This window comes from Brachycentrus maculatus, unplaced genomic scaffold, assembly GCF_059751285.1.
Source record: "Brachycentrus maculatus isolate JH-2025_06_01 unplaced genomic scaffold, ASM5975128v1 h1tg000696l, whole genome shotgun sequence".
Lineage (NCBI taxonomy): Eukaryota > Metazoa > Arthropoda > Insecta > Trichoptera > Brachycentridae > Brachycentrus > Brachycentrus maculatus.
Window position 1 is genome coordinate 200,963 of NW_028281428.1, and position 144,179 is coordinate 345,141.

Genomic DNA, 144,179 nt, shown 5'->3' on the forward strand with positions numbered 1-144,179 from the left:
TCAAAAGTTAAGATGCAGACACCAGAATGTGTATATCGGCTGGATAAGGGGTCACTGCGGTATCCTAGGGAACGAAAAGGCGGATGAAAAGGCCCGGGAGGCAACACTCAAGAAGACTGCCCCTGACTATGCCAACTTCCCGCTAAGTTTTGCCAAAAGGAAAATTAGAAGCAGGACCCTCCAACTCTGGAACGATCGTTATTTGAACGAAACCACCGGAAAGGTAACCAAAATGTTCTTACCAACCATTTTCCATGCCTTTGATTTCAGGAGACTGCAGAAACCTGGCTTTGAGCTCACTCAAATCCTTACGGGTCACGGTGGGTTCATGAGCTACCTACATCGTTTCAAGATCTCCGAGATCGACAGCTGTACGTGTGATGATGAGACACCTCAAGATGTCCCTCACCTGTTGATGCTTTGCCCCCTTTTCAGCTTTGAAAGACAACAGCTGGAGGCGCGTTGCAGGAGCCTGGGTGAGGATCTATCCAACATCGAATCCGTGATAGTTCATAAGGAATTGTCACGAGAGGTAGTATCATACATGATAAAAATAGTGAAGGACATTGGTAACATAAACCAAAGTAGGACACAAAATGCCGAACCCTCTTCTAGTGGAACGGAAGGTCTGCTGATGACAGTCAACAGTCCGCCTTCTCCTGAGGAGTTTTACGTGGTTTCCTCCCAGCAATGAGCAAATGCAGAGAAGTTCCTATTTGACCCACACTAGATGATCCCTCCTGTTCCCAACACAGATTCAAATAAAAACATATTTAATTAGCTAGAAGAAACAAAAATCCACTAAATGATCTATAAACCTTGTACATAATAAGCAAGGTAAATAATAAATGCAATTCCCATCTAAAAAAAAAAAAAAAAAAAAAAACTTTTTTCGCTATTTTTCCGCATTAATCCCCCAGCGTCCGCAGTTAATATTGTTGAAAGTTAATAAACGCGGATATTTCGAATGGCGGCTTTACATCAAGTCTCGTATTTCGCTATTTCGTTTGTCGGATGTTACATAAAACCCTTGATACATACACTCAAGTATGCGCGTGGTCCTGGTGGAGTATCCCGTTCTTTTATATCATATTTCATTGGATTTACAGGATTTTACACACGTGATAAAGGATTGATTAAATGGGTTTAATTACAGAGCTTTAACTGTCAATGGTATATAAATCATTAAATCAGAATTCAATTCCATATTTTGTTTTGTATTTGTTTTCAAAGTATTCCATTGAATAATGTAAAAATAACAGTTATTTACGAATCGCAATAGGAACTATTATCGTTTTACAACGAAAAAAAAACTTATTTTAGTCTCCGTAAATATTTCGAACAACTTTTAAAATAATAACAGTTTCTAATTTTACTTATTCAACTTTTGAGTGCAACTATCCAACTTTATCAAAGCGATATAAACAACATTTTTATGAAACTAAATAAACAATTAAAAACCGTATCCGGGAGAGTGGAGAAAAAAATTTGAACAAAAATTCAATCAACGACGATACTTATCGACCGAAAAAAAGGTAACGTTACCGGAAAAAACATATAACCCTACTTTTTACTTTTGCCTCTCGTCTCAAAATTTCTACATTAGGATTACAAATCGTTTTGATGACGACTTTATTTAAAAATTGTTATCAAAAAATCTTGCAAGAAAAACCACAAAATTATTATAATTTAAAATTTAATAAATAATCCAACAGTCATATACTGGTTTAAGTGATCATTTTATATAGGTAATGTAAAATTCATACTTTCACTGATTGACAACCATGCTTCTCAATTTTTTTTAAAATATCATATAATTTAAGCATCGTTTCGTGTGTGAGTTCTTTGCAGAATCCATAGTTGATTTAAGTAGTGTGTTTGTCAATCATAGGTAGAATAGTGAATATTAAAAGGTGTATAAAGTAATCACTTAAACCTATGACAAGACCCTGTAAATACCCAGACCTCCGTATTATATGTTGTGATGTTAAAATGTTAAAATGATTCCTGAATGTAAAAACCCAAACATATGATCAAGGACTTGGTCAAACCCAAAATGTTAACAAATATGACTACTGAAATTCATTTAATGAATTCTCAGTGCTGTTTGTATATCATTTATTTATTTTTTGATCATGCTTGTATGTCAGATAAAATATCGTTTATACAAGTCAACTGAATATTATCAGCTATATTTTTTCAGCCAAAGCTTACTTTATGCCAGCGAGTAAACAAAAAATAAGTTTATTTATAGCAAATAAACAATATAAACACAAAGAGCCTCGAGCCTTCTGATACATGATGGAAATTATTTGGGATGGTTATTTTACACTCCGCCTATGTAAATATTTAAATTGACTTTCAGCAGAAACAGTCAGTATTTGGAATTAATTGTATTTACTTAGCTTTGGCCCAAAGGACTTGAACATCAAAGCGGGATACAAGGAGAAATGGAAAACAGAACGGCAGGATGGGGAACAGATACGCTTACTGAATTAAAATAAGTTTACGAGGACCTGCGCTTTCTTTGTCCTAGATAAGAGTTCTTATGGCAAAGGTCAATAATGTTATTCGATTTTAATTTGTTCCAATCAGTTCCTCTTTGTAATTCATTATGCGAAGTTAATTGTCTTAAAAGCATTTATATTATCGAAGCACAATCTGAAATTAAAACATCTAACGTTGATACTTTACGACTTCATTTGTCATCACAAGTATCCTAATATACTACATTTTTAAAAAATCCATAATTTGCTTAAGACTCACTTTTAATTTTCTTTAAGTTACAGAAAAATAACTTTTAGTATCTACATCTCAAAGGCATTCTACCAACAGAACTAACAAATACATCCTCAATATTTTAAGTGTGTCCCAATCTTTGTTCATAAATCTGGGTTTGTCCACGTAGAAGTTAGTTATTTTGACATTGTAACATAGACGAAGAACAATTTGGATGTCTTGGTATTTACAGGATTTACAACCTGTCATAGAAAGATAAAAGTAGACTGAATGCAGTCGAAATAAGTTCTCTCTCAGACAAATGTGCGGCAAAATGATGTTGGAAGGATGATATAAGGAAATAATGCAAGGCTAAGATAAGCATTATCGATTAAATTAATTTAAAAAGTAAAGAAAGAATAGTAAAACAAATTTTTAAATCGAAAGACCTTAATATCTTCGTATCATTGTATTATCCACGTTTTTATAATCGCTTTTGAGGTTGTTTTTTATGAAAATGGCGCTACATGCATTATCCAAACTTATAATATTATTTCTTTTACCTATTAAAGCCAAATAATCAATAATTAACATGGCGTATACAAAAAAACGTATATTTTGTTTTAACGACCCGTGCAAGTCAGATTACCCTGTTAATGCGCATCGTAAAAATGCAATGAGACGTATGTACGTACTTCGTCAATACCCTGGAGAACCAATTATGGGGAAAATGTTATTACCATGGGCAAAGTAGACCACTACATTACCGACAATCTGGTGATTATATGCTGCTTGCATAAAATATATTATGTTCTATGTGCAAACTTGATATTGCACTTAAAGTAAACTCCGCCTTACTGCACGAAAGTACGGGCTTCTCCCAGTCCAATTAGAGGAACGTAAAAAATATTTGTGTATTGAGGATCGATCGAGCAAAATATTTTGCCTTTGAAGGGATGGTTTTTAATGCGAATTCTAACCACATTTACTCGGCAGGAGTAAATACGCGCTCCACATAGACTTATCATATTTGTATTAATGGAATTTATTCACAATTTCAGTTCGTTTCTCGAAATATTTGAGTATTTATTGTAAAAAAAAACGGAATTCGATATATTTGTTTTACGGAATTACGATTACTCATATACGATTATTTCCATTACTGTACGAGTATACAAACTCATGATAAGAAATACACACTTCTGTTTATCTTGACTGTAAAACGATTGATTAAAATTATTGATAAATCATGGGCCTCCATAGTGTAGAGGTTAGTGCATTTGGCAACCATGCTGGAGGTCCTAGGTTTTGTTACCAGAAGGGATTTTTTTTATTCTATTTTTATTTAACATCACGCTAGACTGGTATCTGAAGTACAGGACTGATAACCTTGCCTTCATATAATCAACATTTAATCAATAATAACTTAATATTTTTCAATTAGATGAAGTGCCCGATACACAACTAGGTATGGATGAGGCACAGTAGTAAACTTAAAATTTCAGCATTGAAAATTATTTTTTCGTTTATTTATCAAATTTTTATATCACACGAATACTTTAATCATAAAAATTCAAACGCCTACAATTTTATACAGTAAGTTACAAATTTTCTTCTTAAACCACATGTATAGAAATTTGTTCACACATTTATATCAAAGTTTCATTTTTATTTTCAAGTACAAGATATTTTATAATATTTTGTTTTAAATATTAGACTCAAAATACGTATGTTGCTCTGTAAAACAATGAAACGACAAATAAGTATATCAAGTCCTCAAACAGACAAGACGTGGATTTCAGATTTTTTATGGCAGGAATACTTTTTATGTCAAAAAATTAAAGGGAAATGCAAATCTTTACATTTGTTAAATTATTAAATAAATATTATTAAAACTAGAGTTACTTATATACCCGAGTGATTCATACAATGTAATCTCACTCCTTTAATATTGTACAATCATTAAAAACTTGAGACCTTGAGCGATAATATTTTCGTGGTCCCAGAAGAGATCCCTGGGGGACGCCCGCAGCACCGCGCGGCACTGCGCTAGTTGAATATCCTCCTGAGACTCGCGCTACAGACACAGAAACTCACAGACGGTAAAGCCATTAGCCTAACAAGTGTCACACGACTTGCTGCCGATTGAAATATTACCTATTCCCCACGCGATAGATCCAACCGCCATCGGTTCGTGTGAATACGACCCGAAAAAGTGTCGGCTGATGTGTAATGTTTTTTAATGAGAGCTTTTGTCAACATATTTTTCTTCTTACCCTCATCCGCACAGAGTTTTGCATAGGGCACTGTATCAAATTTATGCAATGTTCAGTTGATCGTCAATTATATCAGGGCAAGGTGGTTGTCACGTGGTGTAGTTGTCAATCATGGGTAGAATGGTGAATGTTTCACGTGTATGAAGTGATCACTTTACAAGCATTGGACGATTCGTAATCCCTGTAAATGCCCAGACTTCCATATTTTTCTTCATCTATGTTAAGATATCAAAAATGTTAAATAACTCCTAAGTGGAAAAACCGAGATTTATGAACAAGTATTTGGACACACTCAAAATGTTATCAAATGATGTAAATATTAAAAATTAATATGTTATTTTTATTTGCACTTTATCGATAGTCGCTGTCAAATATAACGACTGTGTCGATTGAATATCATGATTTGAATTAAGCAAAAGTTTATTAGCGCGTTTATTAAATCGTCGAGAAGTGTCAAGTGCAGGACTGCTAGATTCAAGTGAAACGAACCGCGGGATGTTGTCCTCCGAGTCGCGACGATAATAATAACATTTATCCAGCCAAAATCTTCCATGCAGAATGGTGCATCAGTTGCAGTTGCGGTACTTAAATCGCAGTTAAACAAATTTATTCGGAGATATTTTCACGAAGTTGGCCGTGATATTATTTTGTAATTTGGGCCTGAATTAAATATCAAGCTCGAATATAATATAAGAATATCAAAAAGATGAAATCAACTTATGTATGATCGATATTTACAGTGTTTTTGCTATTACATATGTGGAGATCCTCACAAAAAAACTTACATATCCAATATAGCATAAGCAATCCTTTAATTATAAATTTACTGTATAAATCTTAATTAAAATTGCAACAAAACGTGACCAATCCGGTGTTAAACTAATATGAAATCATTAAATCGCAGCAAAACGTAAAAATTTTACAAGCTAGAATTCCTGATTACTTAAAATCATTTATAATGGAAATGTAACGTTTTGGTGAGGACCTCTACATTTATGTTATAAGGATTTTTATTGAAATATCTGATTTATTTAAGGTATCAATTTAAAATATATTCATATTAAACCATATAATTTTTTATCAAATCACTATTTTTACAGCTCTTTGAGTTCATTAATATAAATACGGCTATTTTCAAGTCGAGTAGAAATATAAATATTCTTGTAGCTAGTCGTGTATTTCATTAATAAACTTCTAAGTGATCTTACACAAATGTTTTATTTTATAAGTATCACGTTTATACCAAATCAAAAAGTAATATTTTTCTTTACATCTCAATTTAGATGAAGAAGAATATGGAAGTTTGGATATTAACAGGGCTTTTGACCTGTCTAAAGCTGATTAAGTGATCACTTAACACAAATGTAAAAATAACTCCAAAATTATGAAAACCTAGATTTTTGAACTCGTATTTGAACACACTGAAAATGTTGTAAAATAATGTTAAATAGTTATTTGTTTTCATATTTTCATTTAATATTCAATTAAAACATCAATTTAAAAAATAATATTTTCAGACGATTTAACTTTTCATTGATAAAATTCAATATCACCATTACCGTACAATAAAATGCTAAAATTCATATTAATCGCACTGAAATATGGATGCATTATAATATATTCCCAATAGTTTACGCTCTATTGAACAGGATACATACGACAATTAAACAGAAAGTGCGTTTATTCATACAATAATAAATCACTGTCAGATATACTCGTAATATATTCATACTGTTCTCGTTCACGCGGAATTCCAGTAAAATCCGTCTTTACCGCATCAATAAAAGTAATTCAATCATTCATCGAGGAACAATGAATGCTTATCTCCTTAATCCCTACTAAATAACGCGTATTATGTTTAAATGGATTTCCAAAGCAATGAAATTCCCACATCCGCCACGGAATAATCAACTTAAAGCACAATAGGTTTGGTTTACTCCGCTATCTCGGGGCGGGGGCGAGCGGCGAGGGCGCAAATACCTACCCACTTCAATGGAATACGGCCAGCGATATGCTGCGTTTATTTGCATTCTGTTTGCGTGCTTTATTTATTGATTTTACCATAAATATATTGATTTTCAATACTCGATTACGTAGGTACAAATATTATTCTAAAATCTTAACAAAACTCACCGAAAAATTATGTAAAAGAACTCTTTCATTGACATTTTTGATTTGAAACATGCATATCTCTATGATTAGAAAGTAAAAATATTTCAATCATTTTTTCTAAATTTTTCATCACGAAACCTAGATTTGCTGTATTTAGGACTTAATATCTTAACATAGAAAAGAAGTTTATTGAGATAGAAATATGGAAATTATGGTATTTACAAGGCTTGCGACCTTTTGAACCCTTTGAGCAACAAACAATTCAATGTAATATCAAAAATGTATCAATTTTTACTATGTGATTGTCCCATCCCATAGTACCATAACTTTTAATTTTAACCTTTTATGACGGTATACTAAAAAACATAACATATTAATATAGTCAGACACATAAGAAGCAAGTTACTGCCTGTCTATTGAGTTTTCTATGGTTTTCTCGTCAAATTTCGTCACTTATGCAAAGGTTAAAATCGTTGCACAACATATCCTAGTTCTAGATGGAATCAAAAGCTTTTGACAAAATATAAACCTTGTAACGTATGTTATGAAAAAATAAAATATTAGCTTACAACACCGAATTCTCGACTTACTATAACCAGACCTGCACCCACCACAAAAGAGATGAACTTAAAATATATTTATTTAAATACACATAACTCATCATATTGCATCCAATGCACTCATTGATCCTCCCGTTTTACGCCATGTCTGCGTCTCCCCACGTACTAGTGTTATTATGTAGAGTTCGATGTGATACATGGCCGAGATGCTGAGAGATGAAGGGATGTCCACTGGAACTTTACTATACTTCATTGACTTTGTATCTGCACTTAAAATAATCGCTCATTTATTATTTCAAATAACATAACAATTATTGAAACTAAACATATATCACTTAAATCAAACTTACAACTTTTGGAAATTTAAGCAAATTAACACTCTCCTTATCATTCATATACAAAATATATTTAGGCAATTTAATTGTCCTTTTTTACATTTTTGATATCTCAAAGCAGAGGAAAAACAATTTGAATGTCTACTGTCCGTGCATATTTAATTTACTTTATACATATTTATATATATTTATTTTATTTATGTTCATATATATTTTACCTCCGATTTATATTTGGTTAGCCATAACAACTAGAGGTAAAATAACTGTAGATTCACTTGTAGATATTTGCAGGGCTTATGATTTAGTCGCAACCGCTGTAAATACCCAGACTTTCACATTTTACTTCATCTATACTGAGATGTCAAAAATTTTAAAATAACTTTTAAGTGAAGAAACCCAGCTTAGTGAAAAAGTATATGTGCCTACTTAAGATGTTGTGAAATATAATTGTGAATTATGTGAAAATGGTAAATTTATATTTAGTATTGACTTTTTTTGGTAAAACTGCATTTTATAGGATAAAATAAAAACTATATAGTTTTTTCATACATTTTATTTGACCAGCGACCGGTTACGAGGAAACCCGGTTGATGGTCAGATAAAATTCATGTGAAAAAAAAATATACGAGTAAGCACGTAAAGTTGTTATTTTATTCTATAAAATGATAAATGATGGTCCTAATTTAAAACACCAGACAAAAATATGTTGTATTTCCTGTAAATACGCAAAAATTCCTAATCCCTTCACAATTTTTTTCTATATTTTTAATGATATCCTGAGATATTAAAAAAATATACTTTAAATAAGTTCAGATGGTATATACTATTAATAAAAATTAGTTTAAAAATGAAAAGAGCATAAAATGAGATTTACTTTTTTAGGAATCAGATTGCTGGTTTACACAGAATGAATTATATTTATGATCATTATTGTTGAGTGTGTCACTGGGTCCCCCTCCCCTGATTATAATAAAGGGGAGAATGTGAGGCATTGATACATTCAATATATTATTATTATTACTTGCAAGGGAGGGTAGTGAATGCAGCTCATTACTGCAGGCGACGATAAAAATTTGAAACGCCTTTGTTGCGTCCAAAGATAATTATTGCTGTTTTGTATGTAAATGATGACTAGTTATATTAAGATAATATAAAAGGCGGTTTAAAATTAAATTTAATATTCTACCAACAAAATATTTAAATGGACTTAAAATAAATAAATTTGTAAAGACCTCTCGTCCCAAATTAAAAAAAAACCCATAAAATATATTTGAAGCACTAACCTTGTAATTTTCCATTTTACAATTAAAATGTAACTTTGTTTTAAAATCACTATAAATATTTTATTATAACTTAATTATAATGTCTACCGGTTTCGAAGCTAGCCACTTCTTTATCAAGACTGATTAATACTTAAACACTATCTACTAAATAATAATCAAAATATTTTGACGGTTAGGGAACGAAGCTTAGGTAGATCTCAAGTGGCTCTATTTTTTTGTCGATTGGCAGTCACAGTCAAAAGGGACCAGGGATGATAAGTGATTGGAAACATGTTTAATAACGGACTTTTAGCAAAATCATTTTCTTGTGTAAAAAAAATCCGTAACAATAAACGTTATTCACGATTACGTTCACGCAGATCTGACCTTGCCGATAAAACACGTGTTATGTTTTTTTTTTGTAAAATATTACAAAAAATGAAGATAAAAGCTGCAAAAGAACCCCAAAAATTCACCCGTCGTAATCAATTACCCTCACCCAACCGCGTGTCCCAAAATGGCGATCCATACAAACTGCTATATTGAACATACATATTTATGGGTATTTTATTTATGTCGCTTGCCAGTTATTGTTTATTTAGACCTACGGCATAATATTATGAAATAAATTTCCAAACATTTAAAGCACTACACGCTTTATACACATGATATACATACAAAAATTACAATGTTTGAATCCCAATATTGGAACTTAGAATAATCGACTTTTCGTAACTGTTACAATAGGAAATACAGTTGAACATAAAATACTGGGTACGATACAAATTTGAGAAAAAAATCATATCGAATCGGAAATACAATGTATACCTCTGCTTTCATCATATTGTTTTGAACTATAATACATAATTCTCAAGAGAGAGAATGTGTATTTATGCCATGATTCAGGCAATCCATTCGATAAGCAGAAATTACATAAAACTATAATAATGATTATTTATTCTTTTCGAAACGAGTTAACATCAAGGCAAATTTTACCTACATAGTTAATTATGTGTGGATGTTGTGTATGTGTGTGTGTGTGTGTGTGTGTGTGTGTGTGTGTGTGTGTGTGTGTGTGTGTGTGCGTGTGTGTATGTATGTGTGTATGTGTGTGTGTGTGCGTAAGGAAATTATTTTTGCCTTTTTTTCAATTTGTGTTTTTCGCATTTGTCATTGCATTAAAAAATCTTTATATTTCTTTCTCTTAGTTTACATCATTGTCAATTTTCTTGTAAATATATTGATTGTATATTTATTTACATAAGGGTGTTAGTTGAAGTTTGCCGGTTTTACTCAGAAATAATAATATTTTTTATATTCTTTTATAGTTTCGTTGTTTATCATATTTTATTACTTGGTAGGATTTTAGTCCATGTTACCCACTTTATTGTAAAAAAAACATTAAAAAGTCTTGGTTGCGTTGATGAATAAGTAAAATTTAAAAATATATTTTATATATTTGAGGTAAACTACTAATTTCAATCATACAGTTCATTTGTTTTGTTCACAAAGCTGTCAAATTTAAAATGATTATTACAAAATGAATATGTTGTAAATAGCAAATGTAACAATGATTAATTGTGAAGAAAAACACAATTAAAATTCCTGCAAACACTATTGTGTAGTCTTTAAGAAAATGATATTCGCGGGAAAGTGCATTAAATAGCGAGTATTGTGTAGAATGCTGGTCTCGTTATTTCGTTTCCATAACAAGTCGGTAAGCGAACTTTTATTTCTGCCGTCTTGAGGCAAAACTTGTTACAACTTTTCCGTTTTCTGGAATAAATAGTTCATCTTTGCCTTTTCATTAGTTTTATCTCGAGATTTTCTTTTGTCTAGAGCTAACTTTACAGTTTTTCTTGGCAATTTGATTGTACCTCGGGATTAATGTCGAGTTTTTAAAACTTTTTGACGCCGAGTCTTTAACCGGTTTGCAGAAAATATTCTCTATTTTTCTAAAAATATCATGATTCATACTAAAAATTTGAAAAAGTTTATTTACCTGCCTAGCAAAAGCATGCTTATTTTTAACTACGAGAGAATAAAAAACTTTTAAAACTAAAAGCAAAATTTTATTCACAGCATCACGGTTCAAAACATAAAAGTGTTATTTTAAAGTAACATGTTAAATTATATTATTTTTTGGTGTCTCAATGAAACGAAGTATCAGTCATTTTTACAAGAAAAAATGTGGAAATCTTAGCATTCCAGGACTTACAACATGGCATTCGACTGGATAGAACAAATAACAAATAAATAAGAATCAGCCGGTAAAATAATTTCGGCTTCCGTCTCTTAAAAAATATATGTGAACAAATGCTGGATGTACCTACACATCTCATTGATCTTCAATTGGAGGAAGTTACAACTAACATTCAAATGGAATCTAACAATAATGCAAATGTATAAATATTTCCTGTGAACATGAATATCTCGTTTTTATTACAATTAAGGTTTGTTTTTAAAACTAAAATTATTTGTTTAAAAATATATTTTTAGGGTGAATTTAACATGGGTAGTCAAATAAAAACGAATACGTAATGACTCTTTTGAATAAAGTAATTACGAAATTTATTTTTAGTCACGTCAATCAGTGAGAAAATTTGGTTGCGAATTGTGTATTTTAAGCTGCATAAAAATATAAACTAAGAAAATAACGAAAACCATCCTTATCCAAAAACCGAAAAAATAAAGGTTACATAATACCTATATCTTAATACGATTAGGTAAACCGCAGATACTCCATACTATCTGCTCGAATCCCGGAACGTGTAACCACTCTTGCCCCGGAATGTTCTCGAAATGTAACCCAAACTGCTAGAGGTGCATTGTTAACAAAGTTAAATGCAACATCTAACTGATATTATAGGGAAACCAAAGTTCTTAACTAATAATTGTTTCTTGGTTTGCTACGAGTTTAGTTTCCTGGCAGGTAGTGGAGTTGGATAGAAACAACCATCAGGTCTATCTTATTTTACAAACGCCATTAACCGTTTTACTGCGGACCGTCGATATGTCGACGCTTTTGTACTGCGCAAAAACTGCGTACCGTCGGAATATCGACTATTGCTCATTTTGATTTTAGATATCGACCTGTGTATTTTTGTCTTTACATAAACGAATCGACGTGTTTTTACTCCTTCATAATTTTTATCTTCCATATTCCCTTCGCATCAAAAAAAATCCCTCTGCTTTCATCCTTGAATTTCAAATTCCATACATCAGTGTTTGGTACAAACTATAGTTTGTCTTCAATAAATATACTTTTTTGTAATCACTGTATTGAGAGCATTTTTTGTGATATTAACTGCATTCATTCTGCTCTCAACTGCTATATCCACATTTTCATTTCTTGAAAACATACTTGAAAGTTATTTAAAACATCACTTGTTTTAAGCATTCAGTGTGTTAATCTTGCATTTATGATTGTGAGATATAATTATAAGTCTACTGATTTTTTCGGATTCACAATTTGACACTTGTATGTGTGTTTATATAATTACAAGATACATATTTAAACTACATGTATAATATCGCTCACTCCTTTCAACAACGTCATATATCAAAAAATATTATTTTTCAGGAGATCGTTTTTAAAGTTTAAAAATATAATAAAACGTATAAAAAATAAATATCAAGCCATTTATTGAAATTTTACTGTGCAATAGATCTTTTTTGGTAAAACCTGAATGTTTTTTCTCCATTTGAATAATATTTTGGATATTTAAAAAAATAATTAAACAATACCTTTTCTTCAAAATGCAAAAATAACACTTTCTGCCTTGTAGCGTGTAAATATTAAGTTAAAAATATGCCACTTTTGTTTGGATATAGAACATTTTCTGGACATTCCGAAAACATGCACAACTGAAAATTGACGTTTTTTTTTTTATATATGACGTTGTTGAAAGGAGTGAGCAATATATAGCAGCTTGCGATAACAGCTAATGGAGACAGTCACACAGAGTTGCATATTAAATTACACCCAAGAACTGGTCTAAAAGCTTATTTAAGAAAGATTAGAGATTAATGAGTCAGTTTTGAGCTACAAATTTATTTTTTACTCCGTTCATATTTATTTTGCATCATAGATGTATAAATAAACTGGTGTTTTTGCGTACATGTGTGTTATTTATAATTAAGTTTTTTTCTACACAATTTTAAATAATACCAAAAATTGACTGACTAACCATCACGCCGCTACTCCGCAGTGGTAGGCAAAGAGAAGAGAACGCCACACCAGTCTATCTTTGTAAACAATATTTGCTTCTTCCGCTTTCATGCATCTTCTTGTACATACCCGCCGATTACTATAATAGATTATCCCTCCTGTTCCCAACATAGAATAAATAGAAAAATGTTTTAAGCTATAAGTAACCAAAATCTACCGATTGATCTTTAAACCTCTTACATAGTAATCAAGGTAAATAATAAATGCAACTCCCACGTGTATAAAAATAATTTTATAATATTACGGACACAAATATATGGTTAGACTGATAAAAATAATAATATAAAATAACACAGTAACGTCAATAATCCATCGGTTAACAAAAAAAATATAATTTATTTGCACATTTCGCGAACCCAAACATCGTTCGCCTTTTGAGTTTATTTAAAATATTGTCAATGCCGAACCATATGCATAATTCATGGAGAGTAATTAGTAGGTTAACTGATTCAATTGTCCACTGGGGCTGAGAAGCGGTGTATGAATATTCATCACTGGGCTTTGATACCTCAATATGGAGAGCGCTTGCAACTTTCAATAAAGGCACCTTACGAAAAGGACCGTCAAAGAGAACTTTTTTTAGTGTTATGCATATCTAATTAATCTCCCCCTTTCAGCAGAAGTCTGCTTCCTAGTGCAGTGGTTGACAAATTTATCTTTTGTATATGGGTCCTTCATGTATGCTACTGTTTCCTCAGATAGAGGTTTTTTTTCTATTACCTTATTTTTTGTTTATTTTGTATAACGCATATATAATTGATATTTTAAAATAAGCCTATAATGTTTTTATAAAATAATTGCTGCGCAAATGCTTACAAACTAACCAACTATTAAGTCGCTTCTCCGCAGAGGTAGGCAGAGTTAATAGAATGCCCCACAAATCTGTCTTTGCAAACAGTATTTGCCCCACCGATTATTTCGACTCCTAACCTGACCACTTTCAAGTATTTGAAATATTTCATTATTCCAAATTTTCCTCAGTTTTCCTCTGCCTCAATTTTTTAAAGTATTTTTTTCAATTTTTTCACAAAACTAGTGCGTTAGTTGTCACGTTATAGTCTGTGCGTGCTATATGTACTGTAGTTTTCAGACAAGATTTTCAATAGGTATTACTTTGAATCATGAGTAGGTACTACTTTATATATATTTTTTTTAATTATTTTTTTTTATATACATTTTAACGTCCAATTTGGTCTATGAAAAGTCTAATGGGAAGTGGAAAACTAATATTTTAATCATCAATATTAGTTGATGGAAATGAATATATAATATTATATGTTTTATGAATATCACCCTACATTTTTTTTGATTATCTGTGAAACATTTATAAATATAAGTTATGCATCAATTATTTTATCTTCCTTTTCAACATTCGTGAGTCAATGAGATGTATCGTTAAAAGTTCAATAGGAATTCGCCATTCTGACCTAGTGACGCGTATGTGGAAATTTTTTCAGGAATTTCCAATAACCCGAAATTTTTCATCAGCCATTTTCTGCACATTTTTGACCAAACGTCTCTCGCGGAACATTTCGTCCCAAAAATTTAAGGCCCTTACCAGGGAAACTCATTCCACGATAAAAATATGTATAATATTAAGGGTATCTCATATTATCCAAGGTAGATGACCTTTGAGGAACTGGTGACACCAAGAATATCGCTAATTAAAACAAAAACTTTGTTGAAACATGTCTATTTTTTTATATAAATATTTATATCACTTGTTTAGTATCGCAATATGGATCTTATTAATTAAAATATTGAATTATCTGATAAATACATCGTTTTTTTTTAAGAAGCACACAAATTATTAAAATTTAATACGTTTTTTGTACGTCAAATTTGTTAAAGTTATTGACTTGGTATTACATTATTTGTGGAATAAGGTGATGATTTAAATATAAAAATAAAACATTTTTACAAGACAACTAGGTATTTTTTAAATGTAAACACAACTAGTTTCGAGAAATATAAATGTTCTCATAAAATAAGAACATCTGCAATACTCTAAACTAGTCTTGTTTACATTATTTAACCCAAATAGTGGCTTCACGTGTATTAATTTTATATTATACGAAAATTAAAAGAAGAATCTCGTAAAATTATTATTTTAATATTATTGTTGCGAGTATAATATATTTGAAGAAAATAAATATGGAGTAATGCAATTAGCAAGAAAATTAAATTAATTACATTAAATTTTTCTGTCATTTTCATTATTCAATCATAAAAAAATTGTTCGCAACGTTGGAAATTCTTACCCTTATCGTACCCAGTGGTGTACATGATACTACGTCGTATTGATGCAGGATCATCTTAATCTTTTATCGTATCAAGGCTAGGTAATCAGTTCTACGCTTTAGTAAAGTCCAGATTATTTAAGAGTGAAAAATCACCAATATTTCTTTTGATATCCTGAGAATCAAATCTGAGACCTTCGGCAAGCTAGCTTAGTGCTTTACTACTACATTATGAAGGCAGATATAATCTTACGTTATGGATTGGATATTTTCTTTATTAATTTGTTTTTAGTGTACAGGTGTTTACAATTTCAATTTATTATGTGTCTTAGTATTTTCCACCCCGAAACAACGTAATGATTTAACGAATGTTACCAAGAGAAAATAATAATAATTATTAATTAGATCTTAACTCCATTTTATACATGAATAAGTAGCGAAATAATTTATTTGGAATTGTAATCCTGAATCAAAGCTTACTTCCAACTCAAAGCCTCTACCCATTATAATACATACCTACGCATATATTTTACATTACCTTATCCATGGCAACAGTAATCTTTCCATTGAAATGTCTCAGGGGCTTAAATACAAATTAGATATCTAAGAGAAATTAATTATCCCTCTTATTTTCAGCGATGAAAATAAAAATCACCAAGAATGTAGAAAATATTATTTCAGGATACTGAAAGAACGCCGTCTTCATAAATACGGCATCTTAAGGTAAAAAATCGTAAGCTCCTTTTTCTTGGTAAATCTTTTCATTATATGCAGCTTTGTGTATTTATTTTCCAGTTTCCGTCGCTAACTGGCATTGTTTCTTGAAAATACGTGCTGTTTTATTGTATTTTCTTTATTTATTTCCGAATGTTGCTATATCCTAAAGCTTTCATGCTCAAAAAGGACCTTAAAAGGTTGTGCGGGTCATTTAACAGGATTTATGTGTTTTCTTGTATCAAGCTTTTCTCTCTTTTTTTTTCAGATAACAGTAAAATCTGTCAAGAATACATAATTTTATGAGTACCTACATAAAAATAACAATTTTATTAAAATTATTAACACAATTTTATGAGCTGGGTGGAGCTTTTCATCCACTGACTATGCAATAAATAAAGCAGTTGACCACGATAATATTTTCAAATGATTTGAAATATTAAAACTGGACGATAAAAGCTTTAAGTATTGGAGAATTTATTTTCATATTCGTTAATTTTATGTGAATTTTCATATTTTGTGTAATATGAGTCGCTCTATTTGATATGTTGTTTACCTCCCCATACTGCATAATACCCCACTCCCGCCATATGCGTGATAATGCACTTCTTACCTTGGAACTGGCATGGCCCCATGCGGATAAATCGCTTTTTTGCTTCTAGACTGACAACTCAAAATTCGTGAGTTTTCAAGAGATGCATTAATATTACCCCGTAAGTATTTCGTTATAATGTAAATGTGTATATTACCTTTATTTTATTTTTTCTTGTTACTTAATAATAGTTCACAAATATGAATACTACAAATAAGTGGTATAATACAGGTGTATAAAAATTAAAAACCTGTATTATATAATAACTCGAAAAATACGGATGTTTTCACCTACAGTAATTAGTTGTTTTAATCACCTGTAGCTTTTGAAATTGTTGATGAAAACATCTATAATTTCGATACTAGTTGTATGTAACGAAATAAAAACTCAGTGAGTAGTTATACCCAAGTATTGTATTTAATTTTTGATAATCTCAAATTTGATTTTGTGACACTCTCATTAAAAATAATAAATATCTTCCTAGAAATTTGAATGTAATATTGTATTGAGAATTTAAAATTCGTTATATAATATTTAATATATTTACGTGAATGATTTGAAATGAGAATGATGAGGTGATATTTTAAGAATCATATTAAATGAAATTTTCATACCTCAGCAGTTAGGGACGCAAGATAAATGTATGAAAAACCTAAAATATTGTATCTACTATCTCACTTAAAACTTTCATCATATTACTAAGTACTTTTGTGTTTCTTCCCTCCTCTTCCGTATTTCGTTCTCGTCAAGATGTGTTTGAAAGGCGGACGCATGAATTATTTATACTCTAACGCCTCATCCATCATTTCTTCTCTCACTTTCTGTAGCAAATCTCAGCTCCTAAGCTTTGTTTCCCCAAACAATCGCCACGGGACCCATCTCTCAAGTAAACAAGATGGAAAATTGAAGAAAAATCCGGTGAAAAAAACAGACGTAAATTTTTGTTAACGTTAGGTACTTTAAAGTCACCTGGCGTATTTTCGTGTTGATGAAAAGGTTTCAAAATATTACGTAAAAATAAGCTTAGCTCACGTCTATAAAGGAACCTAAAACAACAAATAGATTCTCATTTTAAAATTTATTTTAAAGATTTATTCACAGCTTTTTGTCTTTCTTCTTCCATCTTCTTAACGTCGACTCCACTATCATAAATTTAGCAGCCTTTTGCGATATTGGGATGAGAACGCTCAACTGCTTATCTTCATTTCTTATTAGTCAACATGAATATTTATCAACATTAGTTTATTTAGTGTATAAATATTTCCGATACGTTTTTTGTAATATTAAAAAAGTAGTATCTCAAATATGAGATACCTACAGAATAATTTCTTAGTATTGGTGTCTTAGGATACTTACATATTTAAATAATATTTGCATACATATATAACATTGATCGTGAATTTAAGTTTATATTTGTGTGTATTAATATGCAAACAGAAACAAACGAATTGTAGATATAACATTAATAAAGACATTGTCGTTTATCGAAAATCGTTTTAAACGTTATCAAATTATTATTTTTCTTTTATACTCATGCAGCACTGAAATATTTTTTAGGTATGAAAACTGTATTTTCTTCAGCTTTTTTACTGTACCTACATTTTTGAGTACACTCTCAAATGTTTATGCTGTAAATATTCAAAATATTTTTTACAGTTACAATATGTTATATCACACAATTCTAATGTGTAAAATTCACTATATCTCTAAATAACTTGATTTTTATGAAAATTAATAAGGGTTGCATTGTATCAGTCAAGTATGATTTGACATATGAAATGATCCGAGACGATCGTTAGCTCCACTTAAAGTGAGATAATGATTATTCCGCCAATTTCCGAATATTTCGGGACAACCCAAAAGATTAAGGCAAAATTTTGATAAAAAATTTAACCCATTTCCTTTAAAAACAGGGATTATTTCTCATCCCCCGCCGAGGCCGTCTTTGCCGGGGGTAATCCTCTCCACGGCGGATTCTGAGTATTCTAAATGAATATTGCCTGTATCGGGCTTATCAGCTCACGGAATACTAAGGGAGGGTGGGCTCGAGGGTAGTCAGGTAACCGGTGGGATGGGGGGTTGTCACGGGCTTTCTTAACATTTATCATTTATTATCTGCTAAAAACATTTTTATGATCATTAAAGTCATAACGCTTTGTCATATTGGAAACGTGTATTTTAAGATGATGAACAAAATATTATATTTTACACATGAAACATCCCTAAAAAAAAAAATATGTCATATCACCTGTGTTCAATTTGTAAGTTATTTTCTAAAACATAAAAATATTTATTTTTATTGAAATGGGAAAATAACCGAAATTGAATTGATTGATTCGGCAGTCAATTAGTGGTCAAATCTACCCATGTTTAAATTAAGAAATTTCAAACACGTGTTAGAAAATAATGAGGAATATATCGAAATAAAAATCACATTAGATTTTAAGAAATAGTGATATTTACTTAGTAAAACTTAAATAAATAAATAACTAAAAGTACGATGATACTTTATTTTAGGAAAATAATTGTTTGTACTTATACATTTTGAAACAAAGATAAAGAAGACTATGGAAATCTCGGAATTTATTTTGAACATGACCTGCCTGGTAAAGAGATCACATGACATTCATTTAAATGTAACATTCACCATTGTACCCATGATTGACAACCACACTTCTTAAATTTTTGAAACACTCCAAGCTGAATAATCGGTCAATTCAGTTTGTCCCCATAATTACTTGTCATGATGAAAACGTGCCGTTACATATATGTGGGATCCCAGCAATACGGCGGTCAAAGCTCACATCACGCGAAACTTAAAACACGTCCGATATTGTACATTTACGAAACGCGGCTTTGTTCATGATTCTATCACCATGTCCCTTTGTACTTCGTCCTACACACTACACAAGTACGCGATGTACAAACTCCAAACAATTAGGTCGGAGTGTTTTGGTTTACCCTATGCCACGCTGCAATAACAACAAATTGGTTCCAAAGGCCTGTCGACACAACGGCCAGAATACAATTTCATGGTACAAAATATTTTACAGCTGTCTCGTTCAAACTTCTGGGGTTTCGCGTGCGAGTAAACGAGACGGACCGGTGATTTCATATTGGTTTGACAATAATAATTATTCGGATCACACGTGGGCCTATTCAAAATCGTGTCTGTTAATATTGATAGATGCCCTACTAAAAATAAACACCCGAAATGATAACGGTTTTACATCTCAGTTGATTTTACACAACAGAAAATGTAGTGCCAAATACAATCAGCCAATATATATATATATATATATATATATATATATATATATATATATATATATATATATATATATATATATATATATATATATATATATATATATTATATATATATATATATCTATATAAATATGTATATATATATATATATATATATATATATATATATATATATATATATATATATATATATATATATATATATATATATATATATATATATATATATATATATATATTTATATATATAAATATATATATATATATATGTATACATATATATATATATATATATATATATATATATATATATATATATATATATATATATATATATATATAAATATACATATATATATATATATATATATATATATATATATATATATATATATATATATATATATATATATATATATATATATATATATATAAACATATATGTATATAAATATATATATATAAATATTGATTGATTCGGTAGTCGCATTGTGGAAATAACTTTTTTATACTATATTCATATTTAATTTAAGTTTTACTTGGTGCATACCACTATTTTTTTTTAAATCCTGTGTACACAGTGTTTGAAAATGATGACGAATGCATCAAAACACGTGTCACAATAGGTTTTAAGAAGAGGTGTTGTTTACTAGATAAAATTTAAATTGTAAATAGATCAACTTAAGACCCTAAACATATGTATAAATAATGTATATAAATGTTTATCTTCTTTCTGTAATGTACATATTATATAACTTGTCTTTTCACTGTTTTTATAATAATTGAATAAATGTCGCCATGTTTTATCAAGTACTTGGTTTTTGCTGGCGTGCAACTTATTTAGAAAACGTTCATGTGATTCAATTTTCAGGTTTCGATAAGAAAGATAGGACTATTTTTATTTATTTTTCATATGTATTGATCTAGTACAAGCTTTTTAGGGGGTCAAAGCCTTTAAAAGAACGAGATAGCTTTTAATAATCTCCCCCCTCCGACAAAAACCAAAAAATAAAATCCTTTTTTTTAGTAGTCGTCATAAAACTGGATAAAAGTTTGACTTTTAAAGAGAGCGCCCAAAAAATTAACATTGAGGTAAAACTTCTGCGAATTTATTTACCATATCAGAGGTTCACTTAAAATAAACTAACCAACTAACTAACCATCACGCCACTTTCCCACAGGGGAAGGCAGAGAGTTTCGAACGCCGCACCACTCTGTCTTTGCAAACATTATTAGCCTCTTCTACATTCATGCATCTCCTCATACATACCCGACGATTATTACGACTCCTGACCCAGCCGCTTTCAAGTATTTGACGTACCTGATTGTGCCAAGTTTTCCTCGGTCTTCCTCTGCTTCTTTTTCCAACTACATTTGCCCCATAAATATGTTTGACCGGTCTTTGATAAAGCGATTTTTTTAAGCCTAATGGCTTCATTCCAAATTACAGATAAAAATTTAAAACATATTATTTATAAATATTTTTAATGCTCATTTGATTGCCGTTCAATTAGCAAATTTCGTAAACCAAACCATTTCAAATTTAATTTGTAATTGAATTTATATTTTAATATTATCAAAAGTCTTTGAGAATAGCGCCAATGTAAGCATGTAGTCCCAAGTCCGTGTGTGACCCCATTATGATGTTGAAGGGTTATTATTACTGTCGATTGACCGGAAGCCCTTAGACTGTTGTTCAATCACTCCCTTTACCTTCTTTAAATACCTACTCATCAAAACAAGCAACTCGAAGCGACCCATGTGCTACTAGTTGGTATAAAAGAGGAGAAAATACAGCTAATATAATGGTGAATATGTTCCTTCAAAGCTCTTGGAAAGGTAAAGAAAAATAACCTTCTAGACCGTGATCGAGCTTCAGTAAACAAATAATTTTTTGTATCAATCTACCATCCTTTCTTGGAAAAATATGAGAATATAAATTTGTAATTAATATAATCAAAACATCAACGTATTAAATTTGATTAACAGTATCTTAAGTGTATCCATGTATAATGTGTAACAAAACGATGTATGATAGATGTGCGAATAGTGAAATAAGGAAGGAATGCAAAGCTGAGATAAGCATTATCGATAAAATTAAGAAAGGTGTGTTGAGATGGTTTGGACATGTAGAACGAATGAGTGAGGAAAGAACGGTAAAACAAATTTATGAGGCGAATGTTAGCGGGAAAAGAAGCAGAGGAAGACCGAGAAAAACATGGCACGATCAGGTATGCCAAATACTTGAAAGTGGTCAGGTTAGGAGTCGTAACAATCGGCGGGTATGTATGAGGAGATGCATGAACGTGGAAGAAGCGAAGAATGTTTGCAAGGACAGAGTGGTGTGGCGCTCTATTCTCTCTGCCTACCCCTGCGGGGAAGCGGCGTGATGGTTAGTTAGTTAGTTAGTTAGTTAAGTGTATCCAAATCTTTGTTCACAAATCTGAGGTCACTTAGAAGTTGTTTATATCGAGATAAGTGCTGAGTGGATAAACCCAGATTTTTGAGCAAATATTTATAAACACTCAAAATATTGGAAATAAAATAATCAATTAAAATAAAAGTTTTTTTTTTTAAATTATGTATATAATTGTCTTTTAGTAAGTAAAATGATTCGGAGTCTTAAATATATTTCATGAAGGTCTAAACCTTAATTAGCTACTACTACTACTACCATCACGCCGTTTCTCCGCAGGGGTAGGCAGAAAGGATGGTAGATTATATATATAAATACAGCTTCCGAAATTTGAGTTGCTTTTTTTTGTGTTGGTGAAATTATTTTTCTTCTCTTGACTCTTGAAAGCACTCAAAGGGCTAAAAAACCTCTGCGTTCAACATTCAAGTAGTGCTCTGTACTATCCTTTATAAATAAATAAAAAAATCAGCATTCGTTTCATCAAAATATTATATCTCTATTCACCGATTGCTTTGAAATTTTGACACAATATTTCATCGAATTCTTACGTGTTTTTTTTTTATTTGCCTGTGATAAAACATCTTTTTAACAGCTTTTTTACTGCATCTGTTGAACATTATAGCAATACATGGTATAAAAAACATTGCTCATGACAGCAGCGTACTTCTTGACAGTTGCTAAAATATCCTCAATTGATATTTAACGCATTAGAAATGTATACTTATTTAACCATAGCAATGCGTGGCTTGGTACAGCTAGTTTTTAATAAAAATAATTTTGGGATAATACGTTCAAAATTTAGTGTTTTTTTTATTTTACAAAAGATATTTTTACGAAAGAAATTAAGTTGAAGTATATATATAATATACAATGGTGGCTCAATATCATTGTTTTGGTTCTCAGTAATAATTTCTCTTTCACGGTCGAACTAGTAATAATTTAGCGGAGGGATGTTTTGTACTCCGTTCACATGAGCACTTCACATCTTTATTAAAATCTGAACGAGCTGTCATTGAGTCAGCACCAGCGGGCTCTCCAAAGTTTAATTTACCATATTTAAGGCCTACCTACTACCCGCAACCCCGCCGAAGCCTTCTTTAGTAGCGGAACACACAGTTGCCGAAGGGTGGTACAATGTACAATGCCGACCAAACAAGAAACGGAGAAGCTCCCTTCGTTTATAAGAGTTTGGCAGCCACTCACTACTTATATTTACATTGTTTCGTTTAAACACTTGAATATATTAAAATGTCTATCAATTGAAACCTAATTATTGGAGAGACGGCACTAAAGAACTGCATCTTGGGTACATGTTTTGATATTTGTTTGTTTTATAAAGGGTCCGCCAAATAACTTTTTTTTTTTGAAAATGCTATAAGTGCTATCGAGTGTAGCTTCGGCTGTGTGGCACGTAGCGCCGTCCTGTTGAAACCAAATGTTGCCAATATCCTCCTCTTCAATTTTTGTGAACAAAAATCCGTTCAACATGGCCCGATAACGATCGCCATTGACTGTAACGGCCACTCCTTGCTCATTTTCAAAGAAAAATGGCCCAATTATGCCTCTGGACCAAAATCCGCACCAAACAGTGACTCGTTTTGGGTGTACCGGCTTTTCAATGTATGCGTGCGGGTTTTCTGTGCCCCAAATACGACAATTTTGCTTGTTTACATACCCGCCAAGATCAAAATGAGCTTCATCCGAAAAGATGATTTTTTTGGCAAAATCGGCATCTTCTGTAAGTCGATCGCAGGCCCACTCAGCGAAGCGAAAACGCATTGGATGGTCAGTTGGCTTCAACTCCTGAACCAATTGGACTTTGTATGGCGTCATACCAAGGTCTTTATGCAAAATTCATCTCAATGATGTCTCCGAAATGTTCAATTGTTGAGAACGACGGTGAATTGATGTTGATGGCGCTTCACGCACACTTTCTGCCACAACATCGATATTCTCGGGTGTACGCACTGTTTTTGGCTTTTCACGCTTTGGTTTATCGATGAGGATGCCAGTTTCTTTCACTTTTTTCACAAGATAACGAACATACGGAGCTGACGGTGCTTCTCTTCTTCCAAAAACCGTACGCAATTTTCGCACACATTCTGCAACATTACCATGATTTTCAAAGTAATGTCGCAATATTTCCCAGCGTTGTTCAAGCGTATACACAACCATATTCGCTTAGCGGAAGGATAAAACTAATTATCTGTCAAATCAGACATGAGCTAAGTGTTACCATTCACGAAATAAGCACTAGTTGAAAAAAAAAACTTTAGATGGCGGACCCTATACTAAGGTTTCATGGAAATTCAAAGAGAATTAACCCTCCGCTAGTTAAAATGAAGTATTGTTTGTATTTAATGTTGAAATTTCCCGGTGAAACTTCCGTATTTCAAAGTATATATTTGATACAATGTGTCAATGGAAATACTTGGTATTTTAGGTGCACGGCTTCAAAACTAAATACCAAATTAATACAATCTATTTTAATAATTTATACGACTTTGCGATGTTTATTATTTAAAAACACAGTTTTTTTTTATATTGCGATGTGTAGGTACATAGAAAATAATTAAACCTCGCGTTAAAAGATATCAGTTCCACTTGGGAAACATTTTTATTTTTCCTAAAAATAAAAAAAATTATAAATGAATGTTATTAACAATGCGATAATATACACACTTATCTCTTATTTCTCTCTACATACTTATACTTCAAGAAACGTAAAATATACGTTACACAATGTATAAAGTGATCACTCAAGCCAGGCAATGACAGATTGTGAGCCATGCTTATAACCAAATTTCGTTCGTCCATTTGAAATATAATTATATGCAAACATATTACAAAATGTTTTACCTCACTAGGCACATTAAGTGTGTAATATTTTTAAATTCTATAATAAAACGAATTTATTTCACATTTAAAAAAACCTAACTTGTTAATTTTTTGGTTAAACTGAAGGCAATTGGATTTGGACATGTGCAAAAAATAAGATTTAAATAAATATTTCATGCAATTTATGGGTACCTTTAACCTACTACCCTTTCCATGAATCAATCAAATTGTTTCCTTTGTAAAATAGGTAAACAATATTTCTTGAGGTAGGTATCTCAATATAAGCTCTTTGTATGTTTAGAATGATATAGATAATAATTCCAAGGGGGTTTAATCCAGTATTACTATTAAATATAACTTTATTATAATGCGGGGAGAAAGATGTCAGAAACTAAACTTGGTATGTTAAATATCAACCTTTTGTTAAATTTAATATTGTATATTTCCGATGGGCCTTTGGTTAAGTCATTAATATCAGTCTGGTACAACGTATATGTTGATAGTAATAATTGAATCTCCCTTCAAACTCCGAAACATGTAATTGAGCAACTTGTCACCGTCTGTAATCCAATTTTCCGAGATCCATTGTATTAGACTGATCAACATTGTTAGGCCATGGATAGTTCGACTGCCACCACTAACGTAATACACGTAGTATGATGGCTCCATAGAAGGTAGTCATAGTCGCAGTAAGCCGCTTCTCGGATATTCCACTTTGGGCCGATGTATGATGCAAGAGCCAGCCACTTTGTGATACGAATGGCAAATTACGCCGAATGGACTAGCTAAATAATCCTGCTAGTCGATAGCCCGAGGGCGCATTTATGCATTGAGAATCAATTCGACTATCATAGAGATATAAGCAATGCAATATTATTAGACAATTTACATATGCCAATAGACTTTTGGCATGATAATAAAAATAAAATCTTAAAATTGTTACAATTTAAAAAATTGAAAAATTGTATAATACCACAGTTATACCACAGTTTTATTTCATTATTTTTGACACTAGTTTCGAAAACTATGGTTATATTCAACGACAGATGAAAAGTAAAACTACATTAAATTGATTTATATTATCCACTGACACTTCGTGATGGAATTGCATTTTAAATATATTATTAGATTAAAACCAATATTTTTAGCTTTTCCACTTTTTTTATTTGACCAGCGACCGGGTTTCGTCGTTACCGACATCATCAGACTGGTCTGATGATGTCGGTAACGACGAAACCCGGTCGCTGGTCAAATAAAAAAAGTGGAAAAGCTAAAAATATTGGTTTTAATCTAATAATATATTACATTAAAATGAGTTTGAAAATGATGCGGAATATATCGAAACACGTATCTTTATTGGCTTAAGTAATACTAAATAGTGGTATTTACCAAATAAAACTTAAATTTTTAATAAAAGGAACATATTCCATTTCGGGACATGTCGTTTTTCAGTTATTTTTTTTTCAAGGGGCAAACTATGGAATAGATTAGCTCTTTATGAGAAAAATACGCATTATCTGATATTCAAGAATATCCTAACATAAACCCTTAATTTATCACCCTTAATCATATCATTCTTTCCTTAGCTTATTAGAACAAGGTTTTCATCAAATGTAGTATAATCCATAATAATCTAAAATTTTCTGTATTAGGATAAATGTTTACGTTTGTGTACTTAATAATAATAATGTTACATCACCAAAAAAATTATGGAAAAATTTACCTTTTTACTTACTAATAAAAATCTTTAAAAAATTTACCTACTAATAAAAATCAAATGAGTTGGATAAACAAAATATTTAAAAGTTCTACAATTTTTTATTTAAACAAAGTTGTAATTTATTCCAGATTGATATAAAATAACGGGACAGAAACGCATAGAATATCAAATTGCATTTTAAGTTTGGTCTCTCCTGAAAAACCCTTTTGTTGACTGAAATCATTAAGGCGGATACGGATACCACACCGAGGCGGCATAAAGCCTTTCGCGGAGACTTCCTTTGAATTCCCACGGCAAACAGGAGTGTATCGTTTCCTGAAATGTCACAAAGCTACGGGTAGTTTTCAGGAGTTGTAGTATTGCATTATGCAAGGAGTATCACGCAGCTTACCCCATCTGACGACTAAAGACATACCATAGGATGGAAAGTGCATATTCCACTTCGCTCTTCAGGGTTTATATGAAGGCAATGCATTAAATATGTTATAAAGATATAACGGTACACAACAGAGCTAATGTACGAAAGCAAAGCGTGGAGTTGGTAAAAGAATAATGAAAGTGGACTGAATGCAGTCAAAATGCAATGACAATGTCCAGCAAAACGATGTATGATAGATGTTCCAATGGTGATTTAGGGTAACAATTTTCTTGGTTCGAGGTTTGAGCCCACTAACATAACTTGACTCCTATTTTTAATAATATTAATGAGGCGAATGATTTTGGGAAAAGAAGCAGAGGAAGACCGAGAAAAACATGGCACGATCAGGTATGCCAAATACTTGAAAGTGGTCAGGTTAGGAGTCGTAACAATCGGCGGGTATGTATGAGGAGATGCATGAACGTGGAAGAGGCGAAGAATGTTTGCAAAGACAGAGTGGTGTGGCGTTCTATTCTCTATGCCTACCCCTGCGGGGAAGCGGCGTGATGGTTAGTTAGTTTTTAGTTGGTTCTTTTTTCAATAACGGGCCGCTTAGGCCAAGAAAAAAAGCATGAAATTGAAATATTTGTGTATAAAATGAGAACATTTTTTTGGTGTATTCATTACATTATTTAGTGACATGAGAAGAAATGTTTTAAATGCTTTTATTAAATATTGTCAATTGTTAAAAAATAGGATGCTGATACAAGTAAATTTAAAAATAATAATTCGGTGTTGCATTGTGCATCTCCATAAAGCAATATTTTCGTGTACATTTTCCATGTAACACGAACTCGATAATAATATCTGCTCTACCGCCTGTCGCTTCGTACATTGTATTATTTTAATACAATGTCCTGTTTCCGCTGGACGCTAGATGCATCAATCACCGTCACATTCCAGACATTCATCTGCACTTCTGTCCTTCACAAATGGACGAACAATATACTACGAGCACGTACAAAATACACAACAAGCCGTTGGCATATGTACCGAGTGCCACAAAATTTACAAGTCCATGTCGCAAAAAACATTTATGATACTTAACTAAAAATCCATGATAATTCTACATGGTTTATTTTTCAAATCTATATATAATTACCCTTCCGTCGTTTAGTATCGTAAGCCAAACAAATTCTGTTTTGCTAAGAAGGGTTTGAAATAAATGGGACATACATAAATGAGATAATCATTGCGTATCAATAAATAAGTATGTTTGTACATTTTTGACATCTCAACATAGATGCAAAATAATATGAAAGACTGGATATTTACGGAACTTAAAAGTCCTGTAAATTCCATATTTTTTTCATCTATGTGTCTCTAAGACACAAAGATTAAAATACCCTTACCATGGTAATTTCTTATGTGTGTATCATGTAAGGTCCCCCTGACGTCGACTATCACTTGAGAGTAATTATCCTTCCCTTGGGCAGCTCTAAACAACGCCTCGACGGTCCAGATCCCCGTCCAATCTCGTGTATTCCGCAGCCAGGAGATCTGTCTTCTGCCCACACCTCGTCGACTTTCTATTTTGGCTTTTATGAATACCACGGTTTCAACAGTAAAAATAATATTTAAAAAAAAAAAAACAATAATCTGAACCTAAAAACCTAACAAATAAACATGATGGTAATTTATATATATTTTTTAATATTTATTTTAGAAACATTTTTTAAAAATAGCTGTACTTAGCCAAGTAATGTATTTCATTTTAAAAAATATACGCGATAACTTCACTTTGTTTTTGTCCTTATCAAATAAAAAAAATCCGGGAAAATAATGTAACGCTTTTAAAATCAGTTATTTTTCGTAGTATTTTTTTCCAAATTCAATTATTGATTTTCGCTTCTCCTAAACATCAAGGTGCATTAATAATTTTCACTCTTTTAATGACTTTATGTCTATTTTATAATGAAGAGAGATTAGTACATATAACCTACTGTACACGTACGCATGTCAAGCGACTGTCGTGCGACAGTCGCACGACAATCACCCATCTCGTCTGAACATCTAATAGCGATTCCGTGTAAATCAAGACTCGCGACTCAAATAAACGTGAGTCACAATGTGATTGCTTCTACGAAGGGACCTAGAATTGTAACGCGTATCGTTTGTCAAGTGTACTACAGATCAAAAGCCTATGCTTCATAGAAAATATATTTTTTTTATTTTATCTCCACTTTTGTTATTATGTACTGTATATACGTGGATACCCCCGTTTTTCTTTATTTGTTTGGGGATTATACAGCTTGTAGATAAAAAAAAGAGTTATATTGATGGTGAAAAAAGCCAATTTCATAATTTCACATTTTTGTTATGAATATTGTTGTACATGAAGAGAGAAAAGTGAAGAGATGGTAGGTGTGTGTGAAGGTGTGTTTTATACAACATTTACGTACCTACTGTTACTTTCTATTTTTTATTCGTATCTCTATTAAATATTTTTAAAATACCTCAACATTTTGTGGATACCGTGTACAATGAAAAAATAAAAATATATTTTCAGAACAATCTCAAGTTGAGCCAATCGGTTTTGTTAATCTTTGTATTGCGTGAGGGTTATTAGGAAATACAAATTATCGTTTTGTTGCACTGCAATGTATTTATGGCTCAATTTTTTTTGGTATACCTAATGATACTTTATTCTTAGGGATGTTTGTAAGTTTTATTTATTTAGAGAAAAACAAATACGAGTACGTAAGCTATATTAATTTTATATTTTTCAAGATTTTTTCAGTTAAGTATTTTCTTTACATACTTAACAAACATTCGTGAGTTTTAATTTTATTTAAAGAACTTATGTATATATTGGTGACGTATAGTCCTTCCTGACTGACTATAAAATATCGTAATTTTCTCAATGAATAAATAAATCTCATACATATTAATTTCACTAAAAATGCACTTATAATAATATAATAGAATTATGCAATTATAATATAATAGAATTTCTCTAATAACATTAGTTGTGATGCCAAATACTTTGCTGTCATATCAATCCATATAACTTTTATTCGTTAATACCACTTTATATGTACTACATATATTTTAATTGGCATTCACAAAAATAAAGTTAAATACAAAGTAAAGATTACTCTGTCTTACCATATCGATTTATTAAAAATATTTCTAGTATTACGTTTTTAACTTATGTAACAAAATCTGAACTAGAAATAGAATAATACGACGAAAATATTCGGATTGTATTACAGTGAATACATACACATATAAACGTTTCGTTTATCAAGTCTAATGAAAATAATATCCAAAAAAGATACTCTAGAAAGAAAAACAAAAAGTTTTCGGATGTTACAAAATTATTATGTAAAGATTATGTATTGTACATATTCATAAGTGCAACGCGAGGGAAGAAATGCACCAGTGCATGTAATTTCTATTTCACGCAACTGCTGTAACCAAATTGCCAGAAGGCTTCACGAACCCCTAATCCTTGGGAAGCGTCTTGTAAATTCAATTTTCTTTTTCAGGATTCCAATCTTCTTTCTTTCAAAGGATCCAATCTTTGGAAACTGCATCCCGGGAATGTTGTAAATGTCATGTTGCATTAATTTATATTACCTGTACAACAATATTGGTACAAACATAGTTCTTATAATTTGTATTAAACTTTCTTTAGAGAGCTTCTTTTTATATAATAGATTTCCCTTCAAAGGTTACTACTTCCTCATTTATCAACTGACTGGTTCTTATTTTTAAAAGCTTCTAAAGAAAACTTACTGCTTACAATTTGTTAAGGTTTTTTGATGAAACTCTTTTTATTTCATAATAATTAATTATATAATATAAAAAAATATATAAAATACATCACAGGCATCCACACTAATTGAAAATTAACCTTTTTATTTTATTTATAACTAATCACGTTGCATTTCCAAATCTTTCGTTGAGTTTTAATAAATGTTATGAGTTCTATAAATATGGCATGTAATATGTTTTATACACATACATATGTTTGAAAATATTTTTTTCCGTATATTCCTCTAAATTAGTAATTTATTGCAGTAGTCCTTAATTGAAAATGTAAAAATTTTTGACGGAAAAATCTGAAACTCACCCCATTTTTAAGTACTTAATGCACTTAAAAATGTTTGCACTTCAATGAATCGAAATATTCGTTAGTTAAAAATATACGTACTTCAATGAACGAATATTCGTTCTTACAGTTCTCCCTTAGACATAAAAATTAGTAAATAAAGATTTTGTAGGCTGGATCGATGTTCTCATATCTCGATAGTCATCTAACAATAATGTTGAGTATACCAAAACTCATGTTCCAATACATTTAAATAAATAATGGTATTTAAAAAAATATTGTCAAAATATTGTGTTGAACAATCTTCACATAAAATTGAGAATTGTTGTCACATTTTGAAGGCTAGAAAATCTATACGTTCTGTGTTAATACCTTTTGTAACAGAGTTATTCTTTTTATAAAATCTAAATTGAGTTAGTTAATGAGAGGGTTGGCTGAAAAGTAAGCAAGGTTTCTTGTTTCAAATAAAAGAAAACATCAATTTATAAATCGTACATTTTATTAATAATACAAATCTTAACCACAGGAAGGATGATACAGTTTAAATACTATTTCTTAACTTCTAAACTTAGCCTAGTCAGGGATATGCTCGGGAATATAATAAATCAATAACGATCACACTTTTAGTAACTGATTATGTACAAGAGAATATAAGGTATCAAATAGTATATTACTGTATTATATTATGTTACATATTATTTTAGGCTTTTAGCTCGAAAAATATGGATATGAAATGTTAAGCGTTGTCATAAATGGCATTTTTTTTGTTATCTGATATTATAAATAATTTTGTTATATTTAAAATTATTTTCTGATCATCATTAAAAAATCAAATTTATGTATTTAAATCTAACTCCACGAAAATACAAACATCAAATCTTTTTTTTTAAATTAACATTTTTTTTCTTGATATTCAGAGATAAATAAATTTCAGTGATGAATTTCGTTGAAAATTAGAAATTTGTGAAATTACACATTAGTTACCTTAAAAAAAATTATATTAACTTTACGGTATAGAAAATTAATAATAGTAACCAGTTAAAATTTTCACCTATTTTACCATTTACTTTTTTGGGCTCTTTGATTTTAATCAAATATCTTGGCTATTTTTGCATCTTTTTTTTCGATATTAAAAATTAATCATATCTATTTTTATTTATTTACATATGTTACATGTGTAAAACATTTCAACGCCCACTCATGAGTCTTTGATATGGTTATCACGTACCCTAAAAATTAAATCTGGTATAAATATTAGAACAATATATTATTATATACACAATATTTTACAAACAATTAAGCTCAACTAATTTTTTGGCGATTATTATTTTTTTCGTAATCATTTTAAACTATCGGATGGAAATATAAATTCTTTTTTCGTTGAAAAAATCGTTACAGTAAAATCTTAACACAAAAATCTAATACAATTCGCAATTAGAATCATTTAAGTAAAAAAGTTAAGTAATATTTGTTTAGTGTTATTATATAATACATTTGTACATTTTTTAACCTACTTAAAAAATATTGACTTGCTTGGATAACTCACATATATTTATGTACAAAGGTAAATTGTGTTTAAAAAAAGTAAAACAAACACTTCATGTAAATCTCGATGACTTGTTTAGAACACTTTTCAACGCAAACGTTTGATTATTTTAGCTGAAAATATCGTTTGTTTTTCACAATTGAGTTCCTTTTCAATTTTTACCATAATTAATATTTTTTATTCACAAATTATTTCCCGGTTCGCTTCGCGTTGACGTGTGATATTCAGTTTCCCTATTTTTCGCTTTGAACGATGCAAAAGCTCGCGCTCCACTCGAGTCATTAGGGGATGTTCTTAAATTAGTGGGGCGAGAATATTGATGATTCATCACCGACATTGGAGGAACGTTTCCCAAACAAAATTGTTCTCCGTCATCATCGAGGTAGGTGTTGCAGCGTCCGGTAGGAAGACCAAAGGTGGGGTTCTCCTGCATTCTAAAATTACTGTGATATGTTTCATTTCTCAGTGAATCGTCTCCGTCATTTGGCTTATTATCATACTTGGATAACTTTTGCTGTCGGTGGCTTCTTCTTTCTGTTCCAAAGCGGTTTTGAGATAGAGTGTACGTCTGATCTTTAGCAGAATTACACGGCTTGACTCCGCAGGAGTAATTGTCAGTTTGCAAGGAAAGATTGGACTTGTCGCTTATTCGCGGACCGTTTGGAATCTTGGAGTTCTGCTGCGAGAAATACGATTCTGAGAAAAGGTTTCTATTGAAGTACCCTCCGTTACTCGCTGGATAAATTTCTTCATCTGGGTCGTCATTCGAATTGTTGGAAACGTTACTTTTAGCGTAGCGATTTGTCCATTCCTATAAGAAAATGATCAAATCAATATACAATATTCTTTCAATATCTTATTATCAATAAACTTCATATCTACGAAACAAAATACTGACCATGGAATTGCTGTTATTTCCCGGACTAGGAACTAAAGTGACTGAAGCGTATGCTGCTGGTGAGTTTGGAGTTACGCATCCATCTTTCCTGAATGATATCATGGATGCATCAACTTCGGCGTAGTCTGGCATATTTCCATTAATCTTGTCGTACTCGGGTAGAGGTATTTGGCCATACTCCGGTTCCTTGTTCCCTCTTGTCCAGGAATTGGACTCCTTATCCCTCCATGATTCAGGCCTGCTCTTCACCCACAGGAGAGAATCTGTTTTGACATTTCCATTTTGCTTATATCCTGTCGCCATCGGGTGCGGAAGACCCATCGCTGACTTAATACTCATATGGTTCACGAGGTTTTTGCTCCCTGACTTTGGATCTAGAATAAAAATGTTGTTTTTAATATTCGTCTATTACTTATACGTTATTTGAAATACGTTTTTAAACATCTATATATAAGTATTTACCGTATAAATTGGGCAAAGGATTTTCTTTCATCATCAAGTGTCTTCTTCGAACTAACAGCATTGCCATGAAGAGAAGGATCATTGTGATGAATATGGATCCAAGTGCAGCCCAAAACCAAGTTTCCGTCAAGAAATCATCAGAAACTATTGTTTGTACATCTTGTCTCAAATTCCTATAAATAAAAAAATTAAATATGTTTTGTCGTTGTTGTAACTAATAAATGCGGAAATAAATAATTTTGGAAATTACAAATATTTTCATTTGAAGTATCAAAATTTACCTGTTCGGATCAAGAAGCCTGGTTGACGGATCAAAGCCATGAGTTGGCACGTAAGGCAGTTGTAACGTTGCGTGATGAGTGTATGGTCCGATTCCTCTAACAGTCGCAGCCGCGAGTTGCAACCAGTACGCTGATCCGGGATTCAGCCCATTAACTCTAGCGTTGTTTCCAACTACGGATACATTCTGAACAATACCCGAATCGTTTCCCGCTTCCTTAACTATAATCTGGTAGCACTGGATCACTCCATTGTGAGTTCCTATAGGAGGTGGTTTCCATTTCAATATAACGGATGAACTGTTGATAAGGGACGCTTCCAAATCAGTAGGTGCGGCATCAGGAACTAAAAAAATGACAAACATATGTATATTATAAAAGCAAATCAATTGAAATAACTTAATTGAAAGTGTTATGATAAATGTGTTGGTAATTTTAGATTACCTGCTTCCAAAGTTCTAACAACGCGAGTATTGGATGGTTTTCCCTCATTTCCTTTATAAAACGGAGTTACGAAAAACTCGTACTTCGTAAATTTTAATAAGCCATTTACTTCATAACTTGTAGTCCCCGAGTTAAACAAGGTCACCATTTTATATTCTGTCGATGAAACATTAAAGCCATCAAGAGACCTAAAATATATGTTAAGTCCATCCAGTTTGGGCCCGTTTACAATCTGCAATAAAGTAAGTTAGTTATGAGGGATGTTTGAAATAGCAATTTCGAATTAAATAGATTAAATAAATTTAAAATCACATATAAGTAAAATAAAAATAGACCATTCTTACCTTCCAAACAAGTTTTACAGACGTAGATTCCGTTGCGATGGCTTCTAAAAGTTTAACATTATCGTTTGATTTTAAATTATTACGAAACTTTGCTAATTTGGCAGTTTCAGCATTAGTGTTTCCGAAGTCATCGTCTTTATGGAAAATAATTGTGTCAGAAAACTCACTAGGAGGAGAGAATCCGTGAGAGTTTTCAGCACGAATGTAAAATATGCAATTAATATCGCTATCTATGAATCGTTGCGTGTATGAAGTTTCTCGGAGGCGACGCGCTACTACGATCCATTTAGCTTCAAATCTTCCCTTGTCTGTATTGTCCCTTCCGAACATTTCTACTTGGTATCCCAGTAAAGATGATGATCCAATCTTATTATTCTGCGACCATGATATCGTAACACTCTTACTCGATTTACTCACTACGGTCGGTTTAGTCGGAGGCCCCGGAAGGGAGGATAATTCGGGACCTCGGAAAAAATTGACGCTAGGATTTGTTGGCGCATCGACCAGTAGCGAAGCTGTCCAAGTAGACTTCCCCGTTTTAGATGACGCAATACAGGTATACACACCACTATCGTCATTATTCAGATCTTTTATAACTATTCCGGTATCAGATACGTTGACTCTATCATCTGCTACAATTGGCATTCCTTTGTAGTGCCAAGTAATCACCGGTTCTGGATTTCCTCCACCGCTGCACGGTAAAAGTGCCGTCGATTTATGGGGAAGCGTTTGGTTAGAAGGACCCATAATAATCACAGGAGGAGGTCTTTCATCCTCTGTCGTTACAAACAATCTCGCACTTTCTAGCGCTGATCCTGCTAAATTAACGGCCGAACAGGTTATGGAAAGATACGAGTCAGCTTTGGAGACATTTTTTAGAACCAATTTTACGGTTCCATTAATAATATTGGAAGCAGAAAACCGTTTTAATGATGTTCCTGGTAATATTAGAGATGAATTTCCTTCTAAAGACCAAAATATGCTTGGATTTGGTGTACCCTTCACATTACACTCAAAAACTGCATCTTCTCCTTCTTCTATTATTTGTTGCTCTGGATGGATTTTTACCGAAGGCAATTCTATAAATTTAAATGTGATTAAAATGAGAATTAATTTAAAATGCAGCTTTATTAAAAAACCTCATATGATATATCTCTTACCTTGAACGGTGAGTGATCCCCACGCAGATATAGTTCCGACGGTATTATCAGCTTCACAAATATAATCCCCTTCGTCTTCAACGGTTACTGATTCTAACTGTAAACTTCTATCTTCTAGTACATGAACTCTGCCGAGAGGCATATTGCCACCGTCTGCTGTTCTTCTCCATAGAACATCTGGAAACGGATCACCTCCCACGCGGCACTCAAATATTACCGTTTTCCCAGAAAAAACGGTCAGATCCTTCGGCCCAGAAATAAGATATGGTTTGACTAAAAAGCAAATTATATATTGACATATTTTATCCATTCGTTTCATAGTTTAAAATGCTAAACGTATTAGTTTCAGTACTTACTATATACTCTCAACTTTGCGATCGCTGATTCTCTGACTCCTACAACATTTTTTGCAATACATTGATATCGTCCATCATCAGACGTTCTTAAATCTTGAATGACTAAATTACCACCGTCTACAATATTAATCCTAGAAATATAAAATAATAAGATATAATTTTTTTTTTTTTTAATTGAAGAAAAATTCTGTCATTTCATCTTGTTGTATACCTTTCATTGTTTTCTAGATCAATCTCTTCGCCATTTTTCTTCCAAATGACGGTCGGATCTGGCGTTCCTCGTGGAGGTTGGCACTCCATTAAAGCGCTATCACCAGCTGCTCCACGTGTATCGGCTGGTTCTAACCGGAAGTCTTCTCGAAGAACTAGATAAGACGATACACAATTCAGAAATGCTACAAATTATCAATTCTATGTTGTCTGTGAATCAAACATTAGATATTTAAATGTTATTGTAAATGTATCCACCTCCGTAGTGTAATGGTAAGCGTGTTTAGCTACCGTGCTGGAGGACCCAGGCTCGATTCCCAGGGGGGTCAAATAAATATAAGTGATGTTTTCACTCTTATATTTATTTAATATTACAATGGACAGGTGCCGGAAGCGGAGGGCTGATCACCTTTCCTTCATGTGTTAACAATCAAGATAACACTGCATTTAAATGATGCAGTGCCCTTTGCACCATTATGTGCGGATAAGGGTTAGAATAAGAACAAGTAAATATTTCAAAAGGATATTTTACATACCAGCTACAGTAAGAGTTGCGTTTCTGCTTCGCGCGGTTCCCAGGTGGTTGGATGCCTCGCACCAGTAGACTCCCTGGTCCGTGTCCCTCCTCGCGTGAGTGGCCCTCAGGAAGAAGAGCCCCCCGGCGGGGAGGAGCACCCGCCGCGAGCCCCCTGTACCCCCGTTGGCTAAGGGCGCGCCGTCCTTGTACCAGCTTATTGCCGGAACGGGGTCGCCATCGGCCCGACACTCGAGGGTGGCGGGCTGGTGCCTGATGACCATGGTGTCTTTAGGCTCCTCGACCATGTGGGGTGGTGATTCGGTACTCCCTGTAACAAAATGAAGATAAAAAAAATTAAAATATTTATTGTAGTGTAAATTGATACATGAATTAGATTTCTACTGTAATAACGTAATTTTAAAAGACCTGTTTCGTCTTACGATTGGAATATCACACACTTACACTCTCCTTATCATTCATCTTTTACAAATAGTAATAATTTTTCTTTAATGACCTCATGAAGGAATGATTTTCGCAAACCAGTAGTCACGATTAAGTGTTTTTTAAGTGGTATTACATTTTCTACTTAACAAGATGAATATTGAGAAGAGTGTTATATGTATTACCATACTACAAAGTTATCAATACTTTTTATAAACAAAATAAATCAGTGTTTAAAAAAACAGAAGTACCTACCTATTTAAAATTTAATCAAACTAGTAAATTTAATTGAATCCATCCTAACAGATTATTAATTAGTGTAGTGAGTGCATATTTTCAAAGGTTGTAAGTTCAGAACGTGCGTATCCTTAATACTATTCATTCACATACATGGTTTTATATATAATATGTGGTTTACACACTTTCGTAGAATATAAAAATCTACAGCCTTAGAACGTACTTTAGACACTCAACTTATCCTTTTACATGGAGCCATGTGGGGTGTGGGTGAGAGTGTGCAGCAGGATAGGTGAAGAGGGTAGAAAATTTATAGAAGGTACTTAAAATTTTAACACTTCGAAACTCACACACACTCAAATTGCGCACTTTTATTTTGCCCAGACGCTTTTTTCCGCTGATCTTTACACGTGTGTTCGTTTAAATGTCTACAGTTAATACTATTTGAAATGACGACGATAAAATATATGACATTTTAAAAAGCGTTATGGATGTATTTTGGGGGATATAGAAAAAAATATTTATTTGGAGATTTATATTCATTCGTGCTAAACCACAATGAATAAAGATTAAAGGAGAAATTTGATAGTGAATGTGGATCAGATAAAATTCAGAATTCACGATCAGATTAAGGCAACGCTTAAGGTTTAAAATGTCAACAATTTGGGGAATCCAATTATTTCTGAAAAAGTAGGGAAATTTTATTTTGATTTTAGGCAGAAAATAAATTTCGAGTCCTAGCTAATATTTTTTTGGGTAAAATTTGTTGACAGAAAAGAAATGAACCGACCGTCATCCCCTTTTTTAAATAAGGTAAATAAATTCCCTTTATGATTTAATTAAGAAAACCCCCACTTTGGATGAAAAACATTCCGCTAACTCTTGTACGAAAGTCACCACTCGACTGAAAACTTCCCCTCTCCATTTCTATGAGAGAATAAGGCTCTGAAAGTTTTCTTTTTATATGAGATCAGTTCTTATTGCGGTATGAATATAAAACGTAGCGGGTTGTTCCGAAATATTTGGGGTGGTTTAAAAACAGGGTCGGGCATGAAATCACGGGAATGAAAAGACACTGGCAACATTAATATATACCATATGTTATGTTTTAAGTTTTTACTGTTTTGTATCATAAATATTTTTTTAGTATACTTTTTTTTAAATATAAGGCGATGGTTATCCACTTTAAATAAAACAGTTAAAGTAAACTGTATTTTCGGATATCTTGTATGAATTATGTATTATACTTCTATTTTTTTCTCTAAAATCATTGACACATAATAATTAGTTTACAGAACACTTCCAATCAGGACGATTTGCGAGTGTTCAGTAAACTAATTGTTCCTGAATACTCGCAAATATGACATATGTATTTTTATGCTCTTGATCTCCAATTATATTGCGAGAAGTATATGATTAAAAGTATACTGACCACTTCCCTTCATCGCAAACGATCTTGTGAGGTATACTTTTTTCTATGATTTTGTATTGAATGTTATCTTTACAGGTTTTGGAACTATTCAAATATTTATTTAGCAAAGAAAAAAGTCTCATTACGAATTGCGCCGTCATTTGTTAAAAATATGATGGCGCATAATGATAATGGAGCTGTCCATTTGACATTACTTACTTTATATTACATAGAAGCTCATTTAACCTCACGGGTTATCTTAGCAGTGTTTATGCGATACAAACTAATAAGAGTACGGCTATACTATCTCGAGCGCCCTATCCATTGCTGCCATTTTCTTTTTTCTACCTTGACATTCGTTATATGAATTCCTTAAAATATATTCTACTCCTCTTTCAGATTGGTTAGCAAGACTGATAACCTTACCCTCTATTTATCATCGAGTTAACATGTCAATCGATGCGGTGCTTTATGCACCATTTAAGTGCGGAGAAATCTCAAAGAAGAAAAAGCAAATTAATGTTTGTTTATTGTTTAAAATTGCACTCATATTAGACCACTAATTGCGTTTTATTTCAAACAACTTGTTTTAAAAACTATAGATGTTTTCATTGACAGATGTGACATCGACAGGTTATAGATGTTTTCATCGACAAAAACTGCGATTTTCGAAACTAATCGTGTGAAATAAAACGGAAATAGTGATCTAGTACATGTGTTTAATTTTAAATAATCAATATATTATTCCACAATATTAATGCCAAATCTATAAATAATATAATGTTTACAACATTTTGAGTGTGTTCATATACTTTTCACAGATCTGGATTATCTCCTCTTAGGAGATTGTTTTCTTGACATTTTTGACATCCCCATATAGATGAAGAAGAATATGGAAGTCCCGAACATCCATATTTTTTTCAATTACATATGTTAAGATGTCAAAAATTGTAAAATATAATGTTTTTTTTTTCAATTATTTTTTTTGAATTAACGTTCTTAGGATTTCTTGAAATCGAGGTACATTCAAAAAAGTTTTAATGCTTTTTTAATCGGTGAAATTACGCTTATCTTGTATTTTAATACATACTTAAATTTGACTTTTTTTACTAGCGCACTCGGTGCGTATCTGCCTTCGCGAGGGGTGAGACACATCTGGTCGGGTTTTTATGAAAGAGGGAAGGTTAAGGAGCGGTCGCGGGAGGGGTGAGAGGGGGGGGGGGAAATAACAAGAAACTTGACTTTTAGTGGACACATTACTCGGGTGAATCCCATTCGGCGGAGGGCCCGAGGATTTGCAAGCGATCTTCCCAAATATTCCCCAGGGCGGAAGTTTTCGCCGGGATATTTTGATTTTATTTGGGGATTTTTAGACAATACACTTTATTTTAGTATGCTGTTCACATTTTGTACTCAGCATTGAGGAATTTAAAAAATAATAAAAAAGAAGCGATGAAGTTGGCAAAAGAAGGAGCAAAGTAGACGGAATGCAGTCGAAATGCGATCGCTCAAACAAATGTGTGTCAAAAAACGATGTATGATAGATGTTTTAATGATGAAATAAGGAAAGAATACAAGGCTAAGATAAGCGTTATCGATAGCGAAGCGTTGAGATAGTATGCACACGTGGAAGGAATGAGTGAGAAAAAACGGAAAAAAAATTATCATGTGAATGTAGTTGGGAAAAGAAGCTGAGAAAGACCGAGTAAAACTTGGCACGATCAGGTATGTCAAATACTTAAATTATAAGGAGATGTATGAATGTGGAAGAGGCGAAGAATGCTTGCAAAGACAGAGAGGTATGGGGTTCTATTCTTTTTGCCTACCCCTGCGGGGAAGTAGCATGATAGTTAGTTATTAATTTAAAAATGTTTGTAAAGAAAGACATTTCCTTTCTTAATTTTTTGTTACTTGAGACAAAGAACCACCTTTCGATAAAATATAAAAACGCGAATATTCTTGAAACAAATTTGAGAAAGAATTTCATAATTGGCCTTCTTTTTTTAGAGAGATATTGATTTTATTGAAATTGAAACGGTTCGAAGCTCATTGAATATTTATTAGAAATACCGAGGATGTCTCCATCACCGGTATTTACATTTTATTACAGGCTAGAAATAAATTCAAAATAAATTATTCAAAAGCTTATCTGACTAGTCGAATACGTAAATTAGTAAATAAAGGTTTTTTTTAAATAAAATATAAAGAATTGTGCAGGACTTCCAATACAAGAATTTCATCCCTAAATTCATAAAATAAGGGCCGGTTAAGGCTGAAGATACTGAGCATGGTGTCTTAAGACGTCAGGGGAAGGGGGATGAAATATAGCGGGAAGAAAAGTATGGAGAAGTAAGGAGAAGTATAGGGAGGCTTGGGAAGAACGATACAATGTCACCAACAACCCCAAGACGACGGTTTAAGTGGAGAGTAAAGTTATGGGATATTTTGTAAGAGATGCAGTATAATGTACGCACGGCTTTATAGAGCTTTAGAATGCATTACACACCACAATATGAGGCTCCTTTTTGTGCTTGTATTACAATATTTTCTTCATTTTCTTATCATATTGTGTTGGTACATAAGATAATCTGAGAAGATTGCAGTGAATCCGGTACATGGCTCCTGTATACCATCGAAGTATTACGATAGTAAATGAACACCATTATCCATATTATTTTTTGACATCTCAACAAAGATGAAAAAGAATATGGAAGTCTGGTTATTTATTTCACCTCACCAATAGATGTGTCTAGTGAAATTCTAGTGATTTAAGTACAATGTTTCGAAAGTGGATTACATATATAGAATTTCCAAGAATTTGAGTAGTGTGGTTGTCCATCATGGGTAGAATTGGTGAATGTGACATGTGTGTAAAGTGATTACTTAAACTATCCTATGACGGTCGTAAGCCCCGTAAATACCCAGACTTCCATATTCTTCTTCATCTTTGATGAGACGTCAAAAAATAATATGAAAAATAACTCCTTTAATTGGAGTAATTCCGATTTGTGAACAAGTATTTGGACACACTCAAAATGTTGTAATATTAGTTTTGTGAATCACTTATCGACCTAACTAACGAGGTATCGAACGAGCGTGTTCTGTTAACTGTTGAGAACATCTCAATCAGACTTCACGCGTTGTTACTCGAAAGTGCCACATTCCGACCACTTGACGGTACGTACTCCCATCCCGGTGCATTCCTCCGAATCCTTCCCACTGCGACTCTGCCAACCCTCCTTGCCATCCAGTATTAAGAGGGCGTGCTAAAACAGGATTTACGAGACGTGCTCTAATGTAGTTTTAAAGTTGTTTAGACGATTTTGCTGCACAGTAATTTCCTCTAAAACTTTATTTTAATGGCATCCTATTCTTAAACGTCACTGCATGCTTAAGAAATACAAACTTTGCCGATGCCGAATTGAGATAGGCGCAAAATGAACGTAAAGGCATCGAGCCATTGTCAAACTAAAGTGGTCTCATATTAAAACTTCATGATCAATTTGCTTGAAAGGGAAGAGTTTCAAGAATCTGATTTGTGATTAAGGAGTTGTCATATCTCAAAAGATAATTACGATAAAAACTTATTAAAATGTTCATTATGCAATTTTCATATGCATTACATTTGATATAGTATTTGGGCCAAACAATTGTATTTTTTTTTGTAATACTTTTTTATTATCAATAATTTAGTGTTTTTTAAGAGTACCGTTTGTGCTTTTACTATTTAACCTAGTATGTATTTCGATTTCATACTATTTTAGTAAGCTTAAGCGACTCATTGTTTAAAATATGTATCAAATTGTGGTAGAGTGGGTTCACCACCCAGAAATTCAGAGAAACATAATCACAAAACCACGGTACCAAAACCCGACACAAAAAAATACTACACAAATTTTCTAGAATAGTCGTTAGCGCATTTGTTTTCAATACTGGAGAACCTAGATTCGATTCCTAGGGGGTCCAAATAAATATTTGTGATTTTTCACTGATGCGTTTACATTAAATCTTTCGGGACTGCTACCTGTGAAGCAAAGGACTGTTGAGCAAGAAGTATAAGTAAGTCTCTTTTCTACCGAACGTTTTTATGACTAAGATTGAATTAATTATGTAATAATGTTTAAAATAATTATAGTTTTAAATATCAAAATTGCTTTTGATTAAAATCGTTCTTAAGGAGGTTTTTCATGAATTCGGAGTTGTACAAATCGCCTTTCATTATTATATTATTATTGGGACACTACTTTAACATTAATAAATGACGTAGCACATGAGTGTATCCCAAATTTGTATAAAATTCTACTTGTTTATTACTTTCAACTTCACAATCTAGATAAGTCGTGGTTTTCGTTTTGTAGAGTCATTCCATTTGTTTTCGTAATATTATTTGTGTAGACGATTAAGAGGGAAGGTAATTGAATTACGTTGACTGAAAACGATAGTTTCCTTTGTTTCACGATAAGTAATACTGTCGCGGGTGCATCACGCAACACTCGGGACGTGTTAATAAATCATCGGATTTAAATACAAGAACGCGGTCTTCTGGCGTTCTTGCAGAATAATTACCGAAGGGAGGAAGAGGGGAGCCTCCGACATTCCAGAAAGACAACGTTTAAAAAGAACACGCAACAGGAAACAACAATGAAGGTAGGCACGAATCGATAAATTCTTGGGGGGATGCACCAGGTTTTACCGCACTTAAAATCAAATTTATGGACTCATTGAAGTGATCCCTTAGGGCTGGAGACATAACCCACATTGGATACTTACTTCACTTGCATCGTTAAGTCTTAAATCATTTTTGGATGGTATCAATAAATGGGTAACATAAATAACAACGATACTGGGGGGATGTAAAAGTAAAATTACTTTATGGAATTTTTCATTTTTGTTACAACTATATACTATATTCTTATTACAAGAATACTTTTCTACAATTATTTCCGTTTATTTATATTTAATTTAAAAGATCTCTACGTAATCGGAGGGCATGTATTACTAGATGTATGGATGCGAAGAAAGCTAGGAGTATGTGTCAGGACAGAAAAGTGTAGCGTTCCATCCTCACTACCTACCTCTGCAGATAAACGGCGTGATAGTTGTAGTAATAGGAGTAATTAAAATGCACCCTTGTAAATTTCTGTATAGCATTGAAAGCTGGACTATCACCCAAGCTACCGCAAAGAAGATTAAAAAAGTATTGAAAATGTGGTCTTGTGCAGTAATGCTCAAAATATCGTAGATTGAAGATATATAGTATATACATAAAAGTTATAGACTCTGTAAAAATGAAAGCTTAAGTACCACACATTGCCATTTTATGGGTGGAAAGTAATTTGAAGTAATACGTTTCATACTTCAAGGCAAAGTTGAAGATAAACGCAGTATAAGAATAAGGCTTATATACTGGCTTAAAACGTTAGAGTTGTTTCTTAGTAGCACTGTCGCTGTTTAGAGCGGCTGCAGACAAAGTAAAAATTGCCATGGTAATTGCCAACCTCTAGCGTGGGACTGCATAATAAGATGATGAAGGATATATCTACATTTTGTAAAAGTATATGAAGTTTGTTTTAGTATTTTATTTTCTTTAGTTAATTAAAGGAATGTTTAAGCAACTTGTTTGATTCGAATTTACCAGCCCAAGCTGAAAATGAAAGTTTTGAAAAAGAACTTTTGTAAACTTTCGTGATACTGTCGTAATTACTCGTAATATGAGTATCAAGAATAAGTTCTTGGAGGATGCCGACAAAGGTCACTATTTTTAACCCCTATCCATACGCAATGACGACATGTTGACTTGAAAGGTAATTATATAAAGGCGAAATTATCAGTACTGCGACTCACGTGCAATATATTTTATGGGAGATAAGATACAGATATGTTAGTGAAGGAATTACAAGTGAAGGACATCACTACTTTTATCTTTTTTACAAAAATGTTTTAAATGTAGGTAAATAAATAACCACTCATCGCTATTTTAGTCTACCAGTTTCGAGATGTTCCTGTCTTTTCGTCAGGGAAAACACTACACCAGCATACAAACAACACTACAAGTCACTACCATAGCACTATTCACATATTTATATCTTGTATTATCTTGGAATTTATTTGTAGGGTTATTTTGAAGGATTTCAAGAAGTTTATCATTAAAATCCTTCCAAATAACATCTAAACAGTGTTATGGTAGTGACGTGTAAAGTTTTGTTTGCGTGCTGTTGTAATGATTATCGTAATGAAGAGACAGATGTGTTTTAAACCCGTAGATTAAAATCTCAGTTACTCTGATTGATTACATATTAACATTTTTGTTTAAAAAAAAGTAAATATGACTAACCACAAAGTAAATGCTATGCATATTATAAAAATATATAAATTTTAGATATATTATTTGTTTCTCAGGTGTTATCAACGAACTGAGAAAGGAAATAAATTCCTTCAGAAAATACAAGATTTTCGCAATACAAGACTCCGCTATAACGCATCACGCGTGTGGTATATAAATCGGGCCTATATGTGTGCCTATCGATTTTCCTATATCTGATGAACATGGGGATAAATGGATTTGTAGAGGAAGGGTATCTGGAAGAAAATGGGAAGAAAAACGGTCTCTCGGGGCGCTGCACCGCCATCAGCTGGCACTGTCGCTAGTGTCGCGTGCAATGCCAGCCTGTAATGGCGGCGTCGCGTGTTCGATTCCATTTTACACTCTTTTGACGGGCCTTTTTCTTTTTTGCCATCGGTCTTACATGCACACGCCTCGTACAGAACCGATTTTGTTTGGTCGATTAGAAGGCATGCCTGATGGTTTAATCAACACTACACTTCGTTTAATCGACTTTTAGCAGTAATGACATCAGATAAATCGACGCAATTATCTCTAGTAGTTTTGTAAAGTTTATGGTTTGCATGAAATAAGGAGGCATTGATTAATTGTACCATTTTTTTTGCTTTTTTACTGGTAATTATTTTGAATAATTTATCAATTTTATGATTGATATTTTAATCAAATAACTTCTCAATAACTATTCATATTACCCCGATATCACAGATTATAATAGATAATATTTTTTCCATTTCAAAATTTGTCCTTAAAAACAATTCGCTTCAATTCAATTTCAGCACATTTTTTTTAAACGATCACATCTTCAATTTAATAAAAATTATTTTCTAATTGCCAGAATGAGTGATTTTAGTTTTTTGAATTTACAATTTCAAATGAGTAAAATGTTGGGTAGCAAAATCCATAGCGCGCAATATAGAGAGCATGAAATTACTTACCCATGAACGATTTTTTTTGCAGGTACCCGAAAGGCTGATTCACTTCATGTGTTTTACGATCAAGATACCACTGCTTATATACTACGTAGTTCCTTATGCACCATTGGGTGTGAATGAGGGTTCGAGAGGAAGAGAGAGCAAAGTTATAGTAATTTGATACAAATAATGTTATAGTGATCATGTCATGTATTCTTGATATTTCTTCACTTCTTCTTCTTCTAAATAATAATTAAACAAATATAAATTCGAATAATTTATGTAGCGTCATTTTCGTAAAATACTACCTAAAGGGCGCTTATTCAATAAGTTATGAATATTCAACAAGATGGTGGTTATCATCATAGAATATTTTCATCTAGAACGGTCCTGCTACGATTTTCGGAAGAATTTTCGATTTTTAGAATGAAACGTAGACCGGACTCAATTTTTTTATTGCCAGCTTGAAGGCTCTTTAATTTCCACAGTTTGTGTATTTTATCGGGAAACGAATACCATATTATTTTCTAACTAGAATGCTGTTCAAATTACAAAGACAGACGTTGAAAAAAGTCAATCTTATAATTACAGTTGTCTTATCGTGCCAAGTCTTTAATTGCACGTTATACCTGACACCAGTTAGTGGGGGTTACTTGTATTATTACGGGGGCAGTTACACAGAAAAGAAACGGGGGAAGGATTGAACAAATTACTGCTGTAGAAGCACGATGTCAGGGGGTGTGGGGGGAGGGCCAGGGGTAGCTATAGAGCCGGCAACTGGTAATTATCACGTCGCATATTTGTCTTTCGTGATACTATTCAGCCAATTCCTGAACACGAAGGGTAGGTTCAGAATGCATTCAGCGTTTCAGTCAGACACATCATACATTTTTCTGGCATGGTGCACAGGGCACCGCGTCAGTTCAAAGCGGACAAGCAAACCTTGACGTCATAAAAGGTGATTTTAAATCAGTAATAGGAAGCAGACTTTTAATTTAAAAATTATTTTAAATTGAGATAAATGGATATAGAAGTGGAGTATGCTTGATGATACGCAGATCATGTAAGTAAAGGAGCTCAGGGTCAAGGACATCTTTAAAGATAAAAAAAAATAAGCAGGAAATACAGTTTTTTATTCAAATCTCAACATATATGAAGATGAATATGGAAATTTGGGCACACGACCTGTCATGGGCAGATTAAAGTGATTTTTTTATACACGATGAACATTCGCCATTCTACTCACGATTAACAACCACACTATTAGGATGTCGAAGGATACTATACCGAGTTTACTACACTATGTAGCTCCCCTGAAAATATACTCGTTCGACCAAGTTCAAATCTAAATATTATGAACGTTATGTTAAGTTAAATAACTTATGTGTTAACATTAATGATTTTAAGAGACACATCGCTGGTTAAATGCTTAAGGGCCTTAACGCAAAAAAAAAACTTTTTATTCCAAAAATAGTATCTTAATCGTCAACATTTTAACTAACTAACTAACTTACCATCACGCCGTTTCCCCGCAGGTGTAGGCAGAGAGAATAGAGCGCCACACCACTCTGTCCTTGCAAACATTCTTCGCCTCTTCTACGTTCATGCATCTCCTCATACATACCCGCCGATTGTTACGAGTCCTAACCTGACCACTTTCAAGTATTTGGCATACCTGATCGTGCCATGTTTTTCTCGGTCTTCCTCTGCTTCTTTTCCAATTACCTTCGCATCATAAATTAGTTTTACCGTTCTTTCCTCACTCATTCGTTCTACATGTCCAAACCATCTCAACACACCTTTCTTAATTTTATTGATAATGCTTATCTCAGCTTTGCATTCCTTCCTTATTTCACTGTTCGTACATCTATCATACATCGTTTTGTCGCACATTCTTCTGAGAGATCGCATCCGAAAAAGATACTTATGATTCTAAATGAAATGGACATCGGTGTTTTTTTCGAATATGAAAATGTTGACGATTTAGTTACCATTTTTGGAATAAAGAGTTGATTTTTTTTGCGTTGTGGCCCTTTGGCATTTAACCAGCGACATGTTCATATTACCTGTAACTTAGTTTTATATTAAGCCTCGACAAAGCCTTAATTATTGATTAAATCCTTTTAATCAAAAAAATTATGCACAAGTTTTTAATTAAATCGTCTTGGACTTGCATTCTTCGGTCATACTTGTTTTTTTTTTATCACACCGATCGTGGTGCTAGTAATGCATCATAATAATGCATTGAAAGCTGGACGTAGGTACTGAAGTAATTCACAGCATTGTTGTTTTCGGTGTAAGCTTCGAACCGCGCACGATACCCCCATTAAATGTAAAGTACTCTGACCCATTGCCGTGTGAACGGAATTACACCATCCGACGGTATTACGAAACCTTTATTCCATGCTCCATTATTCCGACCAATAAAAATTCACGTAATTCCGTTTTAAAATTGCATTTTCAATTTAATGACGAATAATGGATCAATGCACCAATAGGCTATTCAAAATGGGAAGAAATCATATGGTTATAGAATTCAAATGACCGGTACTACCATTACAGCTTTAGGGGTAGGCAGTGAGGACGAAACGCCAAACTCTTCTCTCCTGACATACTCCTAATTGTCTTTACATCCATATACACTAAATTCCCTTTTTGCACTTTTTTAACAACATTTTGAAATAACACGGTGCAAAAAAAGAGAGAAAAAAATCGAACATTTATTTGACAATGCTTAACAGTAATTTGAAATTTCGTACATCCCTCGTATGTACTTAGATAATACTCAGTTCTATTCGCGGATAAGGTGAATATATTTAAACATATGTAGGTGTCTCAACTTGTCTGAAACATGTATCGTTCCTCTTTATATGAAAGAAGATGGAAGTTTGAACATCCCAGGACCTATGACCTGGCATTTTTCTGGCTTAAACGATCACTTTAAATACCTACTTTTTTAACGATCACCATTTTATCCATTATTGAGCATCCATATTGTATTTATCCTTGAAACCTATATATGTATATGCAGTTGTCTTAGAACCTTCCACATGTCAGTACAATTTTCGATTTGGTTGGAAAATGGCTGACTATAGCGCCATCAGTTGAGAAATTGATGAAGTATTTATTTAGCTTGTTCCGGGAGAAGCTCATCCACAGGGTGAATAATCCAATGTCTGATATAAAAATAATATTTATATTTTAGATATTTTTAAATGAAATTCAGATGCGATACTCAATACTTAATTTTTATACAAGGAAACCTGTCCATAACATATTTTTAGCGTACCTTTTCTTACACGGTTGGTATCTCATAAAAGGTATAAATGGGGAATTCTGTATACTCCTGTCTACCTCTATATCAGGCGATAAATGTATACAAACTCAGAGTCGTGTTGCGTTCTATTATCTTAGGTAGAAAACCTGATCTAATTGAGCAACGAGACTGCTTTTCGCTATGATTATCATTCATATTGTAAATTATACTTTATACTGTAAATTGTTATTGTATATATTATATGTAATGTTTATAATCTAATAATAAAAAATTTAAAAAAAACAAATAATAATAAAAAAATTAAAATTTTATCAACATGTAAGTATTTCGGCTCAACACAGGCCACGCCTAAAGAGCCGTAATACATATAGTAAAAAAAAAAATTATATCTATAAAATAAATAAATAAATATTAATAAAGCGGCATTCAAGTGCATGTTGCCAATTGAATAGTTTATTTATTATTCTTCATCTCAAATTTCCATAATAAAAGGATATTTCAACTTTCCTGATGCCTTTAGGGCACGCTGCAATTTTATATTGACTGCAGTTAAATGCTTGACACTTTGAATCGCTCCAGCCCTTGATATCGGGATCACGCCGTCATTTAAGCGCGGCAACGTGGAGATTCCGTCTCACCCCATTCGAGTGAAATATCCCCCTGTCCGATTTCCCGTGCCTTTTCTGTTAGGATAAGCGCCTACCCTAGTATTAGTGCAGGTAGGTTCTTCAGGTAACCATGGCTGCAAATAGAGCAAGGGTGTGTAGGAAAACACGGTAAAAGGGATCGCGTAGCGTAGCTTTTTGTAGCCGATTTTGGAAGCTACAAATCAAAGATACCCGATACTGCAACTTGAATGATTAAAAATACTAACATACCTGTTACGTATTATATTTCTCAAAAACTTTCCGCCCCCACTGTGTACATATATTTATTTTTATTCGTTCTTTTGATGTTCAAATTTATTAAAAAACCAACATATAAATTACATACAAATTCATATGTTTTAAGAATTAGTGCAATATAGATGTTCAACAATGGGCAGAATGGCGAACGTTACACAAGTGTATAAAGTGATCGCTTAAGCCAGCTGAATGCCAGGTTGTAAGATTTGAGATGTTCATATTTCCATCTTCTTTCATTAAAAAAGTGGAAAATTGATACTTTTTTCATGTCAAATTAAGATACATTTAAATTAAATACGGTATTCGAAGTTAATGATAATTACACAAATTATTTCAGAAAATAATGATCAATGTAGCACATATTTTATTAACAACAAAAAAATAACTGACGAAAATTTTAAAATGCAACACACACAAATATAAAAATAAAACTCAAACCTCAGGAGCCACCTTTGTGGATCTTTAATATATGTATAGTAACTAGATTAAATAAAATTTATTGCGTTACATAACTATCTACATGTGAATATCGTTTTTAAAATTTAATGTAATACAGTAAAAAAAAATATAATCGTCCTTTATTATTTACAAAATAAGCGCTATATAAATTGTCCTATAAATAAAATATAACGTTTTTTTTTCTCTAAAACGTATGTTGTCTCTTGCAACATTATGTCCAACTTTTAAAAATTGAGTTATGTGGTTGTCAATCATGGGTAGAATGTCGAATTTTCCACAGAACTAAATTAATCTACTCTTATACAAAGATCACTTTATTCGCAATCATAGGTCGTTAGCTAGACCTCCAAATGGCCGTCTCAATAATCTTCTTCATCTTTGTTAAAATATCACTAAATTATTTATAACGATTCCTTAATGTTATTCTTTTTTTGTTTGTTTTGAAAAGTAAATTTTGGTAAAGATCAAAGGGCTTTAATTAAGACCCTAGTATGCGATAAGACGTTCAATGCTCCATTGGACCAAAATCTGATCACTGTGATAACAGTTAAGTACGTCATCTCAAAACTCAATTTCCTTTGATATTTTCCTTGGTCTATTAAGAGATTTCCAGTTATCAGATGGTTTTCAATACACCACTGTTATCACAGGTTTTTCCACGTCCAATCTTTATACAGTGTATCAATGTTTTACCCTTGTTTTTCACTTCTCACTACGTAATCTAGCATGTCACAGGTTGATTTATCTCTATAGGTACAATCGGACCATGTCTTTGTCTCGTATAATACACATAAATACAACGTTTCACTCGTTTAAAGTAGAGATTCTTGATACCTTAATCCGTGACATCTTTGTGTCTTAATTTTGGAACTTGTTCAGTTTCCAAAATATTCTCGTATTAGTGACATTGACAAAATAAGAAGATATTTCACAGTCAATCTATTTAAAACAATATCATCTATGTGGATAAAAATATAAATGTTTGTTAGTTTTAAATCTTTGAAATTTCGACACAACGTTTCATCAAATTATGCTCATGTTTTTAAATACTGTACGCGTGTCAGGGAAATACGTGTTGTTTTTGAAAAACAGTTTATTTACCTCAATGGCAGTGCTATCTGTTAAACTAACTACAATAAATGTAATACTAAACATTGCTCATGGTGACAGCTTGCTTCCTGACAGCTGATCAAATATTAATTATTCAATTGAATTTATCCTTATGTTACTATTGTAGGCATATAAAAATTAAAGTTTGCTTGCAAAGTGTAGTAGTAAAAGCGTTTAAATACATTTTTTACTGAACTCTCTTTGATATTATATCCATGACTTTTTTTAAATCAGTTGTTCTTTCATCCATTATTAATTTGATCAATTAATTCACCTAAATTGTTTTATAAGACCAGAAATATTATCATATATTATATGATTTATCGGGTGATAATCTCTTTTAGTTTACTGATACACTCATATAGCAGGGCATGAAAAGTATTACATATTCATGTATAATGATACATCGCCGTAAGTTCATTACTATATTATGAATGTGGTGTGATGTGTTTTACATCGATTTACAAGCCATAGATACTAATCTTGATTGATGGGCAGGAAGGAACACCACTTGTGTTACAAAACACCATAAACCATGTATTAACACGCCATAGCTCATTTATAAGCGACTAAGTGCTATGAAAATATTACTTCTTGTGAATTTTTATGTGCCGATTGTACATTTGTTTTTATCAACACATAATTCAAATATATGAACACAATTTAAATATTAAATAATAATTCTTCATAATTTATGTAGCGCCATTTCGTAAAATACTACTTCAAGGGCGCTTCTATATGATTGTATAGCATATAATATATTATATTTTGTATATTAAAAGCACTGATAACTTTGTGGTATGGTAATAAAACACTCTCCTTATCATCCGTTGTTTTTTTGTCTTGTTTCTCTCTTTCAAAATTTTATTTTTATACAAATGTCGAATCGTGATATATTTTGTTAATGACCTGACGATGGAATTATTTTTCGAAACCGGTAGTCAAGAATACGTGTTTAAAATACTGGTATTACACAAAGTAAGCAATGGATCATAGGGAGAGTGTTTTTATTGTACACAAGAATGATAAATGACAATGGAAGGCGGTTTTTCGTTGATTAAAATCCAGGATTTATATTTTAAGTGATTATATCCAGAAATCGGACCTCACATACTAATAAAAGAGTTTCTGCTCAATAAAAAGCTTCTTTTCATTTTAACAACAGATGTCTCTAATGACGTTCTAGTGATTCAAGAACAATGTTTCTAAATTGGTTCATTTATATAGAACTTCCAAGAATTTGAGTAGTGTGGTTGTCAAAAATGGGTAGAATTGGTGAATGTTACACGTGTGTAAAATGATCACTTAAACACGTCTATGACGATCGTAAGCCCTGTAAATGCCCAGACTTCTATATTATTATTAATCTTTTTTTAGATGACAAAAAATAATGTTAAAAAATTGGTGCGTTTATTTACATAGAAAATATTTAAAAAATATTATACCAAATATGTTTGTTGACGTGTACCTACCTACTTACAAACGTATTGCTTTTATGAAGGGTTTTTGTTCGAAAAACCTGAAATATATTTTCTATTCCGAAACTCTTTGATCTGACAGTTTAATCCCGGCCTTTCCAGAAAATTAATGTCTCGCAACAATACTACAACGGTTTACTTTTGAATACAAAACCGTCGAATAGATAGAGATAAGGGGAAACGGCGGAAGAAGCCAAGAATACGAGCCCGTATACATTACTCTTTAAGTACAATTGACAGCTGAGACAAGCAACTAGAACTCGGTTCAATTCAACTTACTGAACCTAAGGTTAAGCGGGTTGAGCCTTTCTACGGGGTCAAGTCAATTCACATTATTCAAAATATATAAGCGACTTTTATCTTTTGTCGACTTGAGCTCAGATTAAAACTTGTAATCAGTTAATAAACTTTTTCTGATTTTTTTTCAAAGTCGGGCTTGGGAAATGTCTCCCTCGAAATTGGATTAATTTCGTGACAGCGGATTTGAGTAAAAAGTAAAAAGAATCCCTTTGGAATTTCAAATTGTAAAACATGGAAGAAATGATTAAAGTTTCGAAGAATGGAATTATTTTGACGGTAAGCGAATGGGAAAAGAGGAAACGGTTTTTCAATTAAGAATCCATTAAACCGTTTTGTAAATTGAAAACTCACCATATCTGGCCTGTAGTATGATGACAGTAAGTGCGAGCAGTACCTCCCGAAGAGGCGCCATCTCCGTCGCACTCACACCACGTGACTGCTCAACTGCAGATTCACCTCATGGTCACTTTGATAACCTTATTTTTTTATTTATCCAATAAAAGTAAATTCTCTCACTTTACTTTCACATTAAAATTGGAAACTAATATCCCTCAAAATTAATTTCACTTCACACTGGTGTTCACAGCTTATCACCTGAAATCAAAATTTAAAACATGTTATTTAAAATAATATATTATTCGTCATTTTTACAATGTAGTACCTAGATTGAGTTAGTCGCTGTGTTGTTTAATTTGTTTTTTTTTTTATAATTTATAAATTAAAAACTAATTGTGTGTTATTAAAAACGATCAATGCTGGAAATAGAGTAAATAGTGCTTTGAATAGAGTGATTGCAAATAAAAATATATCCATGGAAACCAAACTGGCAGTTCACAGCGGAGCATTGGTACCGACACTGGTGTATAGAAGCAAAACATGGAACTGGCAAAGGAAGGATGAAAGAAGAGTGAACGTCGTTGAAATGTGTTCTCTCAGACGCATGTGCAGAAAATTGTTGATAACAAAATCGTTGTAATTAAAAACGAAGATATTAAAAATATTGCAAGGTTGAACTAGGGATTAAAACGAAATAATGACTATGAAACTAAATTTGGCGAATGTGAACGGGAGAACAGAACGAGGACGGTCGAAAAAGATTTTGAATGACCAGATCAATCAGAGCCTAAAATCTAGTGGTGTCGAAAGTCTACGTAATCGGGGGGCATGTATGACCAAATGCATGGATGTGAAGGAAGCTAGGACTAAATGCCAAGAGAGAAGAATGTGGCGTTCCATCCCCTTTGCCCACCCCTGCAAAGAAACGGCGTGATGGTAGTAGCAGTAGTAAAAACGATCAAACTGGAAACTAGTTAGCGACTTAGCCGTGTTTGCTTCCAACCGACATATGATAATATTGATCCACGTTACTGACAATATTCCAGATAGAATGGAATCGTTTCATGTTCCATAATGTTTATTCTGCCTAACAAACACTCCAGCATTACACCTCACCCCGCCCGGGGCGTTTTTTACCATTCCACGCTGACAAAAATGAATTCCATTAACCCCTATTTACACAGGCATATTTTGACGCCTTTAAGTGCCCCTTCACAGCGTACCACGCGCTGTGTGAGCTTTCACACCCATTCACATTATCAGCATATGACTTAGAAAATGCATTGTCAAACGCATTGATGGATCGGTAAATATGACTCGATAACAATCTTACGAAGGTAACAACTAAATATCGTGTAACATGGATTTACTATTATAGATGTATGGAACGATAAGGTAATTTAAAAAATGTAACTGATAAGCATTTTGTTGCATACATGGGGAAGTTTAATTATTTAATTATGTGACTTATAGTCAAGCTTTAAGTGCTTAATTTAAGAATACTTAGAATGATCACAAATACTGATTCAACTTTATAATATTAAGTAAGAATAGGAAACATAGCCTAAATTTAAGCGTTGCACCCCTATGACGTTGAAGAATGAAGGTAAGATAAGAGTTGCTTCCGATGAAGCCAGTTTCATGATAATAATTAAACAATTATGATAAATTGTACTTTTATACATATAAATAATCGACGTACGAGTATGTCAATTAAAAAAGAGGATATTGAAAAGGAATGTAAGACTGTTACGAGGAGTTGAAAAGATTGAGAAAGGTACTTTGGGTTGGTTTAATCATGAGGAGTGAAAGGGTTATGAGAAAACAACTATAAGATTATATTTGACGAATGTGAATGGGGATACCGAATGAGCGTGGCCACGAAAGACTCGTCATGACCAAATCGAATTGTTGGGTAATATATCCAAAATAAAACAAAGTTACTGCATTGAATTCTATTTTTATTAACATATATATGATAGTATGTGACTTTATTTCATAAATAATAAAACAACTATACAGCTGTTTCTACTTTTATTTTATTTGACCAGAAACCGGGTTTAGTTTAGTCGTAACCGACATCATCAGACTAGAATGATAATGTCGTTTACGATTAAATTTGTCGCTGGTCAAATAAAATTCATGTGGAAAAAACTACGTAGTTTGTATTTTATTATTTAAAACGATGTTCCACCAAAAAATGTCAGTAACAAACTTAAAATTAATTATTATTTTATATTCTTGCGACCAGATTGCCTTTAAGGCTCTCTTTTTTAAGTGTATTAACACATTCCAAGGACTATATGTCCCTTTTACTTTTGCACCACTTTTCTCCGCAACAATCGAAGCTGGTATCACTAAAGAAGGTCTTAGGAGTATTTTATGGTAAGTAATTCAGCGGAGGGTAAGGGTTTGTATTGAAAAGGTCGGGTATGGTTCGGAACGACATTGGCTATTGTAACTTATCAAGGAATGTGTCGATTCCGAATTCTGAATTCGGTTTGTACTTTACTAGGTTAAGGGCTAACTACGTCCTATTCGTGTATAGGTAGAAAATATACTGCAATACATACACGTGCGTAGCATATTTTTCTGTATTTAAAAAAATCTTAATTTAAGTTTATTTATCAGTATTTTTTTAATTGAAATCGAACGAATATACCATACATCAAAATGGACGAACTCATCAGTGGAGAAACGATTTTTTTAATAAATAGTATTTTTTTAAACAATTTAGAATTCGTTTTTTTGGCAAAGTACATAAAATTTAGTGATACATAATAAATTCGTATTTATTCTTGTTAGTTATGTGTTATAAATGTTACCTTTGGGAAAAAATGTAACAAAATACTCCTATGTTAATCTCAGTCTAAGTTTTATTATTATCATGTTCCCTATTGTGCTCATTATTGAAAATACATATTGCATTAGATTTTGAAAAATATATAAATATGCACTATTGTAGGATTCATTTCAAATGTTGATAGATAAGAAATTTTATCTGATAGTGTTGCTATTAGTTGCTTAGACTTCCATCTTCTTTTGTATAAAAAAAAAGACAGACGCTTTTTCTCAGATGAGACATTAATATATTATTAGATTAAAACCAATATTTTTAGCTTTTCCACTTTTTTTATTTGACCAGCGACCGGGTTTCGTCGTTACCGACATCATCAGACTGGTATGTCGGTAACGACGAAACCCGGTCGCTGGTCAAATAAAAAAAGTGGAAAAGCTAAAAATATTGGTTTTAATCTAATAATATATTAAAAAAGCAATTCCATCACGAAGTGTCAGTGGATAATATAAATCAGATGAGACATTTATAATTTATTTTAAAACATCATCCATGGGGTAAAAAATCACCCTATGGATAATGTTTTAAAATAAATTATAATACGTTCTAAAATCAATAAAGTGCCTGCTTAAAAAAATATTTTTTGAAAAATATTTATTAATGAAATTGAAGAAAATTACATTCATTTGAAATAAGTAATTTAGAAGCCCTGGATCATGTATGAGTATCATAACTGTTTGAACACTGATATATCTATATTTATGTTATGCATTTCTAAAAACATGTGTTTTATTTGCTTTACACCCCAAACTGTGATATTTATCATTCATCTGTGTAATGGACTCCCATTCACACCATTAAAATTGCGTTCCATTAAACGTTATTTACTCTTTTCCTTTTTTACTGTATGTAAAAGAATCTCGTCTCCTCACACATGTGCCACACACGTGATCGCTACTGATCCCAGACCATGTGCGCTGAAGCAAACGTATGGATATATTATTTTAATATCATCATATGTTATTCTGTTAACGAATAACGATATGACGTTAGGGTATTCATAATCTCACATTTAAGGCGATGACACATATGAAAAACGTAACGGAAACTATATATAAATGGGTAAGTTGAATAATGTTGTAACGTCTTTTCGTTTACTTAGATTTTACTACTACTACCATCACGCCATTTCTCCGCAGGATGAAACACCACACTCGTGTGGATATGAAGAAAGCTAGGAGTGTATGACAAGAAAGAAAAGTGTGTGGCGTTCCATCCTATCCGTCTGTAGTAGTAATAGTTAAGGAAGAGTGGAACCACGTGAAGCGAATGTGCAACGAGGAAATGCTAGAAACAGTTTGATTATCAAGAAGTTTGAATGGAAAAGTAGTGCACAGATAGACGAAATTGACTTACAACGAATAATTTAATCAAAATTTCAAATATTATCGAAAAACAATCAAATGATTCATCATTCCACTACTTTAAGAGCTGCATTAGTTACGCTTTAACGAAAGGGTAAAATAAAAACTCTGCTTATCTATAAATCGATGCATCGTATTGTTCCAGAATAATAAAAAAATTTAAACTGTGCATCCCAGACGACTAATACACGTGTCACACTTCATCCCAGGTGAATACGGTAATACACTGCCATGGGTAAAGTGATCTTACCAGCTCCCAATCAGTAGTTTAAATTTGTGGAGCGTGCCTTTGCTGTTACAGGCTCTATGACATGAAATATTCTTCCACCAGCAGGTAGAAACTGTGAGAGTGAGTTTATCTTTAAGAAAAACTTTTAAAAACACATATGATTTGCAGTATCATTATTCCAATTCCCCCTATTTATTGATTTATATTGTGCTGTTTGATTCAATGTAGCTTTATAAAATATCATTTATTATTATTATTACTACTACTTTTATTATTATTATGGTTATTATTATTATTATTATTATTATTATTACAACATAACACAAGATATTTAAGTCTTAATGTAGGGAAATCAAGGAATACATCGTTATATCTTTAGTTTGATCAAACCATCTTATAACAATTGACACACTTTTATCGTTTAAAATTTAAGATTTTTCGACTAGTGAGTACTCCTAGGGACTGAAACGTTTTTCAAAAATCTTTTATTATTTTACATCCCCTACCTACAAATTTTGTTCAAAAATATTTTACATACCTATCACATAAAAGGAAAACGAAGCATTTATTTTTTTAATCTGGAAGTATGTTTATAAACTGAATTAAAACGGGGGATTCTATTTCAAAGGAAGTAATTTGTTGTGTAGCAACTTCGCATTAAATGAGTTTCAACAAACTTCAATACTTTGTAATTCCGGGAATTTATTGCCCTTAGGCGAGATTGTCTTGTGAAACGATAATTCACAATTTGAAAAATGAATAATTAAATATTAATAAGTAAATAAGTACAAAGGTACATTTGCCAAAGGTATGAACACATTTTAATTCATACCTAAATCTCCAAACCACCTCAAGGAACCTTTTCAAATATTTTTAATTATCCCTAAATCAGGATGATATTCTCTTTTAATGTTCAAATTTTTCGTTATAACATACATCGTTTTTCTCACACGGTCACTCTGCTTTTTAACTTATTTTTACATTCCATATTTCTCAAAAGTTGAAAATATAGTAATAGCAATATGATGAATAATGTTGTTTTAAAAAAACAAACACTTAGGCGACGTAACGTGGTGTTATATACAGTTACAATTTAAAAAAAACTGAAATAATCCCCTTTTTTTCTTCAAATTATAATTGAAAAATAAAAAGTCAATCCAACTTATTTTTTTGAAAAAAAAAACAAATATAATTTATTGTTACCGACGGAAGAAATAAAAATGGAGACGTTATTCAAGTAAAAAAGGAAAAAGTCAAGATGGTCAATTTTACAGTTTGTAAAACACCTTTTAGGTCCTAAACAAATAAATCAGTTTCAAATAACACAATTTGACAAATAAATCTAGCTAATATTTTCCTAAACACCAGAAATTTCACGTCAAATTGCAACATATTGATCACATCCTGTGCCGAAATTCCTCCGCCATGTCGAGCAGGCAAGGTAACCCTGAATGTAAATCACTTATGGGACAGATGTTTCGGCTTTCTGGCGACGCGACCCCGTGTTTTCCTGCCCCTAAGTCAACAATTATAATATCCGAGACAGTTTGCTAAATACACATGCACCCTTAAATGTTTATTGCCTCGAGTTCCTTAAGACAGGCGGTCGTCCTTTCCAAAGGTTAAAGTCAGCCTCGAGAGCTCTAATGCTGCGTGACCTATCCGTCGTTTGGTGTTTGCCGACATAAGTGTGTTCTGTGCTCATAATATGGTGACACTTTAGTTTAAAAAAATACACTAACTTACAAAATAAATAAGCAAATATCGCATACCACAAATAAAACACCAAGAATAGATCAGTAATGCAATGTATTCCAGGGGTTCTTTGTGAGTTTTCTTACAAACGTGAGTGCGGTAATTAACCATCTGAATAAAACGTCGTAAACACACATTTTTTGTGAATACACCCTAATCTATACATTAAAAATCAGCATTGCCAATAAGTGTTTTCATTTAAATAAGAGTAAGAGCATTAACATATTTTTATTATTTTTAGTAAAAAAATTAAATATGTGTGTTTTTATTATTTACAAAAATATTTCAATATCATACAATTTCTGTGAGCCTAAGCGGCGCATTATTAGAAATAGGTATCAAATTGTGGTAGAGTGGGTAGTTTGGGTGAGTCCGCGACACTAATCATGGGACCACAATCCTACACTTTTTTTATAATTTTTTTATATCTCAACAAAGTTGAAGAAGAATATGGAAGTCTAGGTATTTACATTAGGACCTATCATAGGCTAATTAAGTGATCACTTAACCCACGTTCAACATTCACCATTCTACCCGTGATTGACAACCACACTACTCTAAATGATGAAACTCCTACATTATTAAAATCAAACACTGACTTTTAGAGTCTACTAAATTGTATTTAATTGTTCACAATATAACAAAATTAATTTTGGTACAATTGTTTAACCTTGTTATGGCATTTTTAAATTACTGTTTGAGTATAGTTATTTAAACTTAAATACAATGATTTTATTTCAAACAAATTTGTCTTTGTTTGTATCTATTTATACTCTCTATAATTCATATCTGTGAATGTGTCAGCGTTAGTAGTTGCTAGCATCATTCAGATAATATGTGGTTTTGACTCATGTGACAATAGAAAATTAATCAGAAACCGTTTACAAAAGATAAGGTGATCATTTTTATTTTCAAACCTCGGCATCTGTTGTATTTGGTGTCCAAATTACTCGTGTAGTGATCTAAGTATACATTACATAGTGATAAAGTTTAGAGATTACAGCTGCAACCCTTTCTATTGATATAGTAACTGTAAACACTACGCAAACATATTCCTTGTGTTTTTTGGATGAAAATATAATAATATATAATTTAATTACCATATTATAAAATCATATCGAATTGTATTTGATATCTCAATAAAGATAAAGATGAATATTAAAGTCTGAGTATTTGCAGGGCTAACTACATGTCGTAGATAGGTTTAAGTGATCACTTTATTAACATGTAACATTCACCATTCTACTCATGATTGGCAACCACTATTCTCTATGGTTGGGAATATATACACATATCAAATATTCCCGTTCTTTCATGTTCAAGAGTTCTCAGCACCATCGATGGTTAATTTAATTAAGCTTTTTATTTAGTACATTTTTAGACTCTTGTTTCTTAAATGTATGCAAGATTCCTTCCGAATCATTTCACATTCTAGGAGACGCCTGAAAACGTGATTTAACATTTGTATGAAGCTTATAATTTGCCCAGTTATTTTATTCACAGCATTTCGGGAGTGTCAAAATCTTTGTTCACAATTCTTTGTTTCTTCACATAGTATAACTTCTAAATGGAGAGACCCAGATTTGTAAACAAGGCATTGGGCACACTCAAAAATGTTATGAATAAAATTTATTCGTTCATTGCTGCGCCTTATGCACTGCTCGCTGTAGATAATGAAACAGAATGAACCCAAATTGTATAAAATAAATTTAAAATAACTGAAACCAGTCTTCATTTTTTTATTTCCATCCATTGTATCCTTGTTCTGCCTTTTTTAAGAATGTGATTTTTTAAACGCAGTGTCATGTTTAATGTCTAGTTTTTTTTTCTTGGGTATTTTTCTAACCAACGGATGACAAAAAAACAAGCATTGATTGCACAAAGAATACAGTACCCAAACTAGAATTCATTGTCAACAAAATGTATCGACGCGTGTTTTGTGTAGGGTAGCATAAAAAAATGTCCCTTATATTCAATATCTCCAGGGGTATTCATTCAAGAAGAGGGTTCTGTATATAATATTTTTTTGTCATGTATAAATTTACTTCGGTTATATATCTTTTGCCGATTACCCCATGACATTACTTAAGATTTTTTCAATCTTCATCTATCATTTTCAATAAAAGAAATTACATTTCTTAGTTTGTGTAACTTATACACTGCTAATATGTAAAAATCTATTGAATGGTATAACTTACAAACCATCACGCCGCTTCCCCGCAGGGATAGGCAGAGAGAATTGGAACACCACACTTATCTGTCTTTAAACATAATCTTCGCCTCTTCCACATTCATACATCGTCTGAGAGCATTTCGACTGCATTCAGTCTACTTTCATCGTTATTTTGCTAACTCTGTGCTTCAACTCCTTTAATTAAGGTTGGAACCAGGATTCCATTGCTTAATTCCAATTTTGTTATCGTTGACTTTTTAATGATATTTAAAAATACAATAATCAAAATTTTCACCAGATATTTTTTTGTTTAAATCTTTTGCTATTTTTTTTAGTGTATTTGTTTTGAGAGAAAGCAATAATAATTACCTTAATAAATAAACGTACCATTTTAACTAACCCCTACGGAGTTGCCTTAAGTGAAACGACCGCCTCGGGGTAGAACATTGATCACAACTGACTTTAGGTGCCGAACTAAAAATTGTGGGGATGTTATACAATAGAGACATTGTAAATAACTGGGTGGCTTACAAAAAACGCTATTTACACTATTACCCCTGACAAAAGGATCACAGATACATTTTACGAAAAACTGTGACGCCCCATACAAAGCTTGAATGGAAACAAAGTGTGCCCCATCCGAGGTTCTATTTTTTCATCATTATTTGTAAGGGCTTATAACAAAGATGAGTTAATGAACAGAATAATACCTATTTTGTTAAATTGGTTTTGTGTACTTAGCTGGAAGCCTTGAAGCAATGACATTGTGTAATCACTTACGCGTGTCATTTTATAGTTTTTTTATTATTATAGGTTTTGATAACTTTTGTGGTGCTTACTTATGTACTTAATGAATCGCCTGTGAAGACTAAGTATTGAATGTTATTTTTAAAAATATATTTACTATTTACTTATTTATAATTAGTGTTTTAAACTATTATTTTATTATTATATATTGATTTAGATTTTCATTTAAAAAAAATTGAGTGTGTGCGAAGTTTAGTTCACAAATCTATGTTTTTTTATATTGTAGAATACAATATGTATATAAGTGAACAATGTAATAAATGTAATAAAAATGTTGAAATATTATTTATCATATTATACATACGTTTATCACGTGAGATATGTATATTTTTATCTCAACATAGATGAAGGAGAATATGTCTGGGAATTTACAGGGCTTAAAACCTATCGTAGGCTGGTTTTAGCAATCACTTTACACATGTTATATTCACTATTCTACCGTTGTCAATCATGAGTAGAATGGTGAATGTTACACGTGCAAAAAGTGATATTTTAAACTAGTTTATGACAGGTTGTAAGCCCTGTAAATACCCAGACATCCATATACGTCTTTATATTCATAAAGATATCAATTTAAATATTTTTTAAAAAAAATAGGTTTTACTTAGTAAATACCAGAATTCATAACATTAAATGGTATTTACCAAGTAAAATTTAAATTATAAATTAGATACATTTTACCATAACGAGGTTGCAGATCTTTTTTTTTTAAACTTTAAATTACTTTAAATTACGATCAATGACAATACGCGACTTGGTGATAATTAAAACATTTTGAGTTATAAATCTTGATCTCTAAAATGAGCGATATACAAATGTACCTGCTTAAACAATATCATCTATGCCCATTGCATTTGCTAATGGAAGATATAAGAGTACAGTTGTTTTTAAAATTCCTGAGCGAAAGCACTCGAGCATTCGAACGAACAATGTCTTGGGAGGATAAAAATTCGATGCGGTGAATGATGATTCTTAGAAAAGGTCACTAAATGCGTAATCCCTTCCATGTGCGTGAACTGAGTCGGCTACTTTTCAAATACTTTCAATGTTTTGCCAACTTACACAATTATTATGTTAACACATTGTTAAACGGGCACAACACAAAAAAATGCATTGTTGCGTTTTCGAAGAATACCGAGGTATTACCTACTTTAAAATGAATGCGTTTTCTAACAATTCGTTCGGAATGTGTAAGTACTAAAATGTTCACAAAGAACATTTCAGAAGACAAAGCAACGAGCAGAAACCGTACAAGCATAATAATATTGTTATTCAGCACCTTAGTGTGTTCAAATGTGTTTCAGTGTAGCCCGGTAAATATTTTGAGTTGTCAGATACAGAAAAGAGATTAATTCTGATAGTTTCTACATGTGTATTTTAAGATGCTCAGAAAAGAAGTGGTTTAAATCCATATTTTTAATTAAAACTACTTTAAAAATGTAAAATATTGCTTCATTCGTTTAATTAAAATCTATATACATATCAAATTCTAATTGTACTTAGTATTTACGCAGTATACTTGTACTTCTTTTTTTTTTTGTTTAAGGTTCAATATTTTTTACTCCTAGATGTGGAATTTAATTTTGTAAATAAACACGGATTTGCTTAGAGGGATTTTTTAATACAATTTTTAATTAGTATTCATTATTTTTAAACGTTGTGAGTTGATCAACTGATGAAATGATTGACCCAACAATGGTCGATTAGAACACTTTAAGTTAGAAATACATTCTTGTAATAATGTTTTTAAGATGTTATTTTTTAAAGTGTAATACATATTTCTTGGGCTGACAAAAATTGATCCGGTAAAACCGTTTGAATTGTCAAAAAGGGAATAAGTACCATACGGATGTATAAAAACCCTGACTGCTTAAATCTTACACTATTTTAATTTAAAACTGTTTTATTTTTGTAGTTTTACATCAAATTAATAGAAAAAAAAATACACTAGGAGAGCGTTTGAGATTTTTTGTCCATAAAAAAATATATGAAGATTCTTTTTGTCATATAATGCCAAATACTGTACACGCACATTAATAGCATTATTAAATTTTATGTTTAAACATTATTATATTTCATAACTAGCTATCGTGGACATGGTTCTCTTTTATTTTGAACAACCCATATATTTGAATAGAGTTAATGATTTTACTTATGCTCCCACATTATTCAAATTGAGTATTGTTGGAGTTATTTTAATTCTTTATCTCGTGTAGGTTGACATTACAAGCTTCCGACTGCATAATGCAGGCAACTGTTGTTATTTTAATTTTGTGATCATTTACATGTGACTTCTATAGCTCTATTTCGTTACTCGTGCAGGTTTCGTTTAATTTATGATCGTTATCTTAAGGAAATGAAATACCGAAATACGACTTAGCAATCCCGCATCATACAGTTTTTAAGTTTTGTCATTTTTTATTAATGATTTCGTATTTTATTATTTCTCAATTATTGTTTTATTCATTTTTTTTACAAAAAATAGTACATAATAACTCACCGTGGTAAAGTGATTATACACTAATATTACTAACATTTTTATTTTTAAAAAAAATGATTAACCACAAAGTACAGAAATGCTTTAAATATTAATAATATTGAGAATATTGTTTTATTATCCTATGTTTATGATACAAGAAAACCTATCTACCTAAATACGCATTACAGAAATTTTATGCATAAGAGTCCTGGTACCAACCATTGTGTATGAATGTGAAGCATGGAGTTGGAAAAAATTAATAAATAAAAACTGATTTCTGTTAAAATTTAAGCACTCGAATGTGCGTTAAAACTATGCGTAGTAGGTGTTTGAATAGTGAAATAAGAAAATAATGCGAATCTAAGGATAAGCATTATCGATGAAATTAAATGCGTGTAGAGATAAGTTGTATATGTAGAACAAATAAGTAAGGAGAGAATGATAAAATAAATGTATAAGGCGAATTTAGATGGAAACTTGGATAAGATTAAGTTATTTAAGTACTTTATAGCGTACAGATCGGGATATAATATAATCGGTAAGTGCGTATGAGTAGATGCATATGTTTGCAGAGAGATATAGGTGTGGGGTTCTATCCTCTTTTCCTTAGCCCTGCTGAGATGCGACGTGAAGGTTTGTTACTAAGTAATATGTACCTAATACACATATTAAATGCACTATGAATCAATCTTCGATTTTAGTGGCGTGGCTAATCCATCGAGTCCTTTCATACTAAAATACATTGTACAAAATCCTCACCTTAACAATGGATTACTGCAGCATCGCAGGACGTCATTGTGACGCAAAATAATATCAAGGAAGAAATGTAGGTTTCTCACACTAAATCCAGCATTTTTCAAAATAAAATCAGTCCAGGAAACTCCCATCTAGCCAGCAGATGTTCGAGACTTTTGTTGGTAAATTTTGTTGTCGTGAACGGGACACTGGTTGCTTTGTCCCATCCATCCCGACGGATTGTTACATCGGAGCGAAAAAAATGGTTACACCCCATAAAGAAATGTTTTGAAAGCGAAACGGACCATAGGAAATTATGCGATTTTACATAGTTTCCAATTTATCGCTTTGCCGCTCGAGACGCTAGGATCTTTTGACAATTTAACACACCCCAATAAACTGGGATACAGTACGGAGAAAACCAAAGAAGCTAAACCCATTACCACTATTTAAATATTTAATAAGACCCCGAACGTAATAACACGTCATATAATTTTATTGAGAAATATGGTTTTGAAGTTCTTACACCTTTTTTCGAAATAGGAATGGTGTTTTATTTATTTGTACCGAACTCTATTGCCTAATAAATAATGTTCTTGAAACTCGAGTCAGCAATATAACATTTAAAGCTGCTCTTTGTATGCGTGTAATAAAAAGGGGACTCTTACTCGAAATAACCTTCGCTTTCTATATTGTTCGAAGCGCTTGAATAGTATACTAAAATTCATATTGTACATTTTGGATGCACATTTTATAGATTATATTTACTACAAGTTATAAAATCAACTGCATGACATGTTTATAAATGACTGAAATATGTAGAAAGTATCACAAAATATATGTTATTTTTACACTTTTTATTGTATCGAAAAATAAAAATAAAACTGAAGTGAAGCATGGAGTTGGCGAAAGAAGTATGAATGTAAGCTGAATGCACATAGCAGTAAGACTACAATCTGTATGATTTTATCTTGTTTACTTCATCTTTAGTTTGGAGAATGTATAGAAGAGGACCTAGGACTGACTTTAGGTACATCAGTAAAATGTGAATTTGGAAATATGACTGAATATTCACGCTCTCGAAAGTATGTGCTTTTTATCTTCCTTGCTCTAAACTAAGTCTCTATAGTCTTTGTAGACTGTTGGAGTCAGATCTAAAGATACCTAACCCCAACAAAAGACAAAGATTTATAGGTTCTACGTCTTTGTGTGGCCTGTGACGAATTTCAAATGTGCCTTTTTTGTATATTTTATCTATCTAAAGTAAATATAATATAGTATAATATAATATAGTGTATGATTTAAGGGAGCTGCACTGCTCATGACTTAGTTCTCGACTCAAACTCTCGCCCAATGGTACACATACTATAATAGAGTAAGGGTTAGTCTACTATTAGTTTTACAGATCATAGTAGTACGGCAAATATAACATTTCCTATTATTTACACGTAACCAATGCAGAACAAACCCCAAGAAAATACAATTTGAGAACTGCTGATTTATGTTTTCCTTTATGCCCATCGGATAATGGGCGAGGAAGGCTGCAATGAATATGCATGGGCCACAGTTATGTAGATGGGACGCTTGGTACAGTGAGGGTAGTGCGAGGGGGGTAGGGCGGCCGCCGCCCACAGCCACCCTTCTGGGTCGGGACCATAATGATGCATCTCCTTATTTACATGTTTATGGCCCCAGGTGGAGACAAACAGATTTTTATGATAACAAAACATCTCCCGAGCAGATTACACCAGATAGAGAAGCGGCGTTTAATTTATGGCGGGTCGTAAAGCCGCTCTTGTAGATGCGGCAAACAAATACCGGACACTTAATTCTTGTTAAAGTGTATTTCTTCAGACACTTTTACTTAATTATTTTATGTTTTGTTCTTTTATTTCTCTTAAAAGTGCCGACTTAATAAAAGAAAATAATAATATTCCATTTTCGTAAAATGAAAGCAAAAGTGTTTCTGTACAACTTGAGGTAAATTTTACGAAAATGACGCTCTTTAAATTATCCAACAATACCATTATTTATAATCAAGCTTGCTCCTTTTACGAGATTCCCGCCGCCCAGGACTTCCACTGCTGACAATCCGTTGGCAGTTCTCCTCTGAACTATGGAACGCGGACCTGATTTGGGAGGATGCAAGGGCGCTGGTAGCCGATAGAAGAGCATGGAGGCAGTTTGTGGATTTCATATGCTCGACATAGAAAGTAGATATAGATGAATAAATCATTTTTTTCTAAATATTTATTTAACACGATTGTACAACTCACACAAGCTAGTACAATCCGAGTATACACCCCGAATGCCTTAGAGATTGTTGCTATCCTTCTCCATTTACAAGTAGAATTATTCTCATTTACCCTGAGCTCCTTCACCCACGTCATCTGTATCCGATCAAACGAATTCTAGTAATATATATAAGAATCTGAAGCACAGGAGTGATCACATTAGTTCTGCACTTCAGGTGCCAGTCTAGAGTAATGTAAAATAAACATTGTCATGACCAATCGCTTATATTATTTTGACGACACTGGGAATCAAACCTTAGACCTCTTGTAATGTAGCCAAACATGCAAAACAAGACTTAAGAATTAAAACAGATTTAGTTATTGTACTTTAAACGAAAATGCCATGAAAAAAATATGTTTATATTTTGTAATTACAAATCCCAAAAAACATATCTTTAAAAATATGGTTAGATTTTGTACTTAAAACGCAAATCTCAAAAAAAAATGTTTAGATTTTGTACCTGTACTTAAAATGCAAGTCCCATGAAAAAACGTGTTTAAATATGTGTTTTCTGGATGAATTTGATAAAACGAAGTAATATCCACCTAACAAAAGAACGAACGCGGTGTATCTAGGTTGAAAAGTCTATTACAACCTGATTGGCAAGGTTTGTATTTACGGAAGGCGTAGTTCAAAAATCAACAAGACGGCAAATATTTTCCCACCTTTGAATTAGCATAATTCTGCAAATTTAAAAATGGGATGAATATGTATTTTTGTGCCCTCAACGTCTGTGTGAATAAACAGCCCTCGCTATCACCAGTAAACACGCGCATTTTTCGCCAACTCACGGCGCGCTCGCTGTTTATTCGATAAAGCCGCTTATTAATATGGCACAAAGATTAACAGGGCTGAATATCATTTCACAAACAACAGACCTTTAGAAATATTATTGAAACAATAGGTCCAGGAGAACAATGGGGAGCTCTCATCCCTCCGACGGAGCCGGGCTTTATACTTTACGCGTATTTATCCTGAAACTCAAATGCTACAATTAATAACTTTAAATCTAATAACATAATGCAATCATTTCATTCTTATTTAATTGGTTATCAAAACCACTTTTATGGCCCAATATACGATAAATCGCAACTTTATTTTTTTCAAACCCAGGTAACATTTAACATAACTGAAAACACCGTTTTTGTGTTGAAAAAAAAAAAAATATTTGGTTTTGAAAAGAAATAGTTATTGAAAGGTTATTAAAATCGTTTATAAATATTGAAACATATAATTATTTTTCAATACATCTAAAACATCTTACTACTAGTGTTTTAACTAATGGTGGAAGAGCATTCCATGCCATCGGTTTCGCAACAGCAAAGGCTCGCTTGCCAAATTAATTCTGCTAATAGATGAGATCACTTTGCACCCACGGCAGTAGGTATATTCATAGTGACTTGTTTGTTCAATTTAATCAAAGCTATACGCGTAAGAGCGCCAAATGCCCTTTCCATTTATGCTCGTCTTTTCCTTTTTTTTCTCATATACCAATCAAGAAATTCACCCTTAGCTTTTTCACATACGTCATCTGTATCACATCTTATAAATTCTACTCGTAGATAACTAACTAACTAACTATCACGCCGCTTCCCCGCAGGGGTAGGCAGAGAGAATAGAACGCCACACCACTCTGTCTTTGCAAACATTTTTCGCCTCTTCCACGTTCATGCATCTCCTCATACATACTCCTAGATTTAGGTAGTATTTTACGAAAATGTCACTACAATATATTTATTATTGATTTTTTTTAAATTTTGTAAATCAGTATTAATCACCATGCCTTTATGCAATTAATCATCAAGTTAATGTAGTCCCTATTTAACAAACATTTGTTTATTTTTTTAAGAAGCTAGTTATCTTACGTAATTTGCATACGCTCTGGGAGAGGGCTAGGTTAACTACTTATTTTGCGGCCTCAATGAAAACAGTAGCTATGATATGTAGATAAAAAAAATATTTTCAGCGGTTACTATATAACATCCATGAATAATTATTTTGTGGTCAACGCGACGCGACATAAGGAAGCAGATGCGGTCAGTATTGTCATAAAAAATATTATAAAAACAGCCGGCAAAAGTACTTTCCCTCTTCAATCTGCACTAAAGATAAATAAAGTAAAGATCCAGATGCCCCAGACATCCATATTCTCTACGAATAAAAATGTACTTCGTCTTTGTTGAGACTTCTATAATCTAATTACTTTCATCAATTGATTTGTGATAATATCAATCAATTTGTTATTTGAATTTTACTTGGTAAAATACCACAATTTTTTTTAAATCTATTATAGCACGTGTTTCGATGCATTCAGCATCATTATCAAGTGAAGCTTTGTCTAAATTTAAGGTTATGTCTTTGGAATCGTGAAGGATGAAAAGGGAGTAAAAGCTGTTTCTTATTTTTTATCAGTGAGAACTTGGCCCCTTCTATTATACATTATAATATGTACAACAAATATGGTATTTACAAAATAAAATAATAAATAATAATTATTCATAAGCTTAAAATCTAGTTATCGTCCGCCTCCGTAGTGTAATGGTCAGCGCGCTCGGCTACCGTTCTGGAGGTCCCGGGTTCGATTTCCAGAGGGGGGTTTAATAAGTATAAGTGATTTTTTCACTCTTATATTTAAATAATATTACCCTGGACTGGTACCTGAAGCGGAGGGCTGATCACGTTTCCTTCGTGTGTTAACGATCAAGATAACACTGCGTTTATATGATACAGTGCCCTATGCACCATTGGGGTGCGAATAAGGGTTCGAATGAAATAAAATCCAGTTTCTCAATTCTGTCAATTTTGATCGAAAGCTGTATTAGAATTCAATAATTTAAAAAATATATATTAGATTTGAATCCATTCAATAATTCATCTGGGTGTGTGTTCTTATTGTATTTTATTTTTAAATATAAATTTAAAAAAAAAATATCCAGAAAATTTAATATCCAGAATTTTGAACATGAACTGTTCAAATCTTTAAGCTGATAACAATATTAAACACTTACAAACTTAACAAGTATTTACTAGCTATGTAGATACATGTAAAATACATATATATTAATTAAAATAAACATTTATTTATTTAAACTTCATGGACAGAAAATAAATAAGTACAATGGCGGGCTTATTGCTAAAAAGCAATATCTTCCAACCAATCAAAAACAGACTAGTGATATTAATCAAAACATTTGATACCATATAAAGCTGTTTGCAATTAGAGGGTAGATAGTAAATTTCTTTAAAAAAACTCTTAACAAGCTACGGTACCACTTTTATTTAAAATAATATTGTACTAAAAGGCACCGTATTAATTATCTTTAAATATGCATATAAAAAATACAAAACTCTCATTATTATCCAGGAAAGCTGGTTTTTGCTAAAATACTTAAGAATTAATACCTTTACGTAAACTGCAAGTTAACATTAAACTGATTATAAAAGTTGTTTAATTTCATTACCTAATAAAATATCATACAATTTTGGATAATTTATGTAACGCCATTTTCGTAAAACACTACTTGGCGCTTAGATACTCATCGGGTAGTTTGGGTTAATATTTTTGCCGTATATCGTAAACAAAATTGGGTAAAGCATATTTTGGAATACATGGTACCGAAAATGTCAAAATAAAATCACTTGTTCACATAGCCTAGTGATAGGTACGATTTTTAGAGTATCACCTTCATAACTTTTACTATTTTTCAATAAAATCCATGTATCATTAACAATTTTGTGCTTACCCCACATTTTCAAAGCATAAAATTAGTTACAACATTTGAATTATTTATTTTATTTCAATCTTCTATTGCCCGAGGGATGAAACGGTACCTACCTATCCAAAGTGAGAGAATTTATCCACCCCTCTTCTATAGACCACAAATACAAATTTAGCTATTAGTTCATAGTTTTAAAAACATCCCTCTAGCGTTCCGATACGCCTAAGGGGAGTAAATACATAATCACCGCATAACACTTCTTTAAGGGTGGGTTTGGAGGAATATTTGAAAGGAATCCGTTCCCTAATCCGGGCATCTTGGGAGTCGAAAAAGATAACGAAGTGCGACATTCGAGGGATTTTATAAGTGCAAACATATGCTCCATATGGATGTTTATTTGAAGTGGTAGAATTTAATGAAGGAATGTTTTTTTAGAATATTTCTTCTATGAAATAATCTGTTTTCAAGAAGAAAATGAATGGGACCCTTGTGTGCATCTATGTGTATCTGTGTATATCAAAACACAAAACTTAATAATAAAAGCTTATATTTGCCTATTTTTATTTCTATATTTATTTATTATATTCACAAAATTACTCTAGGTAATTCAGTACATGGTATAATTAAAACATATGAAACATAGTATGAAGTTTAAAAATGTCTCGTTATTGCATGATAAAAAATTATTTGCTATAAATAAACATTCAAAATGAAAGATTACTAATCATCAAAGAGTATTTTTTAACTTACCAAACTGCAGTTATCCTCGAGTGACGTATGCAAAACAAAACAAAATTTTCACAATTTGTTACCTTTGACAGTTTTCACTAAATTAAACTTGAGTTCAACAACAGTTACTTTTTTTACAAATATTTTAATTTCAAAATAGTCCGTTGCACTTCAGTCGAAATAACCAAATACACAAATTTTATAAAAACGATCGCGATGTTTTCAGCGCGTGATCCAAGGCGACGTGGATTCCAAATGACGTTTCTATCTCAACTGGAGCTTTAGGAAAGCTCATTGGCTGCGCAGGCCGGGTTCGCGACGGTGGAGGTGGGCGGAGGGGGGAACAAAGGAAGGAAGGGGGTAGTTTTGTGGGGGGGGCGATGAAAATAGGGAAAACTTGATGCATTAAACGCCAGGTACATAGAATCCGGTGTTGGGATATAAAAAGGTAACGCATTTTTATCATGAAAGCTTTTCGCATCTGTCAGCTTTTTTGTTTTAATGCTTATTTTTTTACATGAACTGTGGATATATTTCTGGTAGGTATGTAGCTATAAACACGAAGCATCGAGATGATGTTATCGCTCTCTGACACGGATGGATGTATTATTTTTATAGCTATAGGGTTGATTAGAAAATTCCATTATTTGTATTATCTTTCGCTGCATTTTCATCATGGTGAACGAGAAACAATTTCCATAACGATCGTAAAATTTCTCATACGAATCAAACGTTTTAGATAGACAAATTTAATCTGCTTTATAGACGTAAACAATACCTAAAAGCTACGTCATTCTAATGAAACTAAATATATGGTATATATAAATAAATATACATTATATTTAGTTTCATTCGAATATATATATTTATATATATATATATATATATATATATATATATATATATATATATATATATATATATATATATATATATATATATATATATATATATATATATATATAAATATATGTATATATATAAATATATATATATATATATATATATATATATATATATATATATATATATATATATATATATATATATATATATATATATATATATATATATATATATATATATATATATATATATATATATATATATATATATATTTAAATATAAAAAATCTTAATTTTTAATCCTTTGGATGTTTGTTAGGTATATATTTTTCACATCCATCTTCTCTATTCGTAGCATCCTACATGAAGATAAGACTTAAAAAATATAGGATTTTGAAATAAATATGTATTCCTTTTTAAGATATATGATTTTGAAACCTAGTCTTTTTTACCCTTTTTTTCACAGGAATACTACAGTTTAACTTGATATTTTTATGTGTATGTTGAAGAGAACTATATTTATCGGGATAAATAACGTGAGCGTTTATTCAAACATTTACCCCTACACCAGTAGTTTCATTAAAAAAGCTAACTTATCATGACGCCGCTTTCTCGCAGAGATACCCACGCCCACGCCATGTCACTCTGTTTTTGTAAACAATATGCGCCTCTTCCACATTAATGCATCTCCTCATATATTGCATACATGCCGATTATTCCAAGTCAAAGACCACATTTAAAAAAAATATATAAATGTACTTTATCTTGCCAAGTTTTTTTCGGGTTTCCTTTAGCCTCATAAATTTATTTTACTTATATTTCTTCACTCATTTGTTCCACATTTTTGATTTGGCATATGAAACAAATAAGTAAGCAAAGAACGTTTAAAAAATCATAAGAGATGAAATTAGTTTTTTTTTTTTCATTTTCTTCTAATTTTGTATGTAGATGGAATAAGAATAAACGAAAAAACTTTAAATGAGCAAGTCATGTAAATACTTGAGAGTAGACATATCAGATGTCAAATTAATCGAAGAGTGTGTATGAGGAGATGCATCAACGTAGAAGAACTGAACAATGTTTGCAAAGATAAAGTGATGTGGCATTCTAATAATAGAATGCCAAGAGAGTGCATCAGAGATAATCTGCCTAACCCTGGAGTGAACCGTCATGCTGGTAAGTTAGGTATATTATCTTACTCTATTCTTTACTCCTATCTTTGATTTATTTAGTTAAATTTCCGAATTGGACTGGAATTTTACACATAAAAAATACAAAATGCATAATTGTGTTGCTTTTCAATTCTGATGATAGATATTTCCCTTTAATTTGGCAACCACGAAACATTCATATTTCATGGCCGAATTTCAAGGGTGCATATTATTATTTTGCGATGAAATGAATTTTTCGTGAAACTGATACATTGTATTTACAGGGAAATTTCAGGTGAGCTCTGCTCTCCGTCATCCCCCTTCCACCGCCCTCTGCCGACCCCCTTCTCCAACATATAAACAATGATCATTATTCCGGGGAAGCCTTCAAGTGCCCGAGCCACCCTAGCTCGGCCCTTCCAGGGGTGGATCCCAAATTTAGATTGTTTTTCGTGTTTCAACGATTAAAAATAGCAGAAAAAATTGGTGTGCTTTTAATGAAACGTGATTTTATTTTCAGATATTATCTTTTTTATTCAACACGTGATGATGTAGAAAAAAATATTTTTTTCCTCTTTATTTTTAATATTTTTGCATTTCACAATATAATTTGTATAATTACGAGCACAAAAATTGTATTGATACAAAAAAAAGATCACACAAATACCTGGCCTGTGTGTAGGTGAACATTTTATTTAAGGTTATATGTAATAAAAGGTACTGAAATGAATACAATAGATATCGAAAATGTAAATAGATCAAAAGTGCTAATATAAAATACAAATATTTAATTTTAACAGAAAACAAAAAACCAAAAAGTTAACGATATTAGGTATATACTATATGCGTAGTAAATTAAAAGAAAAAGCTACTTAGATCTGTTTTTTAAATAAACAATTTCAGCAAAATCTTTAATCGAAACAAATTTAAATAATTAGTGTTTATCATATTGTCATTATGGAATGGATTATACAGTTTTGGAGCTATGAAAAATATGTGCCTTTGTACGAGTCAGTATTTTTTGTACATTATTCATTCTCTGACTAGATATTTTATTAATATTATCAGGAAATAAATATTGGCGAAAAAAACACATGTATTTTTTTTAATTCTCTTTCGTTTGCCTAACCCATACTTCTTTTTCTTTTGCCAACTTTAAACCAGTATGGAGACACTCATCTTCTAGACAGACAAACGAATATCTGTCAAACTGAACCCTATACAGCCTCTCAGCTTGCGCCACCATAAAATACAACATCATTCTGTGCTCCTTAATCCATTTGTTTTAACTTTATGATTTTTTTCTAATCTTATAATATTATCAAAATATTTGTGTTACTACTCTGAATACACTTCTTAAGCGACGGCACTAGGTCATAAGTTCCCAACCTTTTTTGGTCCATTAACCTCCTGCCAAAATTTCTTACCGACGTGTCACAAGGAAGGCAAGGAATTGACAGAGTTTCACCTAATAGAAAAAGGGGAATAAAATTATTTCGCCCTCAACACGGCCTGCACTATTGATAACTGTAACACTAAAATATGCACTCATCTCAGAAAACGCCTGAGAGAACTTCACTGGTTGAAGTGTCAAGAAAGTATAAATTTCTGATTTTGCCGAACAATTTAAAAGCAATTCATGAACTGCATATATACCTCTGCATATCTCAGAGCTCTATTATCGTAAGATAATCAACGAAAGACCGGCAACTCTTCCATCAGCAAACACATCAGCTATCGACTGACGGACTATGGGAGACCAAATATTCTACAAATACAAATTTCGATAATAGAGCCTTCGACCTTTTAGGTTCTGGAGCGTGGAATCCTATACTCTAAAAATGATTTTCCTAGTATTCATTATTATTGCAATATTATATTAAGGGTCCTTTATGCTCTGTAGTATCCCATAAAAGACCTCTCCAGCGCTCTCTCGGGGCGGTAGCGTCACCGTTTGAAGTCAATGCTCTAGGTAGTCAGTAAAATAGAATAAAAATAACTGGTTTGGATGTGTAAATTTATGATGACAATAACTTTAACAACGTCCAATTCTGCATCTTGACTTATGTTTTATAAAGATAAAAAAAACGCATGGAAACACATATAAAAAAGTATTGTATTCCAAATATAAACTTATCTTCAGCAAATCACGATATATCACTGTTATTTTAACCATTAAATCACATACTAGCATAGTAATAAATATGTAGTGTATAATAACAGTTAGAGATTTCAATCATGATATTTTCGAACCTGGGCACAAACAACGAAATAACTAAGAACAACTTCTGTTGCATTGTTCATTTATATCACATATTTTTATATTTTAACAGTATCTTTTTTCAGTAACACCTAGATACATATTTTTTGTAATCTAAATGAACATCTTGTAACGGGTTCTACTTAGTGAGGTTTACATCCAAAAATAATAATTTACCGTAAAAAGTAATAAATATGTTTTAACCCACTCGTGCATACATATTTTGTTTTTTTTTTAAGTAAAAGATCTCTGGTGTGGAATTTATGCAGTAATTAGACATACAATACAAGAAAATCTTTTTTTAATTAGGTATTTATTTTTTTGAAATTTTTGTAGGGCCTCATTTGAGGCTTTTTTGTATTTGATAGAGCATAATACTGAATTGTAACACTTTTATGAAGATGTTAATAAATGACAATAAATTTTATATATTTCTTGATTACAATTTGCCAAACAATGTTTTGAATACGATTAATATAATGAGTCACTAATCAAATGATAATAATATTAGAAATAAACAGATTTTGTATTCATGAATTGAAATCTTCAAAACGCTCTGGGTACATTGGTTCTTCGTTACAAATGTAGTTTGCAAACGTAAGGATTTTTTGCCTACAGCTGCTGTACAATTATGATGAAGCAAATCTTTCAATAATTTAGTGCAAATAAATTTGTTAAATAATAAAGTACTATTTTAACAATTTGGTCATCCTTTTACTTGGCTTTTATAAAACCTCATATAAGAGCTTAATGTAGGAGAGGGTCAAGAGGTTTTAAACTGAAATAATAATTTAAACGTTTCAATCAATCAATCGATGAAATTTTCAATTTTTAAATCTAATATTTTTTGATGAACACAAAATACTACAAGAAATATAATTCTTATATCATCAACCACAAAAAAAATAACTAAAAAACCTAAATATCTGTTTTTTGTATAATATTTAAACCAGTGCGTGAATGAATACCACCCCTGTACAAATAAAGGCCGGCACTTGAGATCAAATATACCTCGACTATAGACTGGCTACACTGGGTAGGTACTAGACACCGGGTACCGCCTGCCGTCTACTGCTTTCCGCGGCTCCGTCTACTACAGTCTACGTTTACTCCTTCATCCCTTCGCCGGAGAGCTGAGGAGGGACCGTGTTATTGCCCAAATTAATAGCCCTGAAGATTCCTGAGCTCCTGGTGCAACAACTTCGTTCTAACAATTTATTCAACGCACATCCTTCAAGTAATTGGGAATATTTTTGAGAGAAAAAAAACTCGCTTCTCTAAGGGGTTGTATAAAGATAAAAAAAAAAAATATTTTTATGGAAGCATTTTTAATTTTTGATCAATCGCTGACGATGAAATTTGTAAGTTGATCACATTCCTTTTATAATATTTATCCAGTTTTAGATATTTTTTTATAAAATCTTTGTAAAATATTTCTCCAAAAAAGGTTTTATAATTTATTTATATACATATTTTACTCTATTATATGTGTTCATAAATGTTGCTTTCAAATATTGTTTTATCTTGACTTTAATCAGGGGTAGAATAAAAGATTATCGCATAGAAACCTTATTAAAATGAAGTGTAACTAAAGAGTCCCTACTTAAATACATTAAAGTAAAAATATGGTATATGTATAGATCACACAAGTACATACTTTGATACTTTGGCTATCATTGAAATATTTTTACTTGCAATCACTCTATTCGAAGCTCCATTTATTCTATTCCCTACATTCACCCTTCCCTTAATATTTTTATCCACTTTTTGATAAAGTCTCTTTTCCTTATTTTTCGTTTAATTCTGGCCATTTTTAGCTGTCAGCGATGTTTCTAACACATTGAGCGATGTTTTTATATTCCCATACAGACTACCCTATTCATTTTTCAGTACGATATTTGAGTCGCCGTAAGTCTGGTTCATATCAGGCTATGTGGATCTTAACGGCCGATTGTGAACTGACATTTTGGGTAACCTTTGCTTTGTACTCTTAGCCGTAACCCTTCACCCTCATGTGTTGATCTCTTTAGCGTTTAGTGTGCCACGCAAGCGCGTTTTAACGCGAATTTCACGATATCGATATGTGAAAGGAATGAGGGTTCTATCGAACTTTGTTAAGATGCGTTGGCATGAATTGAAAGTACGTTTAGTAAATTGATCGTCAAAAGACGAATGTCCAGCAAAACAATATATGTAGCATGTTAGAACGATGAAAAAACTAAAAAAAACATCGGAAATTGAGTCAGAAGAAGACCGAGAATAACTTGGCATGTTCAATTACTTCTAATACTTGGGCAAGGATAGGTCAGTAGTCGGTATGTATGAGGAGATGCATGAATGTGGAAGAGGCGAAGATTGTTCTGAAGACAGATGGTTGTGGCATTCTATTATCTCTGTATACCACTTTTGGGAAGCAGCATGATAGTTAGTTAGTTGAATTTGGCATTAACTTTGTGGAATATTATGAAATGAAACACTTTGTATAAAATCACTTTTTGAGTTTATTAATGTTAACACAACAATAGTTTTTAATAGTTTGTATTTTTCTTGACGATAAGAACATCTGTAGTTCTCGGATTAGTCGTACTTTCATTCAAAAACTCAAAAAGTGGTGTTAGACAAGTGTTTTTTTAATATAAATATAATACAAATATTTATTTAAGTAACTATGACTAAACATTAATGATTTTATAATTTTTAGGTTATTTTTTGTATAAAATATTCAATATTCGTAGTAAGTTATAAGTTTATACTGACTATTTTATTGAATTGATGCTTTGAAAGCGAGAATACAACTCAAGCTCAAAATAAATCTTCTCACGAAACCAATAAAAAGTAAATGAACGACCATAGCTAGCGGAAAAACAATAACGTCTTTGTAACAAGGCGGAGTGTTCGCATTGTTCCTGAGTATCGTCAATATAACGCAAGGAATACTTGGAACTGAACTTAGAACTAAAATAAGTTCAGCAGTTCAAACCATTGCAGAAACCAGTGACAAACCGTGGAGACATGATTGGTCTCCAGTAATTAAACCCCAATGACCAAAAAGTCTAAATCAACAGTTTTATAAACCCAGGGGAGTTACTATCTTGTGTATGCCTTTCTCTCATGTGGCGTATTTTGATCGTCTAGATATTATTTTCTGTAGTGGTATATTCTACCGAGTAGTGCTTCTGAGAAATTAAGAAGATCAAAGGAACAAGACAGATCTTATCCATTTCGCATTGTGTGAATTTGAATGTGATCGCATTGCGATTAAGATAAGTGTTTTGTTATATATCTTCCAGTTCATCGGATGGTTAAACGGATATACAAAGGTACGGAAATACATTATTAAGTCTTCTCCATAGAATTCATTATTGTACATTATACCTTTAACCCGTTTATCTTTCAAATAATATATTATACTCTTTTTCTACCTGCTTCCATATACAATTCCAGGGAGGTCATCTAGCCTTCGAGTTGTATACACATTGAGTATATTTATTATTCTTATCAGCTTAAAGACCAAATTAAACTCAGTTTTGCCTAGTTCCCAACAAAGATTAGCGATGACTGCTGTAGATAAGGTGTCTCTTCCTATCGATGAAACGATGTTTAAAAAATGACGTCATATGAATGACTACCGCTTAATTAGATGAAAAATAGGAATCTAGCTATCAAAACGTACAGAAGATAGAATACGACGTACAGCATCTTTTCCTGCGATCCTAATAAATTTCCAAAATAATATTTGTTTAGCAATACGTACCTTATTGGATAACTGCACACAAACTTCCATATTCTGGAACCTTAATCAAACATCAGAAATATGGATATTTTGGACTTTTATGCTAAAACTTAAAACGTCATGTGATTTATGAAATATGTATGTGTTCTAAAAACTTTAATTATGTTGTCATTCGTGGGAAGAATGATCAATGTTACACTTGTTTAAAGTTATCACTTAACCAGCCTAAGACAGGTCATAAGCTCTGTTAATACCCAGCCATCCATATTCATATTCATCCATATTGAGATGTCAAAATGTAAAAATAACTGTAGTGCAGAAACCCAGATTTGTGAACAAGGATGACAAACCCAAAAAAATGTTGTGAATATTGAAATAATTTTCATCACAGAAAAAAATAATGATATCGTAAAAAAAGGATTGACGTGTATTTTTGAAGGAGTATTGCTACTGACAAAATTTTAATATTCCACCTTCATTTTCTAAAATTCATATTCAGCGTCCAAATGTTTCCATTGTAACACTGCCACAGTTACTGTAACCTTTCCATTGTACGTCGCTATAAATATGAATAAATCTCGCAGATACGCTTCCGATAAACCTTTTAAACATCTCTTTATTCTCTCGCGACCCAGGATATTTGCATTACAAAGTTAACACGTGTTAAAAGTTTTTCGTTTTACTTTAATGCGCCAACTTCAAATTTGACGTACATATGTATGGAGACGAATATACTATACTACAGGCATTTAAAATATCGTATTACCTCGCAACGGCACACAACCAAATGAAGCATATAATTATTACAGTCGAAACATCTGCGCGGTACGAGTGGATTTTTGCTTTACAATTTGTATACAAGAGGCGCTTTCAATATGTAAACTCTTCACGAATCAAAAAAATATTATGAATTCTAACCGACCACTTAACGCTTCCTGATTTAGTCGCTAATAATAGTTATTAAATAGAAAAGTTTGGCTATGTTGACGGCGGCATATTTGGAGTCGCGTGTTTAACAAAGACCTCAAGGGGTGGTCGGTAGCGTATTATCCTTTTATTATATTTGCGCCGATGCCAATACAACGCCATATTTAATTTTGTTATAGGAAAACTTGCGTTATTATGTACACATGTACATTTCTAGGTGGGCCACCGAACACATATTAAACAAACAATTAACAGTGGACTTGGGTCCAATATTAATCCACTGTTGGTAGTTCGAAAACCGGGTTTTGATCTGCCTTGCAAGACGTGAGTATAACAGAACAGAGTAAGAACGGAGCAGGGTTTTTTTATCATTATAAGAGGTCAATGGTTGCATCCCTTGTATTACTGCGACCATATTAGATCTATTGCGACGTCCCTCTGTGTCAGATCTCACTCTCAAGATCTACGTGAGTCATTTAATTCACGACCTGTCTTGTTGGTAAAAGCTTCACATTCTTGGAGTCTAGAAGTGGTTCTCCGAGGATGAGACTTCGTTTGCGAGCGAGTGCGTCACAATTATAAAGAATGTGGACGGATGTTTCGTTATCCTCCATACAAAATCGGCAGACTGGGGAATAATCCAATTTTTGACGTGTGCATCCTCAGTCTGCAGTGTCCTGTTAAAGTCCCAGTTATGATCCTTATTTGTTTCTTGTTAAGCTTTAATGCTTCGGTGGTAAATTTCCCTGTGATTTCAACCCTAATGTATGGAATTGAAGCATGGAGATGACAAAAGAAGAATGAAGGTAGACTGATTGCATTTGAAATGCGATCTCTCAGATGAATGTGTGGCAAAACGATTTTCGATTTATATTCTAATGGAGAAATAAGAAAATAATGCGAGGCTGATAGGCATTATCGATACAATTAAGGAATGCGTGTTGAGATGGTTTGGACATGTAGAATGAATGAGTGAAAAAAGTACAGTAAAATATTTTTGCTAGACGAATGTGTGTGGAAATGGGAGCAGAGATATTCCTAGGAAAACTTGGTAGGATCATTTTATTTTTTGATATCTCATCAAACATGAAGAAGAATATGGAAGTCTGGGCATTTACGGGGCTTACGACCGTCATAGGCTGGTTTGAGTGATCACTTTACACACGTGTAACATTCACCAATTCTACCCATTATGGACAACCACACTACTCAAATTCTTGGAAGTTCTATATATATGAACCAATTTAGAAACCTTGTTCATGAATCACTAGAACTTCACTAGAGACATCTATTGGCGAGATGTAAAGAAGCTTTTTACTAAGCAGAAACTCTTATATTATTGGTAGGATCAATTATTGAAAAAGTGGTAAGGCTAAAAGAATTAACCTGCCGGTATGTATATACAAGTATTTGGAGATAAATGAATGAGAAAGAGGCAAACTAACTAACTAATTATTACGCCACTTCTCGCAGTAGGCAGATAGAAAAAAACGCCACGTCACTCTGCATTTGTAAACATTATTCGCCTCTTCCACATTCATTCATCTTTTCGTACATACCCGGCGATTACTCCGATTCTTGGCTTTTAAGTATTTGAAATACTTGATCCCGTGTATGAGACCGACATTTGAGATATTTTATTTATTCTTATTTGAAAACTAGGACATTATTACACATAACGTGTCTCTTGGAGTTTCATGTCTCAGTTCAATTAACTTCCCAACTCACCCTTATAATTATAACCTTATTAGTTTATAACTGTTAATCCATGGAACAAACTAAAACAAACAATAGTGATTACTCCTTGCACCATAATATTTGCTTATTTTGTCAACACGCCATTTCACGTATCACACGTCATGACAACGTTCTACAACTTTATTTCTATTATTGGACCTTTCATGATTTATTAATTTTTCTAATATTCATGTCCTCATTTATGCCGTTTAAAATACTGTAGACATATTTATCACGAATGCCAGAATGGTTGTAATTACAAAAAGATATACTTATTACAATTTTAACTTCCCAACATAGAATAAGAAGAATATGGAATTTTTCATTGTTACTTAGTGAATCTACATGGGTTTCGATGCATTCCGCATCATTTTCAAACACTGTTTGTGAAGCCTATTCTAAATTTTAGAGTTGGGTGCTTGGGACGTTTAAGGTTGATGAGGGAGTGTAAGAAATTATTTACTAAGTAAAATTAAAAAATAGATAGATTTAACCACAAAGTGACTGTCGAATCATTTTTGTTAAGAAATAATCCGCAGTCTCTATTAGAGGCTTGTCTGCAGGTAGGATAGTAAGGTAAGGGAAGGTAATGTGAAAAATACATCACAAACACCCAGACCAATTGGAAATAAATATTTCTTGAATTTATTTTGCACTTGGCAGGAATTGAACCCGCGACGCCAGTTTCGCAGTCGAGCGTCTACCCAACTACGCCACGGCGCCTGTGATGAAAGATGATGAAAGGCGCCATTAATGAAAGAATATGGAAGTCTGGGCATTTTAAATAATTGGGCATTAAAATACATGTTAATGACAACATTTTGAGTGCGTCCAAATACTTGTCCACAAATGTGGGTTTCTCCACTTAGGTTTATTTTTACATTTTTATCATCTCAACATCTCAACAATAAGAGGAATATTAAAGTCTAAATATTTTTTTTAAAAATCGTGGTCAAGTTATAAGCTCCATAAAATTTTCAGACGTTTCCCAGTATATAAAATAATCCAGTTGGGATCTTGCTTAAATTCAAATAAATAGATCTCTGCTAAATAAAAACTTGACAAGTCATAAGCCCTGTAAATACCCAAACTTCCATGTTACACTTTATCGATGTAAAGATGTCAAAAACATCTTAATGAAATTTCACTGTTTAAATTGTGAGCAATTTTTATTAAAAAAAAAAAAAAATTATTGAAAAATTATGTCATAGTGATTAAAAATCGGCAAAACGTACGATTAATAAATAAATATCTAAAATAAAACATTTTTTTTCAAATATACTTCCTTTTAAATCTAAAATGCTTGATTGTACAACTAGAAGGACAATAATTTTCAAAATCCTTGAATAATATTAGAATCGTATACCTGGAACTGAATAAACGTATTCTTCCTTTGTTACCCGAACACTGAGGTATGTTAGTAAATCTATAACGCGCTACACCCACACTAACCGTAGTAAATTCAAAATCGTTTATGACATAAAATGTAAAATGCAACATTGACCCAAACAACAAACACAATCAGTATATTCCTTTTGTGCGCGGCGATATTGACTTCTGAGCCATTGTGCCAGCCAGGACTCTGTCTATAGACTCCATTGTCCCTTTTGTCCTCATTATGGAGTCCTTCAGTCTGTACTCTCCGGTAGAACATTATTACAATGCAGTTTGAAAAACGAGCGCAGATGCAACTCTGAATGCAGTTGTTAGAATAGGCGCAATTTATGACGCTTCGAGTATTATAACAATTATTGATCGATGACAATGAAATTGACGATAAAAAGTTATTTAAGATATAATGATATTGCACAATATACTATAAGTTAAGCACCTAGCACACTTTCATAAAAATACTTGATCTTTTATAAACATATCGCTCATTCCTTTCAACAACGTCATAAATCAAAAATCGGTAATTTTGAGTTGTGCATGTTTTTGGAATGTTCATAAAATGAACTTTATCCTAGCGAAAGCGGCGTATTTTTAACTTATTATTTACCCGCTATAGGGCAGAAAGTGTTGTTTTTGCATTTTGAAGAAAAAGTATTGTTTAATATATTTTTTTTTTAATTAACTAAATATTTTTCAAATAGGGAAAAAACCTTCAGGTTTTACCTAAAAAGATCTGTTGCATCAGTAAAAAGTTCAATAAGTGGCTTGTTATTTATTTTAAATACATTTTATTATATTTTTAAACTTTCAAAACGATCTCTTGAAAAATAAAGTTTTTTTTATATATGACGTTGTTGAAAGGAGTGAGCGATATGTGAGGCAGTATTTTGTATTTGATTTTTTTTTTATATTTATGCAGAACAATACTTCTATATAATAATAATCTACAAAGAAATATAAAAACAAACCATCAGGTTGTAGTCCCTTGAATAATGTCGCTGACTCTAAGTCAAGAGTTTTTGGATACGAACACATTACCACAACTTGATATCCATTTTTAACAATGTGCTGCTTAGGCCTTCAAAAACAGTAATGAATTGAATTACTTCTTGACCTTTTTGTTTAAATTCACTTTATTTTTATTTGTTTATCATTCTCATTGGGTTATTTTCTCTTATCTGAAAAAGTGGAAAGTTATAATTTTATTAAATGTAGTAATATCAGAAAAATATATAGTATTATATTATATTATATTATCTTTATATTATGTAGTATGTAGGTACATATATTCAGTATGGCTCATTTTGTATTTTGATATTTTTCTATTACACGTAACATGTGTTTACTTTTACATACAATCTGAATACAAGTACAACATAGCTAATAGTAAATTTATATTGAATCCATAATTGTATACTTTTAATTCGAAACCTTATCCGCACCCCAATGGTGCATAGGGCACTGCATCATATAAACGCAGTGTTATCTTGATCATTAACACACCAAGGAAAGGTGATCAGCCCTCCACTTCAGGTACCAGTCCAGGGTAATATTAAATAAAAATTAGAGTAAAAAATCACTTATATTTATTTCACCCCTCCCCCTGGGATCTGTAGTGCCGCAGCCGAGCGTGCTGACCATAACACTACGAAGGTGGACAGATTGTATACTTACAATATGTATATTTATTGAAGCTTCTTTTATTTTGTCGATATGAGGTAAAAAAAAACTTTATTTTAAATATCTCATCATTTTTTACTTTCTCCGTTTTAACGTCCTTCGTTTGTAAACCCGACTCCTCCATCTACTTCATCTCTTCTCGCGAACTTAATTTTTACTTAAATCTGATTTCTACCTTACAGGGAAAAATATGGTAAATTATACGAAAATTTATTGCTTCGTATTCGTTTACAACAAGTTATCTCGACATTAAATCAGGAGTTGGCCAAAGTTTGAAGACGTGAAAAACCAGCGATACATCCCTCAACACTCCGTATTTATCGAACCCCGTGAAATTTGAATAAGGGTTAGTATAAACACAATTTACATCAAACTTGTTCTCGCTCTGAGTCAACAAACTTCGCTTTGAGCTTCAGTTTGATTTTACTGTTATTTCTGATTTAATATCATGACTAATATTATTATAGCGCCGTTTTTACGCAAATAATGCCGAATGGCAAAGGAAATCGATCGACCTTTAAATTAACTGGAGAATATGGTAATTACTTATTATATTAACATCCTTATTCTCCTTATCTCTACCACCGCATTGGAAACTGGATGCTCATATTACACTGCGGGGTGTAAAATCGGGTTACTCCTTTGTCGAGATTGTGGAACGTTAATACAGTATTAGGAGTAAATCTCAGCATCCTTTCAATAATATCTAATCTTCTTTTGTTTAATAAGCATTATCGATAAACTTAAGAAAGGTGGGTTGTTTTTAATAAATTTATGAGACGACGGGAAGTAATAGTAGCAAAGGAAGACCGATGAAAACTTGACACGATTAAGTATTTCAAATACTTGAAAGTGATCAGATCAGAAGTCGAAATAAATAAAATAAATATGTATAATAAAAATAAATTTTAGTGATTTTACACTCCAATATTTATTTAATATTAGCCTGGACTGGTCTCTGAGGCGCAGGAGTGATCACCTTGCATTCATGTACTAAACGGTGATTATAACACTGCTTCAATACAACGCTGTGCCCTATGCACCATTGGGTACGGATAAGGGTTAGAAGAAGAAGAAAATGTATGAGGAAATGAGGAAGAGGGAAGATTGCAAATACAGATTGATGTGGCGTTCTATTCTCACTGCCTACCCGTGCAGGGAAGTGATGTGATGGTTGGTTAGTAAGTAAGCTTTAATTTTGATTGTTAGCTAGGGTTTTAATGATATATCTCAACAAAGATGAAAAAATTGGAACATATTTCCAGGAAAAAAAGTTGTCTCTAGAATGTATCCACCAATAAATAGCATTTGAAGCGGTAGTAGGTTATCCATACATACACAATCAAGGCAACGGTACAATATCAAAATTAAAAAAAAAAAACTTCTTGTTTTCCACAAAAGAAATATAACTCGTGATGTTTAATAATTTCCAGTGTACGTAATTTCAGCTGATATACTCGATAGCTCCATAAAAGGCAGTTCGTATGGCTACGGCTCTCGCAATATGCAAACATATCAAAATTAATGACGGGCATAACACCCTGTTCCGCGCTATCGTGGGATCACAGTAAAGTTCGATGGAGTATCAACTGGTCCGCTATTATTTCCAACTACCCTTACAGTCGGCTTAACGGGAGCGATTTTGTGAAATAGCGGCTTAACCGTTTCCATACCGACTGCTCAGAGCGACGGATAGCCCGAAATGCCTTTAGCGTGTTCATTCTGCATAAACTTGCAATAAGTCAAGGCAGTCAAAGAAATATTTTTCAATTTTCAGAATAATTTTTATTTTACATTTTTGACATCTCAACATATGTAGATGAAGAAGAGTATGGAAGTCTGGGTATTTACAGGGCCTGCGACCTGTTAAGTAAGCCTTACGGCTGGTTAAGGCCTAACTATCTGTCTATATAAAACGATCTCAAGGTTGTCTCACACGTTCAAATCAGAATGTTTTTTAGAATTTGTAAAATATTTGTATGTTTTTTTAACACTTTATTTCTCAATAACTATTTTCTTTTCAAAACCATATAATTATTCTGAAAAAAAAACAATTTTTTTCAATGCAAAAATGTTGCTTTAAGAAAAAAAAACAATCACGTAAAATGTTACCTGGAATTAGAGAAAATTATGTTGCGACTTAATGAATGACTGGGCCTTTAGTGATCACTTTACACACATACATATATGCCATACCTTCAAATATGATCCATCTCATGACGTTCCGTACAATATTAAACACATCTGTTTCGTTTTATCCATGCTGTGTATTTAATAACATTAACCTACCAACATATGCATAGTACAAATATTAAATATTATTATTAAAAGGAATAAATATTTATAGATCGTAATCTCCAAATACGTGTATCGGTTACTCGAATATAACGCACTGAAATGCTTTAAACCATTCCGATATAATACAATTAATGTATGGGCGTTATGTTGCAGCTGCGCAAGGGTTAATATAGAAATAACTGGTGATTTCAGGAAATATCCCTGAAGAACAATAGGCCGTTTGCTGAATATTAGCGGTGGCGCGAACCACAATCGGTAATTAGCTGAAACTGCCGCTATTTACAAAGCGCCATCTAGCGCGACCACTTAGCTAACCAAAGCTGCAGTAGCAGTAGCTGTGCAGGAGTATTCGCTGTTCATTTTTCTTATTTTCATCACGCTGGCATCGACCTTCTTTCTCCCCCATGTTGATCCAATTTTGTTCATTAAAATTGCCGTGAAGGTAATTACAATATTTTGATCGGGCGCGAGGAAATGTTGCCTTAATTTCCTGTTTAAACACGCTTGCGAGAAGAATGCTGATATGGATATGCTCGCATTAAAAATATTAAATTTAAAAATAAACTAAATTTTGCCAAAAATAACGTACGTTGATTTTGTCTTGTTAACTCGTTTATGTACATTTTTACTGTCATTTCCTAAATACCTATTTTAAATGCTGAATTTAATTCCTCTAATTGGAATTTCATCATATGATATTTTGTTGGGTAATATATCCAAAATAAAACAAGGTTTGTTGGATTGAATTCTACATTTACATTTATTTATGTATATGTTAATACGTGACGCGTTTTGTCTTCTTAGGACATTATCAAACACTCCAGTGTTTGATAATGTCCTAAGAAGACGAAACGCGTCACGTATTAACATATACATAAATAAATGTAGAATTCAATCCAACAAACCTTGTTTTATTTTGGATATATTACCCAACAATTCAATATGGAACTCTACCAACTGTCTGCAGTTACAATAAATATGAAGTTTTTCCTGTTAGCCACATATGCAGCATATATTATTAACAGTCTTATTTTGGTTACATACTAAAGGCTACTTTTTTCAACGCGAAGATAAACAGAACCCTTCATATCATACAAGTACTTTTCAATAGGTAAACCTGTACCGTTGTTCCATTAAAAATAAAAATCTATAATAACATTTACTTTAAAACCCATTGTTTAAAGGTGCTACAATTAATAACTGTGAAATCGGATACCCGTCTTATATGCAAAAATAAGTAAATTTAAGTGTTGCTGCAAGTAGTTCAAACGTATTTTACTGCCATTTAAACGTAATTTCTCACGAAAAGGGTGCTACATAAATTGTCCAATAAATTAATAAATAACAGATTTTCTCTTCCTGGTTTAGACGCTAGCCGCTAGTACCTAAATCTGATTCTATATTAAATAACTTTCCTTTTCCTGTGGGAAACCAAGGAACTGTTCTAACCACCATTCTCTTTCAATTTCCAACAATCAAAGCCGTATCTCCAGTCGGCATTGAGGTCTGCCCCGGTGCTAGAGTGCTAGAAGTTTGACACTAGCCTGACATAAAGGGTTGGGCGTCCCTCGATGGGGGCCGGAGTGGAGAGCATCCTGCGGCCGCCGCGCAGGACGAACAGTCCCCCAGAGACCAGTAAAAACACTAAATCCTTTCCGCCTACCTGCTCCCGAATCCTGAACCCATTCGTCCTGCCGTGACGGAAATAAATTCCCACAAACGGACTCTGTCTTAGTTTTTAAAATGGATAACGATCGAGTATTTTGTGTAGTAATACCTTTTTTACAACAGAAATGCGTTTCTAAACCTAATATATATATATATATATATATATATATATATATATATATATATATATATATATATATATATATATATATATATATATATATATATATATATATATATATATATATATATATATATATATATATTTATATACATTTATATATATATATATATATATATATATATATATATATATATATATATATATATATATTTATATACATATATATATATATATATATATATATATATATATATATATATATATATATATATATATATATATATATATATATATATATATATATATATATATATATATATATATATATTTATATACATATATATATATATATATATATATATATATATATATATATATATATATATATATATATATATATATGTAATAAAATAACTAGGTACTTACCTATACATTTTATTAAGTACTTACAAATAGTACCTACATAAAACAGTTATACCACCAGATGTCGCATGCGTCGCTCAGAATAAAACAAAAGACTTCCGATAATATTGTTAACTGTCAGAATCAGATAGATAGATAGATAGATAGATATAAAAAATTATTATAAAGATAAATTAAGAATAAACTTTAATTACAAAGCAACACATTGTTTATTTTATTATTATACACCCACTTTACATATTATTTACACTTAATTTTCAAAAGGAAAATATTACCACGTTATATATATATATATATATATATATATATATATATATATATATATATATATATATATATATATATATATATATATATATATATATATATATATATATATATATATATATATATATATATATATATATATATATATATATATTTATATGGCAAGAAAGGTGTGTTTGGAGATGGTTTGGACATGTGGAACGTACGAGTGACCAAATAACGCTTGAGCAAATTTATGAGGCAAATGTAGTTGAAAAAAGAAGCAGAGGAAGACCGAGAAAAACCGAGGCACAATTAGGTATGTCAAGTACTTGAAAGTGGCCGGGTCAGGAGTTGAAATATTTGGCGGGTATGTATGACGAGATGCATGAATGTGGAATAGGCGATGAATATTTGAAAATACAGCGTGGTGTGGCGTTCTACTCTATCTGCCTACCCCTGCGTGATAGTTAGTAATAAGTAGGTTATTTTGAAACTCCACTATAAACATTTTTATCGTAGATAAATCTGTATAATATATTATATTATTTTACTCACTTAGTAGGTGCGCATAACTTATAAATTGTGTCCGAAAATATTACAATAAAATAATAAAAATAAAATGTTGAATCCATAAACATTGGTGAATGACATTGTCGCCCAACAATAATGTTAAAACGAGGTTTCGTTCAAAGAGATAACATTATCTAACTGTATTCTTTTTATTATATAACTAGAAATATGGTCACATCTTTATTTTAATGGGAGCCTTTTTTATAAATAAAACTTGGTCATTTTGAAGACTGGCCCTTATTCAATATTTTTATCAATGACGTTACACACAATACACAAATTCGTAACCATAATTCCTTTGTCATCTTTATTCACTGGAAGCCTTGCTTTTATTATAATATACTAACTCCGACAGGACCACCACGATGACGCTATTGAATGAAATAAAGGTTAAGAAATTATTTATAGCATCTGTAAACCGCATTCATTGATGATGAATTTTGATAAAAGACTTCGTAATTTTAAAGGTGTCTCAACTTGATATGAGATATTTATCGTTTTTCCCTCCCTTACTTTCCCTCCGCCTATTTTTGAACATCCATATTGCATTAATTTTTGAAACCTGTATACATATCGCTTGCTCCTTTCAACAACGTCATATATCAAAAACCGTCAATTTTCAGTTGTGCATGTTTTTGAAATTCCCAGAAAATGTACTATATCCCAGCAAAAGCGGCATATTTTTAACTTAATATTTACCTGCTACAGGGCAGAAAGTGTTGTTTTTGCATTTTGAAGAAAAGGTATTTTTAATAATTATTTTTAGAAGTACTTAATATTTTTCAAATGGAGAAAAAACCTTCAGGTTTTATCTTAAAAGATCTGTTGTACAGTAAAAAGTTCAATAAATGGCTAAATATTTATTTTTAATACATTTTATTATATTCTTAAACTTGAAAAACAATCTCCTAAAAATCAAGTTTTTTTTTTATATGACGTTGATGATAGGAGTGAGCGATATATTACATCCTTCCGCATACCAATTAGGTTTTTGATATGCTCATTCGTTGTCCGTCTCCGCAGTGTAATGGTCAGCACGCTCGGCTACCGTACTGAAAGGCTCGGCTTCGATTCCCAAGGCGGGGTGAAATCAATTTTCACTCTCTTTATTCAATTTTACCCTGGACTGGCTAGACCTGAAGCGGAGGGCTGATCACTTTTCTTTCATGTGTTAACGATCAAGATAACACTGCGTTTACATGATTCAGTGCCCATGCACCATCAGGTTCAGATAAAGGTTTGAAGGTGAAGAAGAATGAACTCATTTATTGTTATTCCAAACCTTTAAATGTATACTAATGTTCACATGTATAGAAGTGTGAACGATAGAATCGGCATTTGACTTATCAGATAATTTGATGCCGTATAAAATACGTAACAATGCATACTTCGGAGAACGTTAGGCTTCGTATTCGTCCTTTATCAAATCCCAACGTTTACCACTGCACTATGGGGTGAACAGTGAGCGCAAATTCTAACGTAATTAAATTCCTTTTGTTTCCATATAAAACCAAACGAGGCTCGCTTTCAGTAGCGATTCTGTTTCTCGGATCTGAAATACCTTTTATATTGCTTGGGGTGCCACTTCTGGGGAACTATAAAACACTTTCACTCTCAGATAAAAGTTCAAGGGTGGGATACTAGGGTGTATTTCTAGTTCCTTCTTACAATGTATCGATTTTTTCCTGAAAATTGTGGAAAGACTTTCAGTGTTGAGTAAGTTTACGGTGATAAAACTTATCTCTTTTCAAAACGGTTACAATACATACAGGTGTTAATACAAAGAAAAAAAACATAAATATTTTGTACCTACAAAAATAAAATTATTTATTAACAAAATCACATACTTTTAAATTAAAATTTTACTTGTAAATTAACACTATTTCTTGACACTTATTGTGACTTGCGTTTTGATGGATTCCACGTCACGGTCAAACTCCATAAATGAAGATAAGTTTTTTTTTTTTAATTTTGCCCTTGGAATGTAGATTTTAAGATATGGTGGTATTTACCAAGTAAAATGTACATAAAAAATGGGCATATATAACTAAAAAGTTACTGTCAAATCAATAAATGAAAAGTTTAAATTTATTGTAACTGCAGACAGTTGGTAGAATTGCATATTGAATTGTTGGGTAATATATCCAAAATAAAACAAGGTTTTTGTTGGATTGAATTCTACATTTATTTATATATTTCTTAATACGTGACGCGTTTCGTCGTCTTAGAACATTATCAAACACATTAGTGTTTGATAATGTCCTAAGAAGACGAAACGCGTCACGTATTAAGAAATACATAAATAAATGTACAATTCAATACAACAAAAACTTTTTTTTTTATTTTGGATATATTACCCAACAATTGAAAAGTTTATTTGCATAAAAGTTTATTTTTCATTATTCTTTTTTTAATTTAAGCTTTGTAGGATAGTCAAACGCTTTATTTCTTTGTAATTTGATAAAATGTAATTTTACCGGAATGTACAATTTACAATGAACAATCATTATTTATTTATTTTTTGCTACAGTCATTTCAAAAAGCAAACAAATTTAATGTTCAAATGACTGAAAACAAGCCTTTTATTTTTTCAAACATGTAATCTTTAAAAAATCATATACTTTCATCAGTATCACCAAATTGAAACTTAACTTATAGAAAATATGTATTATTTAAAATTGTTATGCATTAAAGTTTTGTATCTCGTTATTCTTGTTATCATCAAATATTTCAAATATTTGGATGTGTCAGGTCAGTAGTAGGAATAATCGGCGGGTAGATACCCGAATATGAGGAATGCGGAATAGACGAAGATTGTTTGAAATACAGATTTGTGTGTGAGTTCAATTCATTCTGATTTTCCATGCGGGTGAACGGTGTGATGTTTAGTTATTTTTCTTTATATATTAACACACAAATTTGTGTAAGAGAAAGTAACTGATCTCAACAAAATCCTTTCCCACAATTCCATAGCTAATAAACAGAAAACACATCAGCACATGGTAAAACGTAAATTTTCCCACCGGTTCTAATGTGTTTCTTAACAACCGAATTATTACTTAATAAGACGCGGATAACCAATGGTACGCCCAGCACTCCCTTCCACATACTCGTATGGCCCAGACATTAAGTTCATAAGGTAAACAAGATCGCTTGTTTGGTATTTGCCATGAGGTTACATGAGGCGTTTATCATAACAGGAGATGGTTGTGCTTACACAGTACGAGTAGGTCCTGTTGGAGGTACCGTTACTGATTATAAGTCATTTGTTTACCGTCCCAAATGAGAAACATACGCGATTATAAACACTCAAGACAGTCCTGGGAAAAAATATATAAGGACAGAAAGCATATACATACAATCACTACTAGAACTAGCATATTATTTATTGATTTGCTATTAACTTTGATAAATAGCACGGTGATTTTAATGTTAAAATAAAACATTTTTAATTACATTTTTCTTGAAAAATACCACATTATCTTAAAATCTATTGTGACATATGTTTCGATGCATTGCGCACCATTTTCAAATCCAAATTTTAAAAAATAGTGGTATTATTTCTACCAAGAAATCTTTTTAATTAAAATGGATAGGTATTGCCACAAAGTAACTTCCGAACCAATTGATAAAATTAAAATTAAAACACTTGAATAATTTCATTTTTTAATTATAAATGTAAATATGACTAGCTACGAGAACTATAGATATTGTCATATGATCATTGATGCATCAAGAAGTGAAAATAAAAACTTGTTTGTATTTTCCTAGTTTTATTTCCAAACATGTTGTATTGAAACTCATATATCGCTCACTCTTTTCAAGAACGTCATAAATCAAAAAACTTGATTTTTCAGGAGAATGTTTTTAAAGTTTAAAAATGTAATACAATGTATTAAAAATAAATATCAAGCCACTTATTGAACTTTTTACTGTGCAACAGATCCTTTAAGGTTGAACGTGAAGGTTTTTTCTCCTGTTGAAAAATAACTAGTATATTTTAAAAAATAATTAAACAATACTTTTTCTTCAAAATGCAAAAACAACACTTTCTGCCCTATAGCGAGTAACTATTAAGTTAAAAATATGCCACTTTTGCTGGGATATAGTACATTCTGGATATTCCGAAAACATGCACAACTGAAAATTGACGATTTTTTATTTATGACGTTCTTGAAAGGAGTGAGTGATGTATGTAAACTTAAAATAGAATAAAGCTAACGTGAACTATACGTGTTCATTTATATTTATATTGGACTAAGTCTTACTGTAGCAGCTATCAATTTTCAGTTTCTTAGCAACAGATCGATTCCCTGAAATCACTATCCCGTACCTGCTATCAAAATTGCGCAATTCTGAACCAAATAGCAAATGAAGGCAATAAATGTTTCGCTTTGCCACTCGTCTGTTTGTGTTTGATTCCCTCACGTCGGTTCAATATTTACCCTCTCGAGCTCCCTATCCTCCCCTCCTACTTCTACTTCTACTTACAACCTCCTACCGACCACCCGACCAACCAAACTTCAAACCGCACCTTCGCCGAGATCCCTTAATCTTAGGTTGAACAAGTCAGCTGACTTAGACTCGATTCCAGATCATTCGAACATTTCAAACAATGAACCTGTATTTTCAGTCATCAGTTTTCTTTTGAAATTCTAATCAGAACTCCCTGAAATGACAAACTCTATTTATTTTGTAAAAATTATTGGCACACCACGTCTGCTGCAAAAGCAAATAGTATAATGTAAACATAATAAATGAAGATTACTCTCCGCAAATCGTAGAAAATCTGCTGCGAAAACAAGTCAAGGTATATTAAAATATGAATAATGTAATACATGAAACGTATTACAAATAAGACATTTATATAATAATACACGGTATTCCTGGTGGTTTATAAAATGATATGAATTATAAAACAATCAAACCAATATACGAATAAAAGTTTTTCTGCTGTAAATTAAAATTCAATTTTGTACAAAATCATAAATACTTTTACATTCCTTAATTTAAAACTCCCAAATTTGATTTTACTTGAAAAAATATTTAGAGAAAGCAATGGCAGCGCCATCTGTTGAACTTTATAGTAACTAAAGTAATACAAAACATTTTTCACGACAGACAACGTGTTTCTGTTAACTACTGTTTTTAATATTTTCATTACTTCACAAGCATTGTAAAATTAAACTCATTTAAAATGTGTGGTCTCTGTTTAATGCTTTTTAAATTTTTGCCTTTAGTGTCCAGTCTGATAAAAAAATATTAAACTACTACCTTTGATAAGAAAAGAACATAAATCATACCATATTACAAAATTGTGATTATGTTAAGATTATATATGAAATGGTATTACAAAATTATGTTTTAAAAAATATGGTTTCAAAATGGAAAAAAGAGCTAAAAATCACATTTAGTCACGAGCTCACCAAATTCATTTTAAATATTTTTGAGAAAGATAATTATTTGGGTTCTCATTATAAACAACAACATTTGTGTATCAATTTATTTTTGTATCTAATTTTCGTCCACAAAAACCATAATTTATACTCTTTTATCTACACAGAGCACTACATGGATAGATATACGTATGTACAAAAATACAAACATAAAAAGATAATAATAATAAAACCCTTATCTGCAACCCAATGGTGCATAGGGCACTACATTATATAAACGCAGTGTTATCTTGATCGTTTACATATGAAGGAAAGGTGATCAGCCCTCCGCCTCAGGTACCAGTCCAGGGTAATATTAAATAAATATGGCAGTGAAAAAATCACTTATATTTATTTTACCCCCCTTGAGAATCGAACCCGGGACGTCCAGAACGGTAGCCGAGCATGCTGACCATTACACTACGGAGGCGAACAAATGATAAAAAAAGATGAGGAATTTTAATCATTTTTAAATACAGTATAGCGTTAATAAAGCTGACGCGCCTTTTTTATTCCGATTTTCCAAAATAAAATAAAAATAAGGTATTTCAAATGGAAACGTTGCCAAAACAGATCCAAAAGTATATCTCGGAAGATATGTCTGCATTTTATACGTATTTAACGCGGTGCTAAAGAAATCCTTTATGGTTCTCGTTTACCAGCTTTCGGGTGAAATCCTCCCGAGCCACTATTGAAGCGTTCATAAAGTCGTATAAAGTGTAGCATTTCCAGAAACGGCTAGAGCAATGATTACCGGATATGCGGATATGCAGCCCAGAGCGGGAGACTTCCGGTTTTACTGCATTTTGATACCCAACTCGGAAGGAGTGCCGCTTTATGTGATCCTGGCGGGTCGCGGAAATTAGATGTCGAGAAGGAAGGTCGCTATAATGGATAGTTCTTCGAGATTTTTAAAATTATTTATTATTTAAGTAATATTATTTTTTCTCACTTTCAAAATTTTTATTGTTCCACAAATATAAAATCGTAATAATTTTATTTTAATGACCTGATGATGGAATAATTTTTCGAAACCGGTTGTCACAAATAAGTGTTCATAAAAGTGGTATTATACAAAGTAAACAACGGATGATAAGGAGAGTGTTTTATTACCATTCCACAAAGTAATTACTGTTTTTAATATACAAAATATACTTTTAAGTGTTGAAACTACGAAATGTTTTATTTAATTTCATTTTACAAGTAAGCATGTGCTTTGAAATTAACAGAAGAATTATTTTTTAACAAGACTAAATTTAGATGTTTTATATTATTTTTTGACATCTCAACATAGATGATGACGAATACGGAAGCCTAGGCATTTACGGGGCTTACGACCATCATATGCTGGTTTAAGTGATCACTTTACACATGTGTAACATTCACCAATTCTACCCATTATTTACAACCACACTACTCAAATTCTTGGAACATCTACGTATATTGTTCAAATTCGAAACCTATTGCTTGAATTCACTAGAATTTCACGAGAGACATCTATATGTTGAGATAAATAAATTTTTTTATTAAGCAGCAACTCATTTGTATGTGAGGTCCGAATCTTGGATTATAATCATAATCACATACATACTCATGTATGTGATTATAAACCAGGATTGTTTACAAACACAGAGCAATGTATCGTTCTATTCTGCCTACCCCTGAGGAGAAGCGGGGAGAGGATGAGTTTATTTTATTTTATTTGTAATTCAAAACATTTTTAGATTAATTCCAGATAAAAAATGGATGAAATAGAATCAATATGTAATTACTGGCACCAGGAAATATTTTTGTCGGCTTTTTTTTATTCCATGTCTGTAGTAACTAACAACAGTAGGTACTAAGCAAATGTGTTGTATGTCCCTTAAATTAGGTGTAAATATGTTATACGCTACATAATATGAAAATTCATATTTGGTTTTAACTGTTTCATTTACAAAAAAGGGTTTTGTGACGTATGGAGTTTTTGTTTCGAAGTATTGAATTTAAATAATATGTAAGAAAAATAATGTTTACTATTTAGTAAGTAACTTTAAACGAGTGCAAACAGCGAAATTCGTTTGAAATAATATATTTCTAAATGTATACATTTTATACCATTGAAATATAACTTTATTCTAAAACTCGGCGAATGTAAATGTTGGATTTTTCAGAAATAATATTACCGACCATATTAAATTTGCAAGAATTCAATAACGAAATTGTATTTGGTTTCAATAAAATAAAATCAAAACGATGTTATAACGGAAAACAATGAAACCACAATAAAAGAAGAAGGTAATAAAAAATTCAAGGAGGCTTTATATCCGTAAAATTGAGGACTGAAATTAAAGTCCGTGGAAATATATTCGCATAAAAAAGAATGAACAAAATGCTTGTTATCTTTAAAAAGAAGCTTTTATTTCCCTCCAATCACGTTTATCGCCTTCTCATAAAATGTGGAAATGATTTAGGACCAGGTTTTATGTAGCCATGCTGTGGAATCCTTTATTTTCAGCAGAACGCGAAATGATCAATTTCTTTCAAGAATCGCCAGGGCACCCAAAAAGTTCCAAATCGTTAAAATTACAATTATTTTTTTTATGCAATAAAACTTATTCGAACTACTATCGGCTATTTAATTAGTAATGATTTTTCACTTTAAATTGAAAGTTTCTACGAACCAAATTCATCATGTGGCTAGGCAGAAAACTGACTGATGGATATCCAGAATCCTAGAATGAAGATTATGGGACGAAAAAGGAGGAGTAGGTCGACCCTAAAAAGATGAGCTGATGACATAATTTCTGGCGCTGGCAAAAATGGACAAGTGAGGCTCAAAGAAGAGAAGCATGGAAAAATATGGAAGAGGCTATTTTCAGCACTGGAGAGATGGGTGAAGAAGAAGTTAAGAACAGTGTAAATAAACATAAGAATCGTTTATATAAATATTATAAAAGAAAGACAAAAAGCCTTTTTGAATATTTATTCATGTACAAAACGTACCCAATACGTTTCAAGGTGTAGAAAAAAATACGAAATGATGACAAACAAATTAGGACACCCCTCTGAATAGTAGACACCTTTGAAAAGAATTTTTCGCGCATCCTCCCTATCAAAATCCAGGAATGAGTGTACACCTGTATCCAATATTGGTTTTGGGATGATTTATGTCCCTCCCTCACCCCGCTACCCCTACCATCCGCGCCCACGACCAACCTTAATGGGAATCCTCCGCAATCTGGCCCACTTTCCGATTGCTAATGTCACCAATATACATACGTAGTCCGTGGGGTATATTGATGCTGAGAACAGAAGAGATCCATGTCCACGAAAGAGCAATAAGCATAAAAAACTAAGCACTTATTTTTTTGACATATCAACAGATGTAGCTGAATAAGAATATGGAAGTCTAGACATTTTCGCGTTAATTGTCCATCACTCCAGTTGCAACATTTATTTAAATGAGTCAGACCGTTATTTTTCGTTCAGTAAAAGACGTTACTAGTTAAGATTACATGATAAACTCAAATTTACTATTGAAAATATTAAATACAAAAAGAAGAATATGGAATTTAAGCGATCACTGTATACACGTGTAGTATTAAGTAATCTACCCATTGACAACTACACTACTCAAATTTACGTCATATTTCACCTTCAGTTAAAAACATCTTCCACGTGATACTTCTTGGGTGACATCTATGGTTGAAATTTGCAAGTTTTTTTTATTAGCAGAAACCTTCATGAAATCTATATCAGCGCGTTTGACTACCTTACTCGAGGGTCTGATTTAGAGGGAGTCAAAATAAATTTAAGTAATCCTTCACTCCAATATTTATTGAATATTGCCCTGAAGCGCCATTCTTTCACGTATTTTACGTTCAATATAACAAACTTCATATTTATATACGATGCAGTCTTTTATATGGCATTGAGTGCTGAAAAGGTAAGAAGAAGAAGTAGAATATCTTAGAAATCAGTTTTTTTTAGCACTTTATCACTTCACAGTAAAGTATGATAACATATTTATTTGTCAATATCAGGAAATGTGGATTTGGACCACTTTTGTTCTGAGCGCCCCCTATATCCCAAGATATTAAACAGAGGAAAGAAAATAATGGGAATTTTCACGACACCACAATGCGTGAAAGAACATTTGAATTTTCTATGAATTATTGAGTTTAGTCTGAAGCGCAAAAAACCAATGTCAAGCGCTCGGTATTAAATCGATATAACGGAAAGAAAAAAGCGATTTGAATATTTTACTCGAGACAGCTTGATAACGTTCATTTAAATATACTTGTCATTTTCTATTTAAGGAATAATCCACTCAGTCTCTTTTCTGGAGCGTAGGGAAAGTCAAAAGTTTTTTTTTAATATCATTGAATTCTCAAAAAATGCACAATATTTTTAAAAAAATGTATTACTTATCTAGTAAAGGTATTATTGGATTAGGTATCATGCAAAGAACATATTAAAATAATTTTAAAAATAAATAAACGTTGTTCTCAAATATTTCAATACAATTCACATTTCATATAATCTTAAGCGGCTTGTGTTATGGCAGGTAGAATCGAATCTAGAAACTCATGGAAAACATTACAAAAAAATAAATGAGAGGTAATGTAAATGCATAATTTATAACTTAATGTATATGTAAATTTACTAAAAATATTAGAATTCATTTAAATTACTTGGCATTTCTGCTTATAATATAATATATCTTAAATAAGTTTATCTGTGCCTCTTCAAAAAAGAGACTAAGCTCTTGTGATTGTGGAGGGACTTTATTTATTTTTCGTACTTAATTAATGAAAAAACATTATTTTATTTTATGTGTTCTTTTTACAGTTAACATCTTAAAAGGCTCTTTTTATTTCAGTATTTTGATATATTATTTTTTATATGAAGGAAGGTTATTAAAATATTTGGCACCCAAATATTTGTACTTTTGTTGAAATTGTTCGGTGTAACATTTTGTCATTGCAAATTCATTTTTTAAATCTCAAATATTATTTTTTTTCGATTAAAATATTTATCAACGTTCAAAGGCTGAAAAATTCCTGTTAATTGCATGTAATAAAAGAAAAAGACTGACAGTTATATCTACTTGCATTTTTAGCACTTGGCAGAGTTAAAATTATAAGCACAACAGTAAAATATTTTTTACATGTTCGTTGAAAAATGTTCCGTTTGTACTTTGATCGCGCGGTCTAAATTTCGCGCGCCTTAATCGCCGCGAGCGGAAGCGCGTTCGCGAGTTGGGATATGCTAATTTAATTAAAAAAACCTAATAGAGGACATCAAAAACAAACAGATGGACAAAAAGGGATGATTCTCGTACACCGTTCATCCCCCCGCCTTACAATAAATTACACCGGGATTAAAAGATTTACAAGCCATTACAAAAGAACGCATAATATTAAACATTTGCGAAGCGGTCAAACAATGAAATTCTATTCAGTTTGATTCGATCAGTCGGTGGTTACTAATAACTGTATTACTTTAACCATCCTCCTGCATTGGCGATCGGGGTAAATATTGTTCAGTGAATGTGTTTGATGTTTGAAATACACCCAGTTTCATGCGGTAAAGCTACGGTTGTGTTTTTTTAGGCGAGCATTAAGGTCTAAATTACATATTATTTCAAGCATTGCGTAAATAGTAGAATGTTTCATATGGGCCTTAACCCTTTTTATGCAATATATACAATACAACCCTTTATACTTTGATAAACGTCCATTAAAGTACAGGATCAATTAATATTTGTCTTATAATAATTCCAGGAAAATCCTTTTTTCGTCTCAATTATGTATTTTGAAAAAATTAATATAAATATTTTTTAAAACTAATGAGATTTTATTTAATTAATTGATTCTGCTATCGCATTCCGATAGTATTTGTTACCATATGTTTTTAAAATTTTACTTGGTAAATATTAAACGTGTTTTGATGAAATTAACTTCATTGGCAATCACCGTATGTAGAACATTGATTTCTTAAAATTTATATGAGGGGTAAAGAATATGGGTTCTCACTTACACTTCTTACATTTTTGGATAAAAACACTTTTATTTTAGCAGTAAATTGTGTGTGAGTGTGTATGTGTCTATGCGTGTATGTGTGTGTGTGTGTGTGTGTGTGTGAGTATGTGTGTGTGTGTGTGTGTACATGTGTGTGTGTGTGTGAGTGTGTGAGTGTGTGTGTATGTGAGTGTGTGTGAGTGTGTGTGTGCGTGTACAGACAAAATGGATAAATAGTACCCTTAAATTTGGAGAATTCTTTCATTTTAATTAAATTCAACCGTAAACTAACTAATGAGCTAGAATCTGAATGCATGGTATTATTATTTATTTAAGAATTTTTTATTGGTAATCGTAGGGTATGTATTTTTCAGAAAGAATAAATAATTTATTTATGTACAACTTCCAAATATATTAGCCATTATGTTTCTTTCTCTGTTGCCATCAATTCTCTGCTTGCCTACTCCTTTAGTGAAATGGCGTGATTGTATCGCAAAAAGGTCAAGGGTTGAAGTCGTAATACCCTTTCAATAAAATTCTTAACTACCTTTCCAGCACTATACTTTAACAGAGAACCTTAATGTACAAGTTCGGGAATCACAAAGGTTTTATCTTCTTTATAAAATGGAAGGCAATTTAGATATTTCTTCAAGAATTTACTTTCCCTCAGGATGTATATTCACTCCCTTAAATTACGAGGATCATGTTCAGAGAACTCCTTTTATGCTGGATTTTTTCTCTGAGTAATGACATACAAAGTTACGGCTTTCACGTAAGAAAGAGAAATGGAACAAACTTCAAAGTATCGCTATTAATTAAATTTAAAGCTCGGAAATTAAATAGCTTATTAAGAAACCTTTCAAATGTCTTTAACAATATTTAATATAAACCACAAGCCAGTTACGAAGCTGTTTCTTATACTGAAAGAAATCATAATATAATATTTTATGTACGAAAATATTTAAAATGATTTTTCCTTAAGAAGATTAAAACCTTTAACCTTTTGAAATAATCGTTGATTTTTTTGAAAAATCTATATGCAGTAGCCATACCTAGCCACGCGTTGGAAGAACAGCTTATTTACATTCTGAATTAAATAACTTTAAAATTATTATTGACATTATCATGGGTAAAATGATGATTCAGTTGTTAGTTCTATAAATTCTAGACATCCATATTTCCATCCCAATAGACTTCTTCATCTATGTCGAGGTAAAAACAGTAGAAATCTTAAAGCGCCAATGAGGTAATTATTCACAAAAACAGCTCTATACATGCAAATAAGGTTAAACTTGAACTCCAAGATCTATTTAGCATAAAGATTAAAATCTCAATCTTGATAAAAGGATTGATATGATATTCAAGTTATACTAAGATAAGTTAGTGTAGTCGAGGGTATGCATGTTTTGTTATAAAATTATTTCCATCGTGTTTACATTTGCTGGATGTGATACGATAAATGGTATAAGATATAACGCTAGATACATTAAAAAATATATGTATATTTGTTTATAAAAAAATTTAAAAATTAAAAAAAAAATATATATATATATATATATATATATATATATATATATATATATATATATATATATATATATATATATATATATATATATATATATATATATATATATATATATATATATATATATATATATATATATATATATATATATATTTATATATGTATATATATATATATATATATATATATATATATATATATATATATATATATATGTATATATATATATATATATATATATACATAAATGTATCTAAACATATCACTCACTCCTTTCAAGAACGTCATAAATCAAAAATCGTAAATTTTCGGTTGTGCATGTTTTCGGAATGCCCAGAAAATGTACTATATCCCAGCAAAAGTGTCATATTTTTAACTTGATATTTACCCGCTATAGGGCAGAAAGTGTTGTTTTTGCATTTTGAAGAAAAGGTATTGTTTAATAATTTTTTTAAACATACTAAATATTTTTCAAATGGAGAAAAAACCTTCAAGTTTTACCTAAAAAGATCTGTTGCACAGTAAAAAGTTCAATAAGTGGCTGGATATTTATTTTTAATACATTGTATTATATTTTTAAACTTTAAGAACGCTCTCCTGAAAGGAGTGAGTGATATGTAAAACACATTTTATTCAATTTTCATTAAATGGTGTAAGATTTCCATATACGAGTACGTTTAGATTTATGATTTATGTGTTTTTTTATATTCGATTGATTTGCATAATAATTGTGTACAAAATAATATAAATAGCATGAATAGAAAGATAAATATTATACTCGTATTAGTATTCGTATGTTCATTTTCAGCATTCATTAATTTGAAAAAGCGAACTCATCAATACGTGAAAATACAAATATTGTAAATTGGAAAACTATCTGTATGAAATATTTTACAGCTTATAGAAAATTCAAATCCCTATTAACTGGATGTTACTGGCACATGGAAATGAACTAGTCTGAATAAAGAGGAAAATACCCGGAAATTATTCTGTTTTAATGTAATTCATTTATTTATTTTATGTTAATGTAATCTGTTTACGTATCCGGATTAGTATTCATATTTTCGGCGATAGAATACTTTGAATGGTCAATTTTCACAAGGTCTGAATCAATAACCGAAATTAAACCATTTTGTAAATAAAACCTTAATTTTATTCATCAGATAAATCAAAGACATTAATTTATTCATTCAAATTATGCGATTTAAGTTTTGCACTTTATATTATAAATAAAATAATAACTATAGTGATGTTACTGGCATATCAAACCAGTCGGATGATGATCCCGAGAACTCGGTTACTGGTCAAATAAAAGAAATGGATAAAACTTTAAAGTTGTTTCATCTTATTAAGGCTATACTCGTAATCCCAGATCTCATTTAGCGTTCGGAAACGATAAGAGCCGCATATCATTTCATGCTCGATTTTTTTTAAATTAGCTCGTTTTTTGGATTTTTTTGTTTTTTTAGAATATACATGAAAAAAATATTTTATATCTTATATCTTATAAATACCTTTCAACTCCTTTCTTTTCAAAACCATATATTTATTTCTAAGAAAATCTTATTTTTTCAATATGAAAACGATGTTTTAATGAAAAATTATTAATCACGTCAAATGTTACCTGGGTTTAAAGAAAGTTATGTTGTCTATTTAATGTATGTAGGATCTTAATATTAAACGTCTATGGGGGTTTAATTTATTTAAAACTTTTTTCTGCCATCTCAATTTAGATGAAAAAGAATATGAAAGTCTGGGTATTAGGCTTATGACCTGTAATAGGCTGCAACATTCACCAATTATACCCACGACTATTTGTAACTTTACATTTAAAAATGAACTCTTGGATTAATGTATTTTCCTTAAATTTTCATGATATGATAGTAATTTTTATGATAACTGTTTCGGTTTGCCTCGGCATTAAATTTATTACAATATCGCAAGACATAACAGCTGTCCTAAAACCAGTACATTTGAGTTGTTTACCAGGATATTTGAGTTGTTTGAGAGTTATTGTCTTGAAATATTCTGAATATATTCCTGACCTTTTAATATTTTCATATTATATTATTTAATTAAAATGTATATTTCGGATTTTAAGGATAAATTTTTATTATTCAACCGGTACTTTTGAGTTATTTAAAAGGATGTTAGCATTTTTTGAGTCTTAAAATAGAGGCTAAATATCGTAGCCATACAGGAGAAAGTGACCAAGTGCATTTTTTACAAAAACGTGATTATTGACTTTTTGATATCTTAATAGCTAAATATTACCCTGAAAAAATCGTGAAGCGATTTTAATCTTGGAAGTAAAATATAAATACTTGTTAAAAATGACTAACTGTATTGATGTTTATTTTTTTGCCGAGTAAAAGTGACTTAAATGGTCTTCCTGAACATTTTACGTTTTGTTAGTTGGTCACTTTATCTTGTATGACTACGATATATTCTTGACCTAAGTATTAATATTCTCATATTATATTATTTTATTAAAATATTGTTTTAAACGTTTAGGAGAAAATGTTTACTAATTATCGCAATTGTATTTTACTCCAACCAGTGCATTTTGAATCCATCGGGGCCATTAATTATCGGTAAAATTTCAATGGAATTTGTCATATATGGAATAATGTGCGGTGTGCAAAATTAATATTACAAGGACCATTAATCATCGCCCGTGTCCTGTGACACGTTTTTCAATTAAAATGGACGTTGAATGTCCCAAACCGCCCGCGAACATCCCCCACCCCTCACCCGGCCCCGCACACAACCAGCCCCACACAACCACATGACGGAGTCATTTTTAAAGTTCACACGCCCATTTTTACATGTATTTGCGGTTTAAAGCTCCATGCACCGATAAAAGAAAATAAGTTTCATATAAAATTTTAACCGAAAACTTAATTGAAAATAATTTTAAATATTATATTTGATATAATTATAAGTGTATTTAACGATTGTGAGGGAGAACAGAATGATGGCAGCCAAAAAAGATTCAGATCAATCAGAACCTAAAATCTGGTGATGTCAAAAGTTTGCGTAATCGGAGGGCCTGTATAACTACAATATATGTATGGATGTGAAGGAAGCTAGAAGCGTTTGTCAGGACAAAAGAGCGTGGTGTTTCATCATCTCTGCCTACTCCTGTGGAGAAAAGGCGTGATGGTAAAAGTAGTAAAGTAAAAATCTTATGCTTATAAGAATTAACTATTATTTAGGCAGCTCTTCAGGCAGATCTGAATAAAACGCCATTTCGCCATATTGATGAAACGATTGATTCTGACCTCAACCAACTTCTTCATCGATTCACAGTATTTTGGGTGTATAAAAATGTTTGTTTTGTCAAATTTTAGATTAGCTCAACATTGCTTAAAAAATATATTTTACATGAAATAAAGATGAAGAAATAAAGAATTTGTCTGCCTCCATGGTGTAATGGTCAGCGTGTTTAGCTACCGTGTTGGAGGTCCTGGGTTCGATTCCCAGGGGGGGTGAAAATAAATATGAGTGATTTTACGCTGTAATGTTTATTTATTATTATCCTGGACTGGTTCCTGGAGCGCAAGAGTGATCACCTTGCCTTCATGTAAGTAATGATCAAGAAAACACTGCGCCAATTCGATGCAGTGCCCTATGCACCAATGGTTGCGGATAAGGGTTATAAGTTAGTAAAGATGAAGAATAATATAGAAGTCTAATCCTTTATGGGGTTTACTACCTGCCAGTGGCTGGTTTAAGTGATCTACCCATGATTGATTACCACACTGCTTAAATTTTTAATTTAAAACTTATTTTGACCATAGATGTTGAAGAACTAGTAGATATTTAAAAATATTTTCACTTGAAACATGATTGTAACATACAAAATTTAAGGATTGTCAACCGTGGGTAAAATGATAAATTTTATATATTATATAAAATTAATACTTAAACTAGTTTATGACAGTTCGTATAGTCTGTGTAATTACAGGCTGTTAATACCCATACTCTTTTTCATATACATTTGGGATACCAATTTTAAAAATTGTTTATCTACGTGGAGATATCAATTGAACCTCATTTTCGTAAAACCAATAAAATCTTATTTTTTCCAAAAGGTAATATTTTTCGTTACGCACTTGCTACCGTTATAACTTTTTATATTTACTTTTAACGAGAAAAAATCTCAGAACCCAAAAATATTAAAATAAAAAGTAACATGCAGGTATTTCCATCCCTCTTCATTTGGAGTACAGCCTTCCGCATTCGTCTTCACCACTCGGTACCCAGGAGGTAGTGCCTACCCTGCAGTGGAGTTATGACCTGTCGTCGTGTGTATTTAGGTCATACTATCATTCAGCGTAAGACAGGGCCTAGAGCCTAAGGGGAGAAAACCAAAAAACATAAACATGCAAACAATAGGAGCAGCACGCTCCACCCCGTGGGAAATAGGGAATACATACATAGATCGTCTTCAAACATTCATGAATACCTATGTAATCTCTATCACGGACAAATATATTTATCGGCACAAGGTGAATACCCTCGATGTCGTCATATATAAATATTAATGAAATATAGTAGAACCTCGATTATTTGGACTAATTGCTATAAAATTAGTCCGGATAAGCAAAAATCAGTATAAATATTGATCAAATGTAGTTGACAAGAAAAAATAAGTACAGTGCGTAAAATAATTTGATTAGAATCTTTGCATACTTTTGAAAGGGTCTCTGCTTAGTAAAAAGCTTACTCAAGTGTCGACCACAGAAACTGCCGTGAACTCTCACATGAATTTTATATATATTTTTATATATATTTTATATATATATATATATATATATATATATATATATATATATATATATATATATATATATATATATATATATATATATATATATATATATATATATATATATATATATATATATATATATATATATATATATATATATATATATATATATACTCCAAAAATCTGAGGAGAATAAGTAGAATTGTAAATGTTACACTGAATAAAGTGATCAATTAAACTACATTTTGATGAGATGTCAAAATAATTAAAGGTACCTTCAGTATTAATAATTTTTGTAAGGCTAGATTTTCAAAAAGTTGCAATATGAAATAAGTGATCATACTAGTATATATTTCTATACAAAACTAAAATTTTGTAATATATATTTTCGGCTACCATCGTCATTATTTATAATTACCTGATTGTGAAATAATCACGATTTATTACACGTTTTCCTTAGATTTCATAATTTCAGCTGAAGTTAGAAAAGCAAAAACACCCTTTAATATAACTTAAAACGTACAATAAAAATGATACTGCGTTCCAAATCTGTTCCACTTAGTTTAACGATGGTTTTCCATTTACCGCGCACGTTAAGTTTATGTCGGTTTCACCTTAATGACTTAATAACTAATCCGCTTCTACTTTATGTTTTATTCGTCCATTATCATTCCTTCCAGCTAATCGGATACTTAAATACTTAACTATTATTTTTATGTGTTTTATTTCATATCATTTTATTTTCTAGGGAAATCTGTAAAACAGTATTTGAGCATTGTTTTTTTTTTAATTAAACAATGTCAAAATCGTTTGTTTTAAACTCCTTTTAAGCTAATCAATACATAATTTATTTTTATTACTATCCTGTATTAAAACGTTTATTTTTCACATATCGCTCGCTCGTTTCAACAACGTCATATATAAAAAAACGATTTTCCAGGAGATCGTTTTTAAAGTTTAAGAATATAATGAAATGTAATTAAATAAATATCAAGCCACTTATTGAACTTTTTACTGTGCAACAGATATTTTTATGTAAAACCTGAAGGTTTTTTCTCCATTGGAAAAATATTTAGTAAATAAAAAAATAATTGAACAATACATTTTCTTCAAAACGCAAAAACAACACTTTCTGCCCTGTAAATATTAAGTTAAAAATATGCCGCTTTTGCTGGGATATTGTACATTTTCTACGCATTCCGAAAACATGCACAGCTGAAAATCGACGATTTTTTATATATGACGTTGTTGAAAGGAGTGAGCAATATTGTTAACCTTTAACAGATTTATCTCGGAGTGCTGTGGGATTAAAATCGAAAAATGTAAAAATGAGGTATATTTGGTTGTTTACATACGGAATGACAATCCTTAAATCTAATAAATATCATAAGTCAAAATCGCCATACATTTTTTTAATGTATTATTTTAGACTATAATAATATTGTAAATATTAATAATGACAATCAAATTTAATCATCCTGTTTTCGCAGCACCACCCCTAAAGAAGGCGCAATTAAGTTTTTTAACATCTCAACATAGATGAAGAATATGGAAGTGTGGGTATTAACAGAGTTACGATCTGTCTAAGGCTTTTTAAGCCTTGTATATATATTATATATATATATACATATATATATATATTTATATATATATATATATATATATATATATATATATATATATATATATATATATATGTATATATATATACATATATATATATATATATATATATATATATATATATTTATATATATATATATATATATATATATATATATATATATATATATATATATATATATATATATATATTCATTTATGTCCAAATGTAAATTATATACACAAATTATAAAACACACAATTACTTTTTTGCAATTTGTTAGAATCAAAAACCTACAATCTACAGATATATGTTGATACACACATTATAAAAATGGTCTTCTATTTGAATTTAATCAAGTATGTTTCAAATAAACGAATGTACATATAAAATATGTAAAATTATACCTTCGTATAATAAAAATACAAAGAGAATCCATAAAATCTTCGTTTTCCTACGTTTTTTGATTAAATATGGCGGGTAAATTGTGTTTGTTTAAATTCCATAGAATAATACGGCTCGGTAGCGTAACAATTTAATTTAAGCATCACATACCCAAATTACATATGAATAAAACATAAATCGCTGGCAAGAGGCAAGAAAGGTCCTAAAACTCTCCTTTCAAAGGGGAAAGTCGCTTAAAATGGCTTGGCAGCCAACCAGAGGCATCTTAAACGACCCGAATTATATAGCCCAGAATGCAAACTGTATGGCAACTGCCTTAATCTTTCAAATTGCAAGCGAAATAATATTCCCGTCTGCTTATTGTGCAATGTGCATTTCGACGTGAGAACTTACTCGAGTTACAACTTACCCCAATCTCCCCACATAAGAAAGGAAACTCGAACTATGTTTGCGAGATTTCCTCATGTGCTTCCTTAAATTATTTGAAATAAATGCCTATTTACATATATAATTTAAACATATAAAGTATAATTTAATAAACTTATATATTTTATTACGATCTTATAAATGATGTATCCGCGGGAGTCGTTTTTACGCTAACCAAATAACAACTAGACTTAATATTTTTGAGCCTAATCCGCACTTAATGGTGCATATGGCACTGAACTGATCAATGACAAAATCTAAATAAATCTATGTTTATATATATTAATATAAATATACAATGATTAAAGAAAACACTTCGTTTTTTACCACTTGAGTGGTAAAAAACGTAATCATTGTAACATGTCTTACCACAAAGTTAATGCCGAAACAATAAATAAAATATAAATATACATTTCCACAATACAAAGGTTGATAAAATAGTAACTAAAAATTTAATATAAATACTTTTTTTCTTGTTTCACTATCGAAATGAGATGCAAAAAGAAGCAAAAAGGTTAAAAATAACCGTTTAATAAAATTTTCGCTTCTAGAACAAATATACATGTAATCATAATTGCCTTTTTCGGAGTACTGTGTAACCTCTGAGGGTTTCCTTGGAACTAATTGTACTTTTAATGAGGAACTTTACATTTATACCAACTATTAATGAGAACGTGTGTGTAATTTACATTTTTTATGTAAAAGCAAGTGCAAAGTCCACGCATATATTCTCTTTTCGTCGTAATAAATAAACTCTCCCACGGCTTCTTACTGCTCCCATTATCACCTATTTTACTATTTTCAAATACGGCACTTTGTCAAAATGTCCGCAAATCCAAAAGTAAACATGAGAAAACTCATGGACATTTTGGTGTGGGAGAAAATATTTACTAGCAACGAGGGTTGAATTTAATTTCTTATCTCCCTGTGGACCTGGAGGGTTCAAAGGGCGGAGCTTGAAAATTAAAGACAAACAACTAAATTGTAACACAAGGATCTGTCCCCGTTAAACCAAGATAATACACAAGTTGCACTTAAGGCAAAAGGTCCAGGTATTCTTAATATACATTTTTGTATAGATATATTGCTCTTGTATTTATTTACTAAGTGGTTGCTATTTAGGAGTTGTTTTCCTAGTTTTATTTCAGGAGGCGGGAAATCACACCAAGTTATTTCATACTTCCGAATAAAAAAGTTCATTACAAAGGTTTTAGTAAGTTTTGGCATGTAGTTTATAAAAATACTTTTTGATTACGTTTCGTCCTTCAACACATCGTATTATTTCTAATGACTTGTAGCGCGTCCAAAGGTGTACTTTAAGTCTTATTTGTTCATACAATGGACTCTCAGTATGTAATGAATTGTAAAGAGTACCTGTGAAGAAACAAACGGTAGTAATAATACTTTAGTTTGAGTACTAATAAAAGAAAACGTCAGAACGTAAATCATCTATAAAGTTTTAATTAAAAAGTTAACGTTACATCTACTTCCCCGAAAATCTCTTGAAAAATACTTAAAGCAAAAATGTTTTTTAAGCAAACACTCGAAAAATGAGAAGATTCTTACTTATTTTAAAATTGAAATAACTTTTCTGAAGTACGTTGTTCAAAAGTAACTTTCAAAATATTTTCTCCTTAACTATATTCAAAAAGTTTATAAAACATTTAAAATTATTTTACAGTCGCAAAAATGATTGTATAATGCCGGACAAACCAATGCGCACTGGTCAAGGTACTCGTAAATCATGAATATTCATGAAATAAATTCCTGAATTTCAGTAAGCCAGGCGGAAGGAGAAACGAATTTGATTACGAGGACCCAAAACATACTCTTTAACTAAATGCAAACATCTCGTTTACAAGTCGTTTTCTTTACGTTTTTAAAACAAACCGCTGTTGATTTTTGTTTGAATTCGCATTATTTGACAAACGACCTTTTTCAGCGGCATTTTCCTAAGGGATTGTAATATGGTAGGGGAAATTCTAGATAGAATAAAGAATTCTAAATGTACATATTTAAATAAGGTTGTTCTATTTGTTGCCAAAATAAATAATTACAGAGAAATAAATAAAGACAGAGAGGATGGAATGCCACATTCTTCTGTCCTGATATACACTCCTCGCTTCTTTCACATCCATACATCTAGTCATACATTCCGTCCGATTACGCAGCCTTTTAACATCACCAGATTTAAGGTTTTAATTGATCTCATCGTGCCATGTTTTTTTCGGCCATCCTGTGCTTCAGATAACATACCTGGGTAATATTAAATAAACATTTTTTTGTTTTTTTAACACACTTATTTGTTTTTACACCGTTTCGACCGCTGGACCTCCAGTATAGTAGCCAAATATGGTAACTACTTCACTATAGATGTGGAAAATATTTACATTTATGTTTATTGTAAATTTGTTTATAAAAAAAATTATATCTATTGAAACGCGTAATCACAATCAAATCGATGTATAATATATTGAATAGGCCCACCTTCAAGTGTTGACGAAACCTCTAAAATTATGCGTTCACAATTGACAGATACCCAACTCTTCTGCGCCTCAGGGAATCCACCCTGCGATACTTCACCCCTGGCAAAAATCCCTCTTGTGACCTCCAGCCCTTAAAACCGATGCGATTTGAAGCCTAAATAATAATCAATTAGCACAAGTCAAAGATTGACACTGAGAGAAGAAAGGCGCGCTCCCGACGTCTTATTGACTAAATTGAATACGATGGGGATGGAGCCAAGGGAAGGGGGTTGATATAAATAGACTAAACCCAGAAGGGTGGCACTCTTTTGATGGGATTCGGTGCTATGTGCTTTGTTAATGGCTGGAAAACGGAGATTCAAAAAGAAACAAAAAATATACACGCACGTACATACATACGTAGGCTAAAGGTATTGTTTTGTGTGGACAAAAAATTAACAGCTAAAAAACATACCTGATCGAGTTAGATATTTTTATGGTCATTTTTAACTTTGTATTCCTACGACTTAGTTTTAAACATAATGTAAAATTTGAATATTCACCGTGCATTTGAAAACGGAGCAAAAGCCAACATCCACATTCAGGTGTTTAATAAAAAAAAATAAGTACACCTTATAAAATAAAACTCACATTTTGTTTGTAACCTCTTTTATTTTTAGTCTTTTTTTCTAACTGACATGCGATATCCAATAAATGGATACTTAATTAATTAGGCACATATCCAATAAATGGATACTTTCACTACCTACCTGTATATGTATGTATAAATTGTATTTATTCATAAAGTTATAGAGCCTATTAGAAGCACACTGCTCATTTGTACACATGTAAACACTACATTATCGATAATATAATTTTGTATGAACAAATCCTGCTTATGTAAACCATGATAATGTAATACCGTCTAATGAGCAAGTTGGCATTGTAGTTTCTACAATTATAATATATTGATAATATTTATGAACCGAACATTTCAATACAAATCAAGGTTAATTACAAACTTTCATAATAAAAATATATTTTACGTATACGTTAAATATAGAATTTTAAATCATGATATAATAACGGTTTTATGTGTGTGTGTGTGTGTGTGTGTGTGTGTGTGTGTGTGTGTGTGTGTGTGTGTGTGTGCGTGCGTGTTTGTGTGTGTGTGTGTGTCATGATAAAATAAATAGGGAAAATTGTACATTTCTTTTTCAAAATATTATAATATCTCTTCTACCTCTGACTCTACTTTGTGTAGCGCAGTATTACCTTGATCGTCAATTGAACGAAGGCAAGATGGATAGTCTTGCACTAGCCCAGGAACCCAGGCCCCCTGGAATCGAGCCCAGGCCTTGAGCAGGGTAGTCAAACACTCTGACCACTACACTACGGAAGCGGACATTGAAATTAGTATTTCTTTCAAATTAATATAAAACAATAAATATTTTTTTCAGTACTAGGCACTGATAATTGGAGAAAAAAAGGTGAACAATCATTAACGCAGATGTAATACTTATTTCTTTATGACCATCATCAAATTACGCATTGTGAATATCTAATATAAAACAATTTATTGATATTCAAATCCTTTCGAGAATCCAGTTTGTTACAGCAGTGTAGTTTTGCTATAATATAATAAAGTCAAAAGAACGTAGATTTTTTGAGGATTGCCAATTTTTATTCAAATAAAATCGAAATCGGTTCCATCAATCACTCCCGCCCACGTCCTTTCTGAGCATTTCCCATCCATTTCCCGAACCGAGGACGAAATATCTATCACTCATTATTTTAAATTAAATACGGCAAAGCTATTAAAGCCGATAAGGGATTTGAAAAATGGAAATGAACCGATTTCGGATAGATAGCTGACCATTCATCATACATTGTCATACCCTAATGTTACTCTGGGGAGTATAAGCGGTACTAGGGTAGGTACTGGGGGTACTTAAACAGGGATGGCATTATTGATTGGGTGACCTTCACAAATTGTTTTGGAATCAACCTTTTTAACTCCTGTATATTTATATTTGAATAAAGATTGTAACGGAAATGAATACGGATATGACTGTTGAAATTGTAACTGAGATTTTTTTTATCTGAATCATATACATATATGTACCTGAAATCTATCACGAAAACAAATTTCATGTGAGATATTTTAACTAAAAGAAAATTATTTTTTGACATCTCATCAAAGATGAAGGAGAATATGAAAGTCTGGGCATTTACGGGGCTGACGACCAGACTTCCATATTCTTCAAAAATAATATGAAAATAACTCCTGTAATTGGAGATAATCCAGATTTTGTGAACAAGTATTTGGACACACTTAAAATGTTGTAAAAGAAAATTAACCAACTATCACGCCACTTTAGGCATAGAGAATATAACGCCACCCCAATCTGTATTTGCAAACAATCTTCGCCTCTTCCACATTCATGCATCTCTTCGTACATGACAGCCGATTATTCCAACTCTTTACCTAACCACGCCCAAGTATTTAAATACTAGACCATCCTACACTAAACAGAATAATAAAAATATTTTTCTTATTAAACTAATTAAAAATATAATATATTTTTTATGCAACACTCACCATTCTACCCTAGATTAACTACTGCACTACTCAAATTTCGGACGTTGTACATATCCTTTAATTTACACTTTATAAAACATATGAATTCTTGGTAACATTTGATTTTTTTTCGTACTAAGAGATACCTGCAAACAGGATTTTTATTTTTATAAAGTAACAATTTGATTTAAACTAACACAACCGTTATTTTATTCACAATATTTTGAGTGTATCCAAATCATTTATATTAATTTAAATTATTTGGATTATTTATAGTAATATAAATAATTTGGATTATTTATTTTAAAATAAATAATTTGGATTGTTGTGTTTCACTCTCTCTCGCTGCTCGCTGATAGTGTGTGAAGGAGACGTGTATTTACCAGCGCTTACTATTTATTATTTTATTTTATTTGTTTTTGTTGAAGACTTTTTGTTTCTCTATTAGTCTATTCATTTGTGGATTTTTATATTAGTATTAATGTATACCTGTATTTATCATATTCAAGGCATTAGTCATTCAATTAATAAATAAATATACCTTTTAAATCTTGATAAAAGTGGATAAATTAACTGATATATTTTTCGTCTTAACTCGTAAAAATACCAAAAGTTTCTTATCGCATCGTGTGAAAATCAGAAAGTGTTATTTTTCTTTATAAATAGCAACAAAATAAAATCGTTAGAATAATATGAAAATAACTCCTGTAATTGGAGATAATCCAGATTTTGTGAACAAGTATTTGGACACACTCAAAATGTTGTAAATAAATTATCTGGTCAAATTATAAGCTTAATAACAAAAATGAAAATGGTATTTTCTGGCGTTTCTCATGTGTGTGATTATAATCCGGGATTCGGATCTCACATACAAATATAAGAGTTTCTGCTTAATAAAAAGCTTCTTAACATCTCACCAATAGATGTCTCTAGTGAAGTTTTAGTGATTCATGAACAACAAAACTAAACAAGGTTTCTAAATTGGTTCATATATATAGAACTTCCAAGAATTTGAGTAGTGTGGTTGTCAATAATGGGTAGAATTGGTGAATGTTACACGTGTGTAAAGTGATCACTTAAACCAGCCTATGACGGTCGTAAGCCCCGTAAATGCCCAGACTTCCATATTCATCTTCATCTTTGATGAGATGTCAAAAAATAAAATCGTTAGAACTCATTTTTTCTACGAATGAAATATAATTTAGTCCTATTATTTTCCCCCGTAAACGATATTTTTTACACCCATTTTTGTGAACCCTGCTTCTAATCTCTGTGTCATCGGTCGGTTCAATGTAGCACAAGGATGCCAATTAAATAATTCTTTGTAGCATACCCTAAATAGTGTATCCTGTACTTACGCTACTTATCTATTATTACACGCACATCTGCGCTACTGCACTTGTTCGATAGACTCAACAATAGTCCCTGATATATATATACGAGTATATAAAAACACACCACGGTTATTAATTTGCACTACAAAATTGACCCTTGCATAATAATACAATAGATATCATATTTCCGCAACGAGTTTCAATCAGATAGGATTTTATACCCATGGTATTAAATACCCAGTTTTGAAAACTATTCATCAACCCCTGTATTGTAAAAACTAAAAAAAATATGCTGCTTGTACGATCAAAATTTAAAATATATATGTTCTTACTTAGGTATATAAAAGGTTCATTCTCAATTTATGTATCCGAATTTTACAGATTTAATAATATTATGTCTTCTCTTTTTTCTTACTGGTTTTATTTAATTGAATAATACCCTTATATATTAATGTATTTTTAGCTTACCTCGTAACTTTATTTACATATATATTATTTTTTGATGTTAAAAATATGTTATTTTATCCAATTTGTGAAGTAAAATTTTTAGACTACAAAATTGTTTATTTCAAAAGCATAAGGTTAACTAAACTTTGTTTGAAAAAAATACGAAAACACTCGTGTAATTTCTTGTATTTCCCAAGTAGTTATTATGTCGACTTAAGATAATCCTTGATGTTCATCTTTAAAATGAAATGTTGTATGAACAAGGGTATCAAAGAAAATATTTCTTTTTCGTTTTATCTTTGTAAGGATGAAAATGAAAGCCATGTTGAAATATCACAAACAAAATACTCCGTAATCCATATTTTTCGTATTACGCTCTCGGCGCAATAAAGGTTTTCCTGTAATACAGAAATACGGCATCAAAAAGCGGGTCTCGGCTTCTTCTAAATGACGCTGATTACTCGAGGATTCATTGTAATAGCCTGCGATTAAGTAGGGGAGGGGGTAATTAAAAAGTGAGAGAAGATGAAGTGGAGGGCATTCGTTTTAGCATTTTAGCTCTAATCCACCAGATGCCTTATTGGCGTCATCTGTTCCGTGCCTGAGAGATGTATAATAATGAAAACCCAAATTAATGTTACTCCCCAGACGATATATCAAATCATTCTGATTTAAGACAATGTTTCTGCGATTTATTTAACGCCCGGGCAGTAAAGATAAATGGGTTTCACGTTATTCCCTTGTAACGAGATTAACGTTTACGTACATATCTGGTTTGTATCAAAATCCAAACACTGAACCATTTCTACCCCGTTACGTTTTATTCAAACGGTTAACAAACTTTTTTGAGCATAAAAAATTAGTTACACATTTTTGATATTTTCATATATAAAAATACAGGGTATGAAGATTTCACGTAATAGTTTACTGTACATATAGTGATAAAATACTGATTTTATAATCCTTTTTTAGTACTTAGCACGATCATTTATTTACCACACTTAACGCGATTTCCCAATATTTTTTTCTAAAATGCATAATGTTTTTTTTCATTTACTTAACTAATCATTGAACTTTTTCCTCATACAGGCATTTATAAATGCCTTTAAAGTGCCATATAATGTCACATTAATGAATCTATGGAGAATACACTTTTACGACATTACATGACACTAGTATTAAAGTTGTCTCTATGAAATAAATATGACTATTTCATCCAAAGGACTCCTATGATAATTGTTTAATATCAGAAAATACTCGTAGGTTTATCATAAAGTTATAACAAATTCAACCAATTAATTTTGGTTGTATGTCTTGAACTTTGAATTTCATGGGAGGTTATATTTGCAAATGTATTTAGGTTAAACTGAGTGAAAACTCCAGGACTTTCCAGTTCCCCTTGGAACAGGAATAAATAATTTGCGGTCGCAACTTTAAATTGCCTACTTGTTCAACAACTGTACTTAAGTTCAACTCATTGTTACAACACTGTTAAGAAATGGAATAAATATGCGACAGATCGTGGAAATTCAATTAAATTTTGTTGCTTTGTCTCCATTTAAAGTGAAATACCAACCCGCTCAAACTGTTACTTTTAACAAATACATGTATTAAACATAATTCAGTTTTAGATAAGTATATCGCTATTAGTACTAAATATTAAAATTTGCCAACTCAAAATACATTTGTGCATCTAGACATGTGTTTTTATTTTTTAAGGTTTTGTATATTTTTACAATACGGTGAAATTTCATCTTTACTTTTATTCATTTATCTCGCGTTTTTATAACAATAAAATCCAAGGAATTAAATTATTTTTTGAATGATTTGAATTTTACTAACTTGGTAATGTAAATAAAATACAAACTTTGTTTTTAACTACTTTGTTTTTATCACAAATATGCTAACCAATTCTAAATATTTTAACAAAGTATCACCAAGAAAAAAAATAAAAATGAATGTAATTATTTAAGAAATTTAAGGTTTAATAAGTTATACATTCCTAGATAGCGTGAAACGTTGTGATCATTCTTTCTCTTCGAATGAGATTCGATGGTTAATATACTATTCAATATTTTTTGAATTGGAACTATTTAGTGGAAATGAAAAAATTTATATATATAAACATGGAGGCCAAATATATTTTTCTTCATATCATATAAACCAATTTTAAAAATCAAAAATCATAAAAATAACTTCAATCATCTTGTAATTTTTTTTCATTATTTATAATTGCTACTACCACTTTCATCATGCCATTTCACCTCATAGAAAGGCATGGGAAAATGGATCACCACACTCGTCTGACTTGACACACACTCCTAGCTTCTTCTGTATCCATACATTCCCTCCGGATGACATGACCAAATTTTAGATTCTAATTGATTAGGGTCGTGCCAAGTTTTTCTTGGCCTTCCTCGTTTTGTTCTCTTACTCACCTTTGCCAAATATTTTTTTTCAGTCAAATCTCCTTAAGGAACCATTCTTTATCTTTAAAATCATTTCAAACTCACTCTGAGATTATTTTCTTATATCCTGAAATCGTTTATTCTGTCTTACATCGATTTTAGACGAGTGGACTAATCTTTTTAATGATTTTACTTTTCAACAATCAAATAATTTTAAATGCGCAGTTATATATGTGACACTTAAATTATATTTCACATATTTAGCCCAAATTAATTTGATGACTCTCCAAAACTTTTCCAGTTCCCGGGACATTTGGCCGAGATTCAAGAGGTCCTTAAAAATAAATAAATCAAAGGAATCTGAAGGACTATCAAGCGGGCTCTGGTAAGCGAAAGGATCATATCCTCTCGAGAGACAGGCACTGGTTATAGCCATCTCGGATATTGTAAGGACTAAGGACTCGGGGCTGAATAACAGATAGGACAATGAGACATACCTCGATTCGAGATTATAAGATAGTGCAGAAAGACGTAAAAATACAAAATATAGTAAATATATTATTTATTATTTGGCAATTACATACGAGTATATACTTCCTTCATTCTATTTTTGATTACATAACATTTCAAATCGCGTGAGAGAGTGTCGGGTTGTGGTCCCGTGATTAGTGTCGCGGACTCTTAAGTCAGAGTTTCTCGGTTCGAACCCACTCTACCACAATTTGATACCTTTTTCAAATAATGAGCCGCTTAAGCTTACAGAAATAGTATGAAATTGAAATATTTGTATAAATAATAAAAGCAAATATTTACCTTTTTTATAATAAACAAAAAATTATACTTATTTATTTTTTTTACAAAAATGTTAATAATATTAATAAAATAACCACTCACCGCGGTGAGTGGTTATATACTAATATTATTTTAAAAAATGTAAAAAAAGTAAAAAATGACTAACCACAAAGTAAATGCTTTAAATATAAATAATATTGAGAATAAAAAATATATTATTTAAGAACGATTATTTTTAAAAATTAAGCACTTGTGTTATAACACGTTTTATTTCATTTCGAAAATTATCGTTATTTTCATCGGCAGGTGAACACCAAAACTTTGGGTTAATGAAAACAACTGTATTTTTCTAAAATAGTCATGCGTAATGAAATAACACTCAATAAGTATTTAATTTTAAAAATAATCAACACAATGTTAATACCAAATCAATAAATAATATAATTTATGAACGCGTGAAGGAATGACAAACGGCGAGCTTCTTCACGATTATGATGGACAAGCAGGACCAAATTAAATATTATATTTATTAGAACTACTTAAGTAGAAATACTAGAATAAATTTCATTTGACGGCGCGTGTTATTTTTACGATATTTTCTACATACATTTAACATCAATTCCAATTTAATTTAGCCTAGACCTTCAACACCCTAAGTGGTGAGTTTAGTCATTCCCCTATCCATAGATAATAAATAATTATGCCATATTATTATGCACCGCTGCACTTCGTAATAACCCATTTAGGCAATGAAATCCAGCCTGTTAATGCACTTATAATATATCAATTAGTTTAATCACAACATAGTGCATTCTATGGTCTATAGACTCGAGCAAATATGGACACTATGTATACCCATTACCTCAAGTAGAATAATTAATTGATATTTCAAGTGACAAACAATGAAGGATTAATTAAATATTATACATTTTTAATTAATGTTTTACTTAGTAAATACCACTATTTCTTAAAATCTACTTTGGCACGTGATGTTATACGGTGATTGAAAATATCATATGGTGATACGGTGTTTGAAAATAATGCGGAATGCATCGAAACACGTGTCACAGTAGATTTTAAGAAATAGTGGTATTTATTTAGTAAAACATTAATTAAAAATGCTTAGATTTTACCACAAAGTGACTGTCGAATCAATTTATGAAATATTATACGTAGGTATACGTTCACCTAGTATTAAAACAAAATATTTTGGTGCTAGCTTTTATTGTAGTGGTGGGCAGAGTGGATGGGAAGCCATATGTACTATTATCTTATCTATTTTTTTTAGTAGGTGTTTTAATGTTTTTCAATGTGTCAACGAAATAATTGCATCACCATTTTTTTATTTTAAATTTGGAAAAAATTCTGATAGCAATAAAGTTATTACGTATCAAATAATACGTATCAAACTTCCCCCTAGTAAGTTCACCCTTAATGGAACAATGTCGGTTCTCGGTACAGTTAGTTACTTGTATATCATCCACGGGAAAGTTGTAGTGAGCTTTGTAAATCCCCGATCCCCGTCCTCTACCTGTATCTCTAATTAGAATAACTGATTAGCCTCCACATGAGCTAATGTTTATCATAAAAGCTCGTTTGTTACAGAGCTCTGAATGAAGCTTTCCCACAGTATTCAGAGGTAAAGACTTGTTATTTAGTATATCACGTTTTGAATTTGAATGCATTCAAAGTTGAACTGTACATAATGAGTTAATACCAACCTGAAATTATAATAGACAACTACTATGGTATACGAGTATGTACAATTGATTAAGCAATTTATCTCCAGTTAAAGAAAATATATTTTTAATAGCAATAAATATGTGCTACCAGCCTTCAAAGTAAGTATAAGTGGATATGTAATTACACACATTACATTTATGTATATATATATATATATATATATATATATATATATATATATATATATATATATATATATATATATATATATATATATATATATATATATATATATATATATATATATATATATATATATATATATATATATATATATATATAATTATAATAGACAACTACTATGGTATACGAGTATGTACAATTGATTAAGCAATTTATCTCCAGTTAACTTTTTGCTCACCAAATTTTTCATTTATATTGTTCACATTATTTACCAGACTTTAGGTTGTATAGTATCATGGAAGAGATGCATATCCATTTGGAGGCTGCACATACTAATCACAATATCCTCCCTCCCGTTGAATATTTGTTTTGTATCACTAGAGATATTTATTTGATGCGTTGAGTAAACATTTGTAGACCGTTTGTCGGCTATTTGGCCGTACCGAGTACTACAGGCGGCAGAACGCCATCACTACATCATGGTCCCTGGTCGGCTGTGCCTATACACAGTTCGTTCGTTTCATCTATCATCTATAAAGCCTGATGCGGGAATATCGGGCTCTACAGATCCCTCTTGATGAGATAGGGAATCTCTTTGATGAATAATTGATATTATTAATCGCGCAAGTGTTGGCTGTTGAGCTAATTGATGGAAGAGACGAGATAATACATTATAATCATTTGATTTATTTATTCGACTGTAAAAAATATGTAATACAAAGTTCACAATTATGATGTCGATGTCTTTCATTTAATTTAGCACCAAAATAAGATATGTTTTTTTAAATGACTAAGTTATGAATTTAATTTTACGTGCAGTGATTAAAACGTGTAGTGATAAATGGAAACGGTGGATCAGTTGGAATATATTTCTTTTCAACATTTTGAGTGTGTCCAAATACTTGTACACAAAATCTGGATTATCTTCAATTACAGGAGTTATTTTCATATTATGTTACACGTGTGTAAAGTGATCGTTTAAACCAGCCTATGACGGTCGTCAGCCCCGTAAATGCCCAGACTTCCATATTCTTCTTCACCTTTGATGAGATGTCAAAAAATAATATCGTATACTTATGTCAAATTTACAGTTTTTTTTGGGTAATCATGTTTATGCGTAATCGTTTAAGTACGGAGTTGAATCGTAGACCCTCAAGATCAGCACTTTGAACTGATTAGAGGCATTCGATATGTGGCTATATCTAGAATGCTAATAACGGATTTGGTCAGTAACGTGAATATGTTCCAAAAATCAAAAGTAGGAAGACAGTTGCTGGCTGATATCAATGTCTCTGCTAAATAAAAGCTTTTCTCTACCAACCATGGATGGCTGTTATTACATACTGTGTAACTCATATGCAATGTGTTATGAAATGTATATAAGGCGATTACTTAAGCAGCCTATGACAGGTCATAAGTCCTGTAAATACCCAGACTTTCATATTCTTCTTCGTCTTTGTTGAGATGTCAAAATATAAAAATAACTCCCAAAGGGAGAAAACCCAAATTTGAAAACAGTATTTGGACACACTGAAAATGTGAAAAAATACAAATACTTTCATTAATTGATTCGGCGGTCATTTTGAAGTCAATTCTATTTATTTTTAATTTAAGTTTTACTAAATAAATACCACTTATTTAGTAAGTTAAACTTAAATTTAATATTAATATTTAAATAATTGGTTTTAATGACTTGTATGGTATGTGTGGGATTAATTTTCAGATAAAACCCGCATAGAATAAACCATTACACGATGCTTAGCAAAGGGAAAATCTTTCCACAGGTCAATAATATCCACGGAAATCGTCTTTCCAAGGAGATCTGCAAACGCCTAACAAATGACACGGGGCGAATATAAATGAGCCCATTCCTCAGCCACAAAGGGTTCGCGGGGCTCGCGAGGGCTCCAAGGGGGGCTCGAGCCCTTATTGAGACGTATAATGCAAACTGTCGAATAGCCGAAAGGTGAAAAACCCTTTATCGTGGGTGGAATGGTGATATCCCAAATGGTTCATCTCCCTAATATAATATAAACGCGTTAGAAAGAGTACAGAAATGAGAAATATTTAATGTGTATTTACTTGAAGCTTTTTATCAGTAATACAATATTTTTATAAACTTATACATATTTACTAATCCTTTATTCAAACCCTTATCTACATCCTATGGTGAATAAGGTACTGCATTATAATAAACTCAGTGTTATCTTGATTGTTAGTTAACTCATGAAGAAAAGTACTAGTCCAGGGTAATATTGAATAAATATTATAGTAAAAAATAACGTATATTTATTTAACCCCCCCCCCCCCCCCCGGGAATTGAACCTGTAGTGTAATAATATTAAATAATACTTTTTGATTATTTATGTAGCGCAATTTTCGCAAAATACGACCTTAAGGATACTTTCCTTTTGGTGTTACGTCAGATTGCCTGGTCAAATTTGTCGCATCTGGCACATCTGGATCGGGCTCGTTACGGACATATAGCTATCGAACACACTTTTAACATATTCGAAAAATAAAGTTGCATATTTAAAATAAAATTTGTTTTAAGTAATTTAAAAACGAAGGATTTTAATAGTAAAACTACTAGTAGGTACTGTGGTTCAAGTTATTTAAACATTTTATAAAATATAAATAATTATTATCAAATATAGCTCATAGAACGCTGAAAGTAAATATCATTTGAATCTTATATACGATATATATTTCATATTATTTTTTGACATCTCATCAAAGATGAAGAAGAATATGTATAAGTCTGGGCATGCCTAGACTTCCATATTCTTCTTCATTTTTGATAAGGTGTCAAAAAATAATACGAAAAATAACTCCTATAATTGGAGATAATAAAGATTTTTCAACAAGTATTTAGACACACTCAAAATGTTGTAAGTAGGTATATAATTATTAAAATAATCTAACCGAACCTTATCTTATCCCACTTTTTAAGCACCCACCAAAAAAAAGCAAATTAATTTAGAAAGGTAACGTCAAAAATACGAGTGATCCTTAATTCTAATATTCCAACGTATCACTTTAATATTAATTTTTTTCTATCACCTCATCCCACCACTTAGCATCCCGGGAGTCTCCACCAGCGTATCGTCCCACACCGCATACCACCTCAGGAGCCAACAGTCAGCCTCGGGCTAACCACCATTTATTCCTTCTTTCCGGTTTCATTTTTCTTCCTCCTTCGCGATAAGGAATATTCCTCTTTATTTTCAATTTCTCCTAACGCCTTCATTCAATATTTGAATAACTGCTCGCTTTTTCTTCGTTAAATATGCGCCTAAGTACCGCGGATTTTACACGAACGCTCCGCGACGGGCGACGCGACGGCTGAATTTTTACTAACGTTCTAAACGTACGATCGCAATAATGTTTTAAGTATCGTCTCGTTTTCTAAAAGAGGGTAACATTTTTATAATATTTTCAATTTGTAAAATTGTGAAACGTTTTTCAATATTTTTAAAAAATATCTTAACACAGATAATATACAAATTTGTGAATGGACTAAAGAAATCTAGGCATTTACTGGTCCTTTGACCTGTCATCAGATAATGTAAAAAATGCCTTTAATTTCGTTTCAATGTGTATTTATATATGTTTATTCCAAACCAAGGGGTGACGTGTGTAACCCTTTAATGTAATGTGTGTATGTGTGTGTAAGTGTTTAAATTAAAATATCTTAAATTTAATCAATAGTTTTGCTTAATTACACAAATTGCAGTTTCACCAAGAAAGCCAGAATAAAACTGATATCTAATAAAAAATATGTTGGTTTATTGTTCAAGTACATTTATTTATATTTTGGCTAAAAGGTGTACAATTTAAAACTTACAAAAGTTACAATCTATTTATAATTGCAAACATTCATATTTTAAAATTCATTTTATTTCCTCTCATTCTTCGTATTTTCTCTCATCATTATGCATTAACATATAACTGTAACATTTACACTTTTCCAATATGGAACGCCCGGAAATTACTTACATACATACCTTACATACGGGAGTCGATTCGGATGCGAGTATAACTCAATATTTTATTTTATTAGTATATTTTTTATTAATTTCATTGATACATACATTTTTTTTTTTTAATACTATATGTATTACAGCTCTTTAGGCATGGCCTGTGTTGAGCCGAAATATTACTGTAAGTGCAATAAATACTCATTTAATAGACCAACAAATAATTTTATATTTGTGTTACAAAATAGGCATTCAAAAATATTGTAATTACTTAACATTTTCAAAGTGTTTTAAAAATACATCTGTATCATTGTAAAAAAATGTTAAGAAATATCAATAAAATAATAATATCACAAATATGATACACATTTACTGTTTTCTATTATTTTACATATTTATTTTTATTATAAGGATATCAATTGATAAAAATAAAAATCTTCATTTTAGTCAGCCAATATTTTTCTTGGCTTATTTAAGTTATTGTTTTTTGCAAATTTTATCAGAAACATTAATTTTCTTCAAGACTTACATTTCGCCCCTCCGCTTTTGTACATCACGCTTCTGTTTTCAAACTTTCGTAAAACAAAAGTCGTTTTGTAACCAACATGTTTTCAATTTCAATTTCTTATACCAAACGTGAGTATTTAATTGACAAACGCTTCCGTTTGAAAAAAGTTGTAATTTTATGACCATGTACTCGATGTATGACGTCAATTTATGACGCATGTTATTTTTCTGCATATTTTCTTTGGCGTATAATGCCGTTTTCAATTTTCGGCTATGAAGGGGTGTGAACCCGTTTAGGGTTGTAGAAAGTAGGTTTTGATTTAGGCCTTGTAAGTTTCTGCAACATATGCAGAAAAATCTCTAATCTCTACTTTCTGTGGTAACACGTGGTTGGATGGCTATTAGCCACATCGAGTAGAAAAATAAACAAAGTTATGAGAGAGAATGTTATGAAAAATTTGATAGTTCAGTGCGGTATTATGTCTATGTAGGTAGGTAGAGGTACCGTAAAGTGGGTATACATTGCACCAAAATATTGTATTTTTTCAAAAAATTGTCTATTCAGACCAGGTTTTTTACTTTTTCTGAGGTTTCAACTATTGCAATGTAATAACACATATACCTGTAACATGTCTGATACGTTTTTAAATTTTTATCTATTTTGCCTGTATTTTTTTTTTTATTTATATTTTGGTGCAAAGTATCCCGGGGTAAAGTACAACTTTGCACCATGATATTTTCTCTACACTTTTCGTACTAGAATCCAAATTGATGCAAAGTAAAGGCTATCCTACAAGTTTTGTTGCACCTTATGAAGGGTTTTGGCTCACAGTTCACTAAATGCAGATTATAATATTGTATAATTATGGAAAAATAAGACACTTGATGGAATTTTTTTTAAAAAAATATTGAAGAATCTAACAAAAATGTTTTTTTTTTCAATACTGAAGGTTTAAAATTATATAAAATAAAAGGTGGATATTAAAACATATTGTACTACATAGGTAATAGGAATTAAAATTAAATTAGGTCTAAATATGGTCAAGTTCCGGGACGGTAAAGAAACCTCTTTTGGATTGCATTTTCGGTTCTTTTATGGAACCCGCTACATCCTTCCAAGAATATTGAAGAAAGTCATCCTTCATCGGCCACTTCCACGATTTGAGACCCTCCTGCATGGATTTAACAGCTCTGTCTTTCTTTATTTCCAAAATCTGTCCCGGAAATTTTTCTCCTTCATAATGAAATACGACATATTCTCCCACCTTCTTTTTTACTGGTCCTAATGACACGGAAGAACAAATACGATAACTGGTTTCAGTCGTCGTTTTTGTTCTTCTCCCTCTTCCTCAAAGCTTCCGTGTGAACTATAATCAGTTAATGCTAGATATGCTGGAAGTTTCGATGCGGAAGGTGGGATCATTGATGTAGTTGGTTCAGGTAGCATTTGTGTCTCGTCAACGTTCATTTCGACATTTGGATCGTGAGCAATGCTCTTACCTGGTTCTATCGGTATTGTTTTCCTGCGTTTTAAGACTGAATTCTTTGGGTTGAATCTGTTTTTTTCCAAAAACTGTTGAAAACTCTGGCGCACGTCATCGTCATACGCTTTTAATGGCAACCGATTAAGCAACTGAATAGTTTTAGCAACAGTCAAGGTTTTGTGTCTTTGCAAAAATGATCTTATCCATTCAGAGCCTGGTACGTTGTTCTTTAATATTCGTACCCTTCTGCCAAATCTATCCAAATAGGCTATTAGAATGTAGCGAATGTTAAAAACACTCACTGGGAAACCGTACTCACTCATGTCTACTATGCAGTTTACGAAGGATTGCTCTTCACCCTTGTCACATATCGGAAGTTTTCCCACAGGTTTTGTGTGCTGACCTTTGAGCTTATAGTTAATCGTCCTTCTGGGGATTTTCTTCAGCCTTTCTTTGACTGATTGTACCATTTCGAATGGCCTCCAAACATTGCTCCACTCTCTTCGGTGTAAAATCGCAGTATCGTCTGGCATAAGGCCGCTGTTTATGTGTTCTTGACATTTAAAAAAATATATACCATCAGGAATTAAGTAAGTACACAAAACCTATAGATATTTAGCAAACATGTCAAGTTGTATTAGCCGTTTTAAGACTTTTCATCAAATTAATTAACTATGGCCTTTTGTGGATACTTTGCACTTGGTGCAATGTTCAGTATACTGATTCCACTGGATTTTTTCGGACACAATTTTCAGACAGAAAACTTTCTTTACGTTCGGACAGGAAAAACGCATTGAAGCAATAGCGACCGACTGTTACTTCTATAAACTAAAAAGTAGATTGAAGTGCCATCTATCAGAAACAATAGAAAGTAGAATGAAAAATGACATGTATCAGAGATGACCAGCTCTACAATTTCTTTACAGAAGGTGGTGCAAAGTATCACCCATGGTGCAAAGTATACCCACTTTACGGTATGTTATTATTATAAACCTCTACCCATTTTATATTATAATAAAAATTCTTAATATTATTTTCCACCTCAATCGTAGGGATAAATAAAAGTAATGTTTATATTGAATTATTTATTGAAATCGAATATACATATGTACTGTAATTTCAAAACATTTTATAATTAATGTAATTCGAAATGCGATTTAACTGATTTTTTGTGACACCTTGTTCACCTATAGAAGGCATAATCAAACTGTGTAGAAAAAATGGATTTACCAATATAATATATAATAAATAAAAATATATATTTTATCATTTATGTGGAAGTTTGGGCGTCCTCGTATATACTTGGCGTTTGGCCGGCTTAAGTGATCACTTAATACACTTGTGTATATTTCACAATTTTGCTCATAATTGAACATCCTTACTGTATCAATTTTTGAAACCTGTGTATAACCAATGGTCTTTGTCAATCAACTGATGGCGATACAACCAGTCATACTTCCAAATCTATTCAAAATATTACTTGCGCGTGAAAGAGATCCAGAACCTGTTCATAAATAGCGTCTGACGTGTTCATATATACAAGACGTACATGCCCTGTCAGGACGACAATAGACGACACTATCGTATTCTATCGTTTTGTATCGTGTTTATGCCACTTTCTTTTGCTCCACTCTGGTGAAGTCGTAATTTATAGCTCTCTTTCTCCTTCTCACTACGTTATATCTTTCTTCCCTTTCATGTAACGAAATTTGCTTAAAAATGTCACGTGTTTTTGAAATTTCACTACCTATTCTCGTCCAATTATTGATTATGAAATCGCCGAAGTAACACACAGAAGTAATAGCATTTTTCTTATATATTTAATTACTTACATAGAATCCACACTTGTTTGAAACTTTTAAGAACATGTGTGCACGAGAGGATTAAAGCGTCTTTTTTTTCTTAAAATATGTATGAGAGGGTTAAAGTGCCTTTTGTGAGAGTACCGAGTACATATGTATGGTGCACACCACAGAAGCAGGTGAGAGTAAACGGTGTAAGATCCAGGATCATGTACACTTGATCCCAGTTGCCGGTCCACAAGGGGCTGATAAGCTGACGCTGAAGCATATTACCACAACTACCTGACCCACGCTTAGCTCGAAGATTCTCACTAATTAATTAACCCGTAAGTTAAGTCAATATTGCACGAGTTCTCGAACAAAGGCCGCAGGTAGACAAGTTTGTTTACGTACTCGTATTATTTCAGGTGGACGCAGATCAATGCAAACAAGGTGTAGTAATGAAAATGGACTTGAAATGTATATATGTATATATATATATATAGATATAAATATAAATATTTTAACATAATATGTACAAGAAAATGAAATAATTAAATACAAACTGTTTTACAATTTTCACAAAATTAGTATCAGACTATAACGCCTGTAATCAATAATTGACGTAAATGTAAGAGTAAAATAACTAATATGGTGTTAATAGTGAATAGCGATATTTACATATTTCCATGTCCTGACGAAGGTACGTCTCCAAACCGTTATACTAAAATCTCATGGAAAGATTAAATTTCTATGTAACATTAGTGGCCTTGTGTTACTTTGTTTTCATGTGAAATTTGCCATCATCAAAAAATATCTATAATTAATAACAATAAAGAAATAAGTTTGTATCATATCTAATAAATTTACTAAATACTACATCTGATTCATTTATTTAAGTAAAATTTTGTATAAACTAATACTTTTTAAACAAACTTTTTTTGCGTAAGAAAAGATCGTTTTTAGATATTTCTCCATTTATAAGTGAATATTTATTCAGTGGTTATCAACTTTAAACTAGTCGCTTCAAATAAAGTAGATAGGTACTTCTTCAGTAGAAATAATGAATTTCGCAGTTTTTTTACTTTATTCCTATTATTATTACAACACATCTGTTAAAGACATGTTTAAATCGTTTTACACCCTTTTCTCAAAGACATCTCGCCCGGGGGTGATCAACCCCTACGTATTACGCGTAGATTTCATAAAAACTCCCTTCGCATGCTTCAAAACATCCCCGAATTGATTACGTCTCCATCTGTCGATTCCGTGTAAAGGCGAATCAGTAGGTCACTTATACCTTGACCAGAAATACAGATAACCTCATCTGTATGAATTTAAATATAAAATAGATGTTTTATATTCCTAGCCGGCGAGTATTTAAAAAAAAAACTAAATATCAGTGAGGACTTCATCAATTAAATGTTAATTATCATTGCCATGAAAGCAATGCTAGTGCTTCAGGTCCTTAAATAAATTAAATAAACTTTAAACTAAAAATAACAAAACTATTTCCTTTTTGGACGGTTAGTCAGGTAGATAAGAATAATTAATTTTATCACAATATTGTAGGTGGGTCCAAATCATTGCCCACTTAGGGATTATTTATATTAACATCCCAACAAAGCAAACAAATTTTCAGGCTAATCCTAGTATGTAAAATAATTCAGGAAGAATCTCACACACATTTTTTAAATGTCTGCTAAATAAAATCTACTCAACTGTAGAGGGTGCCAAAAAACTATATGTAAAAGGAGTTATCATTGAAAAGACATACATATGTACATATACAACTTACGAAAATTGAGTAGTGTGGTTGTCAATCGTTAGTAGAATGTTGAATATTACATGTGTATAAAGTGATCATCACTTGTTTTGTCTTTGACTGATCATAAGCCCTGTAAATGACCAGACTTCAGTATTTTTCTAAATTTATTTTGGGATGTCAAAATTAATTTGATCTCTAGCCTGCAGTACATTTACAACAGTACAGCCATTTTTGTTTGTTTTTCCTATTGTTAGTTGATACAAGTACGTAATAACTATTTACGTGTAATGGATACAATATTCGAGGCCTTGTTTTGTCTGTCTGGTCCGGTCCTGACTAGCAGGCCCCAATTAGGCAGTGGATCCATCTCTTCATGTCGCCGCCCTCCGCTCTGTAGAACAAAAGGGCCGCCCACACAACACACTCGGAATACAGACTACAGATTCATCTCACTAGTTCCGCATGGTAATGATTTAACGGATCATGTGATAACTTTATGACCGCAGATGTTATTAACAACCCAAAAGCGGGCGAGATTCTTTTAATTAGTAATTTAGGAAGAAAACAATGATCATCGTCAATTTAAACGATCAGTTCGGTAACCAACGAAATTAGGTCAAAAATTTAGCCTTTATCTTATGTTATTCATATTATCATACATACTCTTCTTCTTCTTTATCTAAATTGAAAGTACACAACCTCGTTGTCAATTAAAAGTTACAATAACCAGTCCCGGTTCTAAACCTAATGTATGAAAGTGAAGCATGGAGTTGGCAAAAGAAGGATTCTTTTAAAAAGAAATATTTGTTTTTATTATTTACACACATATTTCAATTTCATACTATTTCTGTGAGCCCAAGTGGTTCATTATTAGAAATAGGTATCGAATTGTGGTAGAGTGGGTTCGAACCGAGAAACTCTCACTTAAGTTAAATACTTGAGAGTGGTCTTGTCGAAGACGTAATAATCGACGAGTGTGTATGAAGAAGTGCATGAATATAGAAGAGGCGAAGAATGATTACACAGACAGACTGGTGTGGCGTTCTAATCTATCTGCCTACCTACTGTTAGTTAGTTAATTAGTTTTGTTTTTGCTTCAATCTCTCCCTTTTAAATCAACAAAAGCAAAACAAGTTTAGCAAACTACCCGCCTATCGTATTAAGGCATACCACACATGAGCATATATGTTACAAATCTCCTTTATTGAACATATCTGCTACCTATCCATGAACTACCTCTAGGCTTATCTGTCACCTGATTTTTTGCGTTTTACTTAAAACAGGCTACAGCTTTACCAGGTCACTCTTCAAATAAATTAAAAGTATTGTACAAATAAAAACTAATAATAAGTTTTTTTATTATATATATAGCTGTTGTTTTGTTATTATTACATACAACTATTTAAATAAATATATTAAATACATAAAAAATAATAAATAACATTTTCAAGGCCATTAATACTGAATTAGGTTATTTTTTATATTCATAGCATATATTCTGATCCATCATAGGTTTTATACCAGAAAAGATAATATTTTGATGGTTCAACGTTCAGGTCATCTACACCTGGAAAAATGTCAGATCAGATTATTTCAAAGTCCGTTTACAAAACTTGTATTAGGAAAAGATGTCATATTTATGATTATTTTTATTTGACTTTGAATTTAAAAAATTTTTGTATTTTGTCATGATATCTGAGATTCACCTCCCCTAATACCTATTTAGGAGTACACCTAAATATAATAGTTTTCAATGAAATATTCAGTTCACAAAATGACAATAATGTGTAATGAATATTTTTATTATTTTTATTTAATTATTATTTTTATTATCATTAATAAATAAATTAAGCTTATAGTGACTGATTTGACGATATGTGGACATGACATGTTTATCTCGATAAAACTTACCAAGATTTGAAATTTCGTGATCTGACGGAAATTCATTCGGATTCGGTGGATTATCCAAAACGTACAGTAGCCAGAATTTTTTACCCTTAATGTCTTCTTTTTTACCTCTGATACAAGTTATATAGTGCCCGAAAGGAAACACCTCATGCTCAAAAGAAAACTCTGGATCTCTATAGCTCGCCATTTTCATTATTTGGAAAAATGTTTTCGGCCTGCAGAGAGAAGAAAATCTTCTTTTAAATCAAAATATTTGTAATTTGAATACCATTGGCAATGTGTCATGATAACCATGACGTTACCATGGTAATACGTTCAAAATGTTCTCATTTTTAAATCCAAAAATTATAAATGAAAGCATTTTTTTGTGGTATTGTATAACATGATGATTTTAATATAAAATGAAAACATTCGTGTGCGACCACTTTAGGATTTATTAATATCAAAATGACAACTTTTGAGAACTGCAGTTGTATTATCTTATTAACAGATGAAGAATAAATTCAGTTTGCATTTTAAACAACAGTATTTTTACCCGTTGAGAAAATCTATAGATCTCGAAACTAGTCATGTTTACATTAATAAACTCAAAAAAAATATTAAAAATTATTTTTTACATTTACAGTAAATATAATTAGAATCGATAAATCCATTTTTAAGATGGAATAAATTTTGTACATAATCCGTGATAAATATAACAAAATTAAAAGACCCCTATTTTGCAATATTCTCTTACAAGATTTTCAAAGTGAACAATTAAAATACTATTTCCATATTTTCATAACATTTAGCGATATTTTTGTTCAATTTTTAAATCATATACGAGTATATTTATGTTAATCAAAAGATCATTTTTTGGGGAACATTTTTTCAAATAAATTTGTATACAATTCCCACAGTCCAAAAAAGTACACGTAGGTAACTTGGGAGATACTAAATATATATGTATGTACCAATGTTATCGTAAAAAAACCTATGCGTAAGGGTCACAGGGAATGAAAATAAGTGCTTGGATCGGCATAAGTACGAATGCAGAAAAATGCTATTCTAGCCTTGAAAACCGTATGTATGACATTGTAAATTGTCAAAACGAATAAGAAGTATAAAGCGTTATAGCTCAAATTAATCATATCGAGAAGTGTAATTATTTACTGCTCTCAATAAACTTCACTATAAAATATTATTTTAATAAAGTTTTCATTTAATTCTGAACCCAAGTTTAAACTAGACATCAACTTACTGAAAATTTTCCTTACCTTTCAACGGACAATTCAAGCGAATGAGTTGAAGGAGCATTGTCACCAATCCAAAGTACATAAGATACAGGGATTATATCTTTTCTTTTTAATCCAAATACCGTTTCTTCTGAAGGTTCTAAATAATAACGTGTTTGAGTTTAATAAATATTGACATTAATACCTAATATTACTTAGCACATGGTTCTCTGCACAACACCCAGGTGTTTGAGAATCCATATCTGAGCTTCGTATGTTCTAACAGACGTGTTCATGGGTATATGGCTTAATTTTCCAATCTTTGATGCTGCCCATCCTAATTTTTTTCTTCGTTTAATTTAGCTGGTTTCCAAGCTTCGGGAATTGTGAATATTCTACAATATTCAGGATACGTAATGAAAATCCGATGCCTTGTTGGACGTTGATGAATCTTTAAAACCATTTTCGTAAAACAAAATATGCGAAATAAGATATTGTTCACTGAATTGTGTTTTTACAATAATTAAAAAGGTGTGAATCAGAAACTCGTGAAAATGATATTATCACTTTATTCATAAATAAATATTTTTAAAGTTATGATAAAATACAGTCATATAAAAATAGCCATGAATCCAACAATGACGTTTTGTAGATCATAAGATATTGCACTGCGTAAAAATCTCTATAAAAGTCAAATTAACTGTTTTAGCGTAATAAAACAAATTATTACTTACCTAATAAACTAGCTGTGTAAAGAATGGTCAGATATGTGTTAAGGTATTTTCTCTGCATTGTTAATAACTTAGTTGCCCATTAAAGATGAAATGTACCCTTCCTTAGATAAGATTTCTGCAGAGACTTCAATCGATATGTACCTCTTATAAAACTGAACTACGTCCATTCATTAGGTGCTTGTTAAGACAAATTATTGTCACGGAATACAAAAAACATAATTTTATTGGTTTCGTGGAAATAAAGTCGTGATTATTTAAGTACCAAGCATTAAAAATATATGTGGAATGTTTTAATGTATTTTATTCATGATTTCAGATAACATTTACTCGTATAAAAATATTAACATATAATGTAATCGTTTCAACAATAAAGTTTTTATTTTAAATATATTAATGACTGAAAAATTAAATCCTGAAATAAATATTTACACAATATGTTGGTTTTCTAATTCAGCTCCTTAAGTGTGTTTATTAAAATCCACAGTCTTATACCAGAAAAGATAATATTTTCCACTCTCAACGATAATGCCGTCAACACCTGAAAGTTGAAATAAACAGTTTAAGAAACAGAACTCTAAAGCTTATCATTCCTTTTCAATCCGTAGTATGAAGAGTGTATACACAATATATGAGTCAAATACAGTATAAAAACAAAGTCAAAGAATTAATACGAAAATCCACGATACATCGCTGTTTTCATTCAATCATAAAATGAAGATCTCAATAGTGATATTAACTTACACAACGAACGAACTGCAAAATACTTCTACAATAATTTTCATTTTACTCACTTCTTTTGTAAAATTAGTTACACTAAGATATACCATATATTATCATAATGTTAATAAACGTCTAGTCATGGGGTCTGCTTAGTATGCGTTTATCAAAAGATAACCATAAAATATAAATATCAAAAAAGTATTAAATCAATCATTGATATAATTGGGTCAAATTTAATCAATTTTCATAAAACTACGTTTCCTCTTCCCTCAGTATTTTCCATGATATTCACTCGAAGGAGATGATAACCTTCATATCTAAGCATTTTCCAAAAGCTTCAGCATTTAGTTATTTTAAAGGTTCATGAAAATTCAAAGTTTTAAAGCTTCTACGCCTTTCCGAAACTCGTCGTATTTAGATTAATCTATTATCTTCAGTATAAACACTTCTCAAAGCACTCAAAACCCGTCTTCTGAAATCCTGTTAATATTTATCCTTGCGACGAAAAGCCTTTATAAAAAAGAATTTTTACCGATTTGCATCCCCCTGTACGAGTATCAAGTTCAAATTCTCATATACCTAGTAAAGTACGTTCCGCGTCGCATTTTTTTTAAATTTAACTCGGCCTTTATTCGTAACGTTTGACGAAATTCTCAGTAACGATAAGTAGAAATTTGTATCAACATTATATTTCACAATGCTTTTCTCATTTTTGAAGAAACGTGAGATTAACAATTGGTTTCGTTATTAGATCAAATAATTTATTTTTATTAAACTTATTCCGAGTCTTGACCAATACTAGATCAAACTATATCGTTTTACTGTCTTAAATTTATACGCACGCGATATTGTACTAAAATATTGAAATTTTACATGTTGAAGTTACGATGATAGATGAAGTTACAATGATAGAAGAAACAATGATTAAAGAAAACACTTCGTTTTTTACCACTTGAGTTTTATTATAGACAACATGTTTCAGAAGTTAAACTTCCATCATTCAGGTCTGTATAATTCCTGAATGATGGAAGTTTAACTTCTGAAACATGTGGTCTATAATAAAACTCAAGTGGTAAAAAACGAAGTGTTTTCTTTAATCATTGTAACATGTCTTACCACAAAGTTAATGCCGAAACAATAAATAAAGATATAAGAAACGACTGACGTTACAGGTTGCTTACTTTTACCGCTTTTGTTGCGTTAAAATAACAGTTTTTACAGAATAGAACTACAAGTCTACGTATTTCTTCCAGTTTTTATATCTAGTCAGAACTACCAACCATACGTTCTAATTCTGAATATAATATTCAATTGTTGGTTTTGCAAAGTACTCGTTTTAGATTAAATGACTTATTTTATAATATTGAAAACACTTACCAACTGGTGAAAGATTTGCATCTGTGGGAGGTTTGATTGGGCACGGTGGCGAATCTAAGATGTAAATCATCCAATATATATTATTGACCTTATCCTCGGTATGGTCACCGATGGAGTTGATGTAATGGCCGAGCCCTGCGAACTCTGTAGCAGTAAACACAAAATCTGAATCCTCGGTAGCTGCAGCCTGCATCACTTGGTAGAACGTTGAACCCCTGGACAAAAATAAACGTCATGAGAAGATTAATATATACCAAGTAACTTGATTGCAGTAATACTTAAATATTTCTTAATTCATTTTCTGTAATAATAGAAATAATTTTAATAAATACAAATGATGCCCTTTAAAACCAAATACACTTCAATTCTACTAAATCTTACTAGCTACAATAAAGGCCATACTTGCAATTACATACTCGTATCTAATTCAGCGTTTGGCACCGCTATATGACGCACGTCATATCTCGCCCGATTTTTTTAATTGTTTTTTTTTAAAGCATACATTAAAAAAATATTTTGAAATATTTTTTACAATCGTTACAACTTTCTTTTCTTTCTTTATTTTAAATACGAAAACGATATTTTAAGAAAAAAAATAACGTCAAACGTTACCTGGACTTAAAGAAGGTTAAGTTGCTTTTTATATCGTATGTAGGGCCTTAAAAACTGTAAAATAATAACAAACAAAAAAATCTTAAAAAATATTACTAACTTGATGCGCAAATAATTCTGAATTTCTTTAATTTCTTGTTTTCATTATATGTATTTGCTTCATATTCCCGGTAATATTCAAAAATAATGTTATTTGTGTGTATATGTATATATATATATATATATATATATATATATATATATATATATATATATATATATATATATATATATATATATATATATATATATATATATATATATATATATGTATATATATATTTACGAAATTTATAATCTTATCCTTACTTAGTAACTTTGAGATTGATGTTATGAATCTCGCTGATGTCATCTCCAATGAACAGAGTGTAAGGCACTTTAATTTTTATATATATATATATATATATATATATATATATATATATATATATATATATATATATATATATATATATATATATATATATATATATATATATATATATATATATATATATATATATATATGTATATATATATTTACGAAATTTATAATCTTATCCTTACTTAGTAACTTTGAGATTGATGTTATGAATCTCGCTGATGTCATCTCCAATGAACAGAGTGTAAGGCACTTTAATTTTGTCGTCCTTCTTCAAAGCAGCCGCACCGTCACCTGAATAAAAAATTATATTCTTCCATGAATGAACCCCTTGAATGAAACTGATTAAGATTGAAGGCATATTTTATTATCAGATGTTAATTTTCTTATTGAGTCTATTCTATAATTAACAATAATAGAGTAATTATTACTGATAATAAAGTTTTTAATAATAATAAAAAAGTTGATAATAATAATAATTAAGTTATTATTTATTCAGATACTATCTATCCATCCCTCAAGAAGACAAGGTAGATAGTTTTAGAAAGTTTAATAAAGTTTTTTTTTTAATTTTCCATCAGCGACTAAGTAATCTCGTTACCGACTTAGTCGACTCAGATCACCTTACTTATTAATTTCAATGAATAAAAACTGAGCGTTTTTTAAAAATATTTTATTGTAAAATTTAATCGTTACAATGATCCATTTAATAAACCTACTCATTATCATTATTATTGTATTTTTATTGTATTGTTAAAAGTTAATTATCCTTTTGTACATAATTAGCAAAGAAAAAAAAAGCCATTCGATAATAATAAAAGTAATTAAATAACAAATACAAAAAATTTTCCTTCTATTAAAAACTTTATAATTAATTAAAGATTTTTTATTGTTGCTTAATTATAATATGTAATTAAAAATTTTAACTAGTATTTCTTACCTAGTGTAACAAAAACCACAACCATTAATATCATTAATGTATTTTTAAACATCGTGAGATTAATTTATTTAATCCAAATTGAGGTGATTAAAATGTATGTATGTCCTCAGTCGACTTTCAAGCGATACTAATTATTGAAACAGGTTTATTCATTATCTTTATTACGCCAACAATAAAATACTTTCCAACGGAGAATAATAATAATTATAACGACAGTGTCATTAGGTTTACATGACAACTGGGTTTTATTTAAATGGCTACGAACATTATTTTAAATACGTTCAATTTATTTATTTTAATTAACATTGATTTTAACATAAAAATTATATCTTTTTCAAAGATAATTTACTTTGAAAGAAAATGTGATCCTCCATCTGAGCCTGCATTTCATTTCGTAGGTATTGAATATCTTTTTTTTTCTCATTTAGAGTCAGATCTAAAACGTAAAGTATGTGACTGTTTAAAAAAATATCTTTACTTTAAACTTTCAAGTAAATGCATTATATTAACTCAAATGAAAAATTTAATTAAAAACATAAATGATTTTAAGGAAAGACAGTGGACCAACAAGACAGTGGAACAAAAGTTTAAATAAAATGTACACACGTCCACACACTCATACTGCATGTGTGTGTATGAATGTTTTTCTTTTTTTTTCTATGATCACCCACTTTACACACAACATTTTAAATGTGTGTCCAAATACTTGTTCATAAATCTGGATCAAAGTATTTGGACACACTCAAAATGTTGTAAATAAATTAACTGGTCAAATTATAAGCTAACATAACAAAAATGAAAATGATATTTTCTGGCGTTTCTCATGTATGTGATTATGTATAATCCAGGATTCGGACTTCATATACTAATATAAGAGTTTCTGCTCAATAAAAGGCTTCTTTTCATCTCACCAATAGATGTTTCTAGTGAAGTTCTAGTGATTCAAGAACAAGGTTTCTAAACTGGTTCATATATTTAGAACTTCCAAGAATTTGAGTAGTGTGGTTGTCAATAATGGGTAGAATTGGTGAATGTTACACGTGTGTAAAGTGATCACTTAAACTATCCTATGACGGTCGTCAGCCCCGTAAATGCCCAGACTTCCATAGTCTTCTTCATTTTTGATGAGATGTCAAAAAATAATATGACCCACTTCATAGTTTAGATCTGATCTATGTGAGAAAACTGAAGGCTTAAAAGAATCACTTTTTCTTTGAATGTAAATTAACTTTCAAAGAGCTATAGATTTGACGTGAACATCATACGACTTGCTCAGTTCTTCAATTGCAGGGTCAATCGAT

At 31.5% G+C, this 144,179-nt stretch overlaps 2 protein-coding genes across 3 annotated transcripts; both read right to left on the reverse strand.

Annotated features, from left to right (window-relative positions):
- Positions 1 to 32,236: 32,236 nt before the first annotated feature.
- Positions 32,237 to 74,599, reverse strand: LOC148300529 (roundabout homolog 2-like). Its single transcript, XM_088274631.1, has 12 exons — positions 74,346 to 74,599; positions 55,198 to 55,440; positions 37,994 to 38,302; positions 37,459 to 37,612; positions 37,248 to 37,378; positions 36,892 to 37,164; positions 35,732 to 36,810; positions 35,388 to 35,619; positions 34,947 to 35,289; positions 34,666 to 34,838; positions 34,204 to 34,577; positions 32,237 to 34,116 (listed from the first exon to the last, which is right to left on the reverse strand). The coding sequence occupies exons 2-12, from the start codon at positions 55,256 to 55,258 to the stop codon at positions 33,487 to 33,489; spliced, it is 3,759 nt and encodes a 1,252-aa protein (XP_088130757.1). The 5' UTR covers positions 55,259 to 55,440; positions 74,346 to 74,599; the 3' UTR covers positions 32,237 to 33,486.
- A 62,482-nt stretch (positions 74,600 to 137,081) lies between these two features.
- On the reverse strand, positions 137,082 to 143,030 carry LOC148300530 (uncharacterized protein CG3556-like). 2 transcript variants are annotated; one of them, XR_015838934.1, is made up of 5 exons: positions 142,879 to 143,030; positions 142,124 to 142,232; positions 140,927 to 141,141; positions 138,138 to 139,367; positions 137,082 to 137,096 (listed from the first exon to the last, which is right to left on the reverse strand). XR_015838934.1 is itself a non-coding variant. In XM_088274644.1 (4 exons), the coding sequence occupies exons 1-4, from the start codon at positions 142,928 to 142,930 to the stop codon at positions 139,288 to 139,290; spliced, it is 456 nt and encodes a 151-aa protein (XP_088130770.1). In that variant the 5' UTR covers positions 142,931 to 143,030; the 3' UTR covers positions 139,113 to 139,287. The 2 variants fall into 2 exon arrangements, 1 of the variants encoding a protein (XP_088130770.1); XM_088274644.1 differs by lacking the exon at positions 137,082 to 137,096 and having other exon boundaries at positions 139,113 to 139,367.
- Positions 143,031 to 144,179: the final 1,149 nt, after the last annotated feature.

What these genes read in the sequence shown, in the direction of transcription:
- LOC148300529 (XM_088274631.1), bottom strand. Translation starts at nt 55,258, where the DNA reads ATGGCGCCTCTTCGGGAGGTACTGCTCGCACTTACTGTCATCATACTA. An exon ending in CGCAACTCTTACTGTAGCTG is followed by an intron (nt 37,613 to 37,993) that starts GTATGTAAAATA and finishes CGTCTTATCTAG; the next exon opens with TTCTTCGAGAAGACTTCCGG. An exon ending in GATCTAGAAAACAATGAAAG is followed by an intron (nt 37,379 to 37,458) that starts GTATACAACAAG and finishes TTATATTTCTAG; the next exon opens with GATTAATATTGTAGACGGTG.
- LOC148300530 (XM_088274644.1), bottom strand. Translation starts at nt 142,930, where the DNA reads ATGTTTAAAAATACATTAATGATATTAATGGTTGTGGTTTTTGTTACA. An exon ending in TGTGGTTTTTGTTACACTAG is followed by an intron (nt 142,233 to 142,878) that starts GTAAGAAATACT and finishes TTTTTTATTCAG; the next exon opens with GTGACGGTGCGGCTGCTTTG. An exon ending in TGCAAATCTTTCACCAGTTG is followed by an intron (nt 139,368 to 140,926) that starts GTAAGTGTTTTC and finishes TTCAACTTTCAG; the next exon opens with GTGTTGACGGCATTATCGTT.